Source organism: Schistocerca americana, chromosome X, assembly GCF_021461395.2.
Source record: "Schistocerca americana isolate TAMUIC-IGC-003095 chromosome X, iqSchAmer2.1, whole genome shotgun sequence".
Taxonomy (NCBI): Eukaryota; Metazoa; Arthropoda; class Insecta; order Orthoptera; family Acrididae; genus Schistocerca; species Schistocerca americana.
The window spans coordinates 195,238,760-195,382,938 of record NC_060130.1 but is presented as its reverse complement, the minus strand read 5'-3'; the positions used below and the strand labels follow the sequence as shown (position 1 = coordinate 195,382,938).

At 41.6% G+C, this 144,179-nt stretch overlaps 1 long non-coding RNA gene across 1 annotated transcript; it reads left to right on the top strand.

Moving 5' to 3' along the window:
• Positions 1-71,590: 71,590 nt before the first annotated feature.
• Positions 71,591-132,586, top strand: LOC124556787. The gene is made up of 3 exons (XR_006968692.1): positions 71,591-71,712; positions 132,125-132,382; positions 132,550-132,586. It is a non-coding gene; the product is annotated as an uncharacterized LOC124556787 (long non-coding RNA).
• The last annotated feature ends 11,593 nt before the right edge of the window (positions 132,587-144,179 follow it).

The window sequence follows — 144,179 nt, the reverse complement described above, 5'->3', positions numbered from 1 at the left end:
TGGACAAACTGATAAAACCAGAGGTTGTACAGAGTTTCAGGGGGAGCATAAGGGGACGATTGACAGAAAGGGGGGGGGGGGGGAATACAGTAGAAGAAGAATGGGTAGCTCTGAGGGATGAAGTAGTGAAGGCAGCAGAGGATCAAGTAGGTAAAAAGATGAGGGCTAGTAGAAATCCTTGGGTAACAGAAGAAATATTGAATTTAATTCATGAAAGGAGAAAACATAAAAATGCAGTAAATGAAGCAGGCAAAAAGGAATACAAATGTCTCAAAAATGAGATAGACAGGAAGTGCAAAATGGCTAAGCAGGGATGGCTAAGAGGACAAATGTAAGGATGTAGAGGCTTATCTCACTAGGGGTAAGATAGATACTGCCTACAGGAAAATTAAAGAGACCTTTGGAGAAAAGAGAACCACTTGTGTGAATATCAAGAGCTCAGATGGAAATCCAGTTCTAAGCAAAGAAGGGAAAGCAGAAAGGTGGAAGGAGTATATAGAGGGTCTATACAAGGGCGACGTACTTGAGAACAATATTCTGGAAATGGAAGAGAATGTAGATGAAGACAAAATGGGAGATACAATACTGCGTGAAGAGTTTGACAGAGCACTGAAAGACCCGAGTTGAAACAAGGCCCCGGGAGTAGACAACATTCCTTTAGAACTACTGAGGGCCTTGGGAGAACCAGTCCTGACAAAACTCCACCATCTGGTGAGCAAGATGTATGAGACAGGCGAAATAGCCTCAGACTTCAAAAAGAATGTAATATTTCCAATCCCAAAGAAAGCAGGTGTTGACAGATGTGAAAATTACCGAACAATCAGTTTAATAAGCCATAGCTGCAAAATACTAATGCGAACTCTTTACAGACGAATGGAAAAACTAGTAGAAGCCAACCTTGGGGGAGATCAGTTTGGATTCTGTAGAAATATTGGAACACATGAGGCAATACTGACCCTACGACTTATCTTAGAAAATAGATTAAGGAAAGGCAAACCTACATTCCTAGCATTTGTAGACTTAGAGAAAGCTTTTGACAATGTTGACTGGAATACTCTCTTTCAAATTCTGAAGGTGGCAGGGGTAAAATACAGGGAGCAAAAGGCTATTTACAATTTGTACAGAAAGCAGATGGCAGTTATAAGAGTCGAGGGGCATGAAAGGGAAGCAGTGGTTGGGAAGGGAGTAAGACAGGGTTGTAGCGTCTCCCCGATGTTGTTCAATCTGTATATTGAGCAAGCAGTAAAGAAAACAAAAGAAAAATTCAGAGTAGGTATTAAAATCCATGGAGAAGAAATAAAAACTTTGAGGTTCACCAATGACATTGTAATTCTGTCAGAGACAGCTAAGGACTTGGAACAGCAGTTGAACAGAATGGACAGTGTCTTGAAAGGAGGATATAATATGAACATCAACTAAAGCAAAACGAGGATAATGGAATGTAGTCAAATTAAATCGTGTGATGCTGAGGGTATTAGATTAGGAAATGAGACACTTAAAGTAGTAAAGGAGTTTTGCTATTTGGGGAGCAAAATAACTGATGATGGTCGAAGTAGAGAGGATATAAAATGTAGACTGGCAATGGCAAGGAAAGCATTTCTGAAGAGGAAAAATTTGTTAACATCGAGTATAGATTTAATTGTTAGGAAGTCACTTCTGAAAGTATTTGTATGGAGTGTAGCCATGTATGGAAGTGAAACATGGACGATAAATAGTTTGGACAAGAAGAGAATAGAAGCTTTCGAAATGTGGTGCTACAGAAGAATGCTGAAGACTAGATGGGTAGATCACATAACTAATGAGGAGGTATTGAATAGAAATGGGGAGAAGAGGAGTTTGTGGCACAACTTGACAAGAAGAAGGGACCGGTTGGTAGGACATGTTCTGAGGCATCAAGGGATCACAAATTTAGCATCGGAGGGCAGTGTAGAGGGTAAAAACCGTAGAGGGAGACCAACAGATGAATACATTAAGCAGATTCAGAAGGACGTAGGTTGGAGTAAGTACTGGGAGACGAAGAAGCTTGTACAGGATAGAGTAGCATGGAGAGCTGCATCAAACCAGTGTCAGGACTGAAGACCACAACAACAACATAGTGTGTGACAACTACACGGCTACATGATAAAGTGCAGAGTGACTCTGGGGTTACTGTCCAAATGATGTAGTATGTAATACTCCCTGAGATTATATGAACACCACAGTATGAGATGCAACAGAGGTCCACAGAGGTGAAGAAACAATGTCGATCAGGTCTGTTCGTATTTTGGTGGATTTTGTAAATTGCTTCAACTCTGAATGCACTAAAGTACAGCAAAGACATAGTTTATAGTCTTTGTATTCTCTTTGGTTTACTTATGTAAGTGCTGAGAAACATTACAGACTCAATTATATCTTCTTTGTTAATTATTTATTTATTTATTTCTTAAATCATTGGATGGAGGACATAAAGTGGGGATTTGTTCTGTTGGGTATATAGTGGATTGAATATCTGCATTAAAAGATTGAAGTAAGAACATTTTTAATCTTATTTTGAGTTTTCCTTAACAGATTGTTTTGGTCTTATTTCATCTATGAAAGTAGCAGCTTTATGAATTCATCTACCAGGTATATTTAACTGTCCCCAAAATAACATCTAAGATTCACATGCCATTATTCAGAGTCTTGCTGGGCATATACAAGAAAAGATAGAGCCACTGGTGGTGCCAGCTATTCTTGAACATGAAGAAATAAGTGGCTTGACAAGCCAGATAGCTAGTGGAAAGAGAGGAAGAGCTGTGTTGACATCAAGAGATTCTGAGCCATTTTTGGGTGTACAGAAGTCATTGGATGCACTCTTGCAGGAACTAAATTATATCTATAAAATTGTGGGGAACCATGGTGTTGACCCAGAACTTACTGTCCAGATGTTTCGGTAGGTGAGATTACAAATTTTCTAACAGTAAGTTACATGATCCTAGACTAGAAGGAAACTGCTGTATTTTGTAAATACTGAAGTCTCTAGTAGATTGCAAACCAGAAATAAAAGAAAATACCCATGACAATGTTACCATTTTAAGTGAAGTTGTGTGTTTTAATTTTCCAGATGTTCTACTACATCTGTGCCATTTCACTGAACAACCTAATGCTCCGAAAGGATTTGTGTCATTGGAGTAAAGGAATGCAGATAAGATATAATCTATCACATCTTGAACAGTGGTGTCGTGACATGGGATTACAGGTACACGCAGTGTTATCAATAGTCTATTTTTTTTCTTCCTCCCTGCAAAGAAAACATACATGATTAATGAAACGTGGGGTATTCATAGGCTTTGGCTTATGGAATCACTTTCGTATTGTCGAATTGACAACAATATGGATTTTGGGAAATCCATGCAGTTCCTTAAATCTTATTATGTTGTGGGAAAAATAATGTTGTTTTAGACTGTTATGTAACTAAAAATTAAAATTGGTCTGATTAGGTCACTTACTTGGGGTATCTACAGTGTTTTGCCCTGGGACACCCTCTTTTCCTGTTGCTCAACAGTGACTTGTCACTAAGTGTAGCAGATGACTCCAAAGTAACTTGCAGATAACATAAGGAATAGACTGTCATCTGGAACTGCATAATGTAGCCCCGCAAATAACATATCAGAGGGAAATCTGTTGATGTGTCACATCTAACAGTGCAACTCTGTTACAATAAAAATGTACTATAAGTAATTTCTATTGAATAATTCCTTTTGTATTGGTGTTATTACAGCCATCAATAATGGTTTAATCATGTAGTGTGATACATCACACTTCTAGGATTGAAGACAAATGTGGCAACTCTGGTGGAAGGCATGTACATTTCATCTGCAAATGCTGAATGTAGATAAAATGCTTTACAATTATAATACCAACATCTACACTTTGAATTGTATACAGGGTGGTCAATTGATCATTACTGGGCCAAATATCTCACGAAATAAGTGTCAAACGTAAAAACTTTTTGAACGAGACTTGTCTAGCTTGAAAGGGGAAACCAGATGGTGCTATGGTTGGCCCGCTAGATGGCGCTGCCATAGTTCAAATGGATATCAACTGCATTTTTTTTAAAAATAGGAACCCCCATTTTTATTACATATTCGTGTAGTACATAAAGAAATATAAATGTTTTAGTTGGACCACTTTTTTCACTTTGTGATAGATGGCGCTGTAATAGTCTCAAATATATGCCTCACAATTTTAGACAAACAGTTGCTAACAGGTAGGTTTTTTAAATTAAAATACAGAATGTAGGTACATTTGAACATTTTATTGTGGTTGTTCTAATGTGATACATGTACCTTTGTGAACTTATCATTTCTGAGAATGCATGCTGTTACAGCATGATTACCTGTAAAAACCACATTGCTGCAATAATTGCTCAAAATGATGTTCGTCAACCTCAATGCATTTGGCAATACGTGTAACGACTTTCCTCTCGACAGCGAGTAGTTCGTCTTCCGTAATGTTCACACATGCATTGACAATGAGCTGACGCATGTTGTCAGACGTTGTCAGTGGATCACGATAGAAAATATCCTTCAACTTTCCCCACAGAAAGAAATCCAGGGACATCAGATCCGGCGAACATGCGGGCCGTGGTATGGTGCTTTGACAACCAATCCACCTGTCATGAAATATGCTATTCAATACCACTTCAACTGCACCTGAGCTATGTGCCGCACTTCCATCATGTTGGAAGTACACCGCCATTCTGTCATGCAGTGAAACATCTTGTAGTAGCATCGACAGAAAATTATGTAGGAAATCAGCATACATTGGACCATTTAGATTGTTATCGATAAAATGGGGGCCAATTATCCTTCCTCCCATAATGCTGCACCATACATTAACCCACCAAGGTCACTGATTTTCCACTTGCCACAGCCAACGTGGATTTTCCATTGCCCAATAGTGCATATTATGCCGGTTTACATTATAGCTGTTGGTGAATGACGGTTCATCGCTAAATAGAACGCATGCAAAAAATCTGTCATCGTCCAGTAATTTCTCTTGTGCCCAGTGGCAGCATTCTCAACACAGACATTTTTGAGATTCCCAATTCTCATGCAATTTGTCTGCTACAGATGTGCGGATTAGCTGCGACAGCAGCTGAAACACCTACTTTGACATCATCATTTGTTGCAGGTCGTGGCTGACGTTTCACATGTGGCTGAAAACTTCCTCTTTCCTTAAGTAACGTAGCTATCCGGTGAACTGTCCAGACACTTGGATGATGTCGTCCAAGATAGCTAGCAGCATATATAGCACACACACTTTGGGCATTTTTATCACAATAGCCATACATCAACATGATATCGACCTTTCCACAATTGGTAAACGGTCCGTTTTAACGTGGGTAATGTATCACAAAGCAAATATCATCCACACTGGCGGAACATTACATTACAGTGCTATCTATCACAAAGCAAAAAAAGTGGTCCAACTACAACATTCATATTACGTTACGTACTACACGAATATGTAATAAAAAATGCGGGTTCCTATTTTAAAAAACGCAGTTGATATTCGTTTGACCTATGGCAGCGCCATCTAGTGTGCCAACCGTAGTGCCAGCTGGTTTCCCCCTTCAAGCTAGATGAGTTTCATTCTTTGTAGTTTTTTCGTTTGATGTTTATTTCGTGAGATATTTGGCCCAGTCACTATCAATGGGCCACCCTGTATAATTCCTTGATGTCATATGCGATAATATTGCATAGGATACCTTCTACTCTAAAAACATGACAGATACACTTAGATTAAACTAACTTCATGACTGATGTTTCATTGTATGGAGCACTAGATCTGTATTGAAATAATTTACAGAAAAACCTTCCATCTCCATAGTGAATAGTATTTTGTTGTACAAAGTGTTCAACTTTGCTTCCGCCATTTTTTCCCCAACATTTGAGGCTTTAATGAAACAAATTTTTTTCCATTGCTGGCCACCACTTTCTCCCATCTTTCAGGCAGTGTACAAATCCCACATCGAAAAAATTGTTCATATTTTGAAGTGATCCATGAATCGATCGAATTTGTGACTTCATCATGAGATTGAAAGTGTTGGTCAGCCAGGCCACATGCCATTGATCTAAACAGGTGATAGTCAGAGGGAGAAATGTCTCAAGAATACTGCAGATGGGGTAGGACTGCCCATTTTAACGTTTCCACAAATGTTTTGACCTCTTCTACAACGTGGGGTCAAGCGTCGCCGCGCTGCAAAATCACTTTATTGTGCATCTCACTGTATTAGGGCCGTTTGTCTTCTGATGCTCTGCTCAAACGCATTAATTGCATTTGATAACAAGCACCTGTGATTGTTTCACTTGGTTTTAACACCTCATAGTACACGATGCCAAGGTGGTCCCACCAAATGAAAAACATGATCCTGGAGCCGTGAATATTCGGTTTGGCCATTGACGTAGAATCATGGCAAGGATATCTCCATGATTTTTTGCGTTTAGGATTATTGTAATGAACCCATTTTTTGTCCCCGATCACAATGTGATGCAGAAATCCCTTCGGTTTTTGCCTTTGAAGCAACTGATCACAAACACACAAACGCCGTTAAATGTCTCTTGGTTTCAGTTCACACGGGACCCAAGTTTGTTCTTTCTGAATCATGCCCATAGCCTTACAAAGTTTTGAAATTGCTTGATGTGTCACTCCCACTAATTGTGACAATTCTTCTTGAGTTTTAAGCGAGTCTCTACTCAGCAATGTCTCCAATTCTGCATCTTCAAAAACGTTCTCTCTTCCACAACTATGCCAGTCTATGACGTTAAAATCACCGTTCTTGAAGCATTGAAACCACTCAAGACACATTATTTCACTAATGGCACCCTTACCATACATACCTGAGAGCATTCAATGAGGCTCAGCCGCTGTTTTCTTCATATTGAAACAAAACAGTATCACCTCCCACAAATGATGAGAATTGGGCTCGTAAACTGACATTTGCAATCAAGTACAACTTCATGATGCAGACAAAAATCAACTAATGTTTGAATGAGGCTATGTTGACTGTGGTCCAAGCTAACTGCCTGATGTCTGCAATCTCTTTGTTTTAACCACTACTTACCATTGTCGCCACCTATCGGCAAACGGTGGAAGCAAAGTTGTACACCTTGTGTTGTGACTTTAAATCTTGTAGGAATGCATTTGTCTAGTGATACTATTCCATAAACACTTCACATTGCCCACATATCTGATCCAGTATTTAATTTTTCAGCTCTTGTTGGTTTCACAGGAAGAGTGCTTGTTCAATTTGTCTGTGAAAAATCATGTAGTGTAGGACTAATAAAAGAAATCCATAGTTATGTCATTAAATGGTCTGTAGTAAGTGTTCTCAAACAGAAAATAATTCTGTTTTACACATTTTTCAGTGGTAATTGTTGATGTGTAGCACTATGAAATTCAGCTTAGGTATGTATAAATGGTATCTCGATTTGTTTTTACAGCCATCAGTGGGAGTATTCGTATACAAGGAGTGATGTTGAACAAACCTATCCTACATGACAAAAAAGTGAAGCTCCAAGAAGGGGAAAAAGTAAACTTCACAGGTTGAGAAGTTATGTGATGTTACAGCAGTGGTTACAAAACTGAATCAAATTTACGAAGAACTTAATAGTATGAGTCCACTTACCAGTATGATGTTGCACCCCTCTGAAATGGATGTATGCACGAATTTGGTTGGAAAAAGGCATCATAAGGACTTTGTGTCCTCTCCTGAGGCAAGTTGGCCCACAATTGTTGTAACTAGTCCTTAATATACTGCATGCAGGAGTAACACCTTGTGCCTCTACAAAACCATGAAAGAATGGGACCTCTCCCAGACCGGCATTGTACTGACCAATGGCGGTCATCCAGGGTAGTACAAAACTTCAGTTCATCAACAAAGACAATGTGACAACATTAATTAGCAGTTTATTCTTCCTGGCCACAGCATCACTCCAAAAAGAAGGCTGTTTGTGGTTTTAATGACCACCTCATGGGATGGTAATTCCCTGGTCAAACTGCTGCTGGTTTCTGACCAATGGTGTGGAATGACACAGAATGTAGCAGGAGTTCATTATTTGTTCTGGGAAGGCAGGTGTAAGTGAGGAGGGGTTACAGTGTGGTTAGTGCAAAATATGACAGTCCCTCTATGTGGTGGTCAGGTGCAGTTCACCAAAACATTCACAATAATTATATGTGACCTTACACTCCCATACAGTCAAACATAGCCACTGTCACATACAAATGCCATCAAATCTGGATATTGCACAATCTGATGAGCCAGCCAATTGAAGACCCACAATGAGGCCCCTTTCAAACTCTGTCAGGTGCTGATAACACTATCTAAAAAAAAGAGTATGCGGCACCTCCATGTTCTTCACAGTGATCACTCAACATCTTACACTGTCCATGCTCCTTATATATCCTACCAGGCTTGGTAACAACACTTAACTCGAACAACAGTAATGGACTACCTGCAACTCTAATCATTACGTACTTGACAATCATGCATATGTATATGAGAGTAAATTGATATCTGACCATGGCTGTTAAGTGACTTTTTGTCAGGCAGTGTAGTTAAAACCAATATTGTTTGAATTTTAGCTACAAGAGCTGTGGAATTTCTGATGCCAAATATTAGTTTAAGTTTTGTTTTCTTCTTGTGGTGTAATCTAGTTTCTTCCCTAGTAACCAACAAGAAGCAGAGAATCAGGGCACTTCTGGCTGTACTGGATGTCATTTGTATGTGACATAGGTAAACCAAAACATCTAGGAGCCGTTGGATTCATATTTTCAAGTGTCCAGCTGTTGGTTTCTGAGCTGAAATTTTCACATGATTTTGTAGTGTTTTGTTCCTCTTGGTTGTTAGAAGCTGCAGTTGGATCTTCATGCAGATTGTGAAATTTAGAATTATTTACGAATTTTTATTTTTTGACTTTCTTAGAGATAACATCACTGGACACAAGTTTCCTCTTGAACTTGATAACTGTATTAATTTCACCACACAAGATAGCACCACTACTGGCAGCAGCACTTTTTAATTGTGATATGGCAAATGTTCCATAGAAGAATCTCCCATTAACACAATTAAAGGTCTATTTATCACTTACAGAAAAACAGCTACTTCTACTGTGACCTGTGCAGGATGGGAGCATCCAGCCACAAGCTTTCAATTCCTTGGTGTGTGGTTCCATTATCCAAATCTGATATTCAAACAATATCCATAATGTAATCATTATTTTATGTTAAAGACACAATGAAATATTAAGAGCAGATCACTGTGTACAAAATCAACTGCTAACACAGTCAGGCAGATCTGTGGTAGTTAGGTTGTCAGAACATGAGAGAAGATGGACACTATGGAAGATGAGTTCAACCTTGCACAACATCTCTTAAGAAAAAATAATGCATTAAGATGTGCGCTGTGACATTTTACATGACTTTAAGAAAAAAGGGAAACGGATAGTTTAAATCAATAAACATATGATATAGAATACCAGCTTAGTTTTAAATGACAAAACACAGGCTGTGCGGGATTAGCCGAGTGGTCTAAGGCGCTGCAGTCATGGACTGTGCGGCTGGTCCCGTCGGAGGTTTGAGTCCTCCCTTGGGCATGGGTGTGTGTGTTTGTCCTTAGGATAATTTAGGTTAAGTAGTGTGTAAGCTTAGGGACTGATGACCTTAGCAGTCAAGTCCCATAAGATTTCACACACATTTGAACATTTTTTGAACAAAACACAGTTTTCATTCTCATGTCAAATTAAGGTTCATCTATGCAGATGTTAGATTACAACCTTAAAATCAGTTTAACTATTATTTTTTTATTAAATATAACAGTTGTCATACAATGACTCTGTCTCATCATTTTATGTATCTTCGTATGTGTATCAATAATATTGTTTAGATGGCACATCATTCTGTCTACAGTTGTGATGATTGGCTGTTACCTGTCTGTTGTGCTGCCAGACACAAACAAAAGTGTGGCCACAAAGAACAAAGTTTGTTTAACCACATACAAGTAAACAACACACACACAAATGGTACAATAAACAGTAGAACATAATCTGAGGATGAGCACCTGCTGTTGCTGTCCTTATATGGAGGAGATCTCCAGCAGATGCACCATGTGCCCAAGTTATGGGCAGCCTCCAGTGGCCATCTCGCACAGATGCCACTGGCAGAGTATGACTGTAGTGCACTGGTAAGCTGGTAACATGGATCATATCCATATATGTTGTACAGGATTATAGCACCCCTCCCCCCTTACCAAAAGGTTACTCCCCTGATGCCAGCATTGGGGCAAATGATGACACAACCATGACCTATGTGGTGGGCATTGGAGATGTTGGTGGATGTTGGTGGATATGGGAGCAGATTCTGGCCTGGAACTTGTGAGTAAAGGTGGAAGTGATATGGCCCCTGACATGTGCAGCTCTTGCAAAGCATCATAAGTGAGGGCCAGTGAGAATGGTGCTGGTAGCATCTAGACATTTGCAGGCCTGGAGTGCCTGAAGAAATTGACGGCACGACCAGTAAAATTTCTGAAGTCACACACATTATTCCATTGTCAGTTGCAATACATTTCAATAGAACTGAACAAAGGGTGCAGAGACTTCATATATTGCTGAAAGTACATTCATTAAGTCAAGGGGCATGCCTGGAATGATTTCTTCACTTAAAAGTCACAATTGTTGAATTTGTGAAGGAAAAAGGAGAGCAGGAATGAAAATTTGAACATCCACAATGGAGTGCAGACTTTGCATTTGAAGTAGACTCGACTGCTCACTATTCACACTTCTTTCTGATTTTATGTGGATGCATTTGAAAAGAAAATCATGTTGTAGAAGGGATACATCCTGGCAAAGACAGTCCAGTTCCGTAAGCTGACTGCCATGAAAGAAAATACAAAGTTTGAATAATCCATTGTGGCCTTGCAAGAATTACAAGGATAGTTTTATAAAGATTTTGAGGACACTGTCAATAGTACATCAGTTTTTTTATACCCTTTGTTTCAATTGAAAGTGCCCCCAGCCTTATACAGATGTAATTGATTGAACTGCCTTGTAATTCTAGTTTTAATTACAAATCTTTCTGCATTAAAACTGTCCAGAACATCTATATTACTTTCACCAGGTAGAGTTTCAAAGTCATCATAATGAGATTACAAAAGTGCTACAATGTTTCAATCATCATATTTGTGTGAAAAACATTTTGTTTTACTATGAAACTAAATAAGTCACAGTTATGTGGCAATATGAGTGCAAAACTGTGAAATTGTCTGCATCTGTCCATATACCAACAGTTGCTACCAGATAAAAATTATGTCTTCAATGAGCCAAACATAATTAAATAATACTGAAAATTTGTTTTTTTGTTAGCTATGTTGTTGGTAAATGTGAAATATAAAACCACGTAGTATGCAGTGTGCTTGCACTGCCGTTTAAATGAGGTGTGTTCCGTTTTCCCCTCTTCTCCCACCTTGCGCTGAGACAGTGTATCATGGTAATACGGGAAACATGAAGGGAGGCTGAGCACTTTGGCCCTTGTCTCTGGGCATGGCCTGGGAGCTAAAATCTTGATCAACCCTGCTTTATGTTATCCTGAAAGAACTCAAACCCCAAATACACAATTGATGGCTGCAGTATTTAAGGCCATGACCAAGTAGCATAAGTTGCATGAATGCTCTTCCTTGGATGCACCCATCATGACAATATCATCAGGATAGTTGATGCATGCCAGAACAGACATCATCAATTGTTCCAAAAATGCTGAAAAATCACAGGTGTGCCAGCCACACCAAATGGGAGGCACTGATTTTGGTATATCCCAAAGGGCGTCCCTGTCACAAGGAGCCTTTTTGGATCCTCATCCAATGAAACCTGTAAATAGGTTTCAGATAATTCAGTTTTAGCAAATAACTAGCCTCCTATAAGTCTGGCCAACAACTCATCCTGATGGGGCAAAGGGTGAGTGTCAATAATAGTGTGTGTGTTATCGGAAACTTTGTCACTGCAGAGGCACTACTCACCATTTGATTTCTTAGCAGACAGTGAGGATAGGCCACATATTTGTTGTAATAGGCTGTAAGACCCCAAAATCATCAGCCTATATAATTATAAAATTCTGATTTCATTTGTTTGTTCGAAGCTACAGGAATAGGGTACGCATGTAAAAATGTGGCTGCGCAGTAGGTTTCAAGGTAATGTGGGCTGTAAAATTACTGGCACAACCTAAAACATAAAAAAATGTGAACTCAGAATCTGCGAATCTAACTGCTGCTAAAGGGACCTCATCAGAAGCGAGGTGCACTGCATCTGCAATAAAAAACCAGAAACATGGAAAGCATCCAGACCAAATAAATTGTTGGCACCAGCATCATCCACTACCAGAAGAGTTAAGGAATGAACCACAGATTTATACACAGTGTAAGCTGTAAATTGCCCCAAAACTCAAATACGTTGTTCAGTTGTAACTCGCCAGATGTTAAGTACACAGACACAATGCCAAACATACCAAATCAACATATGTTAACAAGTTCAGCAATGTCAGTGCTGTATATGTGTGTCCACTTGTTGCCTGAACTCTTTGTCTATCACTCACACTTCAATAAACAGTGTGTTAAAAGTCATAAGCATTGGAGATACACAATTAACACCTGCAGAAGAGGGCTGGGAATGATGTATGCAAAATATTATATATAGTGCATGCAGCTTCTGCATCCTCATGGACAGTGACAAATGACAACCAACTACCTCACTCATCTTTCCCACACTGTTTCATGTAGCATGTCAAGGCCATGTGCCCTAGGCACTGGGCAACTTGCCATCTACATCTACATCTACATAGTTACTCTGAAATTTACACTTAAGTGCCTGGCAGAGGGTTCATCGAACCATTTTCATACTACTTTTCTACCATTCCACTCTCAAATGGCGCGTGGGAAAAAGGAACACCTAAATCTTTCTGTTCGAGCTCTGATTTCTCTTATTTTATTATGATGATCATTTCTCTCTATATAGGTGGTTGTCAACAAAATATTTTCGCATTCAGAAGAGAAAGTTGGTGATTGAACTTTCATAAATAGATCTTGCCATAAAGAAAACTGCCTTTGTTTCTGTGACTGCCACCCCAACTCACGTATCATGTCAGGTGAACCTCTCACCCCTATTACACAATAACACGAAACGAGCTGCCCTTTTCTGCACTTTTTCAATGTCCTCCATCAATGCCACCTGGTAAGGATCCCACACTGCACAGCAATATTCCAGCAGAGGATGGACAAGTGTAATGTAGGCTGTCTTTTTAGTTGGTTTGTCGCATCTCCTAAGTATTCTGCCAACAAAGCGCAGTCTTTGTTTCATCTTCCCCGAAATATTATCTATGTGGTCTTTCCAATTTAAGTTGCTCATAATTGTAATTCCTAGGTATTTAGTTGAATTGACAGCCTTTAGATTTGTGCAATTTATCACATACCCAAAGTTTATCAGATTTCTTTTAGTACCCACGTGGATGACCTCACACTTTTCTTTGTTTAGTGCCAATTGCCAATTCTTCCACCATATGGAAATTCTCTCTAGATCATTTTGTAATTGGAATTGATCATCTGATGATTTTACTAGACAGTAAATTACAGCATCATCTGCAAACAATCTAAGGGGGCTGCTCAGATTATCACCTAGATAATTTATGTACATCAGGGACAGCAGAGGGCCTATGACAATACCTTGTGGAACGCCAGATATAACTTCTGTTCTACTTGATGATTTACCATCTATCAGTATGAACTGTGACCTTTTTGAGAGGAAATCACGAATCCAGTCACACCACTGAGACAATACTCCATATGCACGCAATTTGATTAATAGTCACTTGTTAGGAACAGTATCAAAAGCCTTCTGGAAATCTAGGAATATGGAATTGATCTGAGATCCCTTGTCAACAGCCCTCATTACTTCATGGGAATAAAGAGCTAGCTGCATTGCACAAAAAAGATATTTTTTGAATCCGTGTTGGTTATGTATCAATAAGTCATTTTCTTAAAGGTGATTCATAATGTTAGAGTACAGTATATGCTCCAAAATCCTACTGCAAATTGACGTCAGTGATATGGGTCTGCAGTTCAATGGGTTACTCCTATTTCCTTTCTTGAATATTGGTGTGACCTGTGCTTATTTCCAGTCTTTAGGAACAGACCTTTCGTCAAGTGAGTGGTTGTATACAATTGCTAAGAGAAGCGCTATTGTGCCTGCATACTCTGAAAGGAACCTGAGTGGTGTACTCCACCCTCCCCTCCTCCTTCCCCCAAGAACTAACTGATTTCAAACAACCAGGAACAGACGTTGCTGTGGTGACATCACACCAAGCCTCAGTCTAATCACCAACAGCATGAGATGCCTCAAAAGATTGAGTAATATTCAGCACTTCAGCCAAAAATAGAGTATCAGACTGTAGTCTGTGTTGATGCCCCTCCTTTCTGGAGCCAATCAAATGGTGGCTTCACAGACCATAGAATCAGCATGTGAATCCTGACAAGCATCAGTAACAAACTGATATTTGCAACTGAGGCTGTAGGACTGATGGGGTTGTTTATGTCAACAATAGAACTCAACATGTGCTGCAATTACATGCATGCACTTTTTTGGTGATAACTGGAGAAATTACACACTTAAATATTTCATCAAAGAAAGTGATGATGGTTCCTGGAGCGGGACAAGATGGAACAACAACTGGTAAATTTGAGGGGAAATCCAAGAAGTGAACAAAGCCTTAAACATGATTGCACTGGTGACTCCAAAAACAAAGTGGTGTTACCTAAGCCACTTCTAATAAGCCAATTGTCTTCAGACACAACACCATAATGGGGAAAGGGTAGTGGTTATGCTGACAACATAGAAGCCTACTTACACAGTCAGTGTGGCTGACATATTTGTGGTAGCAACTGAAAGGGCCTCCTTTTCCTAAAGGAGAGATTTCAGTACTGCTTACATGGACATGAGAACTGACAGAAAAACCAAATACACTGAGCATGATGAAGTGAACACCACACTCAACACCAATTGTGTCATAATGTTAGACATAAACAATAGTGTGGCCCAAAGAACAATGTTTATTTATTCATGTACAAGTAAACAGCAAACATAGAAATGGGGAGAATGTTGGGAGAACAGAAGAGGCTCTCTCCTGGAATGCAGAGTATGCAGTAGGAACATTTTGATTGCGGAACAGGAAAGGAAAATCTATGCCCTCCAGACACAGTCAGAGGGAGCAAGGAAGGAATTCATAAGGATCAAGGGAGATAGGGGGAGGAGGGTGGCTGGGAAGTGGCAGCTGGTAGGAGGATGGGAAGAAAGAGAACATGATCTGACAGTTTTATCGTCAACAGCAAAAACAGGCATCTACCACTACCAGAGTTCCATGGAGAAGAGCCTCAGGTAGAATGAGGAGCAGGAAATATGTTGCACACTTCAACCATGGCCAAGAAGTCTAGGAATGTACAAAGTGTTAGGAAGAAGAAAGTGCTGCTGCTAGGTAGTAGCCATGGTCGAGGTGTAGGTCCTCAGTTAAAGGGCAGCGTACCAGGCCACCAGTATCTTCAAGCCAAATGCAGGGCTAAGTCATTTGATAGAGGACCTAGGGTCTTTATGTAAGGACTTTACAGCATAGGACCATGTAGTTATGGTGGGTGGGATGGGAAACAGTTTGGACAGGGATGGGGCATATGACGTACGTGGTGACTTGGACAAGATACCTTCCCTGACTCATGTCACCAACGTATACTTTGTTGAGCTGTTCCTGCTTCATGATCAACCACACCTTGATGGAGCTGTGGCGTGAATCAATGTGGGGTTAAGACTGGCTCTGAGGACAGCCACCTTTGCTCATGTTTCTCTGCCGCCCATCGGGATTATCAACAGATGGGGTTTGACTAGGCATGGCCTGCACCTAAACAGGACTGGGAAGGGAAGATTAGTACAGCTGATTCATGAAAGTATAGGGAGTGGATCTTGGGCCACACATGGTCAAATAACTGTCGCCATAGGTAGGAAAAGTAGGTCTTTTTTAGGATAAATCCAGACACCAGGTTCCCATCATAAAGATTATCTTGAGCAGTTTAAAAAATACTGAAACAATCACTCACAAGACATATTTTAACACTTCAAATATCACGCATACCAGATGACGCAAATAAAAATAAACCATTGGAAAGAGTAACATGGGGCATTTCATAGACTTAACAATTCTCCATCAAAACATGCAATCAATAAAAATTAAAATACAACTATTAGAAGTTGAGATCCAATCTTTGAACTGCACAGTAGTTTGTATTACTGAGCACTGGTGTAGAGACACAGAAATCAAATATGTAGTATTATCATTGTATGAAAGGGCAACTACTTCAAGGAGTGGAGGATCATGCATTTATATTAGAAAAGGAATACAGTTCAAATGAAGACATGACCTCAGTACAGTAAGTGAAGACAAAAACTTTGAAATATCAGCTACTGAATTAACAGGGCTTGATATAACCAAGAAATTAATCCTTTTGTGTGAGTATAGATCTCCCAGTAGTAGTGTGGACATTTTTTTCAATAAATTGACAGAAGTTCTAGAAGTAGTCTGAAGTGCAAAGATCAACGTAATTCTGTGTGGGGACATTAACATCAACACTAATATCATAGATGAATCCAGCAGCACCTTCATAAACATCCTTCAAAGTTTTGGCATGTCCCTATTGGTCAATAGTGCAACAAGGGTTACTACAATGACTGCATCAGTAATTGACCATGTGGCCACAAATATGGACAGGGAAAAATGTGATTTAGCTGTAAAAGATCTCAAACTATCAGACAATCTCTGTCAAATAACAGTAGTAAAAATCAGGCATTGAATCATTCCCTAAACTCCAAGGCTACAAACAACATCTATCAAAAATCGGGATGCAGTGTATAAGGAAACCAATGTGAATATGAAATTCACTAAATTCTCCACATTTCCAGAAGTATGCATGTCTGTGTCAACATCTCACAAAAACAGATGGATAACAGCAGGTATTAAGAAGTCCTCCCAAACACTTAAACACCTCAAGAAAAATATTTGCAATGATCCAGAATTCTTAAATTTCTATCATAGATACAAAAAGATCTATAAGAATGTGCTGACTGCTGCAGAAAAGTCATTTAATGATAAAATAATATATAATGCAGAGAATAAAAGCAAAGCAGTCTTGGATGTTATAAAAAAAGGAAATGGAAAGAGGCAAACAAATGCAGAATAACATAATGCGAAGGGAGCAGGATAAGGTAATAAATGATCCACAACACTTAGCAAACTATGTAAATGAGCATTTTTCAAGTATTGCAGACAAGTTACAGCAAAAATTCCCCAAAACAAATATAACACCTGTAAATAATGTTTCACTTAATACAATGATGTTCCTTCCAACCACAGAGAATCAAGTCAGTAAAACAATTCAAAAACTAAAAAATAAAAGGTCAGCAGGCTTAGATGAAGTACCAGTGTGTGTACTGAAACAATGTATAGGGATTATACAACGCCCCTTAACAAATATAATAAATGAATCCTTCACATCAGGGACATTTCCAGAGCAGTTAAAACAGGCAAGAGTTGTACCTTTGCTTAAGAAATCCAATGCAGAAGACATAGAAAATTACCAGCCCATTTCTCTGCTGTCAGCATTCTCAAAAATAATAGAAGCAATTATGAAAGACAGATTAATGAATTACCTGAATAAATACATTCTTTTAAGCAAATCACAATTTGATTTACAAAGTGGCAAAAATACGAAGTCAGCCATAGTAGAATTCACAAAAGTTGTACTTGATGCTCTTGATAAAGATGAGTATGTCACAGGCATATTTTTGCATCTTTCTAAGGCATTTGATACAGTCAACCACAAGATTCTAGTAAATAAATTAGAAGCATTAGGAATAAGAGGAGTAGGTAATGACTGGTTTCCATCATACGAAGCAGATAGGGCACAAAGAGTAGAGATAACACATACTTCAAATAGAACTAAACATTTAGTAAAACTCTTATCAGAACCAAAATACATTACTATAGTGGTTCCACAAGGTAGCATATTGAGACAAATACATTCCTGATATACATCAATGACTTTCCCACTAGTGTTACTCATGGTGAAAAAATTGTCTTCACTGATGACAGCAATATTATAGTCACTGAGAAAACAAGAGAACTCCTTGCCAAGAAAGCAAATGAAACTCTCAAGGAAGTTTATGATTGGTCAATAAGCAATAAAATGACATTTAACATGAAGAAAACTAATGCCATGAATTTCAGTTTGAAGAGGAAAAATGACCATGTTAAATTAAATGTAGATTTTACCTCTATAGACTGTGAAATAAATGCAAAATTTTTAGAACTGGCTATTGATTCTCAGTTGAAGTGGTGTGAACACACAAAGTTACTTGCAAACAGAATGTCATCAGCCCTTAGAATCCTATCATCAGTGTGTAACACACAGTGTCATTTAGTTACATATTATTCATATGTACACTCAATTCTTAGCTATGGCATTATTTTTTGGGGAACAAATGCACAAAATATGAACACAATTTTCAAACTCCAGAAAAGAGCCATAAGAATAATAACCAAAAATAGTAGTCAAGCACATTGTAAAGATCTGTTCAGAACACTGGGGATTTTAACTGCTTCTTGTGAATTCATTTACCAGTCAATTGTACACATCAAAAATAACATTGGTAATTACTGCACAAACAGCTCTGTCCATGACCATGCAACAAGAGAGAGGCTCAACTTACATTTACCAAGAAAAAATAAACATAAAACTCAAAACAGTATTTTCTACCACGGGATAAAACTGCAAAATAAATTGCCAAATGAGATTAAAGAAATTACAAAAATTCACTTATTTAAAAAGACAGCTAAAAAGTACCTGTTATACAATATATTTTATACATTGAAGGACTACTTAGCTAAAACAGAGTAGGGCTTTGATAAAAAAAAGTTATATAAATAAATAAATAAATAGATGATGATGATGATGATGACGATGATAAAACATACAACATTAAACATAACACCTTCACCTTGTTTGTTCCTTCTCTTTTCCTTTCTAGAAAAACTTACCCGCAAGCTACGCATAGCACAATACTAACATCTCTTTATCTTTCTGCACTCAACATCTCACTCATTATGGAGGAACCAAAAAAGTATTCTTTACCAGGAGTAAATCTAATGATTGTCTCTAACTTATTTTAGATTGTTCTAAACTTGTAAATACTTTGACATGTCCAATATCCTTGTAATAATAGATCTACGGATGAATAAATCTGCTGCTGCTGCTGCTGCTACTACTACTACTACTACTACTACTACTACTACCACCACAAATGGCAGTTATTATGACTTGAAACCTAAGTTGGTTAGCTCTTTGTGTGCTACTGTTATCAGTATCCATGGAAAGTGGTTGAAGGGCAGTGAAAGTATGAGTAGGTGACATGTTGGACAGCTGCACCCCACCAAAGTACATGGAGATTGAAAGTTTGTCTGCTCTGTAACACAGATTAAGAAAGATCCAACAACAAAGTGCAACACTGATGCAAGCACAAATGTTTCAGAGCGCACCATGCTTTGCACATTGATATTTACTGGTCATTTTATGAATGCAACAATCTCTAATCTTCTTTATTATGTGTCATATCAATCTGGTATTAACAGTACTTAATGAGTCTTCATTTTACCGAGTCCCTCTAACAGGGATACCTGAAAAACAGTGATTACTTAATTCAGTATCCAGTAAAAATGTGTATCAAATATAATTATGAAAGGCCAGTACAGTGAGAAAAATATCAGTGGTACAGTAGCAATGTATGAATATCGGTATTATTTTGGCAGTTTATTGATATTTCTAACATTGGTGGTCTATCACTGTCATCTGTAGCCATTCATTTCAGTGAGTAGGAATAACTGCACCAGCCATTCCAGTTTCCCATTTGTGACTGAGTTAAGTGATTTAATAATGCAGTGAAGTGGATCTGTGTACTCCTGTAGGGAATACAGTTTTATAGGAGAAAAACCATCATTAGTTGGAACCCCACTCTACAATTGTGTTGCAGTGCAGGAATAGAGTTCCATAGGAGAAAAGCTATCATTTGTAGGAACCCCACTCTACATTTGTGTTGTAGAGTGCTCCCCTTTTTTGTGAATAATAATCAAAGATGTTCATGTGACACTAAAATCGTTCATCTGTGTTTGTTTATGGAATTTCATACAGGACCAGTCCTAAATTTTTTACTCTTCACCACTGATTTCTTTTTTGACCCTTTCACTTTATCACAAGTGTTCCTCCCTTTCCTGGCCGTACTATCAACAGAGCATTAAAATTTGAAAGGAAATGGGAATGTACATATTTTTTCTTTTACCAGTATTCCATATTCCATTAGTTTTTACATAAAATGGTACTTTAGATTATCATCAGCAGAGGTCCACTTATGACACATAACTTGATTATATCAGTGCCCACATTTGGTAAACTGAAGAGTTCAGATTTCTCTTGTAGATGTCTATTAAATTCTGCTGGTCAATACAGACCAAAACATAGTACTTGGTGTTCTCTTAATAATTTTAAATGCAGCAAAATTCAGTGTTTCAAATGGTTAATTATCTCATTTGTTCCAGTATACTGATGTGCCAAGCACATTACAGCCCATAATTCAGGCTGCTCACTTGCTACAGGCTCGTATGCTGGACGAGAATGTTCAGGATGTATGCAATATGTGTGATAAACTTTCAATGTTGCAGGTATGTATTCAAAATTAACTGTATCATTGTTTCAAATTGGTGTCAGTTATAACTGATTTATTGATTTTGCACATGATTAGATTGCCCATTGTGATGGTTCTTACATAGTAATGCATCCACTCATGTTCAAGACTGGTTTATATACCATCTGAGTTAGGAAGAAACATATTTATAAAGACTTGTGAGCTACAGTTGTTTTTTCATTAAAGTAATTAGCATTTCTTGGTGCTTCATATGTATATTATACAGCAACTGATGATGTAATTCTCTGCAGCTAGATCAGATTGTTCCAGCTTATGTGCTCGTAGTAATTTGTGGATTGCTCCAACCAGTGTTGGTGTCAGTGCGGAATTGAATTAGCATGCACAGCAGCACCTTGTAACCTGACAACTATAAATGGTGCACATTATGCTATTGTCAACAACAAATTTGGAGTGTTACATTAACTAAAAAATGCAGAAAACAAAGGAAATAAATAATAAGGAAATCTATTAATAGTATATAATATGTTCATTGGGCTTCTGAAGTTGAGGTTTTTCCATATTAAGAGGAAATATTGAGAATCAAAGTGTCTGCAGTGTTACTGTGGAAGATTCATTGTAATCTCATAAAGAAAACTCCCTTCTTTGCTTTTTAGTCTTGCTATGGACAAAAAAAGTGATCACATCAGTATATATACCCAAACATGCACATGATCATGACCATATTTTTGTATAGGTTGTGAAACATTTTTGCTGTAATGAAAAATCCCACTAGGACGAAGTCAGTGTGCTGTGGTATCTATCTGTCAGTGAAGTTAGAAATACTACATTCACAGATTTTAACTTTGATAATGGTGACAGACCATGGAATGAAACCAGGAAAGGATTGCTGAATAATTTAATTTCCATTTCCAAAATATTGAGCTCCTGCAGTCCCTTTTTAAGGACATGCTGAACTGGTTTATCTTGACTTGGTAATCAGTAAAACTAGTAATCTTAAAGAAGCCAGGTGACCCAAAAATGTTAAATTGCAGTTTCTCAGTTGTGTCTCAAACATAGCTATACCAAGAACACTCAGATTTTGTTTTACACGTCAACCATTTAATTCTCCATCCACTGCAGTAACAATTTCAATTGTTCAGATGTATTTTTATGTCTGGCAGGAATGCTAGCTCTGATAAACATTTTAAATCTTTCAGATATTACTCATCTTTCCCTATCTCTATGGCAAAAGGAAAAGCTTGCTCACAAATGTGAAAGTAGTAAACAAGAAGTTACCAATCAAGCTAACTGTAGTGTGGTTAGGTATGTCCTCATACTTTGCATCCATATCTTTCTCCTACCATGGTTGTCATGTCCAAGTTCCTGTGAGTTGCAATTTGTTGGGAAGGAAAACTCCTTAAATTCTCTACAACTCCTTTGGAAACAAGTATTATGCATCTGCTACCACACTTATTGCTACAATAAACTTTTTTTTCAGACGTAACCCTCTTGATATTGTGCTTTTAAGTCTGTTAGATCTCTGAGTACTTTGCCCTCTATCTGCTCCTAATGCATTGCATGGGAGCATGTACAAGGGTGTGCTGAAAAGGTATGCCTCCACGTTTTTTATACATAAATTCTTAATGCATTTTAAATAAAGCACATGTTATTAACATTCTACATCTTTATTCTTCATTTCTATGTATTTGCAGCCCTCTGCCATGAGAGGTCTCTGAACTGTAGCATGTAACATGGTGGTGAATAATGTAATTATGTCAGTGGATGAGAAACAGCACGCTAAAATCAGATTCTGGGTTAGAAGAGTTTGTCCACACATGTAGCACCTGCTCCTTTAGTATGACAAAGGTACATCACAAATTAGCACTGTGACATCTGCAACAATCGTCCACCTTCGATTCACTGTCATCGATCACCCTCCATACAATTCCAACTTGGCACAATCAAATTTTCATTTTTCCAAAACTTAAAGAACACCTTCAAATATGTTGCTTTGACAATGATAAAGTGGTACAAGCTGAGGTGAGGTTCTGGGTCCATCAACCAAGTCAAATATTCTGCAATGACTGTACCAAGAAATTGTCATCTCGGAGAGAAATGTGTTACCAGGAAGACTATGCTGAGAATAGAGATACAGACCGCTAAAAACATATGTTTTCTTTAAGAATCTTAGAGTTTTCATGTAGAAAATTCAGAGGCATTGCTTTTCAGGATGTCTTCGTACAATCATGTTGTATGGTATACATATTGGCAAAATTAAATACTTCGTGACATACACAGCACTGCAGGCATCCATGTATATTGGTAAATGGAATTGTCTCCTCCTGTGACAAAGACATGGGTCATTCATCGCTAATGATATCTGCCATTGTCAGTGTCAGAACACAAATGTGTTGGCATTTGTTTGTCAGATATGGTGACATGATACTTGAAGACAGAATATAATCTGAATTTTATGCGCTTGAAGTCTTAATGAGTATCAGCTGTTGTCTCTGAATTATGTACTATTTGTAGGTACAATTAGTTCTTCCTTCTGAAATTCTTCTTTGAGGAACAGTTTTGTCTGTCTCATACATAATCATTGCAAATGTAGTAGTAGTAGTAGTAGTAGTAGTACAGCCATTAATTGAAATGAATATTTCTTCTCTAGTTATTACTGCATTTTTTTCTATGGTTCTAACTGCTACACATGTTTTTCAGATAATCAAAATACTCAATCTGTATACAACCATTGATGAATCTGAAGAATGTGTTCCTGTCAGCTTTATTCACAGAATACAGGCCAAGCTCCTGGATACAAGTGAACTGCAGAAACAGGCATGGAGAAATGAGAGCAAATTGCTGCTCTTGCAATGTTTCATAACTACTGAACCTTTTAGAGAAATTGTCAGACATCTATAAATCATGTAATGTGTCGCATTTTCTACACTGACAAAGGTACCACAATTAGCCTTCTTCATTTTAATTCTGCCCAGCAGTATGATGTTTTTGTAGTCCAATGAAAAATTAATTAGCCCTGGAGAGCTCTTTGAGAGGAGTATTCCATTTCCTGACTGACCACCTCGATAGCTTTGACAGTGACATCTCCCACAGTTTCATCCCTGACCTGTACTATTACTCACTATCTAGTATTTTGTGTGTGATATCACTGATTAGCAAGATGGTGGAATGATAATTCTACAGGAGCAGGAAGTGGAAGAATAAGCCTTCGGGAAGAAAAAATATTTACCATGAAACAAAGCAATTAGCAAAATAAAAGCAGTCTGAAAATGCATATCCGTGTAACCAAAAACTGCTGCTGGGTAACACTGAAGACTGTATTCCTGAAGTCTGTCTCCTCTTCAGTGGCAGCCCTCCTGTGGTCCAGAGTGGTTTCTCCTTCCATAGTTAAAAACTTCCCTTCAAAGGTGTTGCAGCAGGAATCTTTGAAGATCATAGGAAACTCTCTGCCCCCCTCCTTCTGCCCCCCTCCCTCTGCCCCCCTCCCTCTGCCCCCCTCCCTCTGCCCCCATCCCTCTGACCCCCTCCCTCTGCCCCCTTTCTCTCCCCCTCCCCCTTTAAATTACTTGACGTTATTTGGTTTAGGTCAGAGCAAATGGATAATGTATCTGAGTTTCAGGACAATGGTAAGGCTCAGTGTTTGGAGCCTGTTGATATTCACAATATAATCTGCTTGGGAATTCTGCAGTGTGGGCTGAGTCAGTACATGTAACTTGCTTTACATGCTACAATATGGTCATGTTGCAAGGCTATATATGGAGTGTAGAGTGTTAATGATAAGGTATGGTTTGTAATTTGTTATTTATTTTTTCAGGTTGTGAACTGTTGCATATTTATACTTTGGGTATTGTGTATGGATGAGGAGTAAAGATGTTGCAATGGCAGGCACACATGATGCAGTTTGGAGATTAAGGCAGTTCATGTTTTGAAAGAAAAGGTAGTACAGTTGTCAGCAGATAAAACAGTAATGGGGGCAAACTGCAGTTAAGGATGAGGAAATGGCACTGCTCCAGGCATCAGACCAAGTAATAGATCAGCTGCTGCTAGACCCCCTTTCCTGGAAGGTCATCTGAGGATGTGGTGGTCTTTGTTGAGGACCCAATGATGTCAGCAGGTATTGGTGATTAGTCCAATGTTCAGTTGTTGTGGGTGTCAAAATTACATCTAGTGGTAGAATTGAAAACTACTGTGGGATATACAGAGGCATTAAGAAATCATAAATGTTTGAGCAGGTAAAGTAGGAGTTTCTCAAGAGGTACAAGAAGCAGAGCTGTGCAATGTTCTTTCAGGAATGATTGAGAGCTATTACAAGGAGGCATTGACAAGCCATAGAGGATTATACCAACAGAATATGCAAGGTCATTGTACATACATATGCGCTGGGACAGAATAATGAAGCAAATATACAATACAATGGAAAAACAGAAAAAGTTAAAAATTTCACTTTCATTTACTCATTGACAAGTTTTGGCTTGGGATACATTTTCAAATTACACAGATAGTCAAAATGGTATTTCCCAAAATATAAAACCCATATGTGATGGTCCCCTGTAGGATTTGACCTCCATTCTTCAAAATTTTCCTGAAGAGCGAGCCAATTGGTGAAGGGCATCTTACAAGGTGCATCATGTCCATTGTGCATTGAGATCTTTAACCCACTTTCTCATTGTCACATTGCAGTCCTGCCCATTCTCCATCTCTTGGGTGAGGACACCTTCCTTGGTGCATTTTCCACCATGCACTATGCAGTATCAGTTTCTGTGTTGACTTCTTTGCACCTGATATCCAGCACGGTAGCCAGTCCATTTTGGTGGGGCTGCCATGTACCCTGTTGGTTGTAGCCCCCTGACCACACAGGGACTGCTCTGCTGATGCCTGTGCCGTTAACTCCCCACGTATGCCAAGGGGTAGATGCCGATCCCCCTGGGGCATCTGAACTCCCAGCAATGGCCATCCTGCCAGGTGGCCTTTACTGCAGCTGGGTGGCACCAGTGGGGAGGGCCCCTGGTCGTTCGATACAGTTCCCCACAGTCGTTTAATGAACAAAGTAAGAGCACATGGACTATCAGACCAATTGTGTGATTGGATTGAGGAGTTCCTAGATAACAGGACGCAGCATGTCATTCTCAATGGAAAGAAGTCTTCCGAAGTAAGAGTGATTTCAGGTGTGCCGCAGGGCAGTGTCATAGGACCGTTGCTATTCACAATATACGTAAATGACCTTGTGGATGACATCAGAAGTTCACTGAGGCTTTTTGCAGATGATGCTGTGGTATATCGAGAGGTTGTAACAATGGAAAATTGTACTGAAACGCAGGAGGATCTGCAGCAAATTGGCGCATGGTGCAGGGAATGGCAATTGAATCTCAATGTAGACAAGTTTAATATGCTGCGAATACACAGAAAGATAGATCCTTTATCATTTAGCTACAAAATAGCAGGTCAGCAACTGGAAGCAGTTAATACCATAAATTATCTGGGAGTACGCATTAGGAGTGATTTAAAATGGAATGATCATATAATGTTGATCGTCGGTAAAGCAGATGCCAGACTGAGATTCATTGGAAGAATCCTAAGGAAATGCAATCCGAAAACAAAGGAAGTAGGTTACAGTACACTTTTTCTCCCACTCCTTGAATACTGCTCAGCAGTGTGGGATCCGTACCAGATAGGGTTGATAGAAGAGATAGAGAAGATCCAACGGAGAGCAGCGCGCTTCGTTACAGGATCATTTAGTAATTGCGAAAGCGTTACGGAGATGACAGATAAACTCCAGTGGAAGACTCTGCAGGAGAGACGCTCAGTAGCTTGGTACGGGCTTTTGTCAAAGTTTCGAGAACATACCTTCACCGAAGAGTCAAGCAGTATATTGCTCCCTCCTACGTATATCTCGCGAAGAGACCATGAGGATAAAATCAGAGAGATTAGAGCCCACACAGAGGCATACCAACAATCCTTCTTTCCACGAACAATACGAGACTGGAATAGAAGGGAGAACCGATACAGGTACTCAAGGTACCCTCCACCACACACCGTCAGGTGGATTGCAGAGTATGGATGTAGATGTAGATGTAGAGTGGGTGGCATCAGGGTGAATGACACGTGATGAAGCGTAGTCCATCATCTTTTGCTGGTGGTCAAACACCAGCAGTCTCTAAGCAACCACAAGCTCAATTCAACACACAGAAGTACGAATCAAAATTGATCCCCTCCCTACCCACACCATGGGAGTAAAATCAGGCTAAGGTTGGCAGTGGACCTTAGTCACGCCAGTACCTTGTATGTTTGAGAGCTGATGGGGAATCTTTTATGATGATGAAATCTCAGTTTTTTGTTGCGCATTTAGAGGACAAGTTCAGGGAGGTAGAGGGCTTATCCAAAATGAGATCTAAATGAGTCTTGATCAAAACAGCATCCTCTGCCCAATCACGGGACTTACTCGCTTGTGACAAGCTGGAGAGATGTTCCTGTAACCATCATGTCCCTTAAAAGCTTAAATATGGTCCAGGGTATTGTATTTCACAGAGACCTTCTTTTGTAGTCTGACAATGAGCTGTGCGCCAGTTCAGAGCCGCGAGGTGTAAATTTCGTCTAGCATGTCTACCGGGGTCCGAAGTATAATCAGATTCCCATCGGTGCCTTCATCTTGGCCTTTGAGGATGATACATTGCCCGAGAATATCAAGGTGATGGTCTACTGGTCTGATGTAAAGCCTTATATTCCTCCCCTTATGTGGTGCTTTAAATGCTGGAAGTTCGGCTTATGTCTTCCTACTGTACTTCCAGCATCACATATCAAGATTGTGGACGCCCATCACATCCCAATACTCCATGTGCCCTGCCTCCCATCTGTGTCAACTGCGGAGAGCACCATTCGCCTTGCTCACCTGACTGCAGGATTCTCCAGAAAGAAAGGAAAATCATGGAGTACAAGACCCTGGACCGACCGACCGACCGACCTACACTGAGGTTAAAAGGAAATTTGAACACCTGCATCCTGTGCATATGACGCTGTCTTATGCCACCACTACAACAGTTCTGGCACCATCAGCTCCGCCAACCAAGGTCACCTCTCAGAGGTGGAAGACTACACCTGCCCACCCCTTGATGGTGGGGGGCACTTCCCTTCCTGTTGCTCCTGCACCACCTACTTCAGGAGCAACACCCCCCAACCATCGGGGACACCCTTCCCCACTTCTTAGCCAGAGAAGCTTATGTCTAGGAAGGGGTCCCTTGGGTCACTCCCTTCCCAGGTTTCTTCTAGTGGGGAAGATGACACCCACCAGTGGCTGAAGAGACCAGATGCAGCTGGTTGTAGTGCTTCACACTCATCCTCAGTCCCAGAGACTGAGCCAGTGAAGTACTCCCAGCCAAGGAAACCCAAGGAGCAACAAGAGGAATCCAAAAAGAAAACCCATAAAACCAAGGAAATCGTGGTAGCATCCACACCACCACTACCTACAAGCTCTGTGGCTGAGAATGGGGGGGAGGGGGGGGGGAAGAGTTTGGTGTCCACTGAGGTCGTAGAGCTCGCTAGACCCCCAAACACAATGGTTATAGACTGCTCAGGCTATAAATCAGTGGCAGCAGATGACCTTGAGGCTTAAACTGCCTCATTGAATGTTCCCTGCCTTCCCAGGCTCACGGTGTAATCCTCGAGTCGAATTGCAGCTTGTTTTTCCACCACCTGGCTGAGCTACGGCAACTGTTAAGCTTTACACCTGCTATCTGCATTGCCCTCCAAGACACCTGGTTCCCAGCAATGCGAACCCCTTCCCTCTGCAGCTATAAGGGATATTACAGGAACCATAGTGACGATAATAGTGTGTCAGGTGGAGTTTGCGATTATGTCCTACACTCAAGCTGTAGTGAAACTGTGCCCCTTCAAATCCCTCTTGAAGCTGTGGCTGTCAGAATAAAGATGATGCAGGAAATAACTGTCTGCAATGTATATCTTCCTCCAGATGGTACAGTACCCCTGAATGTATTAGCTGCACTAGTTGATCAACTCCCTAAACCTTTCCTACTTCTGGGAGATTTTAATGTCCATAACCCCTTGTGGGATGGTACCATGCTTACTGGCCGAGGCAGAGATGTCAAAACTTTACTGTTGCAATTCAACAGCTACGTCTTAAATACACGTGTCCCCACACATTTCAGTGTGGCTCATGGCAGTTACTCGGCCATTGATTTATCAATTTGCACCACAGGACTTCTCCCATCTATCCACTGGAGAGCACATGACAACCTGTGTGGTGGTGACCACTTTCCCATCTTCCTGTCACTGCCGCAGCGCCAAGCACGAGGACACCTGCCCAGATGGGCTTTGAACAAGGTGGACTGGGGAACTTTAAGCTCTGCTGTCACTGCTTAATCTCCCCCACATGGTAACATGGATGTGATGGTTGAGCAGGTGACTAGCACAATTGTTTCTGTGGCAGAAAACGTGATCCCCTGCTCTTCAGGCTGCCCAAGGCGTAAGGCAGTCCCTCGGTGGTCACCGGAAGTCGCTAAAGCAATTAATGAGTGGCAGTGAGTTCTACAGCGGCATAAGCGGCACCCTTCCATGGAGCACCTCATAGCTTTTAAACGGCTCCATGCTGTGTTCACTACCTTATCAAACAATGGAAGAAGGAGTGTTGGCAGAGATAATTCTCCACCACTGGGTGCCACACATCACCTTCGCAAGTCTGGGCAAAGATCTAACGTCTTTTCGGGTACCAGGCCCCAACAGCTGTCCTCGGCGTTACCATAAACGGCGAGTTATGTACCAACGCAAACACGATTGCCGAGCACTGTGCCCAAGCCTCTACGTTGGAGAATTACCCTCCAGCCTTTCGCACACTCAAACGGCAGCTGGAAGGGAATGTCCTCTCATTCACTACATGCTGCAGTGAATCCTATCACACCCCATTTACAGAGTGGGAGCTCCTCAGTGCCCTTGCACATGGCCCTGACACAGCTCCTGGGCCTGATCGCATCCACAGCCATATAATTAAACATCTCTGATCTGACTACAAGCGACATCTTCTTGTCATCTTCAACCGGCTCTGCTGCTATGGCATCTTTCCGTTGCAATGGTGGGAGAGCACCATCATTCCGGTGCTCAAACCCGGTAAAAACACGCTCGATGTGAATAGCTATCAGCCCATCAGCCTCACCAACGTTCTTTGTAAGCTGCTGGAATGTATGGTATGTCGGCGCTTGGGTTGGGTCCTGGAGTCACGTGGCTTGCTGGCTCCACGTCAGGGTGGCTTTCGCCAGGGTCGCTCTACCACTGATAATCTTGTGTCCATAGAGTCTGCCATCCGAACAGCCATTTCTAGATGGCAACACGATTGCCGTCTTTTTTGACTTAGGTAAAGCATACGACATGACTTGGCAACATAATATCCTTGCCACATTGAATGAGTGGGATCTCCATGGACCACTCCCGATTTTTATCCAAAACTTCCTGTCGCTCCGTACTTTCCGTGTCCAAGTTGATGCCTCCCAATAGTTCCATCCATATCCAGGAGAATGGAGACCCTCAAGGCTCTGTATTGAGTGTGTCTCTATTTTTAGTGGCCATTTATGGTCTAGCAGCAGCTGTCGGGCCCTCTGTCTCACCTTCTCTGTATGCAGACGACTTGTGCATTTTGTACTGCTGCTAAATTACTGTTGTTGCCAAGCGGCGCCTACAGGGAGCCATCCACACAGCGCAGTAATGGGCTCTAGCCCATGGCTTCCAGTTATCAGCCGCAAAGTCGTGTCTCATGCACTTCAGTTGGCGTTGTACTGTTCATCCGGAAGCCGCACTTTACCTTAATAATGATCCACTAACTGTAGTGGAGACATATCAATTTCTAGGACTGTTTTTCGATGCTCAATTGACTTGGCTCCCTCATCTTTCTCAGCTTTAAGCAGAAGTTCTGGCAGCACCTCAATGCCCTCCGTTGCCTGAGCAACAACAATTTGGGTGCAGATCGCTCTACACTGCTGCAGCCTCTACAGAGCCCTTGTCCAATCCTGAATTGACTATGGTAGTGGTTTATGGTTCAGCAGCGCCTTCAACATTGCATTTAATCAACCCTGTGCACCACTGTGGGATTTCATTAGCGTGAGGAGCTTTTAGTACGAGTCCAGTGACCAGTGTCCTGGTGGAGGCTGGTGTCCCTCCACTGCAGATCAAACTTGCTGCACACATTCATAGTTTCCCTGAGCATCCGAATTACCATCTCGTTTTCCTTCCTGCGGCAGTCCATCTCTCACATCGATGGCCCAGATCTGGGCTAATGATTGTGGTTCACGTGCGGTCCCTTCTCTCCAAACTGGAGTCCTTCCCTTTCCCACCTCTGTTTGCAGTCCGTTCGTGTATGCCTCCATGGTGTACGCCTTGGCCGCAGCTTCTTCTGGACCTTTTGCATGGCCCTAAGGACTCTGTTAACCTTGCGGCTCTCCGCTGTCACTTCCTCATGATTCTTGACGTGTTCCGGGCTCTGAAGCGGTTTACACTGATGGCTCAATGGCTGATGGTCATGTAGCCTTCGCATATGTTTGTGGAGGGCACGTTGAGCAGCACTCCTTGCCAGTTGACTGCAGTGTTTTCACTTCAGAGCTGGCGGCCATATCTCGTGCTTTTGAGTACGTCCAGTCATTTCTCCTGTGTGCTGACTCATTGAGCAGCCTACAAGCTATCGACCAGTGCTACCCTCGCCACCCTCTGGTGGTGTCCATTCTGGAGTCTATCTATTCTCTGGAACAGTCCTGCCGTTCCGTGGTGTTTGTGTGGACCTCAGGACATGTCAGAATCCCCGGCAATGAACTTGCTGACAGGCTAGCCAAACAGGCAATGCAGAAACTGCTTCTGGAGATAGGCATCTCCAAAGCTGACCTGCATTCTGTCTTACACCACAGGGTTTTCCGGCTTTGGGAGACGGAATGGATAACAGCATGCACAGTAAACTGCATGTCATTAAGGAGACTATGAATGTGTGGGATTCTTCCACGCAGGCCTCTCACAGGGAATCAGTTGTCCTCTGCCGACTCCGTATTGGCCATACGTGACTAACGCATGGTTACTCCATTGCGAGGACCCACCTCAGTGTCACTGTAGCCACAAATGACAGTCGTCCACCTCTTGCTGGACTGCCCACTTTTAGCCACTCTGCAGCAGACTTTTAACTTTCCCAGCACCCTGCCTTTGGTGTTGGTCAACAATGCCTCTGTAGCAGTTTCAGTTTTACATTTTATCCATGAGAGTGTGTTTTATACTTCTATCTAGGTTTTAGTGCATGTCCTTTGCCCCTTTGTGTCCTCCACCCTAGTGCTTTTAGGGTGGAGGTTATAATGTATTGCTGAGTGACTGGCTTTCCCTTTTTATTCTCGTGGTTGGCTAGCCACTGTAATTTGCTTTCATGTTTTACTCTCTTCTGTTTCTAGCGTCTCTGTTGTGTTTCCTTGTCCTCTTTTGTTCCTTTTAGTGTTCATTGCCTTCCCTTCACTCTTGTGGCTTTTCCTTTCTTTCCGTTTTGTGTTATATGTTTTGTCCATTTCATTCTCACACTTTTGGCATTATTTTATTAGGAACAAGGGACCAATGACCTTGTAGTTTTGTCCCTTCTCCCACCTTTAAACAAACCAACCAACCAAACATATATAGGTAACAAAGTGCTAATAAATAGTTATAGAGCATACAATTATTTTTTGGTGTTGCGATTCTTTTCCCCCATCAGTGTCATCAATTTTGTAGCAGTTTTACTCAGGCAGCAGTTGCACATGAGCACAGGACTATAGCAGACAAGGAGACGACATGGAGTTCGTGCTTCAGACTTAGTACCACAGTGCAGCAGACCTTCCTGGCTCACTCCAGCAGCAGCCCAACTCCTGTCATGATGGCAACGAGGCAACAAATTGCAACCTATGCACAGCAGCTGTTTCTCACCACCGCAGTGGACATGCCTCTGTGCCACATGCAGAGGCTGCCTGGGTGCAGTAACTCATTTGCAGGATTGGCTACCTCTGCAAGATTACTCTTCACCTTCATGCATTGCTGACACCCATAGAATGGCGCAAGGCCATCTCGCAGTATAGATACAGTGATAATGTAACGGTGCAAAATAAAACATTAATTTTGACAGTCTCTTCTCTCTCATCCTTCACCAGCCTACTAACCAGCCTCAACTCCCCACTGTCTCCCATCCTGACATCATAGCCAACTGTCCACCCCAAGGTCACCTATAACATGCAACTGTTATGAGCACCTACAGAAAGTGGTGGTTGAAGGATGGCGAAAGCACTGGTAGGTGACAAGATGCTGAATGTCCATGGCTGATCGTAGAATGTGGAGGTCAGAGACTTGCCAGCTCTGTAAAGGCAGACAGGGAGTGCTCAGTGGTAGATCTGATGACACAGTACAGTGCTGAACAGTGTTAAGGGATACATAGTTTTATGCACATTATTGAAAATAAACCTCCACAACAGACAACCCTTGTGTGTTTACATGTTGACCCAATGACACTGCCAGTTGTGATTGCAGTGGCCACAGCAGCAGAGAGATTAGACCATGAATCAGTGTAAATGTCTTGCTTAGTTAGATGGATCACATTTCTTGTTACACAAGATCAGTGATTGTGTCTAGATATACAGTCATCCAGACAAACGGCTGCTCGAATCATTTGTTGCACAAAGTATGCAGGCCAGTGGAAGTACTTTAATTCTCTGCTGGACATTCACCTTGTTTTTCATGGGAAGTATGGTAATAATCAAAGACACATTAAAGCTATGGAGTATATGGACACTGTTGTAGACTATTTACGTTCCTTCATGCTTGAGTTCTTTCTGCCAGTGATGGCGTCTTCCAACATAACTGCCGATGTCTCATGCCTGGAAACATGCTATAGTGATCCAGGAGGCAATACAATTAACTCACGTTGATGTCTGTACCACCAGATTTACCTGATTTGAACCTAGACATTTAGTAGCATAACAGTGCTTTAATCTGGTTCCTGACCATACTATATGTAGCTCACAATGAGTTGCTCCACCCCACAGATGAAATGCACAGACTTGTCTTAACAAGGTTTAGTCTTGGGTGGTTCTGATTATACAAACATCAAAAAAAGTTTTGCACCACCCAGGTTCCCAGAACTCCTAAAGATAGATGTTGACTGTGGATATTGTATCACAGACACAGTCCCTTTGACTGTTCAGAGATCCCCCAATGGGGCTGGGTGTTAGAATACGCCTGAGGTATCCCTGCCTGTCATAAAAGGTGACTAAAAGGAATCTCAGACTTTTTGGCCCTATGCATTCAGGTCTAATTTTATGGTTTGACCTGCCACTTTCCAAATTCTACAGAAGTGCCGGCCATATTTGGAAGGACACCTTACGTGGTGCGAGAGTTATCCATAGTGACCTTAGATTCGATCTCTTGAACCTCTTGTCATGGCTTTGCATCTCCACCTGCAACTCAACTATTTGGGCGAGGACACTTTACGGGGTATGTCATCTGCTTCCGTTGCCTCCTGTCCTCATTCGCCCCCATGACAGTATTGTATTTCTCTGCACCCACTATCCAGCATGGTAGCCAGTCCGTTGTAGTGGGGCTATCATGTACCCATTTGGTAGTAGCCCCCTGACAACACAAGGATCGCACTGCTGATGCCTGAACTGTAAACTCCCCATGTATACCAAGAAGTAGATGTCTGTCTTCCTGCAGCATCAGGACTCCTGGCAATGGTCATCATGCCAGGTGGCCTTTGCTGTGGTTGGGTGTCGCCCATGGGGGAGCCCCTGATCGGAGAGGGTGGCATCAGGGCAGATGACCTGCAATGAAGTGGACTAAGTCATCTCTCGCTGGTGACCATACACCGTCAGCAGTCTCTACGAAGGGCGAGATCGAGTACAATGCTGACAGATATGACACTAAATCGTTTCCCTCCCTCGCTACACCATGCGAGGAACATAAGGCTACAGAAAGAAGAGACCCCCCCAGAGGGTCCACAACTCTTTTGTGGATACGTGCGTAGCGAGCACGGGACCCCGAGCTAATGAGGCCCTCCTTCCTTTCCGGGGTGCATACCTTCCTTTTCCGCATCCTTCCCCATCCCCCATCTTTGCCCCCCCCCCTTCCTCCCCTCACCAATGCCTCTTTCCTTCCCTTTCTCCCCCTCTGGGAGTATTTTTTTGCCTTCGTCCGGAGATGGATGCTCTAAAATGTAAAACAGTCTCTCTTCTTCACTTTCTCTGCTGGCAAGTCCTTGTCCTTCTTTTTTCCTTACCTCTTCTCTTTACCCTTTTCTCCGCTGCAGCGTTTGAGACCTCACTTCTTTCCTTTCCCTTCCCTTTCTTTGTTTTTCCCTTCCTCTTTTTTCCTCCCTGTGCATGTCTGAAGGCCGACCCACGCATTCCTATGCATAGCTGGTGACAGGGCAATGCCTACGTAACCCCTAGTAATGGCCAGGCCCAGGGAGGGGTGATTACCCAAGCTGATACCTTCCAAAAGTTCCGATTGGTCCCTCCGTCCATTTCTCGGGAGATGTGACCTGAGGTGTGAACAATTACCTAAGGCGGGAGTGCCCTCAGAGAGGGCCCTCACAAGGAAGGAGCGCTCCATCGGAGATGCCGGTAATCATGGGGGATACTTCCGCAATGGTTTCCTCATCATCTACTATGTCTGCTCACAAGCGTAAGTTCTTCCATCGTTGCCACAGTTCCTTGTTGTTTCTCGGTCTGACGAAGGTCACGACTTCTCCACAGTCAACCCTTTCATTATTCAGAAAGGTGTCGATGCAATTGCAGGTCCTGTAAAGTCTTGTTCCAGATTATGAAATGGCACCTTGTTGTTAGAATCAGTCAGTGCCCTACAGGCACAAAAATTGCTGCATACTTCACTGCTACACACCTTCCCTGTCCGGGTGGAAGTGCACCGCACTTTAAATTCATCACGTGGGGTCGTTTATACACGCTCCCTCGACGGATTGTCCGACGAGGAAATTCAAAACTACCTGTCTGACCAGGGCATCACGGCTGTTCATCGAGTCATGAAAAGGGTTGACATGAACATCGTTCCAACCCATACTGTCTTCTTGACATTTGACAGAGTTCACCTCCCATCGAACACAAAAGCGGGCTATGAGATAATTTCTGTTCGCCCTTACATCCCAAACCCTATGCATTGCTATCGGTGTCAGTGGTTCAGTCATACCAGCCAGTCCTGTTCCAATCTGGCCAAATGCATTACGTGTGGCAAGGATGCCCATGAGGGTGCTTGCCCACCTCCATCCCCTCGTTGCATCAACTGTATGGGTGACCGCGCTGCTTCCTCTAGAGATTGCCCCATTTTTAAAGACGAACGGCTCATTCAGGAAATCAGAGTGAAGGAAAAGGTGTCGACCTTTGCTGCTCGAAAGTTATTCGCCACTCGAAAGCCCACTGTGCCTCACACAGGTAAATACAGCACTGTCCTTGCCTCTCCTTGGCCAACAAAGGAGGCAGCACTCAGACTTGTGATCTCACCTTTAGTGCCATGGTCATCAGATCGGCCAGTGCAAAGATTGGCCATTCAACCTCCCCACTCTCTCCTGCTCACTCTATGGCTCACCGTTCATTGGGTTCTGCTAAATCTCGAACCCCAACATCAGACACCCGGACTTCCAAAAAAAAGCCTACTCGTGAAGATTTTTTACGTACCCCAACTTCTCAACCATCAGTTCCTCCTTCATCTCAATGTTCTGTTTCCAAAAAGGCTAATAAGCAACCCAGTTCCTCTCCTTCTTTGCCACGGTGTGTCTCACCTACAGCACCGCCAGGTGGTAACCATCCTCAGCCGTCTTCTGTGTCGCCGAGGCGCACTGCTGGCGGCCGATCAACTGGCCGATCGCTGGTGGCAGGAGCTGCTCCTGAACAACCTATGGATCGGGATCTTCTGCCTTCAGTTGAATGCCGTTCCACGCTGTCAGTCGCAAGCTCTGAGCAGTCGTTGAGTTTAGGGCAACCTTGGTCACATTCTTCCATTTTCTGTCCACCCTATGTCCATTATCCATTGGAATATCCATGGCATTTGAGCCAATCGGGATGAATTGTTGATCCTCTTACGATCCTACTCGCCGGTCATCTTCTGTCTTCAGGAAACAAAGCTGCGTCCCCACGACTGCTTTGTTTTCCCCCATTTTCAGTTGGTCTGATTTGATCTCCCCTCTGTTGATGGCACTCCAGCACATGGAGGACTCATGATTCTTCTCCATGATACTCTCCATTATCACCCAATCCCCTTAAACAGTTCCTTCCAAAGTGTCGCTGTCCGTCTTTCCCTTTCTGGATACACCTTCTCTCTTTATAGTGTCTACATTCCATCATCCACACCAATGGCACGAGCTGATCTCCTTCATCTTCTTGGTCATCTTCCGCCCCCCTGTTTGCTGGTTGAGGACTTCAATGCCCACCACCTGCTTTGGGGATCTCCGCATCCTTGTCCATGCAGCTCACTATTGATAGATGTCTTCCACCAAGCGGATCTTGTTTGCCTCAACACTGGGGACCCTACGTTTTTGTCTGCCTCCATGACAAATTTCTCTCATTTGGAACTTTCGGTCGGTACTGTTCCGCTAGCTCGGGGCTTCGAATGGTTCACTCTTGCTGATACACACACGAGTGACCACTTTCCATGTGTCCTTCGATTGCAGCCACAACTGCCATATATGCGCCCGAGACACTGGAAGTTTGCCCAAGCCGATTGGACACTTTTTTCGTCTCTAGGGACATTCGATGACCGTCACTTCCCTAGAGTCAACGATGAGGTCACTCATATTACAGCTGCAGAACATTCAATACCTTGCACCTCCGAATTGCCCCGGCGCCCCCCAGTTCCTTGGTGAAACGAGGCATACCGTGACGCAATACGTGAGCGGCAACGTGCTCTTCACGTTTTCGGACACCATCCTACTTTGGCCAACTGTATCCACTATAAGCAGTTCCGTGCACGATGCCGTCACGTCATTCACGATAGCAAGAAGGCAAACTGGGACTTCTTTACTAGCTCATTTAACACCTTCACTCCCTCCTCGGAAGTTACGATTCGGATTCAGCGGTTATCTGGAGCACCTAATTTCTCCCCGGTCTCTGGGCTCACTGTCGCGCATGATAAATTAGTGGACCCCGTCGCAATTTCTAACTCATTGGGTCAACACTTTGCTGAGATTTCGAGCTCTTCAAATTACCTGCCAGCGTTTCTCCCGAAGAAACGTGCAGCGGAAGTGCAACCTCTTGCCTTTCCCTCTCAAAATCGCAAAAGCTGCAATACTGTTTTCTCCATGCGGGAACTCCAACATGCACTCTCTTCTTCTCACTCTTACACCCCAGGACCGGATGGTCCACATACAAATGTTGCTGCATTTATCATACCATAGTCTGTGTTACCTCCTTCGCCTTAACAATCGAATTTTGACCAACAGTACTTTTCCCAGACGATGGCGGGAAGCTATCGTTGTTCCTGTTCCGAAACCTGGAAAGGACAAACATCTCCCCTCTAGCTATCGCCCCATTTCTCTCACAAGTAGTGTATGTAAGGTTTTGGAGTGTATGGTGAATTGCCATTTAGCCTGGTGGCTGGAGTCCCACAGTCTTTTAACACCTGCCCAATGTGGTTTCCGAAAGCAACGTTCTGCAAATGACCATCTTGTTGCTCTCTCCACTTATATCATGGACAATTTTCTCAGGAAACGCCAAACAGTTGCGACATTTTTTGATCTAGAGAGAGCATACGATACCTGTTGGAGGACAGGCATCTTCCGCACACTGTTCTCTTGGGGCTATCGAGGTCTGATGCCCCTTTTTCTTCATTAATTTATGGCAGAGTGCACATATAAAGTGCGGGTGAACACTATTCTCTCCCGTAACTTCTCCCAAGAAAACGGGGTACCCCAGGGCTCCATGCTAAGTGTTGTACTGTTTGCCATTGCCATAAAACCAATTATGGATTGTCTCCTTCCTGATGTCTCTGGCTCCCTCTTTGTGGACGATTTTGAGATCTATTACAGCTCTCAACGGACCAGCTTTCTTCAAGGATGTCTCGATCGCCTCCACTCTTGGAGCATCGAAACCGGCTTCCGCTTTTCTCCCAGTAAGACCGTTTGTGTTAGTTTTTGGCATCATATGGAGTTTCTTCCACCTTCCTTACATCTAGGCCCTGTCAACCTTCCATTCGCGGATGTCGCTAAATTCTTGGGTCTTATGTTTGACAGAAAGCTTGCTGGTTCTCCCACGTTTCCTATATTTCGGCTTGCTATCTGCGATCCCTCAACACCCTCCGTGTCATGAATGGCACCTCCTGGGGAGCGGACCGAGTGGTCCTTCTCCGCCTCTATCGCACCTTAGTGCACTCGAAATTGGACTATGGAAGTATAGTTTACTCCTCTGCTCGGCCGTCTATTCTTCGGCGTCTCGACTCTATCCGCCACCATGGATTACGTTTAGTGTCTGGAGCTTTTTACACCAGCCCTGTGGAAAGCCTATATGCTGAGACTGCTGAACCTCCTCTGTCCAATCGGCGAACTGTCCTTCTGAGTCATTATGCTAACCATCTGTCTTCCATGCCTGCAAATCTGGCCCATGACAATTTTTTTCGACACCTCCTTGGATTTAGGGTATGCTGACCGCCCTTCCTCCCTACTACCACCGGGAGTCCACTTCCGTCAACTGCTCCATTCTCTTTCCTTCCACTTTCCTAAAACTTTCTTGACATCTTGGGGTACAGCACCGCCTTGGCTCCGGCCCTGGACCTGCCTGCTCTGTGACCTTTGTCAGTTTCCCAAGGATGGTACCCCTTCCCTTGTTTATCGTTGGGCTTTTGCTGCTCTATGCGCACAAATGAAGGATACCACATTTATTTACACTGATGGCTCAAAAACATCGTTTGGTGTTGGGAGTGCCTATATTGTTGGCGACACCCCAAATGGATTTCGGCTTCCCGACCAGTGTTCGGTTTATATTGCGGAGCTTTACGCTGTTCTCCAGGCTGTCCAACACATCCGTCGCCATCAGCAGAGACAGTATGTTATCTGCTCAAATTCTCTCAGCTCTCTCCTCAGTCTCAAAGCTCTCTACCCTGTCCACCCTCTGGTCCACCGGATTCAGGACTGCCTCCACTTGCTCCACTTGAGGGGTGTCTCTGTGGCGTTCCTCTGGACATGTTGGTATCTGTGGAAATGAGGTGGCCAATATAGCGGCCAAGGCTGGAGTCTCTCTTCTTCAGCCAGCTATTCGCATGATTCCCTTCGCCGATCTACGGAGTGTTTTATGTCATCATGTTGCTCTTTTATGGCACGCACATTGGTCGACACTTCCCAATAATAAATTGTGGGAGGTGAAAGCTCTTCCCTGTGCTTGAACCTCTTCCTCCCGAACTCATCATCGGGAGGAGGTAATTTTAACTAGACTGTGTATAGGGCACTGTCTTTTTAGCCATCGACATCTTTTAAGCGGCGATCCTACCCCACTCTGTCCCCACTGCTTTCAACTGTGGACGGTGAGACACCTTTTACTTGAGTGCCCCTATTTTACTTCGTTATGCGCCCGTCTACAGCTGTCGCATGATATATCTTCCATTTTAGCAGATGACACGCATTCAGCCGATAGCGTCCTCGAGTTCATTAGTGCCAGTGAGATGACGTCAGTAATTTTAAGCTCATTTTGGGGACAAACAACCCCCCTTCTCTAGTGGTTTTTTAAGCTTCCCTTCTGTTTTTGGTTTCCCCACTTTTTTGAGTTTTGCTCCAATTGCTGCTGGTTTCCAGTTTCATTTTTTAGCTTTTCCTAAGTCACAGACCAGGTGCTAATGACCGTAGCAGTTTTGCGCCCTAAAACCATAACAAACAAACAAAAAAAGAAAGAAGAGAGCCATATTCGCCTCGGTATTTAGTCTGTAGCAGAATAGACAGGGACTCCTTTCTACCTACGAAGCCTCAAATTTTTTTTGAACATCTTTAGGATAAGCCTGGGAAAGTGACAGCACTGTGCAAGAAGAGCAGTGGTGCTGTCTTGATTCAGACAGCATCCCCAGCCCAATCCTAGGCGTTACTCACTTCTAACCAGCTGCATGATATTCGTGTTTCCATCACTCCCCATAAAAGCCTCAACATGGTCCAGGGGATTATTTTCCATCACAATCTCCTCTTGCAAACTGATGATGAGCTACGTGGCAATCTAGATTGGCAGGGTGTTCGTTTCATCTAGTGCGTTTACAGGGGACCCAAAGACAACAGGGTTGTGCCTTCATCTTGGCCTTTGAGGGTGATTCATTGCCTGAAAGGTCAAGGTGATGGTATACCACTGTGATGATAAACCATACCTCCCTCCCCCTATGCGGTGCTTTAAGTGCTGGAAATTCAGGCATGTCTTCCCACTGCATTTCCAGTGCCACATGTCAAGACTGCGAACATCCACTGCAAGCAGATACTCCCTGTGCTGCTCCTACCACATGTATCAAATGTGGAGAGCAGCCCTCCCCTTGCTCACCAGACTGCACAGTACTCCAAAAGGACCGAAAAATCATGGAATACAAGACCTTGGACCAGTTGACTTACTAAGAGGCTAAACGTAAATTTGATCGATTACACCCCATTTGGTTGATGTCCACATGCGTTGCTGCTACATTACAATCGCCATCACAAGTACCAGCCATACCACACTCTGTGTGCCACGAACTGGGGGCCCTCCAGGCCTCCAGAATACATCTGCCCCCCTAGGTGGTAGGGGGAAAATCTCTGTTTCTCCCATAGTACCTACTTCGGGAGCAAGGCCCCCCTAAATGCAGGGGACATCAGTCCCCTCCCTCCAGCCAGAGAAGCAACAGGCTCCTTCAGCTCCTCTCATGCAGAAGGGGTCCTTTGTTACCTTCTCTCCCAAGGTCTCTACCAATGACACAGGGGACACACACCAGTGGCTAAAGGAGCCAAAAGCTGCTGGATGAAGAGCTTCTCGGTCTTCCTCCGTGCCTGAAGCTACTTCAGAGAAGTACTCCCAGCCAGCCCCTAAAGAGAAGCAAGACGGCAAGCAAACAAAGAAGTTTGCTAAGAAGACGGACCCTCCGATGACCAATTATGCACCTGCGGTTGAGGTGGATATTTCACCATCCCCTAAGGACCTGGATCTCACTGACACATCATCCACAATAGGAATGGATACAAATACTCAATCGGTGGGAGCGGGTGACCCTGAGGCGTAACCTGCCTCCTTGCATGCTTCATGCCTTCCCCACCTCACAATATCGTCATGCTCCAGTGGAATTGCTCTGCTTTTTCCACCACCTGGCTGAGCTACAGCAACTGTTAAGCTTTACACCTGCTTTCTGCCTTGCCCTCCAGGAACCTTGGTTCTCCGCAATGTGAGCCCCTGCCCTCCATGGCTGTAGGGATATTACAAGAACAGTAGTGCCTATAATAGTGTGTCAGGTAGAGTTTGTGTCTATGTCCTGAACTCAGTATGCAGTGAACCTGAGACCCTTCAAACCCCTCTTGAAGCTGTGGCTGTCAGGAAAAGGACGACGCAGGAAATAACTGTCTGCAACATATATCTTCCTCCAGATGGTGCAGTACCCCTGAACACATTGGCTGCACTGATTCATCAACTTCCTAAACCTTTACTACTTTTGGGAGATTTTAACGGCCATATCTCATAGTGGGGATGGCACTGTGCTTACTGGCCGAGGTAGAGATGTCAAAACTTTCCTGTCTTAATCCGACCTCTGCCTCTTAAATACTGGGGCCCCCACACATTTCAGTGTGGCTCATGGCACTTACTCGGCCATTGATTTATCCCTCTGCAGTCCAGGACTTGTCCTACCTGTCCACTGGAGAGCCCACGACGACTTGTGTAGTAGTGACCACTTTCCCATCTTACTGGACGTCCAACAAGATGGGCTTTAAACAAGGCAGATTGGGAAGCTTTCACCTCTGCTGTCACCACTGAATCTCCCCCACAAGGTTCCATCGATGTGGTAGTTCAGCAGGTCACTATAATGATCATTTTTGCGGTGGAAAACACAATCCCTTGTTCAGGTATGTTTTGAGGAGATTTAACAAATACATTAAAAAAAAGTGTGAAGGCTCTTCACCAATGTGAGGAATTAATTTACAGTGTTTCCTGTTAAGTGCTATTTGGTGATTATGACATATTTGTATTACAAAAAGCTGTAGATGTTTTTTGTTTATTCAGGACCCCAGGGCAGTACTCTTTTTGAATGCATTCATGAAATCATTAACATGCTGACTGATGAGCTCGTTTCCACATTATTTCATTTGATTGGCAAGCACCAAGTATAAAAGTATAATTTCAGCATTCAAAAATGATGAAATCAAAGTATGCATTGATTGCCAGACATAGTCAAACACACCAGGAGTTTCTTTGATTGCAACACCTGCAAAGAAAATTCTTGTGACAAGATCCATTTCAGACTACACAGGCTTACGATACATGAGAGATTTCATGGCTCTCGCTGAAACAAACCATGACTCAATAAATCCAGTGACCATGGAGGCCAGGGAACTGGTCCACCATGCCCAATCAATTGATGCAGGAAAGACCTGTTCAAACACCTACGAATAGCCAATCCAAAATGAGCATGCACCCCATTATGCTGGAACCACATGCTGTGCCTCACATTTACTGTAGCATTTTCAAGCAAACTGGGAAGAACCTGTTCCAGAAAAGTCTGATAAGTGCGATGGTAAAAGGTACTGCTCAACGAAGCACTCACTAACCAAACCCACCCAAATGTTAACTGTGAATTGATGATGTGCAATGTGGTGCCGCATACCGTGGGCGTTTCCTGGTGCCCATAACTGCTCATTATGGTAAAAACCTTGTTTCTCTTACAGGCCACAATGCTGATGGACACAAAATTCATGTTCCCAGTAAGATTTCCTTTTAATCCATCAAAAATCAAGCTTGAAGATATAGAAGTACCAGAGGTGTTGATCCTACCAATGCTAAAGAAAGTTTAAACTTGTGAGAGTAGCATTCATCAGGAAAACAGAAATGTGCCCTACTACAAGGTTTACATAAATTTCCTTCTGGAGATCTGGGTTCTGAAGTAATAAATGTAAAAATTGTAATGACTTATGTATTTAATGTTAAACAGTCATCAGCATCCTATAAATTTAAACTTCTTTATTCCTTCACTTTAATATTCATTTCATTCTTAATATTTTGTTATAATGTTAAGCTACAGTTTTTTTGTTCATCAAAAATATTATATATAAAATATCTTTTATAATTATTTAAAATGTTTGCAGTTTGTGTACATATGGCTTTTGTTGAAATATGTGGTTAATGTTTGGCTTTCATGTGTGAGTGAGTGGGGGGGGGGGGGGGGGGGTGGGTGTGTGGAGGTGTGTGTGTGTGTTTGGCTCTGTATGATGTCCTAATTCACTGGAAACAACAAATATTTGTAGATGTAAAAACAGATATTATCATGACAACTTCTGTTTACTTGTAACACAACTGTCACTTTCCTCCTCTATCTGTGAAATAAAAACTTCGTTCTACAAGTCAAAGGATGTGTATATACCATGTGGAGCAGTGTTTTAATCTTTCTTAATTATCCACAATGATGGTTTATTTAAATGTCATGGCACTACTAGACTATTATTCCTTTTTGTTAAAATTTTTTCAAGAAAAATAGGGTTCAGGAGAGAGAGATATAAAAAGTTGTCATCTGACAGATCAGTAACCATGAAGAAACTGAAATAGATAACATAGTCGTTTTTCTTTCAAGGACATTTATTGTTCCTTCATATTCTCTCTTTTGCCTAATATGAAAGAAAGAATAACTTCAACCGTATCTGTGGTATTCTGTTTATCTCACCACCTTCTTCCCCTTATACTGCTTCTTCGTCGTCATCTGTTCCTCATTAACACTTAGGTAAATCTTGTATGATTAATTTCAGGATGATTTTGTTTTTCATTTGCAGTCATTCCTCAGTGCCTGCCAACTGGGTATCTATTTTTATTTTTTTTAGTGGCAAGTTACTTGCAGCCACTGATGAATGCCAAATTACTTTGTTGTAATCATAATGTGGTTTATTTGTAAAGGAACAGTACAAATATAAGTAGGTGTCTGGAGGATATTATATGAAATTGGTTTCTGGCCAGTACTGCCATGTAAATGAATATCAGATCTGCTATGTGCAACTGATTTACAGATATGACTGGTATTTAGTATCAATATTGTACTAGTTACTGCATGCATAATGGGCCTCCAGCAGGCCTTTGTTCTTATTATTTAGCTAGAGATTTCTATTCAGACTAAGTCAGTTCACATATATAAATGATAGATGTAAATTTCATGTTAAAAGGTAAATAAGGAGTTGTACCCTGATAAGGATATTTAAAAATGGATTTTCTGTTTCATTTCGTATGGGTATCAGTATGGTCTCATTTTTTTAAACATTAGCTAAAATTTTCACAATATCCATATCAACCATACAAAAGAAATTACTGTGATGATAAAGAAATCAAGTTAACTTGTTTCTGTCTGTTCTGTGTATGTGTAAGTGATTTTTGTCAGAAATAATATAATTTTTTAAATTGTTGGGATTCGCCATGATAATGTAATTTGACCATGTGTTACAGAGATATTGCAAGTTACTGGTTGACATGCACAGTTTAATATAGACACTGATCACCCAGAACATTATGGTCACCAACCTACTATCAATATAAACTTGTCCATCAATAGCAGTGTCACCTTGTGAGGAATGACTGCTAGACACACACACTGTGTGTGTGTGTGTGTGTGTGTGTGTGTGTGTGTGTGTGTGTGTGTAGAATGGGGAAGGTGCACAGTCTATCTGAGTTTGACTGAGGGCAGTGAGGGCAGATGGTAATGGCCCGAGGCTCAGAATGAGCATATCGGAAACTCCACAACTTGTCAGGTATTTGAGAAGTTCTGTGGTGATTTGCCTTCAACACATGGTGATACCACATCCAAACGTCATGGGGTTGAGGGACCGCCACTCATAACAGATGTTGGACGTTGTAGGCTGAGCAGACTGGTAAAACAGGACAGGCAGTAAACTGTAGCAAAACAATCCTCAGTCTTCAATACTAGGCAGAGTACAAGTATGTCTGAACACACAGTGCACTGAACACTCGTAATGAGGGGCCTCTGCAGCCAATGACCCAAGCATATGCCAATGCTAACACCACAACATCGACGACGACAATTGAAATGAGGAAGTGACCGTTGGCAGTGTACATTGGTGCAGTGGCAGAGAATTGAATAGTCTAACGAATCCCGATGCTATCATCATCATGCCAATGGGTGGTGCAAATCTGTCGTCTTCCAGTGGAACATCTCCTTCACACCTACACTTGGAATGGAGACAAGCTGGCAGTTGCTCCATTATGCTTTGGGGAACATTCAAGTAGACACTCACAGGTAAAGTGGAGCTTACGCTAGGCACCATGATGAATAAGGAGTATCGTACACTGGTTGCAGACCACATGCAGTGGCATTTTTCAACAAGATAATGTGATATATCACAGGACCATGAGTGTGACAGAATGGTTCAAGGAACACAGTGGTGAGTTCCAATTGATGTGCTGGCCACCCCAACTAGCCAGATCTGAACCTGATTTAACACAGCTCATCGCCCCCCTCCCAGGAATTTACGGAAATCGGGTACCTTGGGTGTGCAGGTGTGTTGCCAGCTCCCAACAGTGACCTACCAAGACCTCACTGCTTACATGCCATTATGTGTCACCTCGCCACTGTCATCCATGTGAAAACGGTGGACATACTCCCTATTAAGTGTGTGTGTCTCATATAGACATTCACATTTGACATCAAAGAATGATTCATTGTCAACAAAATGAAAATTAATGAAGAAATAACACATCATATCATATGCAGCCTTAGCAACTTTGGAAAGCCATGATTATCTGGAGGCTGTCAAACTGCTGTGATTCATGACTGACAGTAAACCTTTGATTTTAAAATGTAATTGCCTATTGAAAGGGGGAGGGGGGGGGGATGAACTTGCTTTGATAGTTTCTAATTCTTTTATTTTTTGCTCTTACGCCATGTTTTTCTAATTATGACTCAACATAATGACATTACTTATATCTTCTTATTTGTGTGAAAGATTATTATGTATTTGCTTATAATCTGTACTGTGACATTTGTCAACTGTGGGTATTATGTATCAGGCAGAAGTTTGGTGGTCTTCTTGCAATTTTAAGTAAATAATTGAAATATTACTTTCTCTGCAGTCTAATATTGATTGTTCATCAAAAATCACTGTCATTTTTTTAAATTTAATATTAATAGGCCCTCAGATAGCTACAAGTAAAACAAATGAGGTTATTAGTAAATCCACCATAAATGTGATAGGCAGACCTACTCTTTGACAAGATCTGCACGAGGAGAGCTTTTCATCTTAATGACTCTTTTTGTTTTTTCTGTTATATATTTTGTGTAATACCTACAAGATATTTCTATATCAGTCATTGGCTTTAGCTGAAGTATAAAAGATTTCCTGGGCTAAAATGTTGGTAAAAAGGAATAGACACATGAAAAAAATTGATTTCCATCATAATTCAAGATTATGGTGTTAACTATACTATAGAAAGATGTATAATTTTACTTCTGTTGTCAGTAAATAGTGTGAGACTTTGAGAACATAAGATGTAGAAACAAATTCTATTGTTCCTCTGACTGACTGAAGAAAAATTTTAAATCCATAAGAAGCTATTTGAGTCACTGTTAACTGTAAATATTGCCGAGCTTATCAGCGAGAAATAATCTGTGCGCTGAACTTTAACTGTTTTTAGCAGTTCTGATGGATAGTGAATATGAGTAACATGCTTGGCTAGGAACATGATGTACATAAAATATTTCTTTCATGTGCAGATTCTCTTAAAACTGTACCATTGTTAAAAAAAGTTGTATAATACTCATTGTTCATGTACTTCCTCACAGCAACTATAGGACCTGGTGATGCTATATTTAGTTTAAAAAGTGTGTTTTATGAAAAATTTAATGTTGTTTTTGGGATGTAACTACCATTTAATTCATTTACCGTATTTACTCGAATCTAAGCCGCACCTGAAAAATGAGACTCGAAACGAAGGAAAAAAAAATTTCCCGAATCTAAGCCGCACCTGAAATTTGAGACTCGAAATTCAAGGGAAGAGGAAAGTTTTAGGCCGCACCTCCAAATCTAAACAAAGTTGGTCCATTGTAATATGAGCCACAATTCAGGTCGAATGAATGACGATACAGTTACAGTAGTTTGGTTCGAATCGTAAGCTTAGCAGTTAAGCTTTACCACGTAGCCATTGCTATGCATCAGGTGCTCCGTCCGTATTTATACGGGTACCCTTCCTTTTTCACGTGCTTCATCTGGTTTGAGTCGATTGCTTATTTTGCTTTGATCTGATAAGTGCCGTTTTCTTTGTTATAGGTGTTTGCGTCACTAAGCTGAAAATGCATTACTGCATTGTGTCATGCATTGTTTGTCACATTCTGATAGTGCGTGTTTACGACCTGTCGCGGCTCGCGGCATGGCTTGGTTTTGTGCGCGCTACCGCCGCGTACTATTTACAAAAAAAAAAAAAAGGAATCGTCTCATTAGCAGAACAATGGCAAGAGACTGCTATTTGTTGTTACTTACACTGCTGCTTTCTTTGATAATGATCAACAAGAATGAAATGATAGACTGCGTATGATAGAACATGTTCTGAACGAGAGTTAGGCGAAAATTTTTCTCCGTTTGAAAATCTTTGCAGCCGCTTCTTTACTACATCAAATTCTGCACAGAAATTAGTCATCTTAGATTTAAAAATCTAGTCACTTGCCGTGCTTCACTTCTGACTGTATCACTATTAGGCATAAGAATAATAGGAATATAAACATGACACGATATGTATATTCTTCCGCGTTTGCTGTTGTCTCACTCTAATTTCGTAGTTTATTAGGCAGACAGGATTTAAATGAGATAGCAGCAAACACGAAAGAATACATGGCAAAATGTTTATATTCGTATTATTCTTATGGTGAAGAGAATACTGTATGTGATTCAAATTTTATCAGGTTCCTATTAGCAACTATCTCTTCTCACAGATAGGAAAAAATTCAGAACGTAGAGTTGGCCATATTGACAAACATCCCAAACAGTCTTGCCAGTCAGATTTTCGTAGTACACTGAAATTGTGCTACATTCGAAGATGAACAGTACGGAATTTGTATTTACTTCGTTGGATAATGTATGAAAATGCAGTGGTCGAAACTCGCGGGGGAGAAAAAAGCTCAGAAGTTGGTTGTGGCGGCACGTACCAACATTTTTCATAACTTCCGCTTCCTTTGCACTTGATTCTAAGCCGCAGGCGGTTTTTTGGATTACGAAAACCGGAAAAAAAGTGCGGCTTAGATTCGAGTAAATACGGTAAAACTATAAAATATCACATTACACTGACAGAAATATGTTCTTCATGAATGCTGGCCAGATCAAAGAATGGAATTAAATGGGAATAATGACCCAACTACAGTGTCTTTAAATCAGAATTTATGATTCAGGCATTGCTGGTGCTACTGTAGTAATGACCCTCCATTTGAGGTGTGTGTAGTTACAGTGCTTATTGTAAATGATTCTCTTCTAAGATAATCCAAGAATCACATTTTCTTATTTTTATTAAAAAATTAGAATTACTATAAAGATACAGAGTTGTTTCAGATAAATCAGAAATATACTTTCAAACGTCTAGTCACGATAACTTCATCCATTCTGTATCTGTAAATGACCACACTGAATAATACGAGGGTAGTCCACAAAGTAAGTTCCGTTTCTATTTCTATCTGCGGTAGCGCTACGATCGCTACTGCCGACATGTGCTTTGTAGTGCTTCTTTATAATGTCAGCCGTAATTGAAAATGCCATCGCGTGTGAAATCAGATCTGCGATTCATTTTCTAAATGCAAAGAAAGTTAAACCAAAGGAAATTCATTGGCAAATCTGTGAGGTTTATGGACAAAATGCTATGAGTGATTTAATGGTTAGAAGATGGGTCAGACTGTTCAATGAAGGACATGATCAAGTTCACGATGAAGAATGGAGTGAACGCCTGTCTGTGGTTACTGATGAACTGGTTCACACAATTGAAGAGAATATTAAGCACAACCATACCTTTACACTTAGTGCTCTTGCTATGAAAATTCTGCAAATCTCACTATCACTAATTCATGAAATTGTTACTGAAAAACGGAATTTTCGGAAACTTTGCTCATGTTTGGTACCCAAATTTCTTACTGAACAACACTAAAAACAACCGATGGGCAGTGCACTTCAGTTTTTGACACACTACAATGAAGAAATCGATGGTTTTCTTTCTCGGGTAGTCATGGGGGATGAAACTTGGGTAATGTAAGACAGCAAGCAATGGAATGGAGGCACACTTCACCCCAACAAAGGTTAAGCGTAAGCAAATCTTGACACCTCTAAAAGTCATGTGCACCATTTTTTGGGACAGAAAAGGCATTTTGTTGATTGATTGGCCTCGTGGTAAGAAATGAATGCACATGGTTACTGAGAGACCATCAAGAAATTGTGCCGTGCAATACAGAACAAGCGCCAAGGATTACTGTCAAAAGGTGTTTTTTTCCACAATAATGCCCAACCTCACAGCTCTTATGAGAATTTCACTGGGATGCATTTGATCATCCTATGTACAGCCTGGACGTTGCTCCTAGCTCTCTTCTTACACCTAAAATCTGTCTGTCCTTGGTGGTCAACACTTCAATGATAATGACAAGCTACAAGAACATGTTACCACATGGTTGAATACACTGGTGGCAATCTTCTATGAAGAAGGCATACAAAAACTTGTGCCACAGTATGACAAGTGTCTACAAAATTTTAGAAGCTATGTAAAATAGTGGTTTAACAGTTGTAGATTTTTACAATAAATATTTTTTCTGTGTCTGTGCACATTTGTTTTATATAACCAAATGGAACTTGCTTTGTGGACATACCTCATAAATTAATAGCTGTGAAGGTCTATAATCAAAAGTGTTGTCTATTTAATTATTTTAAGCACATAATTGAAATTTTTGATACTTAAATTATGAACTTTTTTAACTGCATTTCATAGTTCACTCCCACCTTCATAGTTTAGTGGTCAGTGTGGCTGAATGCCATTTAAGGGGGCCTGGATTTGATTACCAGCAGAGTCAGCAATTTCCTCTGCTTGGGGACTGGGTATTGTTTCGTCCTCATCATTACCGGCATGCAAGTCATCAAAATGAAATCAACTAAAACGACTTGCAGCTGACAAACTCCCTGAAAGGGTACCCCTGGCAAAATATGCCATATGCACATTTCATTTTCATAGTTCAAAAGTCAGAGAAGAAGGAAGAGTAATATTGTAAGTTGAGCATGGTCACTTGTGTTTATTTCATAGTAATGTAATGTCCTATGCAGAGAGTAAAAATAAGTTGCAATATTGGCTGAGAGTGTAATCCATTGGCTCCAATCTTTGGAAAAAACACTGTTTGATAACATTTGACACAAACTTTGCTAACTACTTGTAAAATTAATCTGAGGCAGTAATTTAGCCTCTTGGAAAATAAAGTAGTAAGGAAGGAAGTAAGTTTATTTTTCAGGTATAGTAGTATCTCCATATTGTCCATTGCATTATGATCTCACAATTAAGTGTATCAGGAATATTAATGAAACATGAACATGAAAACTACAACTGAAACCACTGAAGATCACTTACTGCACTTATTAATGTCATATGCACATGCATGGGTTCTTTAGCTTTGGATATGAAAGGTAAAATAACAAACAGGTGCAGCAGTGAAATGAGAGATTTGGCAACACTGGAAGTAGGAATCACAAAACGGGAGTGATGCCACTGACCCTGATATTTATGTTCAGTGGAGATGCCATCATGGGCCAGTGAACAACGTATTGTTGCCACGAAGGTGATTTCCAAAAATGACAACTAAGCAGCTATGCAGAGTGTTTTTTGTACTCATTACAATCTTGCAAGTCATGCCCCTGTCCCATCAGCACATGCTATCAAAGTACAGGTACAGAACTTTGAGGGAATGGGTGACGAGGTGCAAAAGAGGGATGGAAGTGCAAAATGGAAGTGTACACTACAGAATGTTGCAAGAATGGAAGAAGCCTTCAGCCGAAATTCCAGGCATTCTGCACAAAAGCATGTGCTGAAACTTGACGCAACAGATTGCAGTGTGTGGTGAATATAGCAATAAGAACTGCAAAACTACCTATACAAAATTCAGATAGTGCCAAAAACTGATGCAAATGAGCTCCTGAAAATACTATTCTTTCACCAGAAATTTTTGGGGTTCATGAACAACCACACACGTCTGTGCAACAATCTGACCATGAATGATGAGGTGTCAGGCTTTGCTGACAAGCAAACCTTTAGCGACTGATCATGTGAAAATCCTGAAACGCTTCATGAAACACAACTTTAGTAATAAAGTGGTGGTGTGGTGCAGTATATTAATGTTTGGAATTGTTGGGTGCTTTTTTTTCTAAGACAACTGTGCTAATGCCGGTACCATGAATACAAAACATTGTGTTCACATAGTGAAACACACCCTAATGTGACAACTTCCTGTAACTTTAGAGACATTCTTCCAACAAGACCATACCTTGCAGCATTCCATTAACATGCAACAGAACATCTTTTCTGGTCATCTGATCGCCAACAGTGGGGACGTTTCCTGGCCTCCAAGATCCCCTGACCTTCCAGTATGTGATTTGTTCCTTTGGGGTCATTTGAAATCTCAGATCTTCCAGTGGACCCACCAAACACCATCCAGGAAATGAAGGACCAAATTCAGGAGGAAATTAATTGAAGTTCAGTGCCAGTCTTGCAAGATGTGAAGTCTAACTTCTTTAAGACATGAAATGTGTCGTCAGCTACATGACATCATTTCAAGTGATTGTCATCTTGAAGTGCAAGCATTGTAAACTTATTTTATTTCTTTTCTAGCACTGTGAATAAATTTTTATTGGTGGTGGAGGTTTCAAGATCATCAATTTCACTCCCATACATGTTTGTAAGAAAATTAGGATAAGTGGCAAGTATGAGGAAAAATGTTAAGGAACTTCTGCTAAGAGATGTATAGTTCCTTAGAGGTGGAGAGGGGAGAGGAGGGGAAGAAATAAAAAAAGTCTTAATAGTGTGTGTGACTTTAACATGTTGACTGCCACATGCATCACCACCAGGCCAAACCAGGCACACAGTGTTAGGGGTGAGGCTCTGCTATGACCTCATGGCAGTCATCATATTAATGGAGATTCCAGTGTTTCAGTGCATTCATTTTCTTTCTTAATAAGATAAGCTGTTAGTAGACAAGAGGAAGAAAGAATGAGGTGAGGAAGATAAGAACAAAGTATTAAAGAAACTTGTGTACATTATTGACAAATGCAGCATAATGTTGTCAGTGCTTACAGACAAACAGCACTGCATGAAATAACTGCAGAAACTGTTGTGGGACATGATGAATGTATCCGTTAGGACAGCATGGTGAAATTTGGTGTTAATGGGCTATGGCAGGAGACAACCGACAGGAGTGCCTTTGCTAACAGCACGGTATAGACTGCAGTGCCTCTCCTAGGCTCATGACCATATTGATTGTACCCTAAATGACTGGAAAACTGTAGCCAGGTCAGATGAGTCCCTGTTTCAGTTGGTAAGATCTGAAGGTAGGATTCTAGTGTGGTGCAGACCCCATGAAGCCACGGACCCAAGTTTATCAATAAGGCACTGTGCAAGCAGTTTGTGACTCCATAATGGTGTGGACTGAGTTTACACAGACTGGATTGGATCCTCTGGTCCAACTGAACCAATGGTTGACGAAATGGTTATGTTCAGCTACTTGCAGGCCATTTGCAACCATTTATGGACTTCATTTCTGTGGATGACAATTGACCATATCACCACACCACAATTGTTCATGATTGGTTTGAAGAATATTCTACACAATTTGAGCAAATGATTTGGCCACCTGGATCACTGGACATGAATCCCATCAAGCATTTATGGTACAAAATTAAAAGGTCAGTTTGTGCACAAAATCTTGCACCAGCAACACTTTCAGAATCATGGATGGCTGTAGAGGCAGCATGGCTCAATATTCCTGCAGGGAACTTCTAATGACTTTCTGAATCCATGCCACATAAAGTTGCTGCACTACATCAGGCAGAAGGTGGTCTGACAATATATTAAGGGGTATCCCATGACTTCAGTCACTTCAGTGTATAAGGTGAACAGAAACTGGAAGTTCAGGAAGGCCATATTTTCATCTAAAATAAACAAAGAAATACGTTATCCTAACATTATCTCTGTAACAAGAATTTGAAATGTGTGAGGTACAAGGTATGAGACCCATTAGAAACATCACAGGTGTTGAAGTCTAAGTCCCATTTTTTCCCCGAGTTCTTTCTAGCAGATATAGTCTACCATTTTCATTAACTGTGGTGGCGCACTTTCTCAATTCGGTTGTTAGAAATCAAGGAATATGGTCTTTGCCCTTTAAGTCCATACAGGAAGAAACGGCACAGTGAGTAGTCTGGGAAGAATGTACGTCTTGTGGCAGTTACCTTGAAAAATAAAAACAGGAAAAACATCTCATTTGAAATTGGTTATTCCATTTGTATATTAGCATGGGGTTAATTCATCATGCCTGTGGAAATTTTACTTAACTATTTGTGATGATTCCTTTCCACAAGACCTCATCCCATTCAGTGGCATCCCTAAAAGTCTCATGAAACATCTTATTAGATAATTATGATGTAGATGCATTCTCTGCATGTCATTGAGGTTGATGTTGCAGGAGACGAATGAAATTCAAACTGGCATCTGAATGCCCATCAAATTGGAACAAAACTGCCATGCATATTTAAGAACTTACCTGTAGTTATGTCAGTAACACAATAATATTTTCCAGCAACATTAAAAGTAGCATCAACAGTAAGCTATATCTGGCTCAGTTTGCTATCTATGCAGTTAGATACTAATGCCGAAGGTTTAAAATGCATTCTTTGAGAGAACGTACTTATGTTCATTGCCCGTGAATTCATTGTCTTATGAAATTTTCCACTATGTGTAACTGGGGAGCATCATTTCAAATTGCATAATGACAAAAAAACTGATTACCTTTAACATGTGAAGTTATTATGTTTGAGATGTACTTCTAGAAATGCGAAAAAGTGAAATCAATTTTGCAATTCTGTTCTTCATATTTAAGGAAAATGTGTCGGTCTTAATACGCCATGACTAAATATAAATATAAAAATAAAAAAAATTAATGAGGCAAATACATAACTAAGTATTTATTTTTGTTACTATTGTAGAATAATAGTGTTAATGATGTCCTTTTTGGTGCCATTTGTCTTTGAAAACATTTTTATTACACAATAAATATGTTCACATTAATCATTTCATATCAAACTCAGCATGTCTTTCTGGTAATTATTTTGATTTATAGAATCTTGAGAATGGCCATTCTTTTGGTTTCTGTTAATATTTGGTAAGGTCGTCATGCTCCTTTCAAGCAGCCACAAGCTGATGTACAAACCTCTTCCTCACTGCCCGTTACAATAGGAGCTGCACCAATGAAGTTCATACAGAAATCTAAATCTCCTATGCTCTTCCAGTCATCCCCAAAACGTTTAGATAGTAAGTAGTAGATTCACATCAGTCATCTTTGCTTTGCCTGTATGGTGAAATCACTGATGGTTCTCCCCCTGCACGTCTGGGGGTAAGAATAGGCCAGAGGTATTCCTGTCTGTCATAAGAGGCGATTAAAGGAGTTTCCCACGTTTCGGCCTTTATGTGACGGTCCCCTGTAGGGTTTTTAACTCCATTCTTCAAAATTTTCCCGAAGATCAAGCCAATTGGGGAAGGGAGCCTTACATGGTGCATATGTCCATCGTGCATTGAAATCTTTAGCCCACTTCCTCATTGTCGCATCTCAGTCCCGCTCATTCCCATCTCTTGGGCGAGGACACCTTCCTGGATGTGTTTTCCACCATACATTGTGCAGTGTCGCTTTGTGTCGACGATGACCATGGATTTCTTTGCACCTGATATCCAGCACGGTAGCCAGTCCGTTGTGGTGGGGCCGCCATGTACCGTGTTGGTTGTAGCCCCCCTGACCACACAGGGATCGGTCTGCTGATGCCTGCGCCATTAACTCCCCATGTATGCCAAGGGGTAGATAGATACCCATCCCCCTGGGGCATCGGGACCCCCGACAATGGCCGTCCTGCCAGGTGGCCTTTGCTGTGGCTAGGTGGCACCTGTGGGTAGTGCCCCTGGTCTGAGTGGGTGGCATCATGGAGACTGACACTCGATGAAGCGTAGTCCATCATCTCTTGCTGGTGGTGGTGAAACACTAGCAGTCTCTAAGCAATCACAAGTTCAATTCAACGCACAGAAGTGCGACCCCAAATCGTTCCCCTCCTTGGCCACACCATGGAAGGAACATCAGGCTAAGGATGGCAGTGGAACTTATTCGCCACAGTACCTTGTATGTTTGAGAGCTGATGGGGAATCTTTCATGACGATGAAGCCTCAGTTTTTTGTGGAGCATTTGGAGTACAAGTTTGGGGAGGTGTAGGGATTGTCCAAAACAAGATGTGGGTCAGTCTTGATCAAAACAGCATCCTCAGCCCAGTCACCAACGTTACTAGCTTGTGACAAGCTGGCGGATGTTTCTGTAACCATCACGCCCCATAAGAGCTTAAATATGGTCCAGGGTATCCTATTTCACAGAGACGTTCTTCTGCAGTCTGGCGATGAGTTGGGCCCCAATTTAGAGTGGCGAGGTGTACATATCGCTCCTGTAGTCGTTCTGTTGTGGTAATACTGAATTTGCGATGTATTCCTGAAAATAAATCAAAGATATACTGAATGAGTGGAAAGAACAAACATAAGTAGAATAACATCACTGTATGTCAAATTAGAAAAGAATTAAGTATGTACTGATTAGTAACATAAATTTTGTGTGTAGAGTACACCACTCCATTGCCAATGAAGCACCTAGGAATGAAAACTGCTGCATTTGAGCAAATATTAAGCTGTCAAATGGTGAAGCATATACTCAGCTAATACGATAACATGTTGCATTCACAATGTAAATGGGCAGCTGCAGACAGTGATGCTAGTGTTTACCAAGAGTCATTTTATAGGTGCATGTTCAAGGCCTTAAGCATTTGTGACGAAGCAAGCTGGGATCTCCTTACTTCGTCTCTAATTTTTCCACCTGCCTCCTTAAATTATTTTTATTTTAATTTTTGCCTAGTTACCTTTACATGTATGAATATAATCTGCATTTCCATAAATGAGAAATTATGGCCCTCCGTCTTAAGGAATATAGCACAAGGTCTAATATTGTGCCTTCTTTTGTATATGTAATTAATTTCCTAATTTATTTTGACCATTCCTAGTTAAATTTTTGTTATAGGGTGAAATCAGTAATTGTTTTGTGACAGATTCTATTGTCAACTTATAAACAATTATAAATTCTGTAGTAAATATAAACATTTAGAAGAAAAACTACTCAGATTCTTAAAGTATCTATTTGGCTCTATTCAAAAACATATTAGCAAAGTCAGCCCTTAATTAATTCCAAAATAATTACCAGGTTTGTCAAAAGTATTGTTTGTGTAACTATATGAATGTCATTGTTTAAACAAATGATTCGGCCTAATCTTTGTGGTAGAAGGAACAACTAAAAAGAATGAGTTATGAGTTTCATTGAATGAGTTAAATTTTAATTGTAATTTCTGTAACTTAAACAGTGAAAATGTAAAGCTTCAGCGACTATTATTGTGAGGATATACAAAAAACTGATTTTTGGTGCTGAGACAGTCAGTCCACAGACGATTTTCAGACAGGAAGTATGTATTCGTTAAATTAACAACAATCCATCAACTTAACAGTGGAATAAGTGTAACACAAAGAAGCTGCGTGTTAGAACAATTAATGACAATGTCTGTTCAATTTATTTGAGAAATAGTGTCACACATATCGTATTATTCTGCAAGAACTGCCTAGTTAGGTTTTTACTGCTCATAGAAATTCAATGGCAAACTATTGCAGCAATATGCTGATGTTGCCTGCAACCTATTAATGTGGCTTTTCAACATTAACCCATAGTTAATCCGCCATATAATTGTGTAATATTGGGCAGGTTGTGAACAGTGAAAGTAAAGAACTGTGAAGAGCAATTCATCTACATCTACATCTACATCTATACTCACCAAGCCACCCAACGGTGTGTGGCGGAGGGCACTTTACGTGCCACTGTCATTACCTCCCTTTCCTGTTCCAGTCGCGTATGGTTCGCGGGAAGAACGACTGTCTGAAAGCCTCCGTGCGTGCTCTAATCTCTCTAATTTTACATTCGTGATCTCCTCGGGAGGTATAAGTAGGGGGAAGCAATATATTCGATACCTCATCCAGAAACGCACCCTCTCGAAACCTGGCGAGCAAGCTACACCGCGATGCAGAGCGCCTCTCTTGCAGAGTCTGCCACTTGAGTTTATTAAACATCTCCGTAACGCTATCACGGTTACCAAATAACCCTGTGACAAAACGCGCCGCTCTTCTTTGGATCTTCTCTATCTCCTCTGTCAAACCGATCTGGTACGGATCCCACACTGATGAGCAATACTCAAGTATAGGTCGAATGAGCGTTTTGTAAGCCACCTCCTTTGTTGATGGAATACATTTTCTATGCACCCTCCCAATGAATCTGAACCTGGTACCCGCCTTACGAACAATTAATTTTATATGATCATTCCACTTCAAATCGTTCCGCACGCATACTCCCAGATATTTTACAGAAGTAACTGCTACCAATGTTTGTTCCGCTATCATATAATCATACAATAAAGGATCCTTCTTTCTTGTGCAACTGTCAGCTACATCATTTACAGCTTAAGCCCTACACTATATTAACAAGAAACTATCACAATACTGCTTAATAATAGTTCTGTCTCTGCCAGATAAAAGTGTTCTAATGAATTAGAAAGAAAGCTGCTGTTACTTCAGTTCCATTAGGTAGCTGCAGACTGTCTTAACAGGAACTTAATATTTACTTAATTAATAAAGTATTTTTCAAAGAAAATAGGAACCTAAATCTGTTATTACACAGGACAGTTTACAACATACTACTTGCCATCCATCTAAAGGAGGAATCAAACCCTTGCACTGAGATAAACAGTGGAAGGAGTCATCACCAGGAATGTTTTTAATTGGCTGAGATAACCAATTACTTGCTGTATGTTAGATGGGAGCTTCTCAAATATCTTCACACCATAGGATATAATTCCTAAGTTAGATTTCTGTCTTGTATTGATGGTCCAGATCACAGTTCAGCTTGAACTGATTTTTCACAGCCACACTACAGTTCTTTCTTGACACCTATATGCCCACTATAATGACTGATTTTTTTTTACCCACCAGACAGCATTCTCAGGTGCAGTATGATGCACAGGATGGGGAGAGCCAACTGTTGCCCTACCATCAGATGGTGCATGTTTGCAGCATTGTTGGAGTGGTCCAGCTGTGGCCAGGTGTGAACTGTACATACTTCTCACTACATTCAGTGTGTACATGTTTTGTTCTCTGGACATAGCTACATGAGCCACAACAATGCTGGAAATATGCAATAAATATGTCCCATCTGATGATAAATCACTTGTGAATTCAAAACCGGCCATGGTAAATAGAAACTGAAGAATAAAATCAAAGGCGCCTGGCTGCTGCAAACCTTTACACAATTTTAAACCTGAACTGAAATTGCTTCTTCTGGCAACATCTGCCTGAAGAGAGATATTTAACAAAAACCTTGTGGCATAAGACTACGATTGCTTGGGCTATTTAGAACTAGATATCAATATTCCTTCACAGTAACATAAGCAGTGACAGATACCAATATGTTCATTATTATTACTTTTCAGCCAGTGAGCTAGCTGGTAATCTGTAAGTAGTTAGTATGTAGACACAGAAGACACAGAGTGTAAAACCAATGTAACCTACACCATTTTGGTACAAACAGACCAATGATCCTTGGAACATAGCATTATTTCTAGTTAGACACACAAACTATATCTGAAGAACAAAATCAGTCTATATAAAGGGATCTACTGCTCTGACTATGGTAAAAGGTAGATTGGCAAAACAAAATCATGACTCCACCCACCTGTTTTGAACAGTAATGTCATCAACATCGTTTTAACTATTTCAAGCACATACAATACGGTGACCATGACATCACTTATTACAACTGCAAACAAACATAAATAACAAGTATTTAACTCCAACAACAGAATGAAACTGACAGGAGAACTGAATGACGGAGGTGGTTTCGGGCGCGGACAAATATACGACAGTAAGAATAACGACATTACAGCAAAACAAATATTTGCCCAAAAAATCAAGCACATAAAATCCTCAAAATTTAACACAAAAAAAATTACAAAAACAAAATCTATTGGTGTTGTAAATGTCGATATCTCAAATGAGGACTACAATACCAGTAACCCATACACAACTAAAAAACTCAACACCACAATTTTCACCCACATAGCTCCAACAAAGCTCTCGATACCAGGAACTAACATACTACTCTAAAACATGGTGTTGCAAATTTCACTTCACCCTTAATCCTCAAGCAAAGGTCTTGATATCGTGAACTTGCACCCAACTCCAAAACCCGATGACACAAATTTACCTATATAGCACCAAAAAACAAAGCCCACTGTACAAAAAGAAACACACTCAAACACTAAAATCTATTTTCCACACTTTCACTTACTCTAAAACAAAAACCACAGTAAAACAAACCAAATCATGCCCACATGACTAATATCAGAAACATTTTCTAATGGTACATCAATAACCATGATACCAACCAATTACAATCCAACACAATTACCACACACTGACAAGAAAAATCCCAAAATCTATGAAAAATTGCATCATCACTAATTTCAATATCCACGAAGAAACTATAGTCAACAAACTCATTCCATACATAGTGTGGTATCAATGTTCGATACCACACTTGTTAGGGGTTGAAGTTATCGACCACGGTCCATATTAGTATCATCGGACCCGCGAGTTGCGACCAGTGCCGCTCCGTGGCTTGCATCAAGTTTCTAGCAAGCTCTCATTCACTCTTGCTCAGGACGTCAAGTAGTAAAGCCTTCAGCTGATAGGAATCAACCTCTAACAAGGCACTTAGTAACGTATGGCCCAAACGAGGCCTCAATAGCTATCTGTTTATAATTATATTTATGCAGCCAAGAAGAATCCTGTACAACCAGTTAAGTACAATATATATTATTTTTTTTACCAACGACTTTTAATTATTTTAGTCGTTGCAGATCCAGACCATTCAGCCAGCAAGTTATCGACGTTACTGACAAACCTGCTGTGATTTATATGTTTCTATTTAGCATTGGCCACCAGTCAACACTGGCGACGACTCGTTCGTAGTCGTCGTCATAACAATTGGCGACAAGGTTAAAGGTACAGATTTTTTGGAAAGCGGAACAGTGAAAGCAGTGCTATTTATAAATGTTTACAGACTGTATACCCGGCTGTCCCACCCATCCTCTCCACATGGTGTGATTGATGAGTGCATGACATTTTTTCCTACTCCCGTTTGTGATTACTTGCTTTCGTTGTGATGGCAAATCCAGAGGCAGAACTGTTATGATTACAGAATTAGCAGCCAAACGCACTACTGCACACATTGGGACCGCTCGTCCAGGGACAAAAACTAGCTGTGCTACAAGTATCGGCTGCACAGGAGCTGGTCGTACAGCGGGTCACAGCCCCGCCATTTCGTGCATTTGACTTCTGTGTGGAAAGATGGCAGGAGTGACATGTGCAGTTTTCAAACCACCTTGCGGCATATGACATCCAACGTAAAACACGGCTGCATGTGCATTTATCTTGTGTTGGCATAGCATCGTACCACATTCTCCTCAAACTCTTCCCGAGAAGTTCTCCAGATCAGCACAGTTTCGAAGAACTTGTTCAGGAATTAACTGATTATTACAAGGAAAGTGTGAAAGTTGTCACTCAGCAGTACAAATTTTTCTGCACAAAACGTGTACCTCATCAGAATTACCGTGAGTGGGTAGTCACTTTGCAAGGCCTCACTCACGACTGTGGCTTTTCATGTTCTTGTGGCATATCATATCCTGACATAATGGTACAGGACGCTATTGTGCAAAACGTGTCCAACACATGCATTAGAGAGCAAATTCTTAAATTATCCAACCCAACTTCAGAACAAGTGTTGGACATTTTGGACAGGCAGGACACTTTGGATTTTGCTGCAAATTCTTTTGAATCGCCTCCCACTGTCTGTCACTTTAGCAAGCTTGCTGCACGCGCATCACACATACATGATGCTGTACCGGCTCGGCGCGCGCCTGCCCAATTCACTTCCAGGAGACAGACACCAGTTATGCGCCGGCAGAAGCCACCTGATTTGCGCTCATGCCCATCGTGCAAGGCCGTGTGCCACTTTTGCAACAAGAAGGGACATGTCCAGGCAGTGTGCCTCAAAAGACAAAAATCAAATGCTCCATATTACGTTTCCAGACAAAGTAGCTTCCACCGGAATGGTTTCCAAAATAAGACTTCCTATCACAATGAGCTGTAAGCAATCGAAATAAATGTTTTACATTCGCCTCCAGTACCTGTGACATGGCCAGAGTGTGTGAATTTTCTTTGTGATGCCAGTGCAAGCCGACGTAAGGAGACACGTCACACACGATCTGCCTGTCAACACAAGCCAGTGCACACTGCTTCTCAGAATGCCATCTTTTGCTGATGGCAGAACAAACTTTTTGTAGACTTGAACATTCAGAATCATATGATACCTTTTCAGTTGGACACTGGAGCTTCTGTTACACTCACAAATCATAAAACTTATGAATTGCTTGGTTCACCTCCATTGAGTAACGCAAATGTTAAGTTAGCTACCTACAGTGGTCAAAGTATCCAGGTTTTAGGACTGCAAACTCAAATGATTTCTTTTCATGTACTGTGTTCACCCTCATCTGTAAACATTTTTGATCTTGATTTATTTGATGTATTCTCCTTAATTATGCATGACGACATACTAGCCATCACTAAACGTGTTCCCACCAACAGTGTTTCCGAACTATGTCAAGAGTTTGCTGACATTTTTTTCGCCAGGCTTAGGGCGCGAGACAAATTTTCAGACGCATATTTAATTGAAGGACAATGCACAGCCTAAATGTTTCCGCTCTCACACAGTGCCTCACGCGCTTTCTAGATGAAGTTGCTAAAACACTGCATGCACTTGAGGAACAAGGAGTGATTTAACCAGTGACAGCATCACTATGGGCTTCACTGTTGGTTATCTTAACAAAACCATCAGGCAAATTGCTGCCATCAATCCTCAACTTGTTGTTTCAACATTTCCTTTGCCACGTCCAGAAGACTTGTTTGACAAATTGTGACAAGGTAAATATTTTTCCAAGTTAGATTTGCAAGATGCACATCTTCAAATTCCTGGGGATGATGAATCCCACAAGATTCTCATCGTGAAAACGCATTTAGGTCTCTACAAATTTAAGAGGCTTCTGTTTGTATGAGCCTCTGCACCTGCACTATTTCAGCAGTACTTACAGACTCTTTGTGCATCGATTTCTTCAGTGTCTAATTACCTAGATGACATCGTAGCTTCTGGTTCTACACAGCATGAACATTTGCATAATTTGAGACAGTTACTTGAAGTGTTACATGAGAATGGACTTAAACTCAATAAGGACAGGTGTACATTTTTTTTCTGAACAGTTATCCTACTTAGGACATGTAATAAACTCTCAAGGCATCCATCCAAGTCCGGATCATGTAAGAGCAATATCAGAGCTACCAGCATGCAAGACAGTTAAATAATTACAATCCATCCTTGGAAAGCTCAATTATTATCACGAGTTTTTGCCTCACGCATCATCTCTAGCAACATCATTACATCGACTATGTTGAAAGAACGTTTCGTTCAACTGGTCGCTTGAATGTGAATGTGCCCTTCAGCAGCTTAAATCTGCGTTGTTATCTAGTACATAACCTCTTGGCCTCATGGTTGATGCTTCCGATTTTAGGATCGGAGCTGTTCTTGCTCACAAAATTTGTTTGCACAATTGCCTGATCGCATTTGCTTCAAAGCTACTCTCCTCTGCACAGCGTAACTACTCACAGATCAAGAAGGAAGCTCTTGCTTTGATTTTTGGAGTCACAAAAACCCACGCCGACACGTTATCCAGATTGCCAATAGCTGAAGACTTGCTGTTCGACTCTTCCAAACAGGCTTGTATGTTCACTGGTGTGCAAAATGATGATGTAGTAGAAAGTTTTCCCGCTGACTTTTGTCGTATAACCACAGCAACAGCTAACAACCTAGTATTAAGTGTTGTTTTGCGTTATTTCACTAAGCAATGGCCATTGGATCATCTTTTTTTTGTGCAGACGACTTTTTGTCCAACGTGTTGCCATTTTGCTCTGCACGGAGATCGATCAGTCTCGTGTTATTGTTCCTCGTTCTTTGCAGTCACCTGTGCTACGACTTCTTCACCAAGGTCATTAGAGTATCGTACAGACAAAACAGTTAGCTCGCCATCACCGTACCTGGTTTGGTATTGTTGCTGACATACCCAAGATTTGTTGTTCTTGTTCTGTGTGTGCAGAAAACCAATCCACACCACCGCAGAAAATTTTCTCTTGGCCTAATGGAACTTTGCCACAGAATAGCTTACATTTAGATTTCGCTTGTCCTGTTTGGGATGCATGATGGTTAATTCTTTCAGCAGTTTTCCATCTGTTGTTCACATGTCATCAACATCGTTTGCTACCATCAAATACTTGTCTTCTATATTTAGCATAGAAGGATTGCCACAAGTCATTGTCCCTGACAGTGGACCTCAATTTGTGTCTGCAGGGTTCAAAACCTTTTATGAAGCTAATGGTATTCAGCATTTAACTTCAGCACCATTCTCCCCTCAATCGAACGGAGCCGTTGAAAGATTCGTTCGGACATTTAAGTCGCAAATGTCTAAATTGATTGACTCTCATTCTTGTTAGGATGCTCTTTTGTTGTTTTTGTCTTTGTACCGATCGCAGCCATGCGACGGTGCTTTGCAGGTGAATCACTGCAAGGTCATCCTCACAGAACTATGCATTTGTTGCATCCCCCACACCACGTTTCTTTGCCATGGCAGACCCACAAAATCTTGCCTGATGATATTGTCTATTTTCATCATTCCCACGGCAATCGCCGATGGGTGAAAGGGTGCACCCTTCGCTATCTTGGTCGTGCTATGTTTTTCATATCAGGTCCATCTGGTGAGGTGTCCCGGTATTAGAAGCAGATGCGTCTCTTTAGCCTTGGTGTCTCTGCCACTTGCCCTATGTTTCCAGTGTCGGCGCCGTCGGGGGTGCCCTCGAAGGGCCCTCTTTCTTGCTCTCCTCACCCCTGGGTGCCAGCACCCGTAGCTTCGCCTTTGCCACGCGATGACGTGCCAGCGCGCATACCATGTCTCACAGGGGAGTCGCCCGCAGTGCCAGCAACGCTGCGGTGACCAGATGACCATATGGACCAGGTGCCTTCAACTGTGATAGGGCACAGTGAAATTCAGGTTACAACGCCATCCAACGCCACAGAACAGTCTGCACTTCCTGATTTCCAGTCTTTGATGCCGGTCAGGTGCCCCCACCCGATGGAGGTCGACCCTTCGGTTGCTCCCATAGTTGTAGAAGCGCAGATGCCTCATGTTGACGTGCACCCTGGAGTAGATTTCCAGGCATTTCCTGTCTCCCATTGGTCGGAATGGCATGGTGTAGGTGGGCATGCCCCGCCTGCAGTCAGGCTCCCCACCTCCTCGACTACATCAGCATGGCGTCCCCCACGTGGCGGCCATAAACCACATTCAACGGCCATTCGCAGATTTGCGAAGGAGGAACGTGGTATCAACGTATGATACCACAATTGTCAGGAGTTGAAGTTATCAATTGCTGTCCGTATTAGTATCATTGTACCCATGAGTCACAACCAGCGCTGCTCTTAGGCTTGTATCAAGTTTCTAGCGAGCTCTCGTCCACTCTTGCTCGGAACATCAAGTAGTAAAGTAGCATAACCTTCAGCTGATAGGAAGCAACCTCTAACAAGGCGCTTAGTAATGTATGGCCTAAGTGAGGCCTCAATAGCTATCTGTTTATAATTATATGTATGAAGCCAAGAAGAATCCTGAACAACCAGTTAAGTACAATATATATAATTTTTTCCAACGACTTCCAATTATTTTAGTCGTTGCAGATCCAGACCATGCAGCCAGCACCTTATTGACATTACTGACAAACCTGCTGTGATTTATATGTTTCTATTTAGCACTGGTCACCAGTCAACACTGGCAACGACTCATTCATCGCCATCATAAAACATATAATAAAAACAAAAATATCTCCCACTGCAACAAGTAATGACCTACTCATAAATATCTGTATCTTATTCACAACTGATGAAGAAAGAAAAAATTAATATTAAATCTCTGACCATAAGAAACACATGCCACTAATATTTCCGAGCATAAAAATGAATCCATCAGGTACAATGTGAAAATTCAAACTATCTCAGCAGAAAACCAGCAGAAATTCTTCCAATAGCAACCTGAAACATTCAATTCATGTCAAACAACTCACTAACATACATCTAGCACAAGAGAGCGCCCCCAAATACTACAACACACCATCTACAAACACAGACAGACTCAGAAACATCAAATCTCACCATGACATTAACACCACATCACAGGTACGTCACAGGTCTAAGCAGATGGGTGTAGCGTCAGCACCTGACCTTGACCAAATAACATGACAGTAGCCTCAGATAGTAAATGTGAAGTGGAAAGCAAAAAGGGACCTCTTGTCGGAAGAGTAAAATTTTCTATACAAGCAAAAACCTATCTGGTATTTCTTTATTACAAGACATTCCGAAGTTTAATGAAGCCTTAGGTAACAACGATAATGTTACTGATAATGTTATTATTGAAATAGAACGAAAAGTTAATAGTGATCAAGTTGTAGATGAGAACGATGGTGCTCAAGACTTTGACCTGATGGCTGCATAAATTTAATTGACTCTTTTGATGCTGACAGAGATCATGCTCTCGTTTCAGAGTTTTTAAAAGCAGGTTGCGGGTGCAGAGAGGAATGTTGCAATTACTGTTCAGTTGATGACTATTTGGAAATACGTCATGAATGTGCTGAGATTGATCAGTATGAGAACAATGTCAACACATTAGATCAAGTAATTTTAGGCCAATTGCGGTGTGTAACTTCAGATTCTTCTTTGACAGCTCGTAAACATAAAGTACAAACTGAGAGGAAACAACCAGAAGTAAATACTAAGTAAAAGGTCGGCATGTTTGTAAAAACACTTACATGTTTTCCAACAATATTAAAATTAAAAGACTAAAGCGCTCTAACAAAAATGTAAAATGATACAGGATTGACTGTCAAAGCTCATGGTAATGCAAGAAAACTTCCTAAGAATGTGCCTTCTTTTTCTGATTCAGAGTTTGTTGTAAAGATTTTACACAACTACGCAGAACAACATGCCATAATTTTACCAGGCAGAAGTAGCACTCAATTTAATGCAAATTTCAAACTTCTACCTTCAAGTGCTAATAAAGCCAAAATTTTTGAAACTTACATGGCTTCCTTTACAAATGATATGCCCGTAAAACCAGTATCAAGTAAAGTGTTCTGTAATATTTAGAAAGAGATATGCCCAAAAATAGTTGTCGTGAAGCCCAAATCAGATCTTTGTGCATTTTGCCAATGGCATTTCACTCCAGGAACTGCAATGGCATCAGTGCCTGAAGAAACTAAAATGGAAACTATTGAAAAAATGAGGTCCCATCTACAACTTGTTGCAAAAGAAAGAGTTTTATAAGGGAACTATCAAAAAGACTACGGAAAATTTTGAAGATGGTGATAGAAGTTGTGTACACTACGGTTTTGACATGGCCCAGCAGGTTTACATATCCAGTAACCTGTTGCAGCCTGGACCTATTTAGTTCTTGGTTCCATTCAGAATAGGAATATTTGGGGTTATGTGTGAGACTATGAACAAACAAGTAAACTATCTACTCCCAGAAAGTGTAGGAACAACAAAGGGATCCAATGTTGTTGCCAGTCTTTTCCACAACTACTCGAAAAACTACAGTCATGGAGAAGACAATGTTCATTCATGCTGACACTTGTGTAGGTCAGAACAAGAACAACATCTTATTACGATATCTTGCTCGGAGAATCAGTAATTACAAAAATAAGAGAACTGTTTTGTCATTCATGCCAGTAGGTCACACAAAATTTGCAGGTGACTGGGCATATGGACTTTTAAAGAAAAGATTTAGGGTCACCTATATCTCTTCCATACAAGAGTTCGCCGACTGCATTGAGAAATCTACATCTACAACACATGTTAACTCAACTGTTGCTGTTGGAAATGAAATAGGTGAAGTTGCTGTATACATATGACTGGCTAAATTTCTTGAAGGATAGTAATGCTAACAAAGTACCTCACATAACTAAATACAACCACTTTGAGTTCAACGTTAGCTCCAAAGGTAGAGTACATTGCAAATTGGACATTGATGGAAATGAATTTGTGTATTGCATCTTCCCCAATGACAATGAACCCACTGGGTTTCCTGCTGCAGTAATTCCTCCAGGCATGAAAAGACAACGAAAACAGTACCCTTTTAAAAACATCAGGACCTATTGCAAAGAGAACTACAAAGACATTATGTGTCTTGAAGTAGGCTCAGAATGTGAACCAGAAACTCACGTCAGCGACAGTAAAGATCCTGATGAAGAACCTGAACAAACAAATATTCCAGTAAAAAAAAAAGAAGAGGTGAAAACGCTCTTGTTAAAGTGCCTTTAACCCCATTCAGCCTTTTTTTTACGAACAGAAAATCAAGTCGTTTGGCAATTACAAAATATGGGATCTCAGTAATCTATTTTGGAGGATTTGTGACTTCCAATTTCTTGTGGTTCTAGTGCCATTAATTGCTCCAGGATCAAAATTTGATCCAAAAGATGCCATAACATAGTGTAAAAATATAAATATTATGCCAAAAAAATAAGCACGGGGCTTGCTATATATATCTCAACAAGGGGCCAATTTATTTGGTTTCAAATGTATTTACACTCTGATGTGATATAGGTCTCAGGGAGTAATCCACTTATTGTGAAGTGTTAATTTAAAAAACTCCAAACTACTTGACAAAGGACATTTTAAGTGTAATATATATGCAGAATTTGTTTCTTAAATATGTAAAGTCAAGCAATGATAATAAAGTGAAACTTTAAAAGCCCATATCTCAAAACACCTCTTTTATGTCATAAATATTCAACCTGCCATAACTTCCTCAAATTTAGAGATAGAAATAAATTTTTTTTACAGGTTGGTCAGAATTCAATGCTGAATGTAAAAACTACAAAAACTCAAATTCCTAAATTTTCGACAAGAGGTCCCTTTTCGCTTTCCGCCTCACAAATATTGATAAGGCAATGACTGCCAACTGGCAAGGAAACATGACTAAATTATCTAGAAAGAAGCTTAATTACTGTTGGAACATTTGTTCAGTGTGTGCATCTTTTTGGTACAACCCAAAAAACGTCAGCACTGCCTGCTTTGCACTTAGAAATCTTTCTCACTGTACTGGCCCACAAACAAGACTGACAGCACAATTTTATTCAATCTGTACTACAGCATATTCTTTTTAATCAGCGCAGCTAAGATTTAAAAATTGTCTATTCTAACACTGAAATTCATATACTTACACCCTAAACCATTTACTCCCCACTGGTACTTCATATTAATAATAAACAGCGAATTTTGAAGACGCTGATTTTCTGAATGTAAGCCGCATAAACCCTTACCTGCTACTTCAGTATCTTGTTTTGCAAATGAAAAAATTTCTCACATTATCTACTGTTTAGCTGCATGTCACCTTCTCCTTTTAGCAAGTTTCATCGTTAAACACTTCAGTGACTGAAAATAAAATTCAAGAACTTCACTACTTAACAACTCAAAATGTTTAAATGAGAGTTAACTTTCAAGAAGCCTTCCATCAACCATATAAACAGTACTAAGTTGCATACAACATACTTTTGTACTCTTTAATATACACTTACAACTATGAAACTAAATCTGCAGTTTATAACGTTCTCAGTACAACGCTGTACTTGCAGCTTTAGCACATACGACACAGTATTAGATAAATCCTCTACATTTATATTCTACGGGAAAATACGATATGCTAACCACAATCATTTTAACTGATCAACTCACTTGCCTCTCAGAATGTCAATGTATATTACGTTTCCTATTCTCTCTCCAACAATTTTGCAACCCATTTTGCGTTCTGCTTTTCGTTTCTTATAAATCGGAACAGCACGAAGCCTATGGCTGAGTTACCACTACAGTTCCACGAAGCACCTACTATCTTCACCAAAACAATAACAAACACATATCTTCCCGCTCACCAAAAATTTTGTCTTCAAAGTTAATACTCACAACGCCTTCAAATGGGATGTGGTAACATCTGAGAACTATATCACGTCCCCTTGTTTCGCTGTCATTAAAGTCTTGTGCGATTCACCGCCAAACACTGTACTTGCATCGCTTTATTACATATTTTCAAATATTGAAAAACAAAGTAAATTGACTAATTCAACGAAAGCTAGGTCCATGGAAATACAACTGTAATAAATTTCTTTGCAGTGGTTCGACACTCGTTAACTATCGATAGTTGTGAGCGGCAATCTTGTAGCCTATAAATAGCGAGTCTTCGGTGCTGCAATTGAGAGAGAAAATTGAAGTACAGCAGCGTCAATATGAGTACCACTTATCGTAAATTTGTTTGTAGTGTGAACGTAGAAATTGAAATGTTGGTGTGGGAAACCACTTTAACTCCGCCTGCAGTTACTGTTGGAGTGAATTAAGTAGCTCTGCAGTTGCTGTTGCCGGTCCCAAGCCCGGAGAAAGGAGGAGGGTTGGCGAGGCGCAGAAGCCGTAAAAGAATCGACATAAAATAGTTGGAGAGATCCTGTAGAGCTTAATACCTTAGTCGTAATGACGACGACGATAATAATAATATTGATTAACCCACACAATTTCAACGAGCGTAACAAGCAGGAATGTTGGAGCTTCCCAAATCTCTTCAACCGAAATGCAAATACTTCTGAGCTTAACCGTTTCTATTGAATAAAATTTTTCTTGGTTATCGCTATTCTTATAAAAGCAAAATATAACAGTTTAAATGGATAACTTGCACACCCTCCGCACTTGTGCCAATTCCTGCTATTATGTCAGTGTAATAGCGCCAGAAGGCTTGTCAGTACGAAAGGATAGCGTGTTCAGCTTCGAAGTCTAGACAAAGTTATTGTAGTAGTGGACACAAGGAATAGGATATTCTAACCACTGCTTGTCAGTATATTTAGTCCTTGAAAAAAATTTGTTGAAAATAATGTGCCTATTTACAACCAATAGCTCAATACATAGTATCGATACTAGTGATAAGAACAATCTATATAAAAACCTAACATCACGTACCTTGGTCCAAAAAGGCGCCCAATATTCAGGAACACACAGATTCAGTTAACTGCCAGCAACCATTAAAAACTTGGCTTCAGATAAATTACAGCTTAAACAGAGTCTGAAAGACTTTTTGGTAGGAAACTCATCTACTCTTCAGACGAATATCCTAACAGGGACAGTTAGACCAGCTTATGTAAAAATTTCTGTTTTGACAGCACTTGGTCACAACAGTTAAGATTAGGTATGATGATAAATTTATCAAATACTTATAACTAGGTTTCATTCTGATAGTGTATTAATTCTGTAAATATTAGCAGTTCCAATTTATTGTAATATGTCCACATATTGTGACAATCTCCTGCCAAATGATTGGGGAAGTGAGTGTTGTATTCATGTGTTCTATATTTTTTATGTTATACTTTCTGACATGTTCCATGCCCATGAGAGTCATGTCATTTTTGGGTCTGTGGAACAAAAACTTAATCTAATCTAGAAAGAAAATTTCATCTCATCAAAATAGTCAATAGAAATTGTGAATTATAATTCATTATGGGGCTTTAAATTTCTAGTAATGGAATAACAATATTTTTGTGAAAAGTTCACAGTCAAATAGATTACCACATAGTCCAGTACGAGTATGTACTTAGAATATGATTTATAACCCCTTTGTAATGTTTAGTTGTGTCTCAGCTACATTTTCTGACATGATAGAGAAAGAATTCAAAGTATGACTAGTAGTAAATCTGGCAAAAATTACAGTGATCCCTTAGACTGCCCTCATCTGATGAAAAGTTTAATTTATAATTGAGCTTACTGTTGATGTGCTAATGTAATGACCAACCTTGCCTTCCATTTGCCGAAACATTCACTGATTACCCCAAAAGTAACATTGTTATTAACTTTGCTAGTAGAGAATTAAAATTATAATAGAAATTCTCTCTCTCTCTCTCTCTCTCTCTCTCTCTCTCTCTCTCTCTCTCTCTCTCTCAACAGTAGCGCTGTGAAATGGTTTGAGTCTTATTTAACTAACAGGAAACAAAGGGTGTCATTGTGAAATACCCAAGCATTATGCAGTCAGTCTTCATCTGACTGGGAATTGATTACGTGTAGTGTTCCTGAAGGTTCCATCTTGGGTCTGTTGCTTTTTCTTGTGTGCATTAATGACTCCTTGCTCATTACATTGCCAGATGCTAAGTTTGTTTTGTTGCAGATGGTACAGACATTGCAATAAGTAGGAAGTCAAGTACAGATTTAGAAATGGCTGCTAATCAAGTTTTCACTGACATTAATAAATGATTTAAAACTAATTCACTGACATTAAACTTTGTAAAGACACACCAGACCCTGTAAGAGATTTCCTTCTAGCATGTGTATAGCACATGAAGACATGTAGATCAAAGAGGTTGACAATGTTAAATATCTGGGATTATAACTCGATAATAAATTCAGTTGGGATGGGATTTGCAGTCAGAATGATGTCAAATGTAGTAAATATAATAAGAACTTGCATATATATATTTTTTAATTTTCTTTCTGTAATGTCATATGGGATCATATTCTGGAGTAACTGACAAAGCCGAGCAAAAGTTTTTAGCAAGCAAAAGCATATAACAAGACTCATTTGTTGTGTAAATTTAAGAAAATCATGTAGAAACCTGTTCAAGGAACTTTGTATCCTAACCATTGCTTCTCAGTATATTTATTCTTAATGTAATTTGTTGCAAGTAATATATCTCCATTTCCAACCAATTGCTCAATACATAGTATCAGTACTAGGAATAAGAACAATCTACATAAAAACCTAAAATCACTTAACTTGGATCAGAAAGGGGTCCAATATCCAGGAACACACATTTTCAATAAATCACCAGCAACCATTAAAAACTTGGCTTCAGATAAAGCACAGTTTAAACAGAGTTTGAAAGACTTTCTGGTAGGCAACTCCTTCTACTCTACAAATAAATATCTTAACAGCGACTGTTAGACCATCTTAAGGAAAAATTTTAGTTTGCACCAATAGGTCACAACTGACAAGATTAGGTATTTTATGAATGATAAATTTATTAAAAGTGCATAGCTGTGTTTCATCCTGACAGAGTATTAATTCCGTAAATATTAGGTGTTATAGTTTGCTGAAATGCATTTACCTATTTTGATAGTCTGCTGATAATTGATCAGGGTAGTGATTATTATATTCAGATGTTTTATGTTTTTTTTATATTACACTTTCTGACTTGTTTCACACCCGTGAGAATCATCTCATTTTTGGGTCTCTGGCACAAAAACTAAATCTAATGTAATCTAATCCCTTTTCATTATAGTCACAGAACTTTGTAGGTAGTAGTCCTAGTGCTGTGTTGACATTGCCAAGTCTTGTAAACATTCTCTAGTCCATGTAGTAATTTTGCCGCAAGTGTCATATATCAGAGCAGACTTGATCACTTATTCTACATTATTTGCCCACAAAATTGAAATACTGAATGGGGATAAGGTATTCATTTATTTTTATCTACACCAAATCATTCACATGCAGTCAATGGTTCCGTGAATAATTTTGATAACTACTTTTACATTGGGAATTGACAAAATGCGGTTGTGGGAGTGATGTAATCAACTAATTGATATGTGACAAGTGTAGTGTCTCTCTAATTTCTCATGTTCTTTGATGCTTCCTGTTCTGGTTTGTTTGCTAATGTGTACACATGTGTCTTTTGTATCTGTGCACAGTAAAGTGTGGTTTACACTGAGGTGAAAAACAGTCATAGAATAGCAATGTGCACATGGTGGTAATATCATGTATACAGTGTATAAAAGGACAATGCATTAGCAGACGAGTCATTTGTATTTGAGTGATTCATGTGAAATGTTTCCAACCTGATTATAGCCATATGATGGGAATTAACAGACTTTGAACACGGAATGGTAGTTGCTGCTAAATGTGCGGGACTTTCCACTTCAAAAATCATTAGGGAATTCAGTATTCTGAGATCCGCAGTGTCAAGAGTGTTTTGACAGTAGCAAATTTCTAGCACAGTGCAAGCTATTGGTGGATCCATAATTGTGTGGGCTGTGTTTACATAGAATGGACTTGCTCCTCTGGTCCAACTGGATCAATCATTGAATGGAAATGTTTATGTTCAGCTACTTGGAGACCATTTGCAGCTATTCATGTTTGAAACAATGGTGGAATTTTTATAGATGACAGTGTACCTGGTCACCGGGCCACAATTGTTCGCACTCAGTTTAAATAACTTTCTGAACAATTCAAGTGTATGATTTAGGCACCAGGATCACCCAACGTGAATCCTTTCATACATTTATGGGACATAATTGAGATATCAGTTCATGCACAAACTTGTGTACCAGGAACATTCACACTTATAGAGACAGCATGGGACGATATTTCTGCAGGGGTCTTCCAACAATGTATTGCGTCCACGCCACGTCATGTTGCTATACTACTCCGGGTAAAAGCACGTCCAACATGATATCAGGAGGCAACCCATAACTTTTGACACCTCAGTGTATTACACTGTTAGTCCGTGAATGTATTTTATTTGTAGGAGATAGTGTTCTTCCATAATTTGTGAACCCAAAGAAGCAATTCTGCTCTCGTGGATAGGTTATCTGCTGCAGTTAGCATAGTTAAGTACCATCAGGCATACCACACATAACCTTCTACATTCCATCAGTGGTACCATCCAGGTCATTAAAAATGAGATACAGATTCTACATTGCCCACCTCCTGTTTTTCAACCACTAGACTCCGTGCCACACACCGATCCACTTTGGAACATCACGGTTTCAAACACACTGGTCATGACATTGGACACAGTGATACAATCACATAACATTGCTTCACACATAATTACAGCACTGTCGTAAGACATCAACTTCAGAGTGAACATCTTTCCAGTCATTTCGCGTTCACTGGTACCACATGTGAGATCAACAGAAATATCCAGTCATCAGCTTTCGCAGTCCTCCCACACTGTATTTGCAAATTCAGGCCCCACTGTTTGCAACCAGTCAATTGAAAACTTAGTTGCAGTAAATGGAGAGCATTTTCAAGTAACAGCAAATTAGTGACTCTTTTAAATAGTTCACTTTGGTGAACAGTAATCTTGATCAACGTGTTACTTCAGTAGTGTTGGACATTATTTTACGATGCTCCCTGCACCAAGCCTACAATGCCCTCATGATGGTGCTTATTTCACATTGCACAAAATCAATGGGTCAAAGGCTCACACAAGTCCTGTACCATGAGAGGCATTATGACATGATTCTGTCTGAATTCTGGAGACATCTGCATGGAATGATTATCAGTTTGGATGCTTTACTGTTACACATTTGTCAACAACAATTGCTACCAAAATGAGGTTAATTTTAATTGCTCAGGAAGGGCAACCATTATATTAGTTACCAATAAAGCACACACCTTGCCCAAAACATATGTCACAGTGGCCACCGTGATAATTTCCATTCACTCTGAAGGAAGAGTGACCAGCCCAACATGCTGCTGCCTCGCTACCATGCCACATCTGCCTGAAAGTCACAGAGTGTTCTCGAGGACCTGTGAACTCCCCATGCCACTGTCAAGCGGCTGACTAAGCAGTCGTAAATGTTGCAACTATTGATCATGACAGCTGAGCACAAACGAGCCCCTTGCACATGCCCACAGTGGTTTCATAGCCATGAGACCACTCAGACAAATGTTTACTGTTCCACAGACATTTTGGTCAACTGGCAATGAAGTGCAAGAAATTATGTTTGCACCTCAATGCCGAGAGATGATTTGGCTCAGGTGCAACAGTTTGACACCCATTTACAGCACCTACTGTTTTAGAACAGTTAGCACCCTATGTGAAAAAGACAGTATAGGACTGCTCAGCCTAACGCTTCTATTGGAATGCCTCCAAAGCTGCTGACTATCGAATGACTACACGGCACTACATTACAAAGGCTGTTCATTACCAACCACTATTCAGGGCTAGTGTTATTAATCAAATGGGATCAGAGATCAGCACACTGCCACACTAAGGCCAATTTAATGGCAGTTAACAAGTCCGTCATATGTGCATATGGTCACAATACGTTTGAGGCTGACAATTGCCTCTTTGAGAACTGCAAGTGGACTTACAAATTAACCAATGTTGCTCAACCTATTTCAGGTGCTGATTTCCTCACACAGGCTGCACTGACCACCAATTTACTAAATGAATGACTGATACACTCTGTCAACAGTCATACTATTCTTGCAGGAAAGGCTCATTCATCAAAGTACACAATGTCCAATGTGTATAATTTAAGTGCTAACACCTCAAATGACCATCAACAGTACTGGGAGCGGTACTGCTGCAACTTGAAATTACATCTCCATACCATGAAACAAGATTATGTAACAATCAGGTGTGAAATAATCAAGTTGCATGAGGACAATGTGGTGTTGAATGATACCCTATTGGAAACAGAAGACAAACTCCAAGTGGCCCACAAAACATAAGAACAACATAGGACACCTCCGCATTGCATCTGTGCTTTGCACACAACTGCGTCCACGGAGTAACTGTGGCCCGTAAAATCACAGGGCATGGGCACACATACTATGGTTCACCATATCTCTACCAGACCTGGTCTGCAATATCGTCATAAGTCCATTGGATTGCTTGGAAATGACTACCACTGATTTCCAGTGGCTACACAATGTTACCAGGGGAAGGAACACCTCACACCCCTCCCCCTCTGTCTGCTACCAATGGCACTCCTACCAACCATCATTCTACGGTTCTGGCTGTGTCACTGACAGTCAGTTACATGTCCATCATGCCCAGCCACCCACACACAAGCTGGCTGTGAGTTCAAATTTGAACTCCCTCTCATCTTTTAGGAGGGGTGAGGGAGGGAGGGAGCAAATGCTGTGTGAGAGTGACATAATTAACTAATAAATGTGTGACAAGTGCAGTGTGTCTTTAATTACTCATATTCTTTGTTGCTTCCTGTCCTTGTTTGTTCACTAATACACTGTATTTCCCTGTATGTATTTGATATGTAGTAGATGGTGGCCCTACATGGTCCCACATTGTAGAGTAATTCATACAGTAGCCCTATACTGAAATGTACATAATAAAATTAATAAATGCGTACATTTGGTAGACTTTGCAACTGAACATCTTATAGAAGCCTCTTTATGGACCTAGGTATTGTTACATGTATACTCTCCCTGGTGGTATTTTTCGTTAACAGCAAGAGTGAATTTAGGATGAACTCAGCAATTCACAATCACATAACTAGATGAAGTAATAATTCCCATGTCAGCTATGTATCCCTTTCTAGGGTTCATAATGGAGTTTTATTTTTGCATACAAAAGTCTATAAAAGTGGGCTGCAAGCAGAAAACTGAACATTTGCAAATATTTAAAAACAAAACAAAATAATACCTCATTAGCCACTCTTTCAACAATTTAACAGAATATTTGAAGTGAAGAACATAAATTCTGTTAAAAATTAAGCTCACTGCTTCATATAGATACATGAAAGTGGCAAAACATTGAGTTCTTTCAAAGGTGTCAAGTGATGGAAGAGAAAGGCACTGATTTCATTATTTCATCTTTTGTGTAATAAATATATTTTTGAGAGATATGTCCCAAAATGTAATGCAGTGTGGCATTACGAAATGTACAACTGCAAAGCAAGCACATTTGACTGTTTCTGTGTTGATGACTTTACTCAGTCTGTTTAATGACTTCTCTTTAAGTATTCCTACTGTCGAGTACTGTCTGTCAACATACTCTGAGGAATTTTGCAGTTGCATTTTTATGTTTGTATCAGCAGTCAGAGCTTTGAGTTGATGAGAACACTATATTAGTATCACCAGAAGACATTACCAATAGACCATTCTGAATGTTTAGGGACAGATCATTGCAAAGTATGATAAACAGAATTGCTCAAAGTGTGAAAATTGAGGAATTCCTTGTCTTAATACTTACTGCTTTAACCAACACTTTCACTACTTGTTTGGTGATTACAACTTTTTGGACTCTGTTCAAAAGATATGACCTGAACCGATAACTGCATTTTCCCCTAATACGATACTACCATAATTTCTCAAATGTAATGTATGGTTTCCAAAGTCTGTGAGCTCAAGGAATAGCCTGTTGTATGTGTGTGTGTGTGTGTTTTTTTTTAATGCACTATAGAATTAATCAAAATGAATATAAAGCTCCATTTATCATTACCCTTTCTAAAAAGACAAACTTTTGGAGAACCAATAAGCAATAACTTCTAAGGAAGCTCTTCAGGCCAATAGTTGTTGCACTTGCAGCTAACCTACCGGCACTAGTTTATGTGGCCAGCTGGTACTGAAACATGGAATTTCATCTAAATTACTCTAGCATAGGAATGATTTTTTAATAATTAATAAAAATTTTGAGAATTGTTAACAATACTCCTTTATTATGCATTAAACACAGATGATAACTTGAAATGAACTTCCAGTGTGCTATATTTTAAAACAACTATTGAAACAAAACACATACACCACAGTCTCTCCCTGTGAGTTTCCAATAGTTCTATTACAAAAGTCAGCGTGAAATTTTTATGATCGTCCACCTTTCCCTTTTCAGTGGCTTAGTAAACAATAAATGCATTATTCACTGAAGTATTTAGTAATCTTCTAATATGGATAAGTTATTTGGAGGAAGTAACTTCTTTTGTGATCACAATATCGCCTTTAGAAGGGTAGGTCAATGACAGTAGCAGTACTTGACTTAGTTACAAATATAAGTGAGGGTTTTGAAGACAAAAGAGTCTAGAGCACTGGTACCTTGTGAGCTTAGTAAGGTATTCAATTGTACCTCATGTAAGACCCTCCTCAGCAATGTAAAATCATGTGGTGCTGGGGGAGCTGTTGAGCGAATTCCTACCTAAATAACAGACAGCAGATTGTATCAGTGCAAGGAGTAGACTCAATTGAAAAGAAGTTGAAATGGAGTGCACCATAGGAACCTGTAATGGGGTCTCTGTTGTTCCTGATTTTTGTTAGTGACATAAGTATCAATGGGCACACCTTGCAGTTTGCAGATAATAACATTTGTACTGAAAAAGGGAGAGTGTCGCTCGGGCTTTTCAACCAGCAGAAGTCCTATTAAGCAAAGCCAAGGCCTAGTTTATTATGAACAAGATGAAAATTAGTGAATACAAAACACAGAATGACATGGAGCCTTATTGAATGAAACTGGAGCCCTGTGTGACACAGCAGCCATGGGCTTTTTCATTGATTCTATGTTAACATGGCAACAGCCCACAAAATGGTATATTCCAAACTTTCCTGGGTCCTGTATCTCCTGGGGAAATTACAAGGTGTAATATCAGACAAGTAGCAACCAACAGTGTACCATGTAATTTTCCAAAGCTGCATGAGACGTGGGCTGCTGCTGTGGAGGCACTCTGCAGGCTGCAAGAATATACTTTGTTTTAGCCAATCTTTATTCAACTGCCTTGCTCATATGGAGGTAAATCATGCACGCTACAGAAAGAGAAATAAATTTCATCACCACAGCACTCTGCAGGCTGCAAGAATATACTTTGTTTTAGCCAATCTTTATTCAACTGCCTTGCTCATATGGAGGTAAATCATGCACGCTACAGAAAGAGAAATAAATTTCATCACCACAGCACTGACAATAGACAGTATAGAAAGCCCTGGATGTTGATTAACAAAAACACAAAGGGTGTCCACAGGGCGGCTCTCGAACTGTTGAATGCACTACCTAAGGGTATCCTGTCATTACCAATGGAGCAATTTAGGACTAAAATTTTGTCTGAACTGTGCACTATGTTCTAGAACTGATTTCATAGTTGTATTGTCATTGTACATTATATTATAATCGAGTTGTTCTCTTCATTATATATTTTGTAGCATCATAGTTTAAACTGCAGTCTTTCATTCATTTTGTTGTTGTAATACTACTGTATCTTGTTGCAGTCTGTCCAGCTATGGCTGGTTAACAACACAGAGCTGGTAATAAATGGACAAGATGTCAGACTGGTTTTTGAGGATAATAAGCAATACTATCCTAACCACAGGATTATTCATTAGGCTTTGTGTTATAATACTGCAAATTTCAGTAGGAGTGAGCGGGCAAGGAAAAAGTTATCTTGGGAGCAGCACAAAGCTTGTACAGTGACTGAGTACAGAAGGATTGATAAAAGAAGAAAGTTTGTCATCAATGTTTATAAAGTGATTGTTGAATACTTCACATACATTTTTTGATCAGAGGAAACACCATCTTCATTCTTAATGCATGTTATTGATTGACGTCTTTCCTTTTCACCACCCGTCTCACTGATGACTTTCCATATAGCTTTCGATTTATTACTTGAATTGAGTATAAACTGCCAGTTGTACATTCTCTTGGCTTCACAACAAAACTGTTCACTTTGAAATAGTTATTGAATAACTTGTTGTATGTAGTTTTACTGTAAGCATAGAGTAGTCTTTTGTTTGTACAAGAGGTTTGTGTTCCTGACACCAGCAATTTATTACTAGACATTTTCCATATAGTTTGCTTAGCTCTAAGTTTGGTTGGAAATGCTACATCTTCATGGTTGTACAGAATACTCAAATTCTGGTACCTTACAGTCAACATCACTATCACAATGTACACCCTTCCAGTCAGCTTCATGGAGCACATGTGTGAAGGTGAATAGGCTATATTATTTTCTTCAAACTTTCCTAACGGTCTGTCAACATCTTGAGAGGTCAGGTACAGCCCAAGCCTTTGCAGCACCTGTGCTGAATGTCTATCTTCCAGCTGTTCTTTTTGCCCTCCCTTGGGAAATATGTCCGGGTAGTTTTGGGAATTCGTTCTGAAGCTTTAGTATCCTGACATCAGAACAGTCCCTCAACTGTTTTTCTTTCTTTCTTCATTCGCCATCTCCTGCCCTTCCTCTGCTTCAACATTTGAGGTTCCTCTTTGTTTCTTCTTCCTTCCTGTTTGCTCCTGAAGGCTAGCCTATATGTTTGACGTGTAACAGCTGACTGGTAATGTGTTATTCCTAGCCCCGGGTCAACAGGTAGTGTTTGCACGTAACCCCTGCTACAGGCCAGGCACAGGGAGGGATGACTGCCTGAGCTGTTACCTTCCCCAGTTGCCAATATGTCACTCTATCAGGAGTTTGGGAGGTGTGACGTGAGGTGTGAACAATCACGTAAGGCAGGTGAGGCCCCCTTGGTAGGACCCCAGTTGGAAGGAAAGCACCATCGAAGGCACTGTCAATCATGGGGGATTTTCTCACAATGAGCCAATCATCATTTCTGTCTACATCTACTAAATGTAAACAGAGTGAGGCTAAAGATTCAAAGAATCTCCCAGTGGCACCTCAGTCCCTCATGGTATCAAATACTGAAGAAGGTCAGTCCTTTGCTACTGTTAATGTGTTTATTATTCAAAAAGGTTTTGCTGCAATTGCAGGTCCTGTGAAATATTGCTACCATTTATGTAATGGAACTTTGTATTTGGAGTATAATTGTGATCTTCAGGCCCAATCATGTTGAGGCCCACTGAATACTGAATTCTTTGTATGGTGTTATTTACACTAGACTGCTTGGAGGTCTGACCGAGGGAGAAATCCAAACATACCTCTCTGATCAGGACATCACTGCAGTCCATCAGGTAATGAAAAAGGTTGATGCAACTTTAGTGCCTACACACACTCTTTTTCTCACGTTTGATCAAGCAGTGCTTCCACCGAAGATCAAAGTAGATTATGAAGTGATTACAATCCAACTGTACATTCCAAACTGGATGTGTTGCCACCAGTGGCAACATTACAACAAATTCACATGTCCTGTTGAAACAAAACCAAATGAGTTATTTGTGGTAGGGTTGCTCGCAAGGACAATTGCCACCTCCTCCTCCATGCTGTATCAATTGCAACAGCGACCATGCAGCCTCCAGCGGAAGGTCCACAGCATTAGATCCAAATAGGAGGAATTATGGCTGCTCTTTGAATCATAGCATCCACTCTTTCTCTGCCTCCAAGAAACAAAACTGCATCCTTGAGATCGCTATGACCTCTCATATTTCCTTCTGGTCTGCTTTGACCTTCCTGCAGAAGACAGCATTCCATCTCATGGGGGAGTCATATTGCTCATCTGGGATGACATTCATAGCCAGACCATCTTACTGAACACTTGGCTGCCAGCTGTTGCAGTTGACATTATCCTTCCTTGCTTAACCTTTGCTCTTTGCAGTGTATACATCCCTCCATCATTTGGTGTTGCCAGGGCAGGCTTCCTCCAGCTTATTGATCAACTGCCTCACCTCTGCTCAGTGACTTTAATGCACACCATCGCATTTGGGGCTCTTCCAGAACCTGTCAGAGAGGTGCTGTCTTGGCCGACCTCAATCAACTCAACCTCTCTATCTTAATAATGGAGCACCGACATTCCTCTCAGACTCCACACACACCTATTCCCATTTGGACCTCTTGTTCTCCGTTGCCCACTTTTCCTGTCATTCTGAATGGTCCATTCTCTCTGATATGTACTAGAGTGACACTCTCCCATGCGCTATCGAGGCTGACTGGAGCCTTCAGTCCTCCCTGGAGACCTTCAAAAACATTTCCCCAGTTGTGATGACCAGTCATAGTTCCTCACAAACATTATCCTTACCATCATAGAACATTCCATACCTCGCACTTCATCTCTACCATGCTGTGTACTGGTCCCCAGGAGAACTGAGGCATACTGTGATGTGAGTCACATGCGAAGACCTGTTCTCTGCATTTATAACCATCATCCTTTGATGGCAAGCTCTATTTGCTGCAAACAGTTGCAAGTGCAGTGTCATTGCATTCTTCGCTATATCAAAACAGCTAGCTGGATTTCATTTACTGGTTCTTTTAACAGTTCCACTTCCTCTTCCAAGTGGCCGTGCGGTTAAAGGCGCTGCAGTCTGGAACCGCAAGACCGCTACGGTCGCAGGTTCGAATCCTGCCTCGGGCATGGATGTTTGTGGTGTGCTTAGGTTAGTTAGGTTTAACTAGTTCTAAGTTCTAGGGACTAATGACCTCAGCAGTTGAGTCCCATAGTGCTCAGAGCCAACCAACTTTCCTCTTCCGTCATGTGGGGGGCAACCTCCATCGTCTGTTTGGAACTAAGGTCTATTACCTGATTTCCAGTATGACTGTAGCAGGTGATGTCATTGTGGACCTGGTAGCTATCTCCAACACCTTGGGCTGCTATTCTGTGGAGATTTTGAGCTCCACCCAATATCACCCCACCTTCCTCCCTCGGAAACGAGTGGAGGAGGCTTAGATGATACCCTCCTCCTCTCAGAAGAGTGAATGCTACAATTCTGTCTTTACCATGGGGGAAATAGATCATGTTCTCACTTCATCCTGATCTTCCACCCCAGGGCCAGATAGTGTTCACATTCAGATGTTGCAGCACCTTTCTCTTGAGGGCAAGCACTTCCTCCTTCATACACACAATCGCATTTGGGCAGATGGCACATTTCCCAGATGCTGACGTGAAGTCGTTATCATACCCATATCTAAGCCCAATAAGGACAAACACATTCCTTTTAGCTACCACTCCATTTCTCTCATCAGCTGTGTTTGCAAGATGATAGAATGTATGATTAATGGCTGGTTGGTATGGTGGCTCTAACCTGGCAATCTACGAACCCTTGCACAATGTGGATTTCGAGCTCATCATTTTGCTGTTGACCAGCTCATCACTTTGTCAACTCATGTCATTAACCATTTTCAGCCAAAATACCCAATGGTGACTTTGTTTTTTGATTTGGAGAAAGCCTATGACACCTGCTGAAGGGCTGGTATCCTCTGTACTCTATACACATGGGGCTTTTGATGCCGCCAGCCCTGTTTCCTTCAGAAATTTTTAAAAGACCAAGTACTCAAGATATGTGTGGATACAACCTAATCAGACATCTTCATCCAGGAGACTGGGGTGCCTCAAGGCTCCGTCCTGTGCATCGTACTCTTTGCTGTAGCCATTAACCCTATAATGGCCTGTCTCCCACCAGACATCACAGGCTCATTTTTCGTCGATGACTTTGCGATGTACAGCAGTTCTCCACATACTTGTATCCTTGAGCAGCATCTTCAGCCATGTCTTGAGCATCTTTACTCGTGGAGTATCGACAATGGCTTTCGCTTTTCCACTGACAAAACAGTTTGTATGAATTTCTGGTAGTGCAATCTGTTTCTTCCACCATCTTTACATCTTGGGCTTGTTGCTTTTCCATTTGCTGAAATTATGAAATTCCTTGAACTCTTGCTTGATAGAAAACTTTCTTGGTCCTCCCATGTGTCTCATCTGGCTGAACGCTGTACCCAGCCTCCTAATGTCTTACGTGTTCTAAGTGGTACTTCCGGGGGAGCAGATCATACCACCCTCCTCCATTTGTACAAATCCCTTTCTGTTCGAAACTAGACTCTTGGTGTTTTATTTATTCATCTGCACATCCATCAATTTTATGCCATCTTAATACAATCCACCGTCTTGGGATCCGTTTGGCCACTGGTGCCTTTTACACTAGCCCAGTTGAGAGTCTCTATGCAGAAGCTGCCGGGCAACTGCTGTTATACCGGTGTGATGTTCTCCTCAACAGATACGCTTGCCATTTATCTGCTATGCCTAGCCACCCATCCTACACCTCCTTTTTCGATGACTCCCTTGACTGCCAGTATGGGGTGCGTCCCTCTTCTCTGTTACCTCCCAGAGTTTGCTTTCAGCTCCCATTCCAGCAGCTTAACTTCACACTCCTTGCCAGTTTTCCAGTGGGTGTGAACCCTTCACTACCTTGGCATTGCGCGGTGGCCTGTGTTTATCTTGGACTTTATTTACTCCCTAAGTAAACTACTCCCAATGTGATCTATTGCAGTAAGTTTCTCGACCACCGCACACAACGTAGTGACAGCACCTTTGTGCACAGTAATGGTTCTAAAACTGACTGTGGTGTCTAGTGTGCCTTCGTCATTGACATGGACCATTTCTGGTACTGGCTTCCAGAACACCACCCGATATTTACAGCAGAGCTCTTCGCCCTCTATCAGGCTACCTAATACATGCAGCTGGAGAGGCTTTTTAATTGAGTCATATTTTGACTCTCTCAGTGCCCTTCAGAACCTCTATGTGCTGTACACAGTCCATCCCTTAGTGCAATGGGTCCAAGAAAGCTACCATTTGCTGTCTGTTGAGGGAGACACTGTGATGGTCATGCAGTCTCCTGTTCACATTGCTCTGATGGGAAATCAGGCTGCTGATTCTGCTCACAAGGTTGGAATCCTCCTACCTCAGTCTGCTAGCTCTTCCATCCCTTTGGATGATCTCTATTTTGCCGTCTGTTGGCAGGTGGTGTCACTTTGGCATCACCACTGGTGCACTCTTCATGGCAACAAGCTCCAGGGAATTAAACCTCCCCTAGCAGCTTGGCCAACGTCATCTCGGCCCCTTTGCTGTGAGGAGATCATTTTAGCTAGGTTGCATATTGGGTATTGTCGTTTTAGCCATCGCCATTTGTTAAGTGGTGATCCCCCACCACTTTGAGCTCATTGTCGTCAACCTTTGATGATTCACCATTTCATGACCGAATGTCCTTGTTTTAACTACTTATGTTGTCATATATGTTTGCCGTCTGATTTGTAGGGTGTTATAGTGAAGGATGCAGGGGTTGTCGACTGCGTTTTACTTCTTATCCTTCATAGCAATGTGGCAAAAGACATTTAATCTTTGGTTCAGGACTTCCACTGTCTCCACAGCATATTTTGTGGGTCTTTCTACATGAGGAAGTCCTTGTTCTTAGCTCGCTTTCCATCAGTTGATTGGACTTAGTGTATAATTTCTTTTAAGTTCTTTTACTTCTTGATATTCTAAGGTTATGACATGGGCACCTTAGTTGTCTTTGTGCCAGTGGGTTAGCGATGACTGGGTCTGCAGGATTACATGATTGAAGTATGTGTTGCATTGATAACTCCTATCTGTATTTCAGGAAATCTGGTGTTGGAGGGGAAGGATCCAGATGACAATGGTTAGGAAACGCTAGTACATTAATAATCAGGTAATGACCATTCATTCCTCTGGGCTGCTTGTAGGCGATCATGTCAAAATAAAATGCTCTGCAGAAATTGTGGCAGCACTGTGACTGCCAGAAGTAAGGTTCCACCTATTTTCTAACTCCTCCACCCACAATCTGTACCATAGTGATCCCCTCCCAGAAGCACAACATAACCTTCAATTCCTACTGAAATCTATACGCCTATCCCAGAATCTGTTCCCTGAATCCATCTCCCTCCTCCCTCCAACAACCGCCCTCCCCGCACACACATATTTTACAAGCCTTCTAAAATCTATAAACCCAACAATGCTGGATGTCCAATTGTAGGTGGTTACTATGCTCCCATTGGAAGATCGCCACTCTTGTTGACCAGCACCTCCAACCAGTTGCCTGTAGCTTAGCCTTTCATATCAAACATACAAGCCACTCCACTTAGCAATTCTCAGCCATCCCCACTGCATAGGCACCTGGATCCTTATCTGTCACAGTTGATGACACCTCCCTACACACCAACATTCCTCAGGCCAATGGCCTGCCATCCAACACTACCACTCTCAATGTCTTTCTGACATCAACCCACTACCTCACTCCTTCTAAACCTTACTGATTACATCCTCCTTTGAGAGGAAGATACATTGCCAGGAAAAAAAATCACAACGCCAAAAAATAATTAATGTAGAGTATTGAAATTTCAGGAATACATTGGTCTAGGTAACATATTTAAATGATTGACATTGCAGGATCACAGGTCAATGTAAGCACAAGATAAACCAATGCAAATGTGAAATGCTGGTACATTAATAATCAGTTTACCCGCCAGAATTGTGAATGCGAGCATGCAGACATGCATGCATTGTGTTGTACAACTGCTGAATGTCTCTTTGTGGGATGGAGCCTCCTGCAACTGATCAGTCAATATAAGGACGGTTAATGCTCTTTGTGGATGACACTGGAGATGTCATCTGATGGTGTCCCATAGTGCTTGATTGAATATGGATCTCATGATTGAGTAGGCCAATGCAACATTTCATCACTCTGTAGAGCTTGTGGGATTACAACAGCAGTACGTGGGCGAGCTTGATCCTGTTCAAAAATACTCCCTGTAATGCTTTTCCAGAATGGCAGCACAACAGGTTGAATCACTAGATTGACATACAAATTTACAGTCAGGATGCGTGTACTAATCCCGTGATTGCTCCTGGTGTCATACAAAATCATATTCCAGACCATAACTCCAGATGTAGGTCCTGTGTGTCTAGCACATGAACTGGTTGGTTGCAGGCCCTCAACTGGGCTCCTTATAACCAACACACAGCCATCACTGGCACTGAGGTAGAACCAGCTTTCATTTAAAAACACAACAGTCATCGACCCTGGCCTCCAATGAGCCACTTGACACCACTGAAGTCACAAATGACAGTGGTTTGGGGTCAGTGGAAGGCACACTACAGGGCATCTGTTTCAGAGCTGCCCTTGAAGCAACCAATTGGTAAAAATTCATTGTGTCACTGTGTGCTAATTGCTACTGCAGATGCAGCACAATTTGCCAGAGCCTCACGCCAGACATGATGGTCTTCCCTCTCAGTAGTGTCATGTGACTGTCCAGACCCCCCATCTTCTTGTGACTGTACTTTCTCGTGACCAGCCCTGCCAATAATCATCTATAGTGGTTACATTTCTGCCAAGTCTTACTGCAATATCACAGAAGGAACATACAGTTTCTCATAGCTCTATTACATGACTTTGCTCAAACTCAGTGAGGTGCTGATAATGGCATTTTTGTTGCCTTAAAGTGGTTCTTGACTAATATCAAGTCGTTATGTTTAGTCCCAAATTCAACCAACACTATAGTCGTTACAGCATGTATTTAAAGCAAGCCTCATTTGCATCCTCATAGTGGCGCTACCACCAGCACTCTTATGTGACTAGCATGAAATGTTAATAGACATCAGAAACACAGATACCAACTTTCATTTGTTTTGCACAACTCCCTCTTGGTACTGCAATATTTTTTAGTCAGTGTATTTAAGCAAATCCACAGCACAGCCATGGGCACCTGCCTGGCACCCTTCTATGCCAATCTGTTTACGGACCTTCTAGAGGAATCCTTCCTAGAACCCCAAAACTCCAAACACCTTGTCTGGTTCTGATTTGTTATCGATATTTTCATGATCTGGACCTAGGGTCAAGATATCCTATCTTCATTCATCCACAACCTTAACACCTTCTCTCCCATCTTGTTCATCTGGTCCTTATCAGCCCTATGTGTCATCTTCTTGGCATTGTCCTCCATCTCATTGATGGCTTCATCCATATCCAGCTGTGTGGCTGGATTGAAGAGTTGTTAGCAAACAGAACACAGGATGTTGATAACAATGGAGAGACATCTACAGACATTAAAGTAAACTCTGGCGTGCCACAGAGGAGTGTTATGGGACCATTGCTTTTCACAATAAATGTAAATGACATAGTAGATAGTGTCGGAAGTTCCTTGTGGCTTTTTGCGGGTGATGCTGTAGTATACAGAGAAGTTGCAGCATTAGAAAAATGCAGTGAAATGCAGGAAGATCTGCAGTGGATAGGCACTTGGTGCAGGGAGTGGCAACTGACCCTTAGCATAGACAAATGTGATGTATTGCGAGTACATAGAAAGAAGGATCCTTTATTGTATGATTATGTGATAGCAGAACAAACGCTGGTAGCAGTTACTTCTGTAAAATAACTGGGAGTAGGCGTACGGAACAATTTGGAGTGGAATGATCATATAAAATTAATTGTTGATAAGGCGGGTGCAAAGTTGAGATTCATTGGGAGAATCCTTAGAAAATGTAGTCCATCAACAAAGAAGGTGGCTTACAAAACACTTGTTCGACCTATACTTGAGTATTGCTCATCAGTGTGGGATCCATACCAGGTCGGGTTGACAGAGGAGATAGAGAAGATCCAAAGAAGAGCGGCGTGTTTTGTCACAGTGTTATTTGGTAAGCGTGATAGTGTTACGGAGATGTTTAGCAAACTCAAGTGGCAGACACTGCAAGAGAGGCACATTGTATTGTGATGTAGCTTGCTGTCCAGGTTTTGAGAGGGTGTGTTTTTGAATGAGGTATTGAATATATTGCGTCACCCCACTTATACCTCCCGAGGAGATCACAAATGTAAAATTGCCGAGATCTGAGCGCGCACGGAGGCTTTCTGGCATTCGTTCTTCCCGCGAACCATACGCGACTGGAACAGGAAAGGGAGGTAATGACAGTGGCACATAAAGTGCCCTCCGCCACACACTGTTGGGTGGCTTGCGCAGTATAAATGTAGATCTCTGTCCATGTCAGACTCACTAATCACCAACAATACCTACTTTTTGAGCACTGTCACCCTTTACACATCAAAAAATTGTTTCCATTTAGCATGGCCACTTGTGGACAGCATATCAGCTGTGACGATGATTTGTGACATATCCATAACCTGTTGATGCACTTGGCTCCATGTATCTCAAAGTCTCAAATTTCAGCGTTTTGAAATAATATGCTGAATACCAATTCTATAAAGCATAGTGCAAAATTATGTAGACCACACAATAGTTAAATTTCAAAGTGAATTCTCCTACTTTATTTGCACTATAGCATTGTTTATTGTCAGTTCAAGTTTTACATATTACAGTTTAAACAGGTGAGGAGACATGCACCTCCTCCTTCATAAATGTATCCAAATGAGAATTAATTCAACCACTAATCAGAGTCACAATGTTTATTGAATTTCATGGTGGTATAATATGCAGTGACAGAAATATGTAGTTAACAGTGCACATTATATAACTTGCTACACAATCACCAACATGAATTATACTGTCCAGTAAATAATAGTGATTGAACATTAACACTTTGAGTTTACATATGTGACATAGGTGTCATGCAGATGATGTCAAATCACAAATTTTCACATGAGATATTAGGCCTTTGATACTTAGTCTGGGACTTTCACGCGGAATGATATGGCATGTTTCTGAGTGCTAGCGTGTCACAGAACTTTCTGATGCATTGACGTTGTTCGTTTGGTAGTGCACCCATGAGTCTAACTCAAGTTGACATAGAGATGTTACCTGGTTGCTGACCATTCACAGACTTTCACTTTAATCGACACTAGTTGGACACAACCCAGTGATTTTGGGGGAGGGGTGGCTATTTAAAGAAAGGCACAAGAACTTTATGTGATTTATGAAACTACTTAATTTTTTAAAATTTGGCTAGGTTAGATTTTACTATTTTGTGTGGACTCAAGGACTTTGCTATTATCTAGCTTATGAAAAATGTTTCAGGTTAATAAACCATAAAAGCATGTGGAACATCATTATGTTTTCGTAGTCTGAATTCCCATATCTACAAGTAGGGCATCTCTCCTGAAATCCATATTCTGTGATCCTCAGTTATCTAAAATCTTAATTAATGACTGAATTAATTAGTGAGAGTTGTTATGTGATTCAGAAAAAAATATAGCAAAAAAATAATTATACCATCACAGGCCAAAATCCCACCGACATTAAAGCAAAATAGATTATTGAAATTATGAGTGTCCAAACTTTTAATGTCACTTATCCCATATGTTAATTAATTTCAGATAATTTAAAATATGGTCATGAAAAATTGGGACTGTCTGTTTTTGAATGAGTGGTAATAATACTTCCTATCCTGCCCATTAGCTCAATATGTTTTCCCATTAAGTGTTGTTGCAGGAAATTTAATTAACCACAACTTTTAATTTCTGAGTATTCTAGTAAAACTACATCATTTTAATCAGGAAGATAAATACAGACAATTGAACCACAAATTTAAATAAAATTTCACATAAATAACAAATTTACACATTCCTGTATATCTTACATATTATGTGTGTGATAGCATTAGATACATAATGAAAAAGTGAAAGAATTTTAGTTATTCATATGAGCAGAAAACACAACAGTTGCAGTATTTTACAACTTCCTATATCTGTTCACCCTCCAACTGAATTAAACAGACACTTATGACAATTAGCTTACTGGATAATTCAGTGGTCTATAAGAGTCTTACATGTATCAAAATACATAAGAAAGAAACAATGTTATCATAATACTTTAAACTAATTTTCAAATCAGGTATCCTAACTAAATGTTACCTAACAGCCTTCCCTGGCCATCTTATGACATAAAATTTTTAAAAATTTTGAAACATACAAGTGTGTAACTACAATATTTCAAAACACATTTATGTCAGAGAACTTCATGGGTCATAACTTATTCTTGATATTTCCCAAATTTTTCACCATGTTAACACAGTTCATTACTCATCGTTGGCACCACCTTCACAAAAACCACACTCATGGTTTGCTGTAGGTTCTTTCTGGGATTTCTCCTTCAAATTTTCACTCACATCCGATGTATTGTATTGTATTGATCCAAAGTGGTGTTCGGCATTTACAAACATGAAAAGACATACAAATTTTCTAAATTGGTGCACTAATAATTCCTATCTGTATATCTCCAATAAGAATGATTACTCATTAATTGGACATTTACGTGTTATAAAACAACACAGCTATCAGTATAATGTCACACAGAGAATTTACAACAAAGATCTCCTCTGACTATGACTTAACTTTCTTGAAATGAAGATTGAGTTAGTGAAATTCATTGCATTTTTAATTCCTGTTAGAAAATGAACAGTACAGTATCATAGGAATGAACTTTGTAGCAATTTATATTCAACAAGTCATTAAATAAATTAGTACTTCACTTAGCTTCATTAAATAATTTTCAGTACTATTATCATTTTTTTTTTTCATGAAAGCATCACTCTGTTTCTGAATACAGTGCTGTAATGTCCAGCAGGTTCTCAACAAGTTATGTCATATTACTTAGGCATGCCATCACAACAAAAGAATATTATTCTCTTGTGTATCATTTCACTTTCCAGTTTATCAATGCTCATTATACCACTTATTTATTCTGTTTCAGACATGTTGACTGAAGAGGTACTTTTGCAAAAGAAGCTGTTACAAAGGCAGGGTCCCTAATCATTACTGTTTCATACGTACTTCAAAGCACTTAATTCAGTTTGCCACTTCATATTCACTTTCTATTTCATCAATTCATTATAATATACTTCTCAATTACATAATACATTGCTACTTCATATACTTCATTCTGTTTGGCTTTATACACAAAAAATGACTCTACTACATAATTCTCAACAGAAACCACCCATATTAATGACAAGACATTACCCTCTATCACATAGCAGAGAAAATTGTATTCAAATAATCACTTTATTTTCCTCATGTTTGAAGAGCAAGTCTATGACACACTTTGTTCTCACTAAAATTTTGTGTATGCAACAGTTATTATTACTGCAATATTCTTTATTTTGGCCTGAAAGACTTATAATATGGCACACATGCACTGAAAAGATGAACTTTCATACAGACAACTGAACTTAATTAAATTTTACTTTGGGGCAATGACTTTCTGAATTTCATATACTTAGGAAAAGTTGGGTTAACTGATTCTCAAAGCTAATTCAACCATCACATTTATAAACAATTCAAGAGGGAAAATTGTGTTTTCATACCACAAATATGTTCCCTTAGGTGGGCTGTACTGTGTGAGCTAATATGGATGTTGTCTGTTAGCTACATTTGCAGATATAGATTAAAAAAACTGAAATCCACGGATAAGAGTAATTTATTTTTGCATTTAACAATATCTCCTACAGTTTTAATTTTTTGAGCTAGATTAATTGTTTATTGCTTTATGATACTGCATGAAATATGAACTGTGCATGGAGTCATTTTCCCTTCATGCTGAAGATTGTTGATAAAGTGAAGGTGGGGTTAAGTGTACCAGTAAAATTTGTCATTAAGTGGATTGGTGCAGTTAACCCCAGACAGTTGCAAAACATCTAATAAATTACATAAATGTAAGGTTTGCAAGTTCAAGTAAAAACCATTTTTCATGCAGTTTCATTTGCTTGCTGTCAGAAATTGCCTGGAAATTTAACTTTATGTTGACCTCTAAAGTCTCTGATATCATGAGTAATTTCAAAGAAACACATTCTAGTGCCCAAGAAAAATACCATATATAACACAGCCCTTGTTGGTGTTGCATTTCCTGACATTTGGAAAGGCTTTCATGTTAATAGTATCAAACGTATCAGTTCTCTCATATTTTATGCCTACAATTTTTTATCGTCTTACATACTGGGGAGACCTTTCCCAGTCTGACAACAAATAACAAATGATTCACTGGGAGAACATGCAAGCATATCTGCAGATGACAATGTTCAGAATCTTGGACACCAGCCAGAAGATAAGCAAACAGAAATTACACATACATTATAAGTTTGGCCATGTACTAAAGCTGGTACAAGTAAAAAAATGAGACACAGAAGGAAAGGAAAATAAACTGTCCTTAACAGTACAGCAGTTAAACAATGGACAGAGGCAGCAGCAAAAGACAGAAGAGCAAAGCTATTGCCAAATAAGCATAAATTAAATTAAGTATGCCAAATACTGGCAGAAAGGAGCAGTAGCTCTGAAGATTCTGATCACGTCCAATACACTGATTCATCTGTTGCTAACTTGTACACAAGTGTTGAAAATATTGAAACAGTGGAGAAAGGTGACTTTATTGTAGTTAAGGTACAAGGTAAAACTGTCACAAGTAGTCACAATTATTTGCTAGAGTGATTAAAATGTATGTTGATGACTGAAGTAAAAATATATAAGACAGTTGTTTATACTACAAAATTTGCACCTACAGAAGAAGAAGAAACTTTTTTTGCGTTAAATGAAATAATTGCCAAACCACTCAACGCACTATGTCTCACTATGCAGGTAATTTGGTGTGACATCTCTAAGGCACTGACTTCTTAATAACAATGTCGGGTATTCACAAGAGCTACAGAAAAAGTTCACTATTTACATTGTTCAGAGTGGTATTGAGAGTGACAGGTTCAAGTGTTCACACATTGCACAAGTTCGCCGAGTGACTCAGTTGCGGAAGCAGCAGAGCACTCGAACCGACCTCAACGTTTGAGACAACGGAGGTCTGGAGAACATGCATGAGTATGGTACTATCATGACTCGAAAGCAGGTCTGGGAGCTGATACGGACAAGCTGGGCAGTGCGGAGCGCGATATCTGCAGCTTGACGGTGATGCGAATCGGTAAACTGGCACGGATGTCAATCCGGCCTCAACGCCCAATGTGGCAGAGGCACAGGGACACGAACGTGCGTCCAGGAGCTGCGACAGACACAGGAGGCATTGTCTGGGGTTACCAGCTGAAAGCGTGGTAAGCTGGAGACTAGGTCTCTACAGCAGATGGTGGCAGGTGCACGCCAGATTCTGACGGGTTCGGCAGCTCGGGCGCTTTTTTTCTGCTGTGGGTGGCGTGGCGCATTGGTGATGCAGCACTGCTGTTTGAATCGGAGACGGTGGCTGGCGCGTGGGACGTAGTCCACTGGCGGCTGTGGCGGGAGCAACTGGTGCTCCAGTGGTGGGCGCGGTCCGAGTGGCCGTGCCAGCTGCCTGGGCGGGGTGGTGTTAGGCACATGTGGTGGCGTGATGAGAGCAGGCTGCCGCTGTGCATCACCGGCGGCTATGGGTGCGGGCTCTGTCTGGCTACTGGCTGAGGGAGTGTCGTCTGTGATCAGGTCTTCTGCTGGGTCGAAGAAAAGCGTGGCTGCTGGAGTGGGCAAGATGTAGGCTGGCTTGACGTGGTCAATTGACACTGTAGACGGCTTCCCGTTGCACTTGATGACGAGCATTTTGTCACCTCGGCGATCACTTGGTGCAGTCTGCAGGAGGGCTGCCAGAGAGATGATTGTACTGCATTGATACGCAACATGACATGCGTGCAGCACTGTAGGTCAGTGTGCACGAATAGCTTCCTGATGCCTTGCTGCATCGGTGCGTCTGCTTGGAGGCTGGCTGTGTGAGTGCACAGACGTTCTGCCAGAGTGGGTGCCACGGTGTCATGTGGGAGTGGTACTTCTTCAATGAAATCGCCCAGGATCGTCAGACGTTGACCGTAAACGAGGTCGGCAGGTGACGCACCGATCGCCTCCTTCGGCGTTACTCGCAGGCCGAGCAGCACCAGTGGGAGTGCCTCTGGCCATGAGGTGTCGTGGCAAGTTAGGGTGGCTTTCAAAGTCCTGTGGAACCATTCGACCATGCCATTCAACGCCGGGTGGTAGCTTGTTGTCCTGTGTAGCCAGATGCCACACAGTCTGGCGACGTGCGTGAACAATGCGCAGTGAAACTGGCGGCCGCGGTCAGTTATCACATGACTGGGACATCTAAAGCGTGCCACCCAGCTGTCGACGAATGCGGTGGCAATGGTCTCGGTGGTGATGTCCGCGACAGGCATTGCTTCCGGCCAGCGAGTGAAGCGGTCCACCACGTTTAAGAGATACCACTTGCCTCGAGAGACAGGAAGCGGGCTGATGAGGTCCACGTGAACATGCGCAATTCGGCGTGTCGCATCAGGGAAGATGCTTACGGGTGCGTGGGTGTGCCTCCCGACTTTGCCGCACTGACATGCCGTGCAGGTGCGCGCCCATTCACGGCACTCCTTCCACAGCCCGGGCCAGATGAAATGCGTGGCCACAAACATCGCAGTGGTGCTGGTGCTGGGGTGTGAACGTCTGTGGGCACAGTCGAAGGCACGGCTCCGGAAGGAACGGTCGGTGCATGCCAGTTGAGATGTCACACCAACTCTTCCGTGCAGAGCCGGGGACAGGCACCAGCTCCTGTTGCAGGTCGCTGGAAGTGTCGTGCCGGAAGCGGTGCAGTTCTTCATCACTCTCCTGTACTTGGGCGATGTCCTCAAAGTTCAAAGAGGGTGAGATAGCGGCACACGCTCGAGACAAATAATCGGCAATAATATTTTCTATCCCCGAAATGCGTCGAATGTATGTTGTAAATTGCGACACGAACTCTAATTGCTTAAGTTGGCGCGGTGAACACTTAGTGTGGTTGTTATGGAACGCATGCATAATCAGTTTATTGCCGGTGAAAATGACAAATTGTCGTGCTCCTAAGGACAGTTGGAAGTATTTCACCGCCACATACACCGCAAGCAACTCTCGGTCATAAGCGCTCCAAGCGTGTTGCGATTTGCATAGCTTCTTAGAGAAAAAACCGAGAGGCTGTCAGCTCCCGCTGACGCACTGCTCTAACGCCGCACCAGTGGCGGCCTGGCTGGAGTCCAAGACTACAGCTAAGTACGCGTCATCTACTGGGTGAGCGATCAGTGTCGCTTCTGTGAGATTCCATTTTGAGTCCGTGTAGCTCTGCTCCATTTCGTCTGTCCAATTCACAAGGGTCTTTCCCTTTGAGGTAGGACCGAGTAACGCCTTAGTCAACGGCTCTTGCTCGGCGGCAGCGTTGGGCAGGTGTCAGCGATAAAAGTTCAACTTGCCAAGGTAACGACGTTGTATTTTGTGTGTCTGCGGTCGCGGCATGATCAGTATCGCTTGCACTTTCTCTAGTAGTGGCGTCGATCCGGTGGGGGTAATTAAATGGCCGAGGCACTCGATTTCCGTCACACCGAATTCGCATTTTGCTGCATTAATAACGATGTCGGCTTCACTCAGGCACTGAAAGAAAGTCATTAGGTGGCGGCAGTGGAGCTCGGTCGTCTTGGAATACACCAAGATGTCGTCGAGGCACGCGAAACAAAATGGCAAGCCTCACAAGACGCCATCCAGGAACCGCTGCCAAGTCTGGGCAGTATTCCAAAGACCAAAAGTCACAAATAGGCTTTCGGAAAGCCCAAAGGGCGTTAGAATAGCTGTTTTTTCAATGTCTTCGGGCGCCATCGGAATTTGGGTGTATGCCTTTGCGCACTCTATCTTGCTAAACACCACGCAGCCCGCCAAAGCATAACTGAAGTCTTGAAGGTGTGGGACTGGGTATCAGTCCGACACCGTTCGCAAATTAAGGGCGCGGTAGTCCCCACATGCACGCCACGAATTGTCTTTTTCGGGTACCAAATGTAACACCAATGGCCATGGGCTGCTCGATGGTCGAATGAGGCCTTGCTGCAGCATGGCTCGAACTCTGCCTTTGCTGCTGCAAGTCTATCAGGCGCGAGTCGACGTGGGCGCCACAATGTGGGTGGTCCGGGCGTGGTTATTATGTGGTGCACCATCGAATGTTTAATGTCTCTCGGTGCATTGGCTGGGCGGGTGAGGTCGGGGAATGTTTCAAGGATGTCACCGTAAGGACTGGGGCACTTCACAGGTTTAACACTGTAGAATGGGGCCTGCTGGAGCTGTCCCACTGTCTTTAAATTTGTTGTCACGTCGATGAGCTGGCCATTTGTGATATCGGCTAGCAGCCTGTAGTGGCCGAGAAAGTCCTCACCCAGAATCGGCTCAATGACACCGGCCACAGTAAAAGTCCATGATAATGTGTGGCATAGACCTAGATCTAAATTGCGGCTGTGTGTGCTGTAACTTTTAATTGCTGAATTGTTTGCCGCTGTGAGGGAGAGTGCCTCGACCCGCCTGCAGTCTCGTATCATAGAACAGGGAAATATCGAAAGGTCCGAACCGGTGTCGACAAGGTACCTCACGCCTGCACCCCGTTCCAAGACAAATAGACGTTTTGATATCACACTGCAGCCGGGTGTGCCTAGGTCCGATCGTAGCTGGCATTTGGGTTCGAGCAAGGAGCCTGGCACGTGGTTGCTTCATTGCCGAAACGGGCATGGTACCAGCAGAAGCCAATTTGTGCATGATCTGACATCTACAGGGTACAGTTGGAGCGGCTGTTGCTGCATTGCCAGCTGCGCTGCCTGTAGCCTGGTCTGCTGCTGCTGCGATGCGTGCTGCCCTCTTGCCGCGAGCGCGCCAACCAGTCGACTTGCGTGGAGAGAGTTGCCACCTGTGTGGCCAAGTTTTGCACTAGCTTGTGCAGGTCAGCATCCAATGTGGGTGTGGGAGGTGCATGCCACCACTGAGGTGGGGAAGGGGGGTGGTGTCGTAAGCTTCCACGCTGTTGTCAGCACATCGTGCACGTGGTCGTCCAAGTTAGCGACAGTGTCCAGCTGCATCTCCATCTGTGCTGTTATCACTGCCTGCACCTCAGCTGGGTGGCTGCGCACCCAGATAGTGCATAACAGTGAATCTGGCACCATGTTGGAGTGCGTGAGACTCCGTAAGTGACGCAGGAACTGCGAGGGCCTCTAGTCGCCGCATTCCTCTTGCCGCAGCAGTTGGTGCACTCGTTGTTCTTCAGATGATGAGATCCGCCGGATCAGCTCTTCCTTGAGCCATCTGTAGGATGACTGTGTCAGCGGGGTATCTTGCACTTCGGCCGCGTAATTCTGATCGAGCTGGCTCACTACGTGTCCAAATTTTGCCAGGTTGCAGGTTATGTGGTTGCTCATAAAGACTGCCTCCACTTGGCTGAACCAAATTAGAGGATCGCGCGGCCTAAAGGGAGGCAGCCTGATCAACATCCGACCAGTGCTTGTTGGCATTCCAGTGATCATAGGAGGCATCACTGTGGCAGGGATTTGCGCGCCAAAATTGTCCTGGGCTGTCTGTGGCTGTGCAGCATCCGCACGTGTAGTCCATGCTTGTAGCTCACTCTCCAGCCCCTTGTTGCATGCGAATGGGTCTTCAACAGCCTTTTGCAACTCTTCCAATGTCGCTATCTTAGCTCAGAGTCGAATCCTCACTAAAGAGTAAAGCACACAAAATAACACGACAAAGGAAATCACACAAAAAAGAAAAACATTAGACAGCTCACGAACGAAACATATGCGCACAAAAACAATACAAAAAAAGAGTTTGTACACAAAAAAAGTTTATCACTAAGGAGCACTGGTTAGCCTACTCGCGGTTCCACATTACTCATACCGACAAACGTTCGTCACCATGTGTTTTTAGCCTTGGATCACGTCGGGGTCACCAGTTAAGCGGGGACGTGTGGTATCACTGTCATGATGTGCAGTGAACCAGCTTTATTGCTGTGCCAACGCACTGTGTTCAAGGGAGAGGCTTGGTGACAGAAACAACTAGGGCAGTTTTTGGTCGTGACACATTTATTCTTCACTAGTTTTACAATAAGTAACAAATACCATTCATCAGTAACGTCCATCCATACATGTGTGTTGAGCTAGCTGTACAGCTTGATCACCAATCCTGGAGGGTGTACACTCCAGTGATGAGACTTGGCGCGACAGTGTGGACTGACTGAGACAAAAGCCGTGTCACCAAAAGTTTAGCTCCTGGCACGACTGGAGGCGCCGTGATGTCTGTGAAAGGGCGAAAGGCACTGCCAATGGAAGAGTGTACACCACTAAACGGGCGACTCCATTTAGGACTGCGCACATGCATTTGCGGTGGAGTCGCTTTCACTCGATGCATGTGGTCCGCGGCATGAGAAGTCAGAGACATGTGTTGCGTCGCGTTGATCAGCTCGCACTGTCTGTCTGCTTTGTCCTGTATGATCTGGAATGGGATGCATTGATGCCAAAACTTGGTATAACAGTATAGCTGCACTCGTGAATGCCGATCGTCGCTTACTTGTGTCGTCTGTGCAATAGTTCAGCAGTTTTGAATGGTGTGGCCGCCACAAGCCTATCCTCAATTCATGCCAGTGGCTCGGGGAAGTGGAGTAGCCTGTTGGCCTCGCCTGTGGGATGCAACCAGAGATGGCAAATTGCAGCATTGTTTCCTCAACCATTATCTTTGGCTCTGTGATGATCTTGGATTCAGATTTCTAGGGCTACATTATTGAGTGGAAAGTCGTAGGACCCCTGTTGGCAGGTCATGGGTGTATTACACAAAGGAAGGAGCTACTCATGTAGCAGGGGTATTCGTGGAGTGTTCAAGGTTTTTTTTAAAGGCTATGTGATACTTTGTATTCATCTCATAACATACATTTACAGATTATCCGATCATGCTGTACAGAATACACGTCAAATTTAGCCTTATGATATACATAATTACATAACAGTATTTTTACCATTACTGGTTGATACTGGACACAGCACTATTATTAAATTGTTTTTCTTATGATGTGACGGTACATTACCTTTATATATGTGTACAATATTATACACAATTCTATAATATTAAACAGTCACACTGTAAAAATGATGGCCATAGTAATTATATAAAATTGTTTTTCTTATGATGTAACAGTACATTATCTTTATATATGTATCCAATATTATACCCAATGCTATAATATTAAACAGTCACACTATTCAAATGAAAATTTCATTGTTGATAAATTCCTCAATTGAATAGTAGCATTTTTCCAAGAGGATGTTATATAGTTTTCTCTTCAATGAACCTATCTCCATGCTCAGTACATCTCTACCCTTGAGTTTATTGTAAATTTTCATTTCCATGGACTGAGGTGACCGTTGGTAGAGTTTTAAGTGATGTGGAAGCATGAAATTTTCTTTGTGTCTAGTGTTGTACGTATGTTTAAAATGGTTTTCTTCTGTCAGCTCAGGTTTACTATTTAAAAAGATGATAATTTAAAATCTGTACAATGCAGGGATAGGTAATATTTTTAGGTTCTTGAATAATTGGTGGCAGGATGTTCTTGGAGGGGCAGCACAGATTTTTCTAATAATTATTTTTTGAAGTAGCAGGATTCATGACATGTAGCTTGAATCCCCCTCCCCCCAAATTAAACCATATCTAATTACAGGTTCAAAGTAACTGCGGTTCACCGCTTTTCTGCAGCTTATGTCTGGTATACTACTGCAAAGGCAAGGCTGTTTAATTTTGGAGTTAAATAATCTATATGTGCTTGCCAGCTTAGATTTTTGTCCAAGTTTATTTCCAAGAATTTAATGGACAGAGCTTCGACCATAACTTGATTTTTGTGTACAATACTGAAGTCACTGACTTTTTATTGTTTGGTTCTAAATTGTGTAAAGAAGGTCTTGATTAGCATTTGCTACCTGTTTGACAGAAAACGCCTGAGCCACTGCAGAGCATTTTGCCTGATGCCATATCTGTCTAGTTTATGAAGCAGCATGGAGTGCTTCACAGAATTGAATGCCTTTGTAAGGTCACAGTAGACATGTGACATGTTACCATAATAAACTTTATGTCCTCCTTAGCTGAAGAGCATTTCATTATCAGCTTGTGGACTGCAATATACAACTACAGAATGGACCGTGTGTTTGACGCTGTGTATGACTGTTTAAGTGTTTTAAACTCTAACAAACATAATTTACAATATGCTCCTCTGTCCTCTCTACCATCTACATCTACATCTACATCTACATCTACATCCATACTCCGCAAGCCACCTGACGCTGTGTGGCAGAGGGTACATTGAGTACCTCTATTGGTTTCCCTTCTATTCCAGTCTCGTACTGTTCGTGGAAAGAAAGATTGTTGGTGTGCCTCTGTGTGGGCTCTAATCTCTCTGATTTTATCCTCATGGTCTCTTTGTGATATATACGTAGGAGGGAGTAATATACTGCTTCACTTCTCGGTGAAGGTATGTTCTCGAAACTTCAACAAAAGCCCATACTGAGCTACTGAGCATCTCTGTTGCAGAGAGTTTATCTATCATCTCCATAACGCTTTCGCAATTACTAAATGATCCTGCAATGCAGTGCGATGCTCTCTGTTGGATCTTCTCTATCTCTTCTATCAACCGTATCTGGTATGGATCCCACACCAGTGAACAGTATTCAAACTGTGGACGAACAAGTGTACTGCAACCTACTACCTTTGTTTTCGGACTGCATTTCCTTAGGATTCTTCCAATGAATCTCAGTCTGGCATCTGATTTACCAACAATTAATTTTATTTGGTCATTCCATTTTAAATCACTCCTAATGCCTACTCCCAGATAATTTATGGAATTAACTGCTTCCAGTTGCTGACCTGTTATATTGTAGCTAAGTGATAAAGCATCTTTCTTTCTGTGTATTTGCAGCACATTACACTTGTCTACATTGAGATTCAATTGCCATTCCCTGCACCATGCGTCAATTCGTTGCTGCATTTCAGTACAATTTTCAGTTGTTACAACCTCTCGATATACTACAGCATCATCCGCAAAAAGCCTCGGTGAACTACCGATGTTATCCACAAGGTCATTTATATATATTGTGAATAGTAATGGTCCTACGACACTCCCCTGTGGCACACCTGAAATCACTCTTACTTCAGAAGACTTCTTTCCATTGAGAATAACATGCTGCATTCTGTTACCTAGGAACTCTTCAATCCAATCACACAATTGCTCTGATAGTCCATATTCTCTTACTTTGTTCATCAAACGCCCATAGGGAACTGTATCAAACGCCTTGCGGAAGTCAAGAAACATGGCATCTGCCTGGGAACCCGTGTCTATGGCCCTCCGAGTCTCGTGGACAAATAGCGCGAGCTGGAATTCACATGATCGTGTTTTTCGAAACCCATGCTGATTCCTACAGAGTAGATTTCTAGTCTCCAGAAAAGCCATTATACTCAAACATAATACGTGTTCCAGAATTCTACAACTGATCGACGTTAGAGATAAATGTCTATAGTTCTGCACATCTCTTCGACGTTCCTTCTTGAAAATGGGGATGACCTCTGCCCCTTTCCAATCTTTTGGAATGCTACGCTCTTCTAGAGACCTACGGTACACCGCTGCAAGAAGGGGGGCAAGTTCCTTTGTGTACTCTGTGTAAAATCTAACTGGTATTCTATCAGGTCCAGTGGCCTTTCCTCTTTTGAGTGATTTTAATTGCTTTTCTATCCCTCTGTCATCTATTTCGATATCTACCATTTTGTCATCTGTGCGACAATCTAGAGAAGGAACTACAGTGCAGTCTTCCTCTGTGAAACAGCTTTGGAAAATGACAGTTAGTATTTCGGCCTTTAGTCTGTCATCTTCTGTTTCAGTACCATTTTGGTCACAGAGTGTCTCGACATTTTGGTTTTATCCACCTACCGCTTTGACATAAGACCAAAATTTCTTAGGATTTTCTGCCAAGTCAGTACGTAGAACTTTACTTTCGAATTCGTTGAACGCCACACGCATAGCCCTCCTCACACACATTTCGCTTCATGTAATTTTTGTTTGTCTGCAAGGCTTTGGCTATGTTTATGTTTGCTGTGAAGTTCCCTTTGCTTCCGTAGCAGTTTTCTAACTCGGTTGTTGTACCACAGTGGCTCTTTTCCATCTCTTATGATCTTGCTTGGCACATACTCATCTAAAGCATATTGTACGATGGTTTTGAACGTTGTCCACTAATCCTCAGCGCTATCTGTGCTTGAGATAAAACTTTTGTGTTGAGCCGTCCAGTACTCTGAAATCTGCTTTTTGTCACTTTTGCTAAACAAAAAAATCTACATACCTTTTTTAATATTTCTATTTACGGCTGATATCACTTATGCTGTAACAGCTTTAAGATCGCATGATCGCTGATTCCCTGTTCTGCGTTAACTGTTTCAAATAGTTCGGGTCTGTTTGTCACCAGAAGGTCTAATATGTTATCGCCACAAGTCGGTTCTCTGTTTAACTGCTCAAGGTAGTTTTCAGATAATGCACTTAAAAAAATTTTAGTTGATTCTTTGCCCCTGCCACCCGTTATAAACGTTTGAGTCTCCCAGTCTATATCTGGTAAATTAAAATCTCCACCCAAAACAATAGCATGGTTGGGAAATCTACTAGAGATATTTTCCAGATTTTCCTTCAGGTGTTCTGCCACAACAGCTGCTGAGCCAGTGGACCTATAGAGACATCCAATTACCATGTTTGAGCCTGCTTTAACCGTGACCATCACCCAAATTATTTCACATTCCAGATCTCTGTCAATTTCCTTCAATACTATTGCACTTTTTATCGCTATAAACACGCCTCCCCCTTCACTGTCCAGCCTGTCTCTGCAGTATACATTCCAATCTGAGTTTAGAATTTCATTACTGTTTACATCTGGTTTCAGCCAACTTTCCGTTCCTCGTACCATGTGGGCATTGTGACTGTTTATTAATGAGAGCAGTTGTGGGACCTTTCTATAGATGCTCCTGCAGTTTACTATTACCACACTAATATTGTCATTCACTGTTGCGTTTTGCCTACTGCTACCTTGTCGCGTCCTAGGAGGCGTCTTGTTGGGCCAAGGGAGGGAATTCTCTAACCCAAAAAAACCCACATGCACACTCCACAGGTACTCCGCTAACTTGTAGCCGCTTCCTGGGTGTAGTGCATGCATGACCTATTCATGGGGACCCTACAATTCTCTATCTGATTGCAGAGCTCGAGAAATTTGCACCCCAGATCTCTGCAGAATCGTCTGAGCCTCTGGTTTAAGCCTCCCACTTGGCTCCAAACCAGAGGCCCGTGATCGGTTCTGGGAATGACATTCAAAATAGTTAGCTCCGTTTCCACCCTGCGATCTAGGCAGCCACCTTCACCAACTCCGCCAACCGTCTATATGAACTGAGGATGACCTCTGAACCCAGACGGCAGGAGTCATTGGTACCAACATGAGCAACAATTTGCAGTCGGGTGCACCCAGTGCTCCCTATCGCCGCCGGCAGGGCCTCCTCCACATCTCGGATGAGACCCCATGGCAAGCAGAGTGAACACTGGCCTTCTTCCCTGACCTTTCCGCTATTTCCCTAAGGGGATCCATCACCTGCCTAACATTGGAGCTCCCAATCACTAATAAACCCCTCCCCCATGTGCCTGCTCGGACCTTGCTGAAGGAGCGGCCACATGTCCACTCACAGGTTGAGCGGGCGATGCCATATGGACAGCCTCCACATTGACCCTCCGCCTCATGCGACGCGAACATCATTGAACCCGCCACTCCCCTTGGGAAGAGGGTTGCCCCACTGTGCCCGGTACCTGCGAAGATGTCTCGACAGCAGGGACTGTGGGTGAAGCATGTAACACCTGGGGTGTACCATGGGATGCATCAGACTCCCCACTGCCCCTACACTCCGAGGCAGCAGCCTGAAGACGGCTGACTGTGGCCATCAGTATGTTCAGCTGTTCGCAAACAGTGGCCAGCTCCTCCTGCATCCGTACACAGCAGTCACACATCCTGTCCATCCCAAGGAATCAACAATTTACTGTAGAGCGTTAAGCAATCAGTTTTGTACTAGACTGCTAATTCAGTAAAGGCGGCTAATAGCTGACTAAACTGTGGTTACTAGACACTTCTTGTTGGAAACAATGAGACTAAGCACTAACTGTCTCTGGACTGTATTCGAAACAAACACAAAATCTATGGAACACTATTAGTAGTGCTCGAAAATTAAAGTTTCCTAAAAGCAAAAACACACGGAAAAAGAAGTGACAAGTAAGAAAAACACAGTTAATACTTCAATTTACGTTGCTTGCTGCACAGGAGATGTGTAGCAGACGGCAGTTACCACTGACAATCATGTGGTGTCAGCTAACAGATACCTTTCAGAACATTTCCAGAATGCTTTTTAACGACATTCTGCAGTATGTCTACTGATATAATAGAGATATATGCAAGTTCACTGCACTACTAGAAAAGAAAACCCTCTGCATCTAAATTGACATCGATCTGTGCTAAAAGATGATAAAAAGTAGGTGGATTAATCAGCTGAGAGGGGCTGTAATGAGTTATGATTTAATGGTAGACTGATGATGCATTCTAGAGACAGCGAGAAGTTGTGGCTGGTCATGTATTGCACTTTCAACCATTTTTTTCTGATGTTTTCTCATAGTGTATCAGTTGTGTGGTATAACTTTCATTCAACTCATATATAATTGTATGTCCTACATGTGATTTAGAGAGCTATGTACCTGCGATCATTAACAGGAAACCCCTCCATACCACAGCCAGCGGAGCACTTCCAACGCATGTGCGATGAACCATGTCTACCAAACCGATGGAAAACCTATTTCAGCATCCTCCTCTAAACAAATGAAGATGTATGCAAAGTACTCCATTCCCCTGCCACATCTTGAACATAAATTGAGGCAGGGCTTTGTGAGGTACTGTAATCCCTGCGTATACATTTGCTTCACAGTTATTGTGTTTGGAAGAGATTGTGTTCTGTTCTCATAGATAGTGCAGCATTGGTGTAGTCTGACATGTCAAACACCACTGCTATGCGTTTGTCTTTATACTCATAAGATGTGGTAGTTTCATGAATTTTCCATTGCTGACAGTCATATTATATGACTGACGCAAGCGTAGAATAATTTTTGAACCATATTTGGACATGAACAGTGTGTGCTGTACACCTCCAGAAAGCTATATAGTGCATGTTTCACAAAGAATCTATTTTTTCCTCTTGGTGTAGAAGGTAGTAGTTTTATCATCATAAAGCTTCTCACCATAGTAAGTAGGATAGAAATCTTAGAGGGTGAATATATGTCAGGTGTTGGACATATATTTACTCCATTGGAGTATTAATAGCATCGCATTCCATGTAACTAACATATTGGAAACCACACTGCTTTTACATTATAGCATGTTTAAGTGTTGAATCGTGTAGTCTTATGAGTGTATGTTCATGTTCTGCGACAATTTATCTTTTTCCAATACTACAGAATTGCTAGCACAAGTGATTTATGTACAATTTTTTAAACTCCTTCCTCCTGGAGTTCCATCATGCATAAACCATACGTTTCTTCTTCTTGATCATCTGTTATATCACTGCAACAGTCTCAAATGTATCAGGCTCGTATTCGCTTCACACAAGTAAAGAGTGCTAACCTCCTCAGCATGGATGCATCTAGAGAGATCGTGTGTAATTGGATGAGTGATGTAAGATTGGTATCAAACAGTCTTCACAGAACAGCAGCTATAGTAGTGGAATGTGCATACTGGTCTGTATTGCTAGTATCAGTTGGTTGCGCAAGTTTGGAAGTCGTGTTATGCTCTTTCTGAAAGCACAATATCGAAATATATTGATTACATGGAACTCAGTTCATCCCGTTCTTTAACAAGGTATCGAATGTAGTGGGTATAGTGCGCTCATACTTCAGGTCAGTTCCAAATTAAGTCGGCGACAATGTGCGCAGGGAAGGTTGGTTAAAGGCCAAGGGACAGTTACAAGGTGCATAGAGAGAGCGTCTAGAGTTTTTTCTCAGGATCATTAGTCGACAGGTTCAATCAAGGGGCAGCTCATTTTGATATAGAGGGCAGAGTGCTGCTATGAATATGATTCTTTTGTTGGGATGGAAGTTATCAAAGGTGATCTTTCAATCTCAGACTTTATTCTATGAATGCAAGGGACATAGGCAATTGCAATAAAATCTTACAGAATGTATGCAGTGTTTTGGCTAAGGAAAGTAGCTTTTGCACATTCTCTCTGCTAATGACTATTTCCCACATTAAAGAACAGTATTTGTCTCATGTCATGTAGGAAGTGTAACAGGGTTTGCGATATGTCCACATGTATATAGCACTCGCAAAGTAATGGAGGGTATGGTTTAGCAGTGATACAGAAAATGAGACTCATGCTGCAGTGTCATTGGCTGATAGCATAACGAGATTGACACAACGAAACTCATTGTTGTATTGACAAGTCGTCGAGAGTGGTGGTCTGGAAGTTGAGTAATTGGGAAAATTGCCTTATGGGAAACCTGGCAAAATTATGAAAATTAATGGAAAATGTGTAAAACTGAGGTAAATGCGACAGAAATGTGAAGGAATAAGGGTACTTACATGATCGCCTGGGTGTACAAAAATCATTCCATTCCTCCACCAGTGTAATTGACAACTGATTCTGCATACTATCCGTGCCCTATGGGTTTAAGTCCTACAGAAAACCCCCATGTTCCACATGTGGTTATGCATTGTAAGCCATAAAAATGAAAGACTCAGTGTCCAAAGATTCAGAGATCATGATGACGACTACCGAGGCCACCAAAACAGTAACCCCACATGTGAGTGCAATAAGCACCACCAGTATGAGAAATCAATGCTTTTGGACTCTTAAAAAATGGAACACTGAGACATCTGCTACCACATCACTGTGGAACATGAGTTTAAATGCAGACGTCATCACCTTTAGATATCTGTTTGGAAATGCTCAACATTACTGCAAAATTTACCAGTTTCCATATGTTGCAGTCTCATCCACATTTTTGTCAATAAGAAACACCACCTCTGTCTTTTATTTCAACCATCCTGTGTGTTTTGGCAGCAGCTTAGTTTATGCCATGGTATGTCCAAGTTTCTGTGAGAGCTCAGGGATTGAAAAGTGTTAACGTCAGTTTAGCACCTGACACAGACCTCAAAGTCAAGGTAGAAAACCAAAATGTATGGTGGTGTACAAAGCTGTAGCCACACACTGTTTCGATGCATTAAAAAAAAATCAATGTATCAAACTGCTTATGAAACATCAACACAAGAACCCTCTATTGTGACTGATGGTCTGTAGGATATGGTCCTTCCTCCAGCACAGACGAAAAAACTTTGCACTGCTCTGTGCAAGCAACTTTAACCACTGGCCACCTGCTTCAGTGTGCCAATACCTACATATTTAATAGGATCTCCAGATATGCCAGCATGCAGAAAGTATTTGTTTTCGACATATTGGAAATGAGAGGCATGTTAAAACCTTACCACCGTTCTCTACCAGGTGGCATTGGTGAAGTTTTAATAGTTCATTGGATATTATAAAAGCAAATTGTGTGTGTGTGTGAGTGTGTGTGTGTGTGTGTGTGTGAGAGAGAGAGAGAGAGAGAGAGAGAGAGAAAGAGAGAGAGAGAGAGAGAGAGAGAGAAGAATAAGAAAAAGAAGAAGAAGAGAGATTGGTTGGTTGGTTGTTTGGGGAAGGAGACCAGGCAGCGTGGTCAATGGTCTTATCGGATTAGGGAAGGATGGGGAAGGTAGTCGGCCGCGCCCTTTCAGAGGAACCATCCCGGTATTTGCCTGGAGTGATTTGGGGAAATCACGGAAAACCTAAATCGGGATGGTCGGACGCGGGAGAAGAAGAGAGACTTTGCCATTAACAAAGGATCTGACGATCTGACACTATTACACTGTTGTATATCTAGCATAGTAATCATAGGAATATGATAAAGATTAGGACATGTACAGGGGGATATTTATAGACAGTCATTCGATATCGATGAATTGTAGGTGTAGTGCTTCCGAATTTCTTTGTACCGTCCATGTATACCCTGCATAGTTGAGAATTTCCTTCTGCATGTTAGTGTTCTCTTTTTCTTGTTGCGATATCTCTCTGCCCAATCAGTGATGGGTGGAGGAATAGACAGTCTTCCAACTAATAGAATGGTGCTGTCAGGACGTAATGGGATTTCAAGAGAATGAACTGGGATGTGGGACTTGCCAGGGGACATCTCTTTCTCGTCGGAATCAGGTGGATACAAATGCTATACCGTGGAACCTCACTTAACGAGCACTGCTCATAATGTGCAATTCGCATAACGAGCAAAACAAATGGTAAAAAATGACTCAATTAACGAGTAATGTTATACATAATGAGTGACGATGGCTAGTGTGATGTCACCAGCCTTTTGTGCATAGCAGGAGAAACGTTCAACAACATAAACACCTTTCATTGTCTGCAGCTACCATCTTAGTGCAGATTATGATCATACATTTTTGTAAATTTGTGTTCACATGGTGTTTTTCTGTGTGCAAACGTTAATAACTTTCATACAAACGTCCCTTAGATAAAGCCATTAGGAGACGACAATAAGAGAGAGAAAGTGGCCTTAGAAATGAAACGTAAAATCATTGAAAAACGCAAATGTGGTGTGAGCATTGCTGATTTAGCATCCATGTATACTATGTGATCAAAAGTATTTGGACAGCTGGCTGAAAATCACTTACAAGTTTGCAACGCCCTCCATCGGTAATGCTGGTTTGCACCATGACTGATGGGGATACTTTCACGAATACCAAACCTTTATTCTTTGCAGAACACATTGAAGACAATTTTGGTGAAGTGGACTCCCTGAGAAAGATGCGGTGGGGTTCGTTGTTGATCAAAACTGCTTCAGCTGCCTGGTCTGTGGCCCTTCGTGCTTGTAACCATCTTGGCACAATTCCTGATTCCTGTGTCAATTACCCCCCCCCCCCCCCCCCCCCACCAGTCTCTAAATATGGTTCAATGTGTGATTTTTCACAGGGGCCTCATCCTTCAAACTGATGAGGAGCATCGGGACAATCTCGGATGGTGGGGTGTTCACTTTGTTCGGCGTGTTCAGAAGGGTCTGAAGTACAATCGCATTGATCCTGACGTTTTTATCCTGGCTTTTGAAGGGGGATTCCCTCCCTGAAAAAGTAAAAATTATGTTTTATCGATGTGATGTGATGCCGCATATCCCACCTCCTATGAGGTGTTTCAAGTCTTCCCTCTGTTCACGGGCCCCTCTCTGTGGTCACTGTGCACGTCCACTCCATGAGAGGAGTTCCAGTGTTCCCCCTCCTGTGTGTGTTAATTGTCATGCCAATCACTCTCCACGTTCACCAGATTGCCCAGTTTATAAGAAGGAAAAGAAGACACAGGAGTATAAGTCCCTTGATCGTTTAACCTACACTGAGGCTCGTAAGAGGTATGCATGTCTTCCCCTGTGTCCATGACGTCTAGTTATGCTTTAGTTACATTTTCACCCCTTCCTCCCCCTTCCTTACCCCAGTCCCGGACAGCTCTTCTCCCCCCTCCCCTGCGGCTCCCACACCTTCTCCTCCAAGCGCTGCTCCCCCTCCCAAGCCACTTCTTCAGCGTCTGCCAGTCAAGGGCGCCCCTCCCGGGGTGCCCCTTCCCGGCACCTTCCAAGCCAAAGGTCTACTGCCACGCGACGACCGTGAGAACCGTGGTCTGTTGGGCCCCAGGTCATCCGATCTCTTTATGTTCCCAATCTTGTTGCAGCTGACTCCATTATGCCGCACAGCACTCCTCGATCTCAAACAGAAAAGAAGAAGAAACATAAGTCCTGGGACAAGGAGCCTCTTGTGTCACCAGAGGTCCCATCCCCAGCTTCACAACCAGATTCTTACCTGCTGTTCATGGATGTCGCCCCCTTCTTGTCGGTGATGGGTGGTGATCCGGCGGTATGACTGGCTTTAGCCTGTTCAACCCCCATTTGAATCATCGTTCTGTGGTTATCCAGTGGAATTCTAATGGTTATTACCGTCACCTTACAGAGTTGAAATCAGTTATTTCGTCTTACTGTGCAGCTTGTGTAGTTCTACAGGAATCTCATTTTACTGATAATCGTTCACCGACCCTCTGTGGGTTCAGTGTTTTCTGTCGAAATCAGGTCTGACACCTGCGGGCTTCTGGTGGCGTTTGTACATTGGTCCGTACAGATGTTGCTAGCACGTGACTTCCTCTTCAAACTACATTGGAAGCGGTTGCTGTTAGGTTCCACCTGGACTCTGAGGTCACGGTTCACAATCTTTATCTCCCTCCTGACAGGACTCTTACACCTGCTGCCGTAACTACCCTTCTTCAACAACTTCCTCCTCCCTTCCTCCTTCCCAGGGATTTTAATGCTCATCATTCCTTGTGGGACAGTGCTTTTCCATCTAGACGAGGTCTTCTCACAGACCAGTTTATTACAGAACTCGACTTCTGCCTTCTTAATGATGGCTCCCCTACTCATTTCTTGCTGGTCATGGTAACTTTTCTGCCATTGATCTTTCTCTTTCTTCTCCCTCCCTCCTCCCTTCATTACACTGGTCGCCACACGACGACCTTTGTGATAGTGACCATTCCCCATTGATTCTCTTGCTCCCTTCCCGCTCCCCAATGGACAGATTACCTCGTTGGTCTTTCCAATGCACCGATTCTCCTCTATATACTGCACAGGTCATGTTTTCTCCCTCTTTGTCGGGTTGTATTGATGACGTCTGCTAGCGTTGCTGTATTGCGCTCATCTGGACCATTTCGTCGCCGGCAAGTCCCATGGTGGAGTACGGCTATTGCCATTGCCATCCGTGATCGTTGTCGAGCTTTGCAACACCTTAAGAGACACCCATCCATTGCCAACCATATTACCTTTAAACGCCGTCGCAGTAAAGCCTGTTATTTAATCAAATGGAGCAAATGGATATGTTGGGAGCGCTTTGTTTCTTCCCTCGGTTCTACTGTCCGTATGTCACGGGTATGGGCTACACTTCACTCTCTCCAAGGTTGCCATCGGCAGCCCACCCTCCCAGGCCTTCACCTTTGTACGGACCTGTTGATTCTTGCAGAACATCTTGCGACCCATTTTTCATCAGCATCAGCCTCCTATCCAGCTTCTTTCCTTCACCGGAAACAGCTGGCCGAATCTTCCGCCTTATGTTTTACCCCTTGTCAGTCAGAATCGTAAAACAAACCTTTTACTGAATGGGAATTTCTTTCCACACTTTCTTCTTCTCATTATATGGCCTTTGTGGCCTTTGTCGGTCCTTTGGTCACTCCTGCTCTGTATGTGGATGATTTCTGCATCTGGGTTAGTTCCTTTTTGATGGCCTCTGCAGAGCGGCAGCTACAGGGAGCTATACGGTGTGCCTCTGTATGGTCCCTCTCACACGGGTTTCAATTCTCTCCTTTAAAATCGTGGGTGGTCCACTTCTGTCACCGTACTACGATCCAACCTGATCCAGAGCTCTATCTTGATGCACAACAATTGCCTGTGGTCCCACAGTTTCGTTTCCTGGGTCTTCTTTTCGACAACAAGCTGCCTTGGCTGCCCCATATCAGACTTCTGAAGGTAGGATGTTTCCGTAAACTCAATGTTCTTCGCTTCCTTGCCCACACCTCTTGGGGTGTTGACCGCTCCCTCCTTCTTTGCCTTTATCGTGCTTCAGTTCTGTCTCGCTTGGACTATGGTTGTCAAGTTTATGGCTCGGCTGCTCCTTCCACACTGCACGTGCTGCATCCAGTCCACCATCATGGTATCCATTTGGCAACCGGTGTCTTCCCTAGTAGTCCTGTTGATAGTCTCCTGGTTGAAGCAGGGATACCCACCCTTTCTGTTCGGCAGTCCCAGCTTCTGGTGTCTTATGCAATCGCTGTCCGTTCCTCTTCCATACTTGCTATTCTGTCCTGTTCCAAAACCATGGACGCCACCCACCTGATTCCTGCCCTTGGACAGGTTTACCGGTTGGGCTCTGCTTTGCGTCTCTTCACCGTGATTTTCAGCTTCCTTCTTTGTCCTGTTTTCCACGCTCCCTCCACCCACCTCCACCCCTGCTTGGTTAGTTCCTCAGCCCCGAATTCAGATGGATCTTCACCAAGGTCCGAAAGATTCCATTTTATGGGAGTTTCGGGATGCTGCTGTTTTTTACACCGATGGCTCTAAATCTGCTGATCATGTCGGATATGCCTTCACGTCCTCTGTTGGAATGGAAAATCATCTGCTGCCACCTACATGTGGGGTGTTTACTGCGGAATTGATGGCAATTTCCCAGGCCCTTACGTTTATTAAACAGTGCCAACAAACAGTCCCAACACAACCGCATTTTGTTATGTATGGACTCAATGAGTGCCCTTCTGGCTAGTGACCCGTGATTTTCGGGCCATCCCTTGGTCTCTGCCATCCATGACCATCTCGCTGATATTCACCGTGCTGCTTGTTCCGTTGACTTCCTTTGGGTCCCTGGCCATGTGGGTATCCCAGGTAATGAGCTTGCTGATCGTTTGGCTGGGGAAGCAATCACTTACCCCCCCTTTTCTGTAACCCCTACTGTAGCGGATTTACGGCTTCAAATCAAATCCCACTTCGCACAATAAGGGGCAATTCTTGGCAGGCTACATCCCTGTCTAATAAACTTCGTGCGATTAAGGTGACACCAGGCCCATGTCATTCTTCCTTTCGCCTCTCCCGAAAGGACTCGACCACACTGTGTCATCTCCGCATTGGCCATAAGGCTGACACATGGTTTTCTTTTGCGTGATGAGCCACCCCCACTTTGTGGTTGTGGAGCCTTCCAGTCAGTAGCCCACATTTTGGTTGATGCCCCCTTCTTCTGGCTATGCGTGCTAAGTACAGACTCCTCTGCACTTTACCTTTGATGTTGGCTGACGATTCCTGGATGGTCGAACTGGTTCTCGGTTTCCTCTGGGAAAGTGGTTTTTATTCTCAGTTTTAAGGTTTTTAATCTCTCTCTGGTGTTGGGGCAGGGCAGTGAGTTGGGGTATCTCCCACTGTAAGCTGTGTTTGGAGATTCCCGACTCCCCTCCCTGGTCGAGATCCTCTTTTCTTCCCCTTTTACTCTGTTTTTATCACTGTTTAGGATTGGTTAGTCTCCTTTTCCCATACGCACTTCTACATTCTAGCAGTTGCACACTTTTAAGTCGCAGGTGGGCTTGCCTCTACTGCTTCAGAGGTGGGATATTTCCTGTCTCTAGCATAGTGTTGGGTTTGCTCTCTTGCTGACTTGCTGTTTTTACCATTGACAACGTGACTGCACTTTTACATTTTTTAGCTTTTCCCTTTTATCGTTCTGACTTTTCTGAGATGTCACACTATCGGAATGGACTACATTTGAAACAAGGGACTGATGACCTTGCTGTTTGGTCCCTTCAACCCCAATCAACCAACCAACCATCCTCCCAGATAAATGGACACGACCTCCACAAAAATGCGGCAAGTCAGGTGTTTGGTATCAACCTGTTTCTAATCCACCATGATTTCAGCTGTGATAGATGTGGAGTGAGGCATAGATGATAGATGTAACAGTGGAGGTGGGGTCCAGCAGAGGGTGAACACCAAACAGGGAGATCTCGAACCACAAATAAACAGAAAGTTGAAAGAAACTCAGATTTCGTGAGGTTACACCATAAGAGGTAAAACTAAATGTGCAAATTTTTCAAGTGATCAGCTGCAGAACAAAAAAATGCTTCAAATGGCTCTGAGCACTATGGGACTTAACATCTGAGGTCATCAGTACCCTAGAACTTAGAACTACTTAAACCTAACCAACCTAAGGACATCACACACATCCATGCCCAAGGAAGGATTCGAACCTGCGACCGTAGCGGTCGCGCGGTTCCAGACTGAAGTGCCTAGAACCACTCGGCCAAACCAGGCAGCGCTGCAGAGCAGCTCATGACATCATCATCCAGATAATTAATGCAAACTGGGACAGGCTTAGTCAATTCCTCTAAAAATTCTTGGAAAATAGCAGGAATGCTAGCCACACCAATAGGAGGGTGCAAATATTGATATAAACCAAAAGGAGTATTCAAAACCAGAACTCACCAAGACACTTTGTCCACAGTAACCAGCAGATATGCTTTAGACAAATCAATTTTAGAAAAGTACTGGTCACCCAATATTTTTGACAACGGTTCCTCCTTGCATGGGAGAGCATATGTATCCACAATCGACTGTGCATTGACAGTAGTACTGAAGTCGCCACAGAGGTGAAGTTTCCCTGACAGCTTCTGAACTACAGTCAGCAGAGATGATCATTCACTATCTATAACACATTGCACCAACCAAAGAGATTGAATTCTATCCAATTCTGCATTCGCTTGATCTTTCAGGGCAGCAGGAATAGGACGCGCATGACAAAAATGAGGCAGATACATGAATTTTAACAAAAATTGAGCAGAAAAATTCTCAGCACAAGCTACACCTTCCAAAAACAAGCCTAAAAACTTCTCACACAGTTTTTCCAATAGAGAACACTGTACCTGATTGGATATAAGGTGAACTGTGCCAGTGATAGAAAACTTAAATGCTTGAAATGTGTCCATCCTGAACAAGTTCTCAACACCAGCATCATCAAACACCAAAAATTTAATGGAACTCCAGTACATTTTGTGGTGCATACTTGTATGTGGGAATGTGTTGTTTTATTAGTTTAAGTTGTATGGCAACTTGTTGATATATTATTTGTGCTACATTGTCATGTCTTCTAGGGTATTCTGTATATGCTCGTATTGTACATCCTCTTGTGATGAGATCTACTGTTTCTATTTGTTGTTTGCGAAGTCTGAATTTATCTGTTGTGGTATTGGGATCTTTAATAATATGCTTGCTGTAATATCTGGTGTTTATTGTTTGATCCTGTATTGCAATCATGAATCGTTCCATCTCACTGTGTATATTGCCTTTTCTTAGCCATGTGTTGTATGCATCTTGATCAATGTGTGGCTGTGTTAGATGATACGGGTGCTTGCCATGTAGTGTTTTCTTTTTCCAATTTACTTTCTTTTTATCTGTTGATATGTGATCTAAAGGGTTGTAGAAGTGGTTATGAAATAGCAGTGGTGTAGCCGATGTATTCATATGACTGACTGCTTTGTGTATTTTGCTAGTTTCTGCTCGTTCTATAAAGAATTTTCTTAAATTATCTACCTGTCCATAATGTAAGTTTTTTATGTCGATAAATCCCCTTCCTCATTCCTTTCTGCTTAATGTGAATCTTTCTGTTGCTGAATGTATGTGATGTATTCTATATTTGTGGCATTGTGATCGTGTAAGTGTATTGAGTGCTTCTAGGTCTGTGTTACTCCATTTCGCTATTCCAAATGAGTAGGTCAATATTGGTATAGCATAAGTACTTATAGCTTTTGTCTTGTTTCTTGCTGTCAATTCTGTTTTCAGTATTTTTGTTAGTCTTTGTCTATATTTTTCTTTTAGTTCTTCTTTAATATTTGTATTATCCATTCCTATTTTTTGTCTGTGTCCTAGATATTTATAGGCATCTGTTTTTTCCATTACTTGTATGCAGTTGCTGTGGTTATCCAATATGTAATCTTCTTGTACAGTGTGTTTTCCCTTGACTATGCTATTTTTTTCTTACATTTGTCTGTTCCAAAAAGCCATATTTATATCATTGCTGAATACTTCTGTTATCTTTAGTAATTGGTTGAGTTGTTGATTTGTTGCTGCCAGTAGTTTTAGATCATCCATGTACAGCAAATGTGTGATTTTGTGTTGGTATGTTCCAGTAATATTGTATCCATAACTCGTATTATTTAGCATGTTGGATAGTGGGTCCAGAGCAAGGCAGAACCAGAAAGGACTTAATGAATCTCCTTGGTATATACCACACTTAATCTGTATTGGCTGTGATGTGACATTATTTGAATTTGTTTGGATATTAAGTGTGGTTTTCCAATTTTTCATTTCTATGTTTAGGAACTGTATCAATTTATGATCTACTTTGTATATTTCCAATATTTGTAGTAACCATGAGTGGGGTACACTATCAAAAGCATTTTGGTAATCAATGTATGCGTAGTGCAGTGACCTTTGTTTAGTTTCAGCTTGATATGTCACCTCTGCATCTATTATCAGTTGCTCTTTACATCCTCGTGCTCCTTTGTAACAGTGTTTTTGTTCTTTATTATTATTATTATTATTTATTTGTATAACATTTTTTGTCAAACCCATACCCTGTTTTAGCTAAGTAATCCTTGAATGTATAAAATGTATTGCATAACAGGTACTTTTCAGCTGTATTTTTGCAAATTCTTTAATCTCTCTTGGTAATTTATTGTACAGTTTTATTCTTGGGTAGAAAGTGCTGTTTTGAGTTTTATGTTTATTTTTTCTTGGTAAATGTAAGTTGAGTCTATCTCTTGTTGGATGGTCATGGACAGAGCTCTTTGTGCAGTAATTACAAATGTTATTTTTGATGTGTACAACTGACTGCTAAATGTATTCACATGGAGCAGTTAAAATCCCCAATGTTCTGAACAGATCTTCACAATGTGCTTGACTACTATTTTTGGTTATTATTCTTATGGTTCTTTTCTGGGGTTTGAAAATTGTGTTCATATTTTGTGCATTTGTTCCCCAATAAAGAATGTCATAGCTAAGAATTGAGTGTACATATGAATAATATGTAACTAAAAGACACTGCATGTTACACAGTGATGATAGGATTCTAAGGCCATAACATGCTGATGACATTTTGTTTGCAAGTACCTTTGTGTGTTCACACCACTACAACTGAGAATAAGTAACAATTCCTAAAAATTTTGCACTTGTTACACAGCCTATAGAGGTAAAATCTACATTTAATTTAACATGGTCTTTTCTCCTCTCCAAACTGAAATTCATGACATTAGTTTTCTTCATGTTCAATGTCACCTTATTGTTTATTGACCAATCACAAACTTCCTTGAGAGTTTCATTTGCTTTCTCAGCAAGGAGTTCTCTTGCTTTCTCAGTGACTATAATATTGCTGTCATCAGGGAAGAGCCCCCCTGCGAGTCCGGGGTAAGAATAGGCCTGAGGAATTCCTACCTGTCGTAAGAGGCGACCAAAAGGAGTCTCAACCATTTCGGCCTTCATCGTGATGGTCCCCATTGGGGTTTGACCTCCATTTTTCAAAATTCTACAGAAGTATGAGCCTTTTGGGGAAGGACACCTTACGTGGTGTATCACCGGTCCTCAGTGCAGTAAGACCTTGACACTCATCATCATAACGGCGTCGTAACTGCACCCACTGATCATCAATTTGGGCCTAAACACCTGATGGGTTGCACAGGTTACGCCCGTAGTGTGTCCCCATCTGCACCTTCAATCGTGATGGACTTTCCATGGCACCCGAGATCCAGCACAGTAGCTAGTCCATTGTGGTGGGGTCATCATGTACCCTCTAGGTTGTAGCCCCCTGACAACACAGGGATCGTACTGCCGGTACCTGAGCTGCACCCTCCCCACGTAAGACAAGGAGTAGATGCCCGTCTACCTGGGGCATCAGGACTCCCGGCAATGGTCATCCTGCCAGGTGGCCCTTGCTGAGGCTGGGTGGTGCCTGTGGGGAGAGCCCCTGGTCAGTGTGCATGGTATTGGGGCAGACGTTTCGCAGATGAAACGTCAACATGAATCGGGGCGCTCTGCGGCCACGTCTTCTAAGAGGAAAGGTTCTGTCTCTGGTTCTGGTCCTTTTGCCTTTCCCCCCTTGGCCACTCCCTGGGAGGAAGGACAGGCCCGCCGGCTTGGGGCTAAATACTTCCCCCGCTATTTAGTCTGTTCTCGGACCAATGGGGGATGTTCGCCACCTCCAACCCCATGTTCTTTGTACAGCATATCAAGGATATCTTCGGAGAAATTGATGCTCTTAATAAAATTCGTTCGGGGTCCATTCTCATAAAGACCACCTCCGCTACACAATCGGCGGTGCTCCAGACATGCGACCAACTAGGGGATATCCCAGTGTCCATTGTCCCACATCTGGAGCTCAATAGGATGCAGGGGATTATTTTCCATCGGGACCTCCTGCTGCAATCTGATGAGGAGCTCAGGGCCAACCTGGAGCGCCGTGGCATGCATTTCATCTGGCGAGTCTAGCTCGGCCCCAAAGATCATTGCGTCGACACTGGGGCCTTTATTCTCACCTTCGAGGGAGATGTTGTCCCGGAGAAGGTAAAGGTGATGTGCTACCAGTGCGATGTTCGAACTAACGTCCCACCTCCTATGCGATGCTTTCGATGTTTGCGCTTCAGGCACATGTTGTCCCGGTGTGAAGCTGAGCCCCTTTGTGGCGATTGTGGACATCGTCTTCGCGAGGGACATACATGCACCCCACCACCTCAGTGCGTCAATTGTCCTGGCCTCCACTTGCCTAGATCTTTCAACTGCCCCACCTATCAGAAGGAGAAGAACATACAAGAATTGAAAACCTTGGACCGTTTGTCTTACTCTGAGGCCAGGAAGAAATATGACCGCCTCCATCCCGTGATGTTGACAACGTCGTTTGCTTCAGTCGTGTCCACTCCTTCTGCAGTATCCTCACCCCTATCCTGTCCCCCCTCCACCTCCTCACCCCATCCGGGGTCTATGCCTCCGCCTCCCACATCCCTCCCTTCCAAATCCTCCTCCCTCGCGGCCCCTGCCCCCTCTGCCCCAGGGGCCACTCTTCCTCCTCATCCTCATCCTCATCCTCATCCTCATCCTCATCCTCCTCCTCATCCTCGTCGTCGTCGTCGTCGTCGTCCTGAGAAGCGATCCTCTTCTCAGGCGTCCATCGGGGAAACATTACGGACCCCAGCTTCCGAGGTCCGGCATTCAAAAAAGGACCCCGAGCGTGAGGACTTTCTTCAGGTCCAGCCCCCACAGCTCACCATCCCTGTGACTCATCAGTCTTCCAAGAAGGCCTCCAAGAAGAAGTCTTTATCCCCCTCTCCACCCCGGCACATTTCGTCTGATGCTCTATCTGACAGTCGCTGCTCCCAGCCGTCTTCAGTTTCGCCGGGATGCTCGGCTGCCAGGCGCTTAGCAGGCCTGTTGCCAGCAGACAACGCTGCCCGTCCTGTGCAACCCAATAAAGTGGCTGCAGCTGGCGACGACTCGATGGAACAGGATCTGCCTCCCGACGGTTGTAGTGATGTTCCCTCGAAACCTGGCCCTCTGCGGCCATCGAGGTGACCGGCTCTCCCCCGTTTCGTTCCCCCTTTCTCTGACTCGCGGTGGCTCTGTTACATTGGAACATAAGAGGTATTCGATCTAATTGGGAGGAATTAAAACTGCTCCTCCGCCTGCACTGTCCACTCGTCATAGGTCTCCAGGAAATGAAGTTACGCCCAACTGACCGTATTGCTTTTACCCACTATACCTCCGAGCGATCTGACCTAACCCCTGTGGACGGTATTCCAGCTCATGGTGGGGTCATGTTGCTCGTTTGGGACGATGTCTATTACCATCCCATCCCATTGACCAACCCACTCCAAGCAATAGCTGTCCGTATTACTCTTTGTGCCTTTACTTTTTCTGTTTGTACTGTCTACACTCCATCGGCATCCGCAGTTAGTCGGGCTGACATGATGCACCTGTTTGCTCAGCTTCCTCCGCCGTTTTTATCGTTTGGTGACTTCAATGCCCATCATCCCCTTTGGGGTTCTCCTGTATTCTGTCAGAGAGGCTCCCTCTTGGTGGATGTTTTCAACCATCTCAATCTTGTCTGCCTCAATACTGGCGCTCCGACTTTCCTCTCGGACTCTACTCATACCTACTCCCACTTGGACCTCTCGATCTGTTCTACCAATCTTGCCCATTGGTTCGAGTGGTATGTCCTTTCTGACAACTATTCGAGCGACCATTTCCCCTGTGTTGTTCGTCTCCTGCACCACACGCCATCCCCACTTCCCTCGAGCTGGAACATACCAAAAGCTGACTAGGGACTTTACTCCTTCCTGGCGACCTTTCCAGACCAAGATTTTCTCAGCTGTGCCAGTCAGGTCGAATACCTCACGGCTGTTATCATCAACGCTGCCAAACGTTCCATTCCTCGTACTACCTCTTCTTCACATCACGTTTCAGTCCCCTGGTGGAATGAGGCTTGCAGAGATGCTATCTGTGCTCGACGACCTGCTTTACACACTTTTTGCCGCCATCCTACACTGGCGAATTGTATTAATTACAAACGACTCTAAGCGCAATGTCGTCGAGTCATCAAAGACGGCAAAAAAGCTTGTTGGGCCTCTTTCACAAGCTCCTTTAACAGTTTCACTCCCTCTTCTGTCGTCTGGAGTGGCCTGCGCCGGCTGTGGGGCATTAAGGCCCACTCCTCGATACCTGGCCTGACTTCAGGTAATGAGGTACTTGTAGACCCTGTGGATGTCTCCAACGCCTTCGGCCGTTTTTTTGCGGAGGTTTCAAGCTCCGCCCATTACCACCCTGCCTTCCTTCCCAGAAAAGAGGCAGAAGAAGCTCGGCGACCTTCCTTCCACTTGCTGACTCTGGAAGATTATAGTACCCCCTTTATCATGCGGTAACTCGAACGTGCACTTGCACTGTCCCAGTCCTCTGCTCCAGGGCTAGATGCCATTCACGTTCAGATGCCGACACACCTTTCTCAGGTAGGCAAATGCTTTCTTCTTCGTACCTATAACCGCACCTGGACCAAAGGTCAGGTCCCCACGCATTGGCGTGAGGCCGTCGTTCCCATACCCAAGCCCGGGAAGGATAGACACCTTCCTTCTAGTTACTGCCCCATTTCTCTTACAAGCTGTGTCTGTAAGGTGATGGAGCGCATGGTTAACGCTCGGTTGGTTTGGATTCTTGAATCTCGACAACTACTTACTAATGTTCAATGCAGCTTTCGTCAACGCCGCTCCGCTGTTGACCACCTTGTCACCTTGTCGACGTTCATCATGAACAACTTTTTGCGAAAGCGCCAAACGGTAGCTGTGTTCTTCGATTTGGGGAAGGCTTATGATACCTGTTGGAGAGGAGGTATCCTCCGCACTATGCACAGGTGGGGCCTACGTGGTCACCTGCCCCTTTTTATTGATTCATTTTTAACAGATCAAATGTTTAGGCTACGTGAGGGTTCCATATTGTCCGTCTTCCTCCAGGAGAACGGAGTGCCTCAGGGCTCCGTTTTGAGCGTAGCCCTTTTTGCCATAGCGATCATTCCCGTTATGGATTGCATTCCACCTAACGTCTCCGGCTCTCTATTCATCGATGACTTCGCGATCTACTGCAGTGCCCAGAGAACATGCCTCCTGGAGCGCTGCCTTCAGCGTTGTCTTGACAGCCTATATTCATGGAGTGAAGCTAATGGCTTCCGGTTCTCTGAAGAGAAGACGGTTTGCATCAACTTTTGGTGATATAAAGCATTCCTTCCACCATCCTTACAACTCAGTCCTGTTGTTCTCCCCTTCATGGAGTCAACAAAGGTTTTAGGTCTCACACTAGACAGGGAACTTTGTTGGTCTCCACATGTCTCTTATTTGGCTGCCCGTTGGACACGTTCTCTGACTGTTTGTTTGAAGTGGGCCCGATAACAAGTCATTGCCTTCAGATATCAGATGTGCCATTTGAGGCATTTTATTTCTGTGGTCCTGGTATTTCATCAGTTCAAGAAGTTAAACTTTGCTGGATATTTGCTTAAAAAGTTGTAAATTTAAAAAAGAATAAGGTTTGACGTGACATCCACATTGTCTCTAATACATTCCTTTCTTTTCTTAATCTGAATGTGGAAAAAGACATGTTGTTGTTGTTGTTGTTGTTGTTGTTGTTGTGGTCTTCAGTCCTGAGACCAGTTTGATGCAGCTCCCCATGCTACCCTATCCTGTGCAAGCTTCTTCATCTCCCAGTACTTACTGCAACCTACATCCTTCTGAATCTGCTTAGTGTATTCTTCTCTTGGTCTCCCCCTATGATTTTTACCCTCCACAGTGCCCGCCAATGCTAAATTTGTGATCCTTTGATGCCTCAGAACATGTCCTACCAATTGGTCCCTCCTTCTTGTCAAGTTGTGCCACAAACTCCTCTTCTCCCCAATTCTATTCAATACCTCCTCATTAGTAATGTGATCTACCCATATAATCTTCAGCATTCTTCTGTAGCACCACATATAGAAAGCTTCTATTCTCTTCTTGTCCAAAGTATTTATCGTCCATGTTTCACTTCCATACATGGCTACACTCCATACAAATACTTTCAGAAACGACTTCCTGACACTTAAATCTATACTCGATTTTAACAAAATTCTCTTCTTCAGAAACTCTTTCCTTGCCATTGCCAGTCTACATTTTATATCCGCTCTACTTCATCCATCATTAGTTATTTTGCTCCCCAAACAGCAAAACTCCTTTACTACTTTAAGTGTCTCATTTCCTAATCTAATTCCTTCACCATCACCTGATTTAATTTGACTACATTCCATTATCCTCGTTTTGCTTTTGTTGATGTTCATCTTATATCCTTGTTTCAAGACACTGTCCATTCCGTTCAACTGCTCTTCCAAGTCCTTTGCTGTCTCTGACAGAATTACAATGTGATCGGTGAACCTCAAAGTTTTTATTTCTTCTCCATGGATTTTAATACCTACTCTGAATTTTTCTTTTGTTTCCTTTACTGCTTACTCAATATACAGATTGAATAACATTGGGACACTGAACTCACATTCGGGAGGACGACGGTACAATCCCACGTCCGGCCATCCTGATTTAGGCTTTCCGTGATTTCCCTAAAATCACTCCAGGCAAATGCTGGGATGGTTCCTTTGAAATGGCACGGCCGATTTCCTTCCCCATCCTTTCCTAATCTGATGAGACCGATGACCTCGCTGTTTGGTCTCTTCCCCCAAACAACCCAACCCAATAACATCAGGGAGAGGCTACAGCCCTGTCTCACTTCCTTCCCAACCACTGCTTCCCCTTCATGCCCCTCGACTCTTATAATTGCCATCTGGTTTCTGTACAAATTGTAAATAGCCTATCGCTCCCTGTATTTTACCCCTGACACCTTCAGAATTTGAAAGAGAGTATTCCAGTCAACATTGTCAAAAGCTTTCTCTAAGTCTACAAATGCTAGAAACATAGGTTTGCCTTTCCTTAATCTTCCTTCTAAGATAAGTCATAAGGTCAGTATTGCCTCACGTGTTCCAATATTTCTACGGAATCCGAAGTCATCTTACCCGAGGTTGGTTTCTACCAGTTTTTACATTCTTCTGTAAAGAATTTGTGTTACTATTTTGCAGCTGTGACTTATTAAACTGATTGTTCGGTAATTTTCACATCTGCCAACACCTGCTTTCTTTGGGGTTGGAATTATTATATTCTTCTTGAAGTCTGAGGGTATTATGCCTGTCCCATACATCTTGCTCACCAAATGGTAGAACTTGGTCAGGACTGGCTTGTCAGGACTGGCTCTCCCAAGGCCATCAGTAGTTCTAATGGAATGTTGTCTACTTCCGGGGCCTTGTTTTGACTCAGGTCTTTCAGTGCTCTGTCAAACTCTTCATGCAGTATTGTATCTCCCATTTCATCTTCATCTACATTCTCTTCCATTTCCATAATACTGTCCTCAAGTACATCGCATTTGTATAGACCCTCTATATACTCCTTCCACCTCTCTGCTTTCTCTTCTTTGCTTAGAACTGGGTTTCCATCTGAGCTCTTGATATTCATACAAGTGGTTCTCTTTTCTCCAAAGATCTCTTTAATTTTCCTGTAGGCAGTATCTGTTTTACACCTAGTGAGATAAGCCTCTACATCCTTACATTTGTCCTCTAGCCATCCTTGCTTAGCCATTTTGCGCTTCCTGTTGATCTCATTTTTGCCTGCTTCATTTACTGCATTTTTATATTTTCTCCTTTCATCAATTAAATTCAAGGATTTATACTAGCCCTCGTCTTTTTACCTACTTAATCCTCTGCTGCCTTCACTACTTCATCCCTCAACGCTACCCATTCGTCTTCTACTGTATTTCTTTCCCCCATTCCTGTCAATTGTTCCCTTATGCTCTCCCTGAAACTCTGTACAACCTCTGGTTTAGTCAGTTTACCCAGGTCCCATCTCCTTAAATTCCCACCTTTTTGCAGCTTCTTCAGTTTTAATCTACAGTTCATAACCAATAGATTGTGGTCAGAGTCCACATCTGCCACTGGAAATGTCTTACAATTTAAAACCTGGTTACTAAATCTCTGTCTTACCATTATATAATCTATCTGATCTCTTCTAGTATCTCCAGGATTCTTCCGTGTATACAACCTTCTTTTGTGATTCTTGAACCAAGTGTTAGCTATGATTAAGTTATGCTCTGTGCAAAATTCTACCAAGCAGCTTCCCCTTTCATTTCTTAGCCCCAATCCATATTCACCTACTATGTTTCGTTCTCTCCCTTTTCCTACTCTCGAATTCCAGTCACCCATGACCATAAAATTTTCATCTCCCTTCACTACCTGAATAATTTCTTTTATTCATCATACATTTCATCAATTTCTTCATCATCTGCAGAGCTAGTTGGCATATAAACTTGTACTACTGTAGTAGGCGTGGACTTCGTGTCTATCTTGGCTACAATAATGCGTTCACTATGCTGTTTGTAGTAGCTTACCCACACTCCTATTTTCTTATTCATTATTAAACCTACTCCTGCACAACCCCTATTTGATTTTGTATTTATAACCCTGTATTAACCTGACCAAAAGTCTTGTTCCTCCTGCCACCAAACTTCACCAATTCCCACTATATCTAACTTTAACCTATCCATTTCCCTTTTTAAATTCTCTAACCTACCTGCCCGATTAAGGGATCTGACATTCCATGCTCCGATCCGTAGAACGCCAGTTTTCTTTCTCCTGATAACGACGTCCTCCTGAGTAGTCCCCGCCCGGAGATCCGAATGGGGGACTATTTTACCTCTGGAATATTTTACCCAAGAGGATGCCATCGTCATTTAACCATACAGTAAAGCTGCAGAGACATATGCAGGAATAATTTTAAAGGAGGCATATAATGGGGCCATTGCCATGTGGCTTGAAAGGATATGTAGCTGCAACTGACGAAAGAAGGTACCACACTCTGAAAATGGCATATTAGTAAAACACTATTAACAATCTCTTGATACTGCCATTACTGATTTTGGCTTACAGTTAATTCATGAAGAAGGAATTCATATATGTATGTATTATCATACTGTGATTCATCAGTTAAGCACTAAGAAATCACCACTAACACAACAATAATTTGTTATAATTTTGAGATGCTGAATGTATTATGTTGCACGTAAAGAGCTATTATCATTACTTGTTGGGCAATATGTGTCTGCTGGATTGACTGGGAATCAAAGGAAAGAGAAGAGAAAATGATATGGGAAGAGCCATGCTGCTACGGGATACTATATTAACACTTTGCTGGCTGCATATATCGTACAAATTGATCCCAACAGTGGTAATTCAGATTACTTGGCTTGTCACTGGCCATTCTTGACATTATTAGGAGATATCATCACTAGTTCTTGTAAGTTCTCAATCCTGTTCCCCTACTTACATGAAATTTCGAAGATATACGTATGTAAATAAATACAAAATTTGTTTGTTTCAAATGTTTGTTCATTTAAACTTTTTGGAAAAATAATCAATTACGAGTTGCACTTTGAAAAGCTGGTAAGCATTATCCAGTTTATTTTGCTGTCAGAAAAATGTAAAAATGATAATATTTGTGTGAATCGCCTGCGGGACAGCGCTTTGTCAAATATCGGTGTGTGTAGCAACGGATTCGTTGACCGATAATCATCAATCCTTGCTTTTTTTTTTTTTTTTTTTACAGTTTCCATAAGGATAGCCAGCCCAAATCACTTTCTAAGTTCGGGGTTCGGGTCCTCTAACGTGCGTATGCGCAGACACACGCGCGCACACACACACACACACACACACACACACACACACACACTCTCTCTCTCTCTCTCTCTCTCTCTCTCTCTCTCTCTCTCTATTTCAATACACGAACACTATCCCAATAGCTTGAAGTGCATATAGGAAACTCTGTTATATTCCAAAGAATGATTGGTGTCAAGACAATGTCCTGCAGTGGCAGATTTACTTGGCTGTTGTAAGCGTGCATGCCATTTATGCTCAGAACATTGGCCTTTCACAGTCCTGATAGTCTGACCAATATATGACATGAAACAGCTGCAAGGAATACAGTAGACAACCACCTTACGTGAACCAAGATCATCCTTTATGTTACCTAAAAGGACCCCAATTTTAAATGGTTATTAAAACACACACATCACATTGTATTTCCACAGAATATGACCAATCCTGTTTGAAATGCTTCCTGTGTAAGGCCAAAAAGCCGTAGAATTTGGTACCACCTCAGTATTATCATGGCTCACACAGTGCATAGTTGGTCAAGAGTGCAACATATGTCTTATCTCTCTTTCACTACAACCATTCCGACAAAAGGTGACTTCAAGATGGACTAACTCTGCTGACAAACTCTCAGGGCCCAGGATGACATGGGCCCTGTGAACCAAGGTTTGAAGTACCCCTTCATGTTAAGCTGTATGGTGAAAACTATTAGCCTGCAGATACAAGTTAGTGTAAGGAGGCTTCCTATAATCGGCATGTCCCAACGCACAATCCATCTTCCTCCTAACCACCACATCAAAGAATGGAAGACAGCCATCCTTTTCCACCACTGTTGTGAAGTGAATATTGAGGTGGGTTGAATTCAGGTGTTCTAGAAAGTCATTCAAATTCTCACTGCCATTAGGCCAAACAACAAAAGAATCTTCTACATATCTGAAAAAAAACATGCAGTTTTCAAAGCCGTAGACTCCAAGGTAAGTTCTTCTAAATCTTCCATAAACAAGCTGGCAATGATAAGTGACAACTCCATCTGTCCGCTCATAGTACTGCTCATTGAATAAAAAGGAAGTGAGTTAACACATGTTGAAATGGGTTCATTAATTCAGCACCAATCCTAACCTCAATCAACTGTAATGAATCGGACAGAAGTATATGAGTGAAGAGAGAGAGAGACCACATCAAAACTTACAAGAATATGTCATTCAAATGCATTCACTCTAACTGATCTAAAAAATCTGCTGAGTTCTTAACATGGTGCTTACATTGACCTACTATATGACTCAACAGAGTAACAAAGTTTTTTTCTACACAATGTCAGAGCAACAGTCTTAATCACAATCTTATGAAGAGGAGCCTCTTCCCTGTGGACCTTAGGGAGGCCAAGTACCCTAGAGAGAACAGCACAATAAGAATTGAGGCTCTTGATATTCTCCTACCATAAGGAACTTTTTCCAGGAGGTTGTTAGTCTTTCTCTCAACACTTTTTGTTGGGTCAGAACCGATCCTGCGATATGTGGAATCAGACAGTAAAAACTGCATCCTTTGACGGGTCAACTCTAAGTGAATGTAAAGCAGTCCTCTCAGCTGCTGTGATATTACTCTTGGGTGTACGTCCCCCAGTCAACACACAATATGCCTTCCTCCTAGTATATTCTGCAACATAAGGAGGTAGTTTAAAAACAGTGTGTACAAGAGAACTTATAGAATCAACCACTGGCAAATGCTTTGGAGCACCGATAAAGCTGCTTCATCAAAAAGCTTTCTCCATGAGACATATCACAGAATGTTGAGATACAGTAAAGATTCCAAGCCACAGAAACATTCAAACTTTGCCAAATGCCTGGCAGTTACAGAATGAAATTCCCAGTGCCATGAAGCATCATCCACCAATCCCAAGAAAAAGCTGAAATTTTGAAGCAGGCGTTAAATGAAGCTGAAAAAATTCCTTGGAAACAAAATCCAGCTGTCAGTGAGTGTAATGGATCCTCTCATAAACAATATCTAGGCTAGTGCATTGCTTGATAAGACTAGTGGCAGGAGAATTAATATGATGCACTACTTTGGCAAATGTTGGAACAATATTTTGATCACAACACTGCAGTAAAAACGACACTGCACATTGCAATCTTACTGTACTGCTGCAGAATTTATCCAACCTCCACAAGCAGTGATTAGTTCTATTGGGAGGAAATTAACAATGTGAGATTTAGTTTCTTCTGGCATATACAGTGTTCAAATAACTTAAGAGAATGCAGCTGGGTGGCATCGTTGACAACTGCAGATACTTCAACAGGAACATAGCTTGCCATTTTCAATGCAAAACTGCAGAAAGTAAGCACTGTGTTGACACCCACTTACTTTTTATTCAATGACCAGTACTGTGAGCAGACAGATGGAGTTATAATGGGAAGCCCATTGTCACCCATCATTACCAATTTGTATATGGAAGATTTCGAGGAACACACCTTGGAGTCTGCAGCTGAAACTAGCATGTTTTTTCAGATACGTAGATGATAGTTCTGTTATTTGGCTTCATGGCAGTGAGAACTTAAATGACTTTCTAGAACACCTGAATTCAATCCAGGGAGGAGAGAGAGAGAGAGAGAGAGAGAGAGAGAGAGAGAGAGAGAACGAGAGAGAGAGGGAGGAGGAGGAGGAGGAGGAGGAGGAGGAGGAGGAGGATTGTTATTGAACTTCGCTATTTGAGCAAGTGTAGGTGGATTACCATTTACCATATGGGTACCCAACTTTACAGTGTTCAGACTGTGTACTGCAGAATTTGCATTGTCAGTAGTGGTAGCATCATGACTTGCCATTAGTAGGAATACTAGTACAGAGACAAAGTGCTGAAACGTAAGTATCAATGGGCATTACAGCTGCAGACAGTCAATAAGGGTCTGGGCATGTGAGCAGAGCTTTACTCATAGAACTTTTTTTTATCAAAACAGCAGCACTAGTGTTGCTGCTCTTCACAAGTCTCATGCATTAAAGGTATATGAAGAGGTCCTCTTTCTACACCAGTGTTGAAGAATATGATTCAGAAGTCAGAACTAACTGACAATTTGGGAATGACTCCTGAAAAAGGCCGGTGGCCAGTTGTGTCACATGTTGTTGAAGAATGTACTGTTGCCATGGCTGAGAAAGCTGGACACAATAACGATCTTCAAGCTGTGCCACAACTGCTGAACATTCCATTGTCCTTTGTTCAAAAAGTGCTGCAAACAATTGAGATGGTATCCAGGCTATCATGGATGCAGGAGGTCATAACATTGAGCAATATTTGTAACTTGGAATGTAAACATGGCAATTTATGTGTTGAAATTTCTCCCTACTCACTCTATATGTGACTTATTATAATTTATGCTCTGTATTTTATGCATGCCCAAGCCATAAAACAGATTTCTGTTAACTATTTTGTGTCTGTCTAAATTTTTCATGTGCAAAATCCAGATCTATCTTAACTTTCTGAGAATCTTTCTTAAATACCACCTAATGTTCTCCCATTGTGTTTAGTAGTGCAATAATTCTTCATCATGTGACCTGTGAGTATTATCTAACAATTCCCACCTAACTGATTACCTCATGAGGCTATGCCTAGAAAGTGATTTCATTACATTTCAAGTGTAACCTTCATATGCTCCTTGCAAGACTCATGAGCTGAACTGAAATTTAGTCTCCTCCTTAACCTCAGCTTCTTAGTGTGTCATTGCATAGGATAGCTTTTGAATTGGAACACAACTTATTGATGCAAATTAAATACTGAATAAGACGTAGATACTGTACTCAAAGTATGAAGAAACAAGCTAATTTTATACAGTGTTATCATGGAAATGTGACTCTACTAAGAACCATGCACAGACTGCACAGTTCAGTGTCAAATTTTTGAGTTGTTGGAGCTAGTTTCATTTGGCAAAACTCGAAAATTTTCATTAAGGTGATAGGCACTTGATTCACTTATTGTATTTATGAAATATTCAAAATAATACCCAAGTTCTAGCTCAAATTAGATCACACCTACTGAATATTGTACCCTTATAGTGTGTAACTACTACACGGCTACATGATAAGAAAGTGCAGACTGATTGTGGGATTACTGTCCAAATCATGTAGCATGTAATACCCCGAGACGATATGCACACCATAGTATGAGATGCAACAGAGGTGCACAGAGGTGAAGAAACAATGTTGATCAGGTCTGTTTAAAGTTTTGTGGATTTTGTAAATTTCTTCAGTTTTGAAGACATGGTTTATAGTCTTTGTATTCTCTTTGGTTTTCTTATGTAAGTGCTGAGAAACATTACAGACTCAATTATACGCTTCCTTTGTTAATTAATTAATTAATTAATTCTTAAATCTTTGCATGGAGGACATAAAGTAGGGATTTTTTTCTGTTGGCTATATAGAGGATTGAATATCTGCATTAAAAGATTGAAGTAAGAACATGTTTTAGTCCTATTTTGAGTTTCCTTAACAGATTGTTTTGGTCTCATTTCATCTATGAAAGTAGCAGTTTTATGAATTCATCTACAAGGTATATAATAACTGTCCCCAAAATAATGTCTATCATTCACATGCCATTATTCAGAGTCTTGCTGGGCACATACAAGAAAAGATAGAGCCACTGGTGGTGCCAGCTATTCTTGAACATGAAGAAATAAGTGGCTTGACAAGTCAGATAGCTAGTGGAAAGAGAGGAAGAGCTGTGTTGTCATCATGGGATTCTGAGCCATTTTTGGGTGTACAGAAGTCATTGGATGCACTCTTGCAGGAACTAAATTATATCTATAAAGTTATGGGGAACCATGGTGTTGACCCAGAACTTACTGTCCAGATATTTCAGCAGGTGAGATGACCAATTTTCTAACAGTAAGTTACATGATCCTAGACTATAAGGAAACTGCTGTATTTTGTAAATACTGACGTCTCTAGTAGATTGCAAACCAGAAATAAAGGAAAATACCCATGACAATGTTACCATTTTAAGTGAAGTTGTGTGTTTTAATTTTGCAGGTATTCTACTTCATCTGTGCCATTTCAATGAATAATCTACTGCTCCAAAAGGATTTGTGTCATTGGAGTAAAGGAATGCAGATAAGATATAATCTATCACATCTTGAACAGTGGTGTCGTGACATGAGACTACAGGTACATGTAGTGTTATCAGTAGTCTATTTTTTTCCTCCTCCCTGCAAAGAACAACATTAATGAAACGTGGAGTATTCATAGGCTTTGGCTTATGGAATCACTTTTGTATTGTCAAATCGACAACAATAAGGATTTAGGGAAATCAATGCAGTCCCTTTAATCTCATTATGTTGTGGGAAAAATAATGTTGTTTTAGACTATTATGTAACTAAAAATTAAATTTGGTCTGATTAGGTCACTTACTTGGGGTATTATACAGTGTTTTGCCTTGGGACACCCTCTTTTCCTGTTACTCAACAATGACTTGTCATCAAGTGTAGCAGATGACTCCAAAGTAACTTGCAGATAACATAAGGAATAGACTGTCATCTGGAACCGCATAATGTAGCCCCACAAATAACATATCAGAGGGAAATCTGTTGATGTGTCACATATAAGAGTGTAACTCTGTTACAATAAAAATGTACTATAAGTAATTTTTATTGAATAATTCCTTTTGGATTGGTGTTATTACAGCCATCAATAATGTCCTAATCATGTAGTGTGGTACGTCAGACTTCTAGGACTGAAGACAAGTGTGGCAACTCTTGTGGAAGGCATGTACATTTCATCTGCAAATGGTGAATGTAGATAACATGCTTTACAATAATAATACCAATATCTACAGTCAGCACCTGTGGTATGCTTTAACTACTTTACTTTGAATTGTATATAATTCCTTGATGTCATGTGGGATAATATTGTGAGGTATCTCAGCACAGGTGCCTAGGTTACCGTCTACTCTAAAAACATGACAGATACACTTACATTAAACTAACTTCATGACTGATGTTTCATTGTATGGAGCAGTAGATCTGTATTGAAATAATTTACAGAAGAACCTCCTGTCTCCATAGTGAACTGGATTTTATTGTACAAGGTGTACAACTTTGCTTCTGCCATTTTTCCCCAACATTTGAGGCTTTAATGAAACAAATGGTTACACGAGTTTCATTCAAAGTATTTTCCATTGCTGGCCACTACTTTCTCCCATCTTTCAGGCAGTGTATGAATCCTGCATCAAAAAAATTGTTCAACTTTTGAAGCAATCCATGAATCGATCCAGTTTGTGGCTTCTTCATGAGATCGTAAGTGTTGGTCAGCCAGGCCACGTGCCATTGATCTAAACAGGTGATAGTCTGAGGGGGCAATGTCTGGAGAGTACAGCAGGTGGGATAGGACTTCCCATTTTAATGTTTCCACGTATGTTTTGACCTCTCTTGCAACGTGGGGTTGAGCATTGTCGTGCTGCAAAATCACTATATTGTGCATCTCACTGTATTGCGGCCGTTTGTCTTCTAATGTTCCACTCAAATGCACCTAATTGCATTCGATAGCAAGCATCTGTGATTGTTTCACGTGGTTTTAACACCTCATAGTACACGATGCCAAGCTGGTCCCACCAAATGCAAAGCATTATCTTGGAGCCATGAATATTCGGTTTGGCCATCAATGTGGAAGCATGGCCAGGATATCCCCATGATTTTTTGTATTTAGGGTTATCGTAATGAGCCCATTTTTCGTCCCTGGTCACAATATGATGCAGAAATCCCTTCTGTTTTTGCCTTTAAAGCAACTGTTCACAAACCTACAAATGCCATTAAACGCCTCTTGGTTTCAGCTCACATGGGACCCAACTTCCTTCTTTCTGAATCATGCCCATAGCCTTGAGAAGTTTTTAAATTGCTAGATGTGTCACTCCCACTAATTGTGGCAATTCTTCTTGAGTTTGACACGAGTCTTTACTCAGCAATGTCTCCAATTCTGCATCTTCAAAAACATTCTCTCTTCCACCATGCCAGTCAACGACATTAAAATCACTGTTCTTGATGCATTGAAACCACTCAAGACCCATTCTTTCACTAATAGCATCCTTACCATCCATACTTGAGAGAATTCAATGAGACTCAACCACTGTTTTCTTCATATTGAAACAAAACAGTAACATCTCCCACAAATCATGAGAATTAGGCTCATAAAATGACATTTTCAATCAAGTACAACTTCATGATGCAGACAAAAATTGACTAATGTTTGACTGAGGTTATGTTGACTGAGGTCCAAGCTAACTGCCTGATGTCTGCGATCTGTTTGTTTCGACTGCTACTTACTATTGTCGCCACCTATTGGCAAACAGTGTAAGCAAAGTTGTACACCTTGTATTGTGACTTTAAATGTTGTAGGAATGCATTTATCTAGTGATACCATTCCATAAACACTTCACATTGCCAACATACCTGATCCAGTATTTAATTTTTCAGCTCATTGTTGCTTTCACAGGAAGAGCACTTGTTCAATTTGTTTGTAAAACACCATGTAGTTAGGACTAATAAAATAAATCCATAGCTATGTCATTAGATGGTCTGTAGTAAGTGTTCTCAAACAGAAAATAATTCTGTTTTGCATATGTTTCAGTGGTAATTGTTGATGTGTAGCACTATGGAATTCAGCTTAGGTATGTGTAAAAGGTATCTCGATTTGTTTTTGCACTCATCAGTGGGAGTATTTGTATACAAGCTAGTGATGTTAAACGAAACTACCCTACCTGACAAAGAAAGTGAACCTGCAAGAAGGGAAGAAAAATAAAATTCACAGTTTGAGAAGTTATGTGATGTTACAGCAGTGGTTACAAAACTGAATCAAATTTACAAAGAGCTTAATAGTAGGAGTCCACTTATCAGTATGATGCTGCAGCCCTCTGAGATTGATGTATGCAGTTCTTTGGTTGAAAAAGGTGTCATAAGGAGTTTGTGACCTCTCCTGAGACACGTTGGCCAACAACTTTTGTAACTAGTCCTTAATATACTGCATGCCAGCATGGGATGTTAGTTGAGATCCAAGCTGATTCCACACATGTTCCGTCAGGGGCAGTTCTGGGGATTTTGTTGGCCACCGGCAAACCTCAACATCATGCAGACAGTTCATAGATACACATCATGTGTGAATGACCATTATCCTGTTGAAAAATGGTACCATAATCTTCTTGCATGAGAGGTAACACACAGAATGCCTGTGGTGTACCATCGTCTTTCAGAGTTTTCTGCGTCAGCATAACCTGTTACCTGGAGTTACACCCAATGGCTTTACACCCCGTAATGCCAGGAGTAACACCTTGTGCCTCTACAAAACCATGAAAGAATGGGACCTCTCCCAGACTGGCATTGTACTCACCAATGATGGATATCCAGGGTAGTACAAACTTCAGTTCATCAACAAAGACAATGTGACATCATTAATTAGCAATTTATTCTTCCTGGCCGTACCATGACTCCAAAAAAAAAATAGTCTGTATCGTGGTTTTAATGACCACCTCATGGGATGGTAATTCTCTGGTGAAACTGCTGCTGGTTTCTGACCAAAGGTATGGAATGACACAGAATGTAGCAAGAGTTCATTATTTGTTCTCAGAAGGCAGATGTAAGTCAGAAGGGGTTACAGTGTTGTTAGTGCAAACTATGACAGTCCCTCTATGTGGTGGTTAGGTGCGGTTCACTGAAACATTAACAATAAGTATATGAGCCCTCACACTCCCATACAGTCAAACAGTCACTGTCACATACAAATGCCATCAGATCTGGATATTGCACAATATGATGAGGCAGCCAATTGAAGACCCACAATGAGGCCCCTTTCAAACTCTGTCAGGTGCTGATAACACTGTCTAAAAAGAGTATGTGGCACCTCCACGTTCTTCACAGTGATCATTCAACATCTTACACTGTCCATGCTCCTTATATATCCTACCAGGCTTGGTAACAACAATTAACTCAAACAACAGTAATGGACTACCTGCAACTCTAATCATTACATACTCAACAATCGTGCATATGTATATGAAAGTAAATTGATATCTGACCATGGCTATTAAGTGACTTTTTGTCAGGCAGTGTAGTTAAAGCCAATATTGTTTGAATTTTAGCTACAAGAGCTGAGGAATTTCTGATGCCAAATATTAGTTTAAGTTTTGTTCCTCTTGGTTGTTAGAAGCTGCAGTTGGATCTTCATACAGATTGTGAAATTTAGAATTATTTAGGCATTTTTATTTTTTGACTTTGTTAGTGATAACATCGCTAGACACAAGTTTCCTCTTGAACTTGATAATTGTATTAATTTCACCACACAAAATAGCATCACTATTGGCAGCAGCACTTTTTAATTGTGATCTGGCAAATGTTTCATAGAAGGATCTCCCATTAACACAATTAAAGGTCTATTTATCACTTACAGAAAAACAGCTACTTCTACTGTGACCTGTGCAGGATGGTACCATCCAGTCACAAGTAAGCAGCTTTCAGTTCCTTGGTGTGTCACCTCTCACTGGTTCCATTATCCAAATCTGATTTTCAAACAATATCCATAACTTAATCATTATTTTAAATTAAAGACACAATGAAATATTAAGAGCAGATCAGTGTGTACAAAATCAACTGCAAACACATTGGAAAAGTATAAGTGGTCAGTCAAGCAGATCTGTGGCAGTTAGGTTGTCAGAACACCAGAGAAGATGGACACTATGGAAGATGGGTTCAACCTTGCACAACATCTCTTAAAAGAAAATAATGCATTAAGATGTGTGCTGCAACATTTTACATAACTTTAAGAAAAAAGGAAAATGGATAGTTTAAATCAATAAACGTATGATATAGAATACCACCTTAGTTTTGAATGACAAAACAGTTTTCATTCTCATTTCAAATTAAGGTTCATTTATGAAGATGTTAGATTAGAACATTAAAATCAATTTCATCATTATTTTTTGTCAAATATAACAGTTACCATACAATGACACTCTGTCTCATCATTTTATATATCTTCATATGTGTTTCAATAATATTGTGTAGATGCCATATCATTCTATCTAGAGTTGTGATGATTGGCTGTTACCTGTCTGTTGTGCTGCCACAAAGAACAAAGTTAGTTTATCCACATACAAGTAAACAGCAAACACACAAATGGTACAATAAACAGCAGAACATAATCTGAGGATGAGCACCTGCTGTGCTGTCCTTATATGGAGGAGATCTGCAGCAGATGCACCATGTGCCATACCATATGCCCAAATTACGGGCAGCCTCTGGTGGCTATCTCGCACAGATGCCATTGGTAGAGTATGAGTGTAGTGCACTGGTAACCTGGTAACATGGATCATATCCATATGTACAGGATTATAGCACCCCTCCCCCTTACCAAAAGGGCACTCGTCTGATGACGGAATTGGGGCAAATGATGACACAACCATGACCTATGTGGTGGGCATCAGAGATGCTGGTGGCTGTGGGAGGAGATTCTGGCCTGGAACTGATGAGTAAAGGTGGAAGTGACATGGCCCCTGACATGTGCTGTGGCCACCTCTTGCAAAGTGAGGGCCGGTGAGAATGGTGTTGGTAGCATCTAGACATCTGGGTCCTCAGAGTGGCAGAACTGCACCAATGCTGAAGTCACTAACCACCTAGGCCAGGAAGAGAGCTTTACCACCTGATGGGTTGCACACTGACAGCAGGCCGTGACAAGACACACAATGTCTTCGTCAATGCCAGGCCAGAAGATGTGTCGATGGGTCAGTGACTTGGTATAATAGAGCCCTCCACTTTCCCAGCTGTAGGAACTGAAGCACACCATACTCTACAGCCATTGGAATCACAACCCTGGATGACAGCCCATCATTTGCTAAGAGAAAACCACCATTACACACTGGAAGGTGGTGACAAAGGACAGAATAGCTACATAAAAAATCAGAAGTCCTGCCCAAAGACCTGTCTGGCAAACCAAGTTGAACAACTTGGTGCAAAGTCAGGTTGACAGCAACAGCAGCTGCAATCCAGAAGCCTGCAATAGGAAACCCTTCCACTATACGTTCTGCCTCAACATCTAAATGAAAACAAAGGTACTCTTCCTGATCAAAAGTAGGGTATGGCCCTGTCAGAATCAGGGACAGTGCATTGACATTGACATGCTGTGCAGTAGGCCAAAAATGTATTTCATAGTTGTAGTGAGACAGAAACAAGGCCCCACACTGGAGGCAATCTGCTGCTTTGTCAAAGTACAAAGCAGAAGGACTAAACAACAGAACCACGGACTTGTGGTAAGTAATGAGGTGGAACTTAGATCCATACAAGAATACATCAAACTTTTTGAGGGTATAGATGATAGCAATGCCTCCTCCTCAACAAGGCAGTAGTGCTGCTGAGTGGAATTGAGCATTTTTGACATGTCAACTATCAGACATTAAGAACCATCCTCATGACCATCAGGCCATACTTAGAGGAGCCTGTAGCCAAGACCATTTGGTGGCCAGGATGCCAGGAGAAGAATGTAGCATACATTTCAGAAGCATTACTGCATGCTGCCAGGCCGATGTTCAGTGAAAAGAAATGTCCTTGTGGTGAAATTTGTGGAGGGGATGGTCCGCTGTCGGCACAGCCAGAATGAATTTATGGTAGTAACCAATTTTCCCTAAAAGCAGTTGGGTGTTCTTTGACATTGGAAGGGTGAGGCAAAGAGCTGTGACAGCAACATGATGACATGAAGGCTTTACAACAGGGCCAGCCACATTGTGCCAAACTTCACGCATGCAACGGGTGTGGACCGTGGGCAGGACAACGCCCAGCCTGTCACTTGGCTTTGCTCAGTCCTCCTTGGACATACAGGGAATGTTGTGACATTTCATTTACTAGTGTGGTGCAGCATTTTTCAGTTGGCACAACTTTCTGAGTTTGGCAGAATTGCACTGTCAGTGCTGTTTAACCTTTGCTGTTTGTTGATGGTATGGAAGGATGTTCAAAGGTCCACTGGTTGTTTTACAAAAAGAGGCAGTCTAGCAATCTATCACTGCAATCCTTTAAAGTGAATAGGAATGACAGAAGAGAGGGATGAGAATTCTCAGTTCGCATAAGTGACAGGTACTGTATATTTGCTATGAAATGAAATTACAATACTATGCAACAAAAATTTGAAGGTTTAGTTGACAATGAAAGAGCAAAAAACTGTTATGATACATATGGGATTCATTGTTCTGTAAGTCAAATTGCATGTTATGATACATTTGCAGGCCTGGAGTGCCTGAAGAAATTGATGGTATGACCAGTAAAATTTCTGAAGTCACACACATTATTCCATTGTCAGTTGCAATAGATTTCAATAGAACTGAACAAAGGGTGCAGAGATTTCATATATTACTGAAAGTATATTCATTAAGTCAAGGGGCATGCCTGGAATGATTTCTTGACTTAAAAGTCACTATTGTTGAATTTATGAAGGAAAAAGGAGAGCAGGAATGAAAATTTGAACATCCACAATGGAGTACAGACTTTGCATTTGAAGCAGACTCGACTGCACACTATCCACACTTCTTTCTGATTTTATGTGGATGCATTTGAAAAGAAAATTGCGATGTAGAACGGATACATTCTGACAAAGACAGTCCAGTTCCATAAGCTGACTAGCATTGAAGAAAATACAAGGTTTGAGGAATCCATTGTGGCCTTGCAAGAATTTCAAGGATAGATTTATAAAGATTTTGAGGACACTGTCAATTGTATATCTATTTCTTAGACCCTTTGTTTCAGTTGAAAGTGCCCCTAATCTTATACAGATGCAATTGATTGAACTGCCTTGTAATTCTAGTTTTCATTAAAAATCTTTCTGCATTAAAACTGTCCAGAACGTCTGTATTTTACCAGGTAGAGTTTCAAAGTCATCATAATGAGATTACAAAAGTGCTACAATGTTTCAATCATCATATTTGTGTGAAAAACATTTTTTTTTGACTATGAAACTAAATAAGTCACAATTATGTGGCAACTTGAGTGCAAACTGTGAAATTGTCTGCATCTGTCCATATACCAACAGTTGTTACCAGATAAAAATTATGTCTTTGATGAGCCAAAAATAATTAAATAATACCAAAAATTTGTTTCTTTGTTAGCTATGTTGTTGGTAAATGTGAAATATAAAACCACGTAGTATGCAGTGTGCTTGTACTGCCATTTACATAAGGTGTGTTCCATTTTCCCCTCTTCTCCCACCTTGCACTGAGACAGTGTATCATGGCAAAAGCGGAAACATGAAGGGAGGCTGAGCACTTTGGCCCTTGTGTCTGGACATGGCCTGGGAGCTGAAATCTTGATCAACCCTGCTTTTTGTTATCCTGAGAGAACTCAAACCCCAAATACACAATTGACGGCTGCAGTATGTAAGGCCATGACCAAATAGCATAAGTTGCATAAATGCTCTTCCTTGGATACACCCACCGTGACAATATCATCAGGATAGTTGATGCATGCCAGAACAGACATCATCAATTGTTCCAAAAATGCTGAAAAAATCACAGGTGTGCCAGCCACACCAAATGGGAGGCACTGATTTTGTTATATCCCAAAGGGCGTCCCAGTCACAAGGAGCCTTTTTGGATCCTCATCCAATGCAACCTGTAAATAGGTTTCAGATAATTCGGTTTTAGCAAATAACTAGCCTCCTATAAGTCTGACCAACAACTCATCCTGATGGGGCAAAGGGTGAGTGTCAATAATAGTGTGAGTGTTATCGGAAACTTTATAGTCACTGCAGAGGTGCTACTCACCATTTGAATTTTTAGCAGACAGTTAGGGTAGGCCACATATTTGTTGTAATAGGCTGTAAGACCCCAAAATCATCAGCCTATACAATTCTGATTTCATTTGTTTGTTCGAAGCTACAGGAATAGGGCACACATGTAAAAATGTGGCTGCACAGTAGGTTTCAAGGTAATGTGGGCTGCAAAATTAGTGGCACAACCTAAAACATAAAAAAATGTGAACTCAGAATCTGCGAATCTGACTGCTGCTAAAATGACCTCATCAGAAGCAAGGTGCACTGCACCTGCAATAAAAAACCAGAAACATGGGAAGCATCCAGACCAAATAAATTGTTGGCACCTGCATCATCCACTACCAGAAGAGTTAAGGAATGAACCACAGATTTATACACAGTCAAGCTGTAAATTGCCCCAGAGCTGGAATACATTGTTCAGTTGTAACTCGCCAGATGTTAAGTACACAGACACGATGCCAAACATACCAAATTAACATAGGTTCACAAGTTCAGCAATGTCAGAGCTGCATATGTGTGTCCACTTGTTGCCTGAACTCTTTGTCTATTACTCACACTTCAATAAACAGTTTGTTAAAAGTCATAAGCATTGGAGATACACAATTAACACCTGCAGAAGAGGGCTTGGAATGACGCATGCAAAATATTATATATAGTGCACGCAGCTTCTGCACCCTCATCGACAGTGACAAACGACAACCAAGCACCTCGCCCATCTTTCCCACACTATTTCATGTAGCATGTCAAGGCTATGTGCCCTAGGCACTGGGTAACTTGCCATCTACATCTACATGGTTACTATGCAATTAACACTTAAGTGCCTGGCAGAGGGTTCATCGAATCATTTTCATACTACTTTTCTACCATTCCACTCTCAAATGGTGCGTGGGAAACAGGAACACCTAAATCTTTCTGTTCGAGCTCTGATTTCTCTTATTTTATTATGATGATCATTCCTCTCTACATAGGTGGTTGTCAACAAAATATTTTCGCATTCAGAAGAGAAAGTTGGTGATTGAACTTTCATAAATAGATCTTGCCATAAAGAAAACTGCCTTTGTTTCAGTGACTGCCACCCCAACTCACGTATCATGTCAGGTGACACTCTCACCCCTATTATGCAATAACACAAAACAAGCTGCCCTTTTCTGCACTTTTTCGATGTCCTCCGTCAATGCCACATGGTAAAGATCCCACACTGTACAGCAATATTCCAGCAGAGGATGAACAAGTGTAATGTAGGCTGTCTCTTTAGTTGGTTTGTCGCATCTTCTAAGTATTCTGCCAACAAAGCGCAGTCTTTGTTTCGCCTTCCCCAAAATATTATCTATGTGGTCTTTCCAATTTAAGTTGCTCATACTTGTAATTCCTAGGTATTTAGTTGAATTGACAGCCTTCAGATTTGTGCGATTTATCATGTACCCAAAGTTTATCGGATTTCTTTTAGTACCCATGGGGATGACCTCACACTTTTCTTTGTTTAGTGCCAACTGCCACTTTTTCCACCATACAGAAATTCTCTCTAGATCATTTTGTAATTGGAATTGATCGTCTGATGATTTTAATAGACAGTAAATTACAGCATCATCTGCAAACAATCTAAGGGGGCTGCTCAGATTATCACCTAGATAATTTATGTACATCACGAACAGCAGAGGGCCTATGACACTACCTTGTGGAACACCAGATATAACTTGTGTTCTACTTGATGATTTACTGTCTATTACTACGAACTGTGGCCTCTTTGAGAGGAAATCACGAATCCAGTCACACCACTGAGACAATACTCCATATGCACGCAATTTGGTTAATAGTCACTTGTGAGGAACAGTATCAAAAGCCTTGTGGAAATCTAGGAATATGGAATCGATCTGAGATCCCTTGTCAACAGCCCTCATTACTTCATGGGAATAAAGAGCTAGCTGCATTGCAAAAAAAGATAATTTCTGAATCCGTGTTGGTTATGTATAAATAAGTAATTTTCTTAAAGGTGATTCATAATGTTAGAGTACAGTATATGCTCCAAAATCCTACTGCAAATTGAGGTCAGTAGTATGGGTCTGTAGTTCAGTGGGTTACTCTTATTTCCTTTCTTGAATATTAGTGTGACATGTGCTTATTTCCAGTCTTTAGGAACAGACCTTTCGTCAAGTGAGTGGTTGTATACAATTGCTAAGAAAAGCGCTATTGTGCCTGCATACTCTGAAAGGTATCTGATTGGTATACTCCAACCTCGCCTCCTTCTTCCCCCAAGAACTAACTGATGTCAAACAACCAGGAACAGAAGTTGCTGTGGTGACATCATACCAAGCCTCAGTCTAATCACCAATAGCATGAGATGCCTCAAAAGATTGACTAATATTCAACACTTCAGCCAAAAATAGATTATCAGACTGTAGTCTGTATTGATGCCCCTCCTTTCTGGAGCCAATCGAATGGTGGCAACACAGACCATAGAATCAGCATGTGAATCTTGACAAGCATCAGTAACAAACTGATATTTGCAACTGAGGCCAAAAATAGATTATCAGACTGTAGTCTGTATTGATGCCCCTCCTTTCCGGAGCCAATCGAATGGTGGCAACACAGACCATAGAATCAGCATGTGAATCCTGACAAGCATCAGTAACAAACTGATATTTGCAACTGAGGCCGTAGGACTGATGGGGCTATTTATGTCAACAATAGAACTCAGCATGTGCTGCAGTTACACGCATGCACTTTTGGTGATAACTGGAGAAATTACACACTTACACATTTCATCAAATCAAAGTGATGATGGTTCCTGGAGTGGGACAAGATGGAACAACAACTGGTAAATTTGAGGGGAAATCCAAGAAGTGAACAAAGCCTTAAGCATGATTGCACTG